General features: G+C 39.4%; 1 protein-coding gene across 6 annotated transcripts; it reads left to right on the forward strand.

The window, feature by feature from the left end:
- Window positions 1-31,418: 31,418 nt before the first annotated feature.
- TSC22D2 (TSC22 domain family member 2) lies at window positions 31,419-81,632 on the forward strand. 6 transcript variants are annotated; one of them, XR_014776953.1, is made up of 4 exons: window positions 31,442-34,214; window positions 45,582-45,653; window positions 55,094-55,252; window positions 79,243-79,294. XR_014776953.1 is itself a non-coding variant. In XM_084769850.1 (4 exons), exons 1-4 carry the CDS (start codon window positions 32,281-32,283, stop codon window positions 80,179-80,181), a joined length of 2,319 nt encoding a protein of 772 aa, XP_084625976.1. In that variant the 5' UTR covers window positions 31,442-32,280; the 3' UTR covers window positions 80,182-81,632. The 6 variants fall into 6 exon arrangements, 4 of the variants coding, with proteins under 4 accessions (XP_084625977.1, XP_084625976.1, XP_084625978.1 ...); XM_084769850.1 differs by lacking the exon at window positions 55,094-55,252 and adding an exon at window positions 79,921-81,632; XM_084769851.1 differs by lacking the exons at window positions 45,582-45,653; window positions 55,094-55,252 and adding an exon at window positions 79,921-81,632 and having other exon boundaries at window positions 31,419-34,214.
- Window positions 81,633-113,708: the final 32,076 nt, after the last annotated feature.

Consider the following 113,708-nt stretch of genomic DNA (forward strand, 5'->3'; position numbering starts at 1 on the left):
TTTATTTAGCTACTGCCTGCTGGTTAGGGTTGTCAGGTTCCTTGGGGCAAGTCCAATTCCAATCCTCGTTTCAGGATATCTCCACCTTCTCATCAAACTGCATCAACAGAGCAACGAATAGCAGCAGGGAGTAAGCACCAGCAGCCTTCTTCTTTCTCAGAGCCCCCAGCCTCTCTCTTGGCCGGGCATTTATTCCCACTGGCAAAGGCCACACCCCCGCACAAGGCAGTTCCCAGCTGACAAAGATCACGTGCCCTCTAAGGAGGCAGTTATCAGCTATAGACAAACTGGAGCAGCCCCCACACCCGACACCCGCAATTAAAATTCCACCACATTGCCCACTCTAACCTCAAACTCATTTAAGAAGCTAAGGATAAACTTGAACTCTGAATTCCTCCTGCCTTTGCCTCCCAAGTTTTTTAATTAAGAAGAATCTCTCAGGGCAACTAAAGTGCTCATTATGTAAGCATGACAACCTATTCTCAGAACCCATGTGGTGATATGTGCTTGTATGTAACCCCAAGGGCTGTGGGAATGAAGACAAACAGATCCCTCTGGGCTGTGCCTAAGCAGTGAGTTCCAGGCCAGTGAGGGAGACCTCATGGTGGACAGCTTCCGGGCAACAACACTGGACCTAACTTCTGACCTCCTTATGAACACTCAATCATACACATGTGAACATGTGCACGTACAGCATGGAAGAAGGAAAAGGAGAAGGAGGAAGAGAAGAAGGAGGAGGAGGAGGAAGAGGAGGAGAAGAAGAAAGAGAAGAGGAAGGAGAAGAAGAAGAAGAAGAAGAAGAAGAAGAAGAAGAAGAAGAAGAAGAAATTCTCAAGCAAATTCAAATAAATTTACTTACTGCAAATCCATATAGCTCATTTTGACAACGATCATTTTAAATAGTAGACCTATTAAACACTTGAAGTTGTGCTTTAAAAATAAAATGCATTAGACATTACTACACTCTAGAAACTGAATGGAAAACAAAACTCCATGTCAAAGGATAATCAATTCCTCCAATACCGGCTATAGTTATATTTGAAATCCATTTGGAAAATTGATTTTATGCATATTTTATCAAAGTAAATCTGGTGGGACAGATTAGTTGTTCTAACTATACAATAAACTTATATAAGTGTATTATTTATATAAATTATATATTACTTGTTTATATATTTATTTTATGTATTACATATCATTTATTATTATAGAAATATATGGATTTATATAAATTTGTAAATTTAAATAAAATTCATCTGTGTATGTCACACATATGTATATCTATATCTAGAACACTCAGGACACACTTTCTGGCTAAGTTTTCATTATAGCTATCTTCAAAAGTTTCTATTTTCTAATGTCTTTGAAATTAGGTCTTCTCAAATGCAGTTGCCTAAACTAAGTCACTGCATGGCTACAAACAGCACAGCAATAAATGTTAACAGTGTGAGGTGTTCACCAGCCAGATTTCCTCTGGAAAAATAAAATAATTTGTTACCCCCCTAAAATCATCTTTAGAAGGGACTGTAGAAGAGTAGCTCCATCAGCCAACAGATTAATTTATATCTAAATAATAGGATCGATGTTCTGACTAATGAAAGAATATCCCTAAATCACCTATCTGAGTTACTCTTCTAGTTTGTGTGATGAGATGCCTGTGAGGAGCAAGTTATGAGACAAAGGACTTATTTTGTCTCATGGTTCAACATCACAGCGAGGAAAGCAGAGCAGCAGAGGCACCTGGAGCTGGCAGTTCGGTTTCTTCCTATCTTGGTGGATCAGGAAACAGAAAGAGGTTGGCCAAGAACCAGGTGTCACCTTTAGAGGTCCCTCTCTAGAGGCTAATATGTGCCAGCTAAGGCCCAGGGTACCAAGGTTCCCACAACCCCTCAAAATAGCATCAACAGGTAGGGACCAAGTGTTCAAATACATGGGCCTATGGGATACATTTCACACTCAAGCCATAACAATGACAAAAGGATGCACAATGCCTCCAATCAAAATTCACTTTTAAAAGTTTAACTTTTATTTGACTTATAACAGCAACTTCAGGACTACAACTGAGAATTTCATCATATTTAGCAAATGTTTGGATGCTTTCAACATCTTGATACATGTTTTGTTGTTGCTATTGTTGTTTTGTTTTGTTTTTCGTAATATAAAGTCCTTTAACACTAACTCTGGAAATATCTTATTTAGAAGTCACTTGAAGCCAAATGTCAAGGAAGAATACATAAGAAAATGAATTAAGTACAATCTCCTAACTGTGTAAATGTCACATTAATAACAGAGCACCGTGGGCACATCAAAACCCGGAACATGAAAAACAATTTCTTATAAACTAATGACAACGGGTCAAGTCACACAGAGGAAAAAAAATATTTTTGAGCCAGGTTTAGTGCCTACAATCCTGGTAGTATGGGGGCAAGGCCAGCTCCAAACTACAGCTTCAAGCTACTATTGAAGTTCAGTAGGCTGGCAGAATGGATCAGCAGGTAAAGGTGCGTGCCACCACGCCTGGTGACCTGAGTCCCATTTCTGGAACCCACAGGTAAAGTAGAAAACTGACTCTTATTAAAAGTTGTCTTCTAGTCATCTCTCTCTCTCTCTCTCTCTCTCTCTCTCTCTCTCTCTCTCTCTCTCTCTCACACACACACACACACACACACACACACACACACACACACACAGAGTAAATCAGTAGATGTGATAAACATCTTTAAAGAAAATAGTTCAAAGGCTACTTGAGACCCTACCTCAAATGTAACTAAAGAACTTTGATTCTCTGTAAAAGTTTATTTTCCACCCAGGTACGGCGGTGCAGACCTGTAATCCTATTGCTGGGGAGGATGGCTGAGGGACCAGCATCTCAGGTTTAGGACTAGCTGGACCACATGGACAGACAGACAAACAGACAAGCAAACAAGCATGTATATAAATAAAGTCAGCTGTACATTTGTTGTGAGCTCAAATGGGAAAGACAAGATAGTGTGGCTATGAGAAGGAAGCATAAGAAAGTATCTTTATTTTTAGTGTGTTAATCCTACTGACCCATGAGCATGGGGGAATCTTTCTATCTTCTAATATCTTCTTGAATTTCTTTCTTCAGAGACTTGCGGTATATATATATGTATATATATATACACCAACTCTTTCACTTGCTTGGTTAGAGTTATACCAAGACTCTTCTTTAATTTTGTGTGTGTTTGTGGCTATTGTGAAAGGTGCTGTTTCCCTAATTTCTTTCTCAGCCCATTTGTCTTTTGTATACAAGAGAATTACTGATTTTTTTTTTTTAGTTAATGTTGTATCCAGCCACTTTGCTGAAGGTGTTTATCAGCTGTAAGAGTTTCTTAGTAGAATGTTGGGGTCATTTACGTATACTATCATATCATCTGTGAATAGGGACACTTTAACATCTTCCTTTACAATTTGTATCCCCTTGATCTCCTTTCATTGTCTTAGTGCTTAATTCCCATTCAGAAGGGCAAATAGAACAGACACTGGCAGCAGTTGAAGAGAAGCAACAGGACAGCAGCTACCATCGATGACTTCTGAAAGACTCCACCTAGCACAAGATCAGAGCAGATGCTGAGACTCACAGCCATACTTTGGGCAGAACGCTGGGAGTCTTATGGAAGAGTTAAGGGACAGAAGGACCCAGAGGGGACAGGGGGCCCACAAGGAGACCAACAGAGGCAACAAATCTGAGCCCACTACAGCCTGCAGAGACTGATGCACCAACCAAGGACCACACAGGGAGAAGACCTAGACCCCCGGCTCAGATGTAGCCTATAGACAGCTCAATCTCCATGTGAGTCCCCTAATATGGGAGCAGGGGCTGTCTCTGGCATGAACTCTGCTGCCCACTCTTTTATCACTTTCTCCTAGTAGAGTGGCCTCGACAGGCCACAGAGGAAGCAGGTACAAGCAATCCAGATGGGACTTGGTAGGGTCAGATGGTAAGGGAGGAGGGCTCCCCCTTTCTGAGGTCTAAGGGAGGTGGGTTAGGGGGAAGAGGGAGGAACAGTGGGAGGGTAGGACCAGGAGGAGACAAGGCAGGGGGCTACAATCAGGATGTAAAGTGAATAAAGTGTGTGTGAGTGTGTGTGTGTGTGTGTGTGTGTGTGTGTGTGTGTGTGTGTGTGTAAGAAAGTATCTTCATGACCTCTTTTGAAGGTTAGGTATAGATCCCTTAACTACAATGCACACAATAGTAAAAGCAAAAGAAAACTATTGATAAATGAGACTACGTTAAGAACATCCATCCATGGGAAGTCCACACTAAGAGTAAAAAGCAAGCATGGGAATAAGAAAAGATAATTATACCACATTTCTGGCCAGTGATTCATCTAAATATACTCCAAAACTCCTTTAAACCAATATAAAAACCAGACTAGCCAATAGGGGTTTAAAAAAAAAAAACCTTCAGCCAGCACTTAACAAAGTAAGTTGTCCAAAGGACTGGTCAACAGTTAAGATAAAACTATAAGCTTAATAAAAGACTAAGTAACCACTCACTGAAGCAAAATGGGTTTCCTGCATTTTGAGCACATCAACAGTGTAATAAAAACAAAATTCATAGATTCCTGAAGCAGCTACACAGAAAGAATTAGCACAGAGATCATATCTGCAGAAACAACAGAACTCAAGCAATTCCCTTTAGTGGCCTGGATTGTTTATACTGAAAATATGAAATGTTGGCAAGAAAGTAAAAGAAATAGGCCTCCCTCCCATCCAGGTGCGCTGCCATTGGTGCCTATGATCACAGCATATGGGAGGACGGTTAGGAATAGTTCAAGTTCCTCCCCAGCAACCTAGTGTATTCAAGGCCAGCCTGGGCTACAGGAAACTGTGTCTCACAGTTAAGCAAGTGGAATTCTGATACCTTGTCACCCAGAGTTTAAAACTGGTATAGCCACTTTAAAAACATATATGTTCATCCTATAAATTCAAATAGATTTTCTGTTACTTTATTTGTACTTTCTCTGTGTTTCTTGGATTTTCTTGAATGAGCAGATAATCATTATAGAAAACGATTTTTTTTTTTTTTGGAGACACGGTTTCTCTGTGTAGCTTTGGTTGTCCTGGACTCACTTTGTAGACCAGGCTGGCCTCAAACTCACTGAGATCCACCTGCCTCTGACTCTCAGAGTGCTGGGATTACAAGCACGCGCCACCATGCCCAGCTAGCCAAACGACTATTATCCACAGTCCTGCCAGCATTCACACAGAAAGCAGCAAGTCTGACTTTTCAGCACGAAGCTCTTGTCTCCCAGGAATGAGAAATGTTTGAACAGGCATCTTGAATGGCATGGAAAACTAAGCCGGAACACCAGCCACAGCAAACACATCTTCCACGAACTACATCGCTAAGGTGTTCAGTGACAAACTCAGGTAAGTATGCTCAACTCCTTTGAGAAAAATCTTGAAGACTGTCCTGTTTTTCTCATAAGATCCAAGTGTGTCCCTAGTTCACCTGCCAACTAGACCTTTAAAATACTTCATCAAATGTCTAGTGAATGCTTTTTAATAAAATGAATCAGAAGTCACCCATCTTTATCCTAAAACAAGTGAAAGAGTAAGCGCTCTCTCATCCTCTGTAGTCTCTTTCTTTTCTCCTGTCTCTACCAGCCTCCCTCTCCAACTCTTCTGTCTCTCTCTTGCCTTACTCTCCGTCGCTCACGGTCCTGACCCTCAGTCCTGGGAGTGGCAGTCCTACACTTAATTCCTGTGCAGTAGAGACCCACTAGTGTTGGAAGATTTACCCCTCGTCTCCTCTAAAAGCTGGAAGTGCAAAGAGAGAAGAGACAGAGAACAGTTATCCATTTCTTCTCTCCTCCCAGGGCTCCAGTGCTTGTTCTTGAATCCCTAACCCACACTTGACAATAGGTCAAAATAACGCAGCTGCTGACGCTATAGCGCTCCCTGCTCAGGCTGACCACTGCTCGCCATATACTGACATGTAGGTCACAGAGAACTGGAGGAAAGGGAAGTGATGATGTCATGTGTAGCCCTGCTGAAGATGGGGGTCCAGAAAGCTCTTTGAGGAAAGAAATATCCAAAACCCGGCCAGTGGAATGGAACGCGTATCACAGAGGAGAAGAATGGCCTTTCTCGTCTGTGTTGCAGGGCAAAGCAGGTAGTGGGTCTGTTACAAAGCAACAACAGGGCTGGAGAGGCGGCTCAGCCTTTAAAGGCCAGGCTCGCCGCACACAACTAAAAAAGAACAAAAGATTGCGCAATCACTCAAGTCAGCTGAAGATTGCAGCTATGATTAAATGCTTTAGGGACATTCAGAGAAGCTTACCTACTTTAAAAGGACACAGAGCTTTAAAAGGGAAAAAAAGTAACAGAAGCATTGACACCTACTACGTGAAGACTCTCCATTTCTTAGGATGAGCAGGAAGGCTTAGGAGATGGGGTGGTTTTCATTAGGCCTAGCAGAACAAAGAAGAAAGACCTCCATCTCCTCCCATTTGCAGTATCTGAAATCCCCTCAAGAAAGATAATGACAGCATCCAGGATGCAGCCCCGGGGCCAGAGTCATAGTCAGAGGCTGATCAAGCAAAGGTGCAGCCAACTGCTTTCGTGGCCCTTCCGGTGCGCTAGCTAGCGCTGGACTGATGGGCAGGTTCTGGCAAAATTAGAAGGCAGCCTCGGGTGCCCCATTAGCTTTGACTGTTTGCTGACAAGGAAGCTTTGGGGAAGCGACAAGAAAAGCGAGACAGGAGATAGAAGAGCGGATGCTAACGCTAGAAACACAATCTTTGGTGGCTGAGAGATAACCGTGATAAGCATGGGGGAGGGGGAGGGGAGGGGACGAGAGGGAGGAAAGCGAAGATGCAGAGGAAGGGGAAATCAGGCTGAGAAGGGTCCTTGCCTGAAATGGACTCACAGATTGTTCAGCCTCAAGAGCTGGGGTTTAGAGTAGCCCTGGTTACATAGAGCTAGGTGTTTGTTTGTTTAATACTTGAGCCACAAATGTTCCAGAGAATTTTTAGAAACCTTTTAATATAAAACAAAAAACAAAACAATCAAACATGAGTGCTTAGCAGTTAAAAAGCACTTACTTCTCTCCCAGACGACCCGAGTTCAGTTCTCAGCATCCACATCAGGTGCCTTATAACCCCAGCTCCAGGGCAGCCAATGCCTTTGGTCTCCACCAGCATCTGCCTTCACCCGTGCCCGCGCACGCACGCATGCGCACACACGCACAATAAATAAATATTTTTTGTTTTTGTTTTTCGAGACGGGGTTTCTCTCTTTAGCCTTGGCTCCCCTAGACTTCCTTTATAGACCAGGCTGGCCTCGAACTCACAGCAATCCACCTGCCTCTCCTGCCTCTGCCTCCTGAGTGCTGGGATTAAAGGCATGCACCACCATGCCTGGCAAATAAATAAAGTTTTAAAAATTCAAATATACAAAGAATAAAGATTGACCTTCAGCTGGGCATGACGGCGCACTCTTTTAATCCCAGCATTCAGGAGGCAGAGGCAGGCTAATCACTGTAAGTTCGAGGCCAGCCTGGTCTATAAAGGGGGTCTAGGATCGGCAAGGCTAAACAGAGAAACCCTGTCTCGAAAAACCAAAATAAATAAATAAATAAATAAATAAATAAATAAATAAATAAAATGACCTTCATGTATCCAGGACTTTAATCCAACAATTGTCAAGTCCTAGCCATGTTCACTATATGTAATTAAATATAACAAGTCAGGTTTTTCTTTTGTCTTACTTGTTTTTACAATCTGGGATTTGAACTTAGGGTCTTGAGTATGCTAACCAAGTGCTCTACCACTAAGCTATGGCCCCTGCCCGCTTTGTGCTTTTTATTTTGAATTCTTCTTCCTAACTTGACCAGGTTGGCCTTGGACTTCTATTACACCTACTAGGGCCTCTTGAACAGCTAGTATTACAGGCCTGTACCACTAGGCCTGCCTTTGGGATAAAGTACATTCAGACAGTGTGTCATTGAATCTGTAAATATTGGAAGTATGTGTACTTTTAAAAATGTAAGTACAGTAGCTAGGCATGGTGAAGTATACCTTTAATCCCAATATTTGGGAGGTAGAAGCAGATCTCTGTGAGTGTGAGGCCAGCCTGGTCTACATGATGAGTTCTAATCCTCCCAAGGCTATATAGTGAGACTCTGTCTCAAGATAATGATGATGATGATGATGATGATGATGATGATAATAATAATAATAATAATAATAATAATAATAATAATAATAATCCTCACAAATGATTTCTTACTATCCCAAAATATGAGGCATTCTGGTACTTTCTCACATTTGAGCTTTTCCTTCTGTTACTCTACCCAGGAGTATTTGTGAATTGTGAGTATTTGTTGAGAACTTTTAGTAAGAGAAAGGACTAGGAGACAAAGCCATATCAGGAACCAGAGGACTATATTCTAAGGTTAGCTATTACAGGAAGCACAGCTGTGTAGTAGAAGACACTCATCTTGGAATACCTCATACTTGGCTCTAGATACGCCTGCAATAATCAGTGAGCACCAGAAAGTCAATGTTTGACTTGTTCTCATTAAAAGCAGTAAATCTGGGGACTTATATAATGGGGAAGGAGCTCAGCTCTGAACCCCAACCCAAAATTTGTTATCAGAACAGATTGCATGTACCATAACCACAGTATTTAAAAAAAATTGATAGTACTGGAAAGAGATTTTTAAATGGGGATTGGGACTGAGAGTGTGTGTGCATCAGTGATAATAAACATGTATGTGCTTAGCACATGGTGTGCTCAACCTTGCACCACCAAGGTAGGAGGAGAGAGAGGAGAAAGGAGAGAGACTGTTTTATTTTCCCTAAACTCTAATAGACCATCTTGGATTTCTGGTTTTGAAGACTATAATGCTTGACTGGCAGTTACCAAAATAGATCTTTTGAGTGGGAAATAGGGAGTTTTAGTCTGGAAGGCTGAAAAGGAGCCTGGTGTGTGTTTGCAAAGGACAGTAGAACTAGAAGTCTTAGTGACAGCTTAGAGGGCTTTATGCAATGTGAACATTCAAGTTCGCCCATAGCAGTCAAATAGGTAATTCTAAGGATGAGGTTTGTGCACTGGTATTTCATTACAATTCCCTTAGCTGATCTCTGATATGTAGACAGTGTTGAACATTCTCTCACATGGGGGTTTTGTTGGTGTGGTGGTGGTTGTTGTTGTTTAAGTAAATCAATTGTTTAATGTGAAACTGCTAAGTCTGTTCGGAAAGTATTTTATTCTAACTAAGTGTGGGGAAAACGTGTCCCTCTCAAATGAAGAAAGAAGGTGGAGAAGTAAGAAAAAGAGGCAAGCAGAGAAAATAGTTTTAAAAAATTATAAATCATATTTAAGAAAAAGGAGGATCTTTCTGCAAATGCTATTTTCTTTTCAGGTTGTGACTTACTACACCTTAAAGTGGTGCAAAGTTTTCACAGACCTTATTTTTATTGAACCTACAGTAGTTATCCTATAGGATTATTGAAATTATCTAATGAGTATTTCATGTTGCAAACATGACTATCTCATATGTCAGAATAATTACGGCTACTTAATTTTTTTCCCCGTTTAAACTAAGCTTCTCCCTCAATTGCAGATCTTAAGAGAATAAAAAGACTGCATCTGAGGAACTAGCTCATCAAGTTATATACTAAAGGGAAAAGCCAGAATAAGAATGTGGGCTACAGGCAGCTGGGAAGCAAAGTTTAACACAGTGACTGACACACCAAGTCCTGTGGGGTGTTGTGCCAGGAGGGGAAGGGGATGACCACAATGCATTGTTTCCTGCCACTTCCTGCCTGAAGAGCACTGTGGAGCAGTAAAATTTCTTCCAGAAATTATTACCTCAGCCGTCTCATTGATGGATTTAGCACAAGTACTTAGTCAAAATGTTGAGCCATTGAATCCAAAACCTTAAATGTTTACGAATCTAATCAGGCATGCCTAAAGATGAAAGCTAAAGGAAACGTGTACTAGATTCCCTTGTATCACAGAGCAGGAATGCTAATAATGTCCTGACAAAGTAATCAATTCTCTCTTCTACATTAAGTGTCTATAACGTAAAAGGTGTTTTTTTAGTCCCCAGTCTACCAAAGCTATGTTGACCTTATCTTTTGTATTGAAAGCAGAGTTAATAGTCTTTTTAGGGCACTTACAGGGAACAGAATAGGCTAGCTAAGTTTATTTTATGATGTTTAAAGAAACTAAAAAGAGCTTGCTCTAAAAATAGCTTTCATAATAAATTCTGGGAAGGCACGAGAGGACTTGGTGATGGCAACATGGACCTACTATAGACTTAGTAGGGCCACAAGAGTGTTTATTCAGTTGGAGATGGGCTCTCACAATAGGCTCAAGGCTAGTATAAATAATACTTCTGTGGTTTTACACGGCACTTTAGACCATAAAGAGATTCATAGTAACTTATCAGCCCCGGTCGGCATGCTTAGATCTATAATTCAGGCTCTTGGTACCCATCATCTGGGTGACTCTTCAGCCTCTCCTCTACACTGCAGCCCATCCTCACCATCCCCAGCCTTCCTCTGGCCAGTTCATCTGGGAGCTCATCATCTTTGTTAATTATGGGGTATTCTCTTGTTTTTTTGTTCCTCAACTCCTACTCCCTTCACGTACCCACTCCATGTACCAGCCACATAGATCTGCCTGCGATTTCCCGAGACTCCATTGAGTCCTACGCTCTGTTTTGTGCTCTCCTCCTTCACAGTACTGAAGAATTCTCTTGACTTTAAGATCAAGGCAATTTTTATGTCTTTTATAGAAACCTTTTTGAATGTTCTCCAGGGTGGGCCTTTCACTTTACCTTCCTGTGTGTTTGTGTTATCATCCTTACAGTCATTCCGTCTGTCTTACTGGAGGTTGCCGCCATCACTTTTCACAGACTAGTAAGATTGTTCTACAGTTACCATCTTGGTTGGGACAGCTTGGTGGCCAGTTTGCTCCTGCTTTTAAGGAAGAGAGGGCAGACTACTAGATAGCTGGTTCTTGTTCCTTCACCAGAGTCAAAGGTGAGAAATCTGATTTACAGTAGAGTATTATTGGAAAAGTGGTTACTTGTTGCATTTAATATATATAATATGAAAATGGTTTTATTTAAAGACTTTCAAACTGCATTCAAGTAGATTTGAAATAAGTCAGGCTGAGAGGCACTTTAGACACGGTCACAAGGCTGGAGGTGGCATGGCTTTGCTCATTAATAAGGCCTTTCTTCAACAGTTGATTTTTCTCTGCTGCCCTCCCCATCAAGGACCTCAACACTTCCCTAAGGAGCATTCTTCTCCTTCCCCCAACTTCCTGAGCCAGATGCTAGAGTCAGTAGTTGAAAAAAAGAATGTTGCTTTTTCGCAGCTTCACATAAACAATGCCGTAGGGGAAATGCCTGTATCTATGAAATCGCTGTTTATAAACTATGATTCACAGGATCCCAATGGGTTATGTAGCAATTCGGGAAACCTGGTTGGATGGGGCATGTTTTGACTGTTCCACTACCCACAGGCCTTGAGTATTTCTGAAGTCTTCTCACAGTTCTAGGCCACAGGTAACTAATAAGCTCTCAAGCTGTGTTGGTGGGGCATCAAATAGCTATAAACTGAAACATTTTAAAACATTTCCATATCTGGATAGGAGAACCAATTGTTTTCCAATAATTAAACATATATTTTAAAGCCACCCATGGTTGTGGATGCCTTTAAACCCAGCACTCAGGATGCGGAGGTGAGTGAATGTCCGTGAGTTCATAGCCAGTTTGGTCTACGTAGTGAATTCCAGGACATCCAGAGCTAAATAGTGAGATCCTGTCTCATAAAAAGCAAACAAACAAAATAACCTAAGCATAACCCTAAGCATATATTTTAATCCCCTACAAGCTTATGTTCAAGGTAAATATAGACACCATCATGCAAATAATTCCTGATTTTAAACCTCAGGGGAGATTGCCACCTCAGAGATGAGGGAACTGACATAGTTTGAGCATATGTCAAGTGTTTTATAAGCATAGCTTTATTAATCACTCAGCATTGCTACGAGGTGGATATCATGTAGGCCCATATTTACAGATGAGGAAATTTAGATTCCGGGTGAGGTAACCTCTCTGAGGTCACATACATAGTATGCAATTGAGATGGAAATTAACCTTAGCTTGCCTGCCTACAAATTCAGTGTCCTGTCCTCTCACCACACCTTTCCCAGAGGCCCAGAGAGTCATGAGAACCCCAGCCGAGCCAATGTAGTGCACATGAGACTTCTTCATAACTTCTCATCATCCCTGCCAGCCTGTTGAGTATGTATGGCCAGCCCCACACAGCTCCAGAAAAAGGAAGTCTAATCTCTGTTTAGGAACTCCCGCAAAGTTGGCCTCAGCAGAAAACAGCACTGACTCAAAAATATCATATTTAATATCTGTACATGCATATAATGTGTTTGGATGAATTCAACATCCCATTCTCTCCCCTTCAATTCTTTTTTTTTTTTTTTTGGTTTTTCGAGACAGGGTTTCTCTTGTGTAGCCTTGGCTGTCCTGGACTCGCTTTGTAGACCAGGCTGGCCTCAAACTCACAGAGATCCTCCTGCCTCTGCCTCCCCAGTGCTGGGATTAAAGGCGTGCGCCACCACGCCCGGCTCCCCTTCAATTCTTATCCTATTATCACCACTTCCCCCCCCAAATCAATCAATCTCTCTCTCTCTCTCTCTCTCTCTCTCTCTCTCTCTCTCTCTCTCTCTCTCTCAGTGCGTGTTTCTGTGCCTCGCTTTCTCTGTCTCTGTCTCTGTGTGTGTGTGTGTCTCTGTGTCTCACTCTCTTTGACTCTTTCTCTGTCTCTGTGTCTCTGTCTCTTTCTCTCTCTCTCTCTCTCTCTCTCTCTCTCTCTCTCTCTCTCTCTGTGTGTGTGTGTGTGTGTGTGTGTGTGTGTATATTTGTGTGTGTGTGTAGCTCTCTCTGTCTTTGTCTCTCTGTCTCTGTGTCTTCCTGTCTTTGTCTCTTTCTCTGTGTCTCTGTCTCTCTGTCATCTCTGTCTCTCTATCTGCCTCACTGTGTCTCTGTCTTTCTCTGTGTGTGTGTCTCCCTATCTTTGGCTCTTTCTCTGTGTCTCTCTGTCTCTGTCTCTCTCTGTCTCTCTATCTCTCTGTCACTCTGTGTGTGTGTCTCTGTGTGCATCTCTGTCTCTCTCTTTCTCTCTCTCTCTCTCTCTCTCTCTCTCTGTTTCTCTCTCTCTCTCTCTCTCTCTCTCTCTCTCTCTCTCTCTCTCTCTCTCTCTCTCTCTCCCCTACAGTTCCCAGCATCCACGTGTGTGGAGGTGGCTACTGGAGCATGGGAAGCCACTCAGGGCCTGCATCCCTGAAGAAAACAGACCCCACCCCCTCACCCAGCAGCCACCAATTTCCAGCCAAATCAAAATCCTGACTTTACAATACACCAAACAGTTGACATCACCCTGTGAAAATTCCCTCCATCCGGATATTCTTATGTCATCTTTTAATTACACTTTTATGTATCCAAATAATTTTATTTTCTTATGATAATCAAAGTTATGTACATAAATAAAGTTTAATTTACAAGGATTACTGGGAAAAACAGTGCCTCCCCCTAAACCATCTCTCCATCTCCAACAGGATTCGCATTCAAATGTTCATAATTTTAATTTATTCCTCTGTTTGATTGACAGGCTGGCACTTTGGTTGTTTCCTGCCACAGTGCTATGATGCTATCTTTTGCTCAACATGTGAATTGTAGTTTTTGTGGTGTAGCTATTTCTTGTAATTTCCCACTGTGGGATAAAACGGACACTTTCCTTTTACTATCCTTTTCCTTTACATGTGTCACACCTGCCCTTCCCATTTATTAATCTACTGAATTTTTTTGTTTGTTTTTTTTTATTTATTTTATTTATTGCATATGAGTGTTTTATCTGCAGAAGAGGGTATCAGATTACATTATAGATGGTTGTGAGCCACCATGTGGTTGCTGGGAATTGAACTTGGGACCTCTGGAAGAGCAGGCGGCACTCTTAACCACTGAGCCATCTCTCTGAATTTTATTGTCCCACAATTTTGGTAACTACTTGGTATGCACGCTGTTATAAGAATCTGAACGTTCCATAGCTAAGCTCCATGGCATGGATATTATAATTCATCTTTTACTTTTGGCTCAAATTTGTATCTCCATGCGGTCGGGTTTTGCTGAGTGTTCTAAGCTCTAGCACTGATTTAACTGTCAATTTTACATCATCTAGTTCAGGTTTCTTTATTTAAAAATTTCCAGCACATCAGGAATACTTTTTTCATCTAAGAAACAAAAAAAAAAAAATGAAAACAACATTCCCTGCCTGCCTTAGACATGCACTGAGCAGACAGGTGGATGTGGTCTTACTTGGTCCTTGTCTCCTTCACACGCCTTTGCTTTCCTCTCTGCTGCTGCACCCCCTCATTTTGGTGGCATTCATCCCCAAGTAGCTTCTAGAAATCAGTGAAAGGCAAAATGTTTTGATGCCCCACACATAGAAATTCAGCTTATTTTCTATGTTCTCCCGTTCTTAAGTCTCATTCTTTATTTCTTTATGTAATCTCAATCTCACTTAGCTCGTTACAATTATCTAAAGCTGGTAGGCCCAAGACTGGCCAGAGTATTTCAGTATAGTCTGAGGAGAGTACAGCAAGAATTAGCCTGCAATTCCTGAATTGCATCATGTGGACTAAAAATTCTTTGCGCCACGGTTGCATACTGCAGTCATCACACATTTGTCTCCTGTGCCTACATGTGTTTCTATTTAGAACTCACAACTCAAATTTTCCAAGGCCATTTTAGATTCCATTCTTGCATTCTTAAGTGCTAATAATCCTTCTTGTAGCATTAGCACACTATGTGTGCTTCACAAATATAACCCACGATTTTGATAAAATGTACAAAACGCTTCTAGACTTTTAGATTTTCTGCCATTACATATGGTGGCCAGTTCAAAATCATTCCAACTATTAAATGGTGACAAAGCTTGGCATCTGTGACATGACTGTTTCTTCATGAAGAAAACAATGATTTTGAGGATGTGTTTCAAGGTATCTGAATTCTGTGAGATGTTCCAATGTTTTTGCACAGGTACGAGCTTCTGCTTTTCGAAAGGCACTCCTTTGTCTTATTTTACAAATTGGACAGTGCATAATTCTTTTTCCATATCTCAAGTATCCATCCAATTAATACCTAACAGGTATAACAAAAGAGGCAGAAGGACATAAAAGCATCAATGCTACAAATGTATATATGCAATCCATTATTTCTTGACTGTACCAATAACCCAGTAGTCAGTAAGCTGTAACATATGTACTGAGTACCTATCATGCTGCAGGTAACACTATATGTAAGAGACAAGGCCCAAGCCTTGCTTATTAATAGCACTTTATAATTCATACATTGGAAAAGCCTTCACCAGCACACTTTTATTTCCAATTGGTATCTAAGCATCTTCTATTAGCTTTGAGTTTCGTAGGACCACAAAGTTCTAGATAAGTGCCACTCATCTTGGTAGCCTTGAAACGTGCAGGACGTACCATGCTAGCAACAACTAGGTGTGTACCTGGTGAGCAGACTACTACACCAAAAGAAGATAAATCTGCATTTTTATATAAATAAAAACACAACCTTTCTTAGCATGAGTATGCAACCACTTATGAGTTTCCCCTTAGAGAAGCTCAGTGCAGTACAGTACTGAAATACTTGCCTTTGTTCCTCCTTTTTATTAAAGTATATATAGTTGAATAATTAAACTATTATAACTTTAACTCCTCGTCTGGTGGCAGCATGGTGGAGCATTTACTCCCCTCACACTGCCAAGTCCCTGGGTTTCATCCCCAAAAGCACCCCAAAAGCAAACTAAAACATTTCATCCGTTCCACCTCAGATAGCACTTGTCTCTAAAATAACCGTCAAGAGTGGATTTTTAACTCTTTGAGTGTTAGATAAAGTTATTTGTGGTTAAGAAAGCACCTAGACAGAATGCCTAAAATTTCAGAATGAGGTACACACAACAGCAACAACAAAACTTCTGGTAAAGTTTCACCCTAAATGAAAACTATAACAACTCTAAAACACAGTCAGATGAGTGAATGGGAATATTAACAGGTCATTTCTGGAAAAGTCTACAGAACTGTTGTGCTTTCAAGTCTTTGGAATTCTTAATGTTCGGACCATTGAAGGTGATTGTCTCCCCACCACACACCTCTTTTCTTCCCTCAGGGGCCTGTGATCTCTATCTCCTCCTCCGTGAGCTTTAAAGAGGAAACTGGTCTAGGGATTTCTTGTACAACATTTCCACTTTCAGAGAAAGAAAAATAGGGGCCCAGAGAGGTGAGTTATCCAACCATTTTACAACTGAGGCCAGGAGCAAATTGTCTTGTTCTCCCAGACAGGAAGCAGCAGCAGTCCACAGAACAACTGCCTGGTATCCCGGGAATTTGCTTGTCTGCTATGTGGAAAGAGTCTGTCCTGGAGAGTCTAATTCCAAGACAGTGACACAGGCATTCCAGATCAAGACTCATCTTCATCTGAACTGAGATAGAGGGACAGACCTGCACCATGCCCACTGCTCTTATGAACAGAAAAGCAGAACTCCTAATCCAGCATTAAAAAGTCTCCTGTCCTTTGCAGAAAGGAACAAAAAACTCTCTGAGGAACTTTCTGCAGCCACAGTACCCATGCCCACCCAACACAACTGCCTACTTCAGGTGGTGTACCCCAAAGCCTACATTGGTCCATTGTTTTTTCTCATGCAAGTAGCTGTCTCCTGCCTATTTCATTTCTGATCAAGGTCAGAAACCTCACTCCCAGCAGCTCTTTTTATTACACCCGTCCATACCTGAGTCCCTACAGGGTACCCCAGCATGAAGTGTCAACTGAAACGAAACCAGAGACGAAATATGTTCCCCTTCACAGGACACAAGATTTAGCGCTTTGTCTACGATTTACTGGAGTCACAGGGAGGGCACAGACATGGGTATTGTTCTCATCCATTTCAAAAGTGGCTCTGATCCTAAATATTGTGGAAGACCTCAATTGCTGAGGTTCAATTTCTTTATCTCTAAACCAGTGGTTCTCAACCTTCCTAATGCCGTGACCCTTTAACACAGTTCCTCATGTTGTGATGACATCCAAACATAAAATTATTTACACTGCTACTTCATAAATGTAATTTGCTGTTATTATGAATCCTAATGTGAATATTTTGAGAGAGATTTGCCAAAGAGGTTGCGACCCACAAATTGAGAATCACTGCTGTAAACTCTATGTCAGGTAATATCGCTTCTCCATACTGATTTTTTTTTAAAATAAAATTTAGTGAGCCTATGGTTCAAAACATTTTTGCTAATATGCTTTAGAAAGTATTGTTCTGGGATGGAGAAGCAGGAAGGACATAGATGCTAGAGTCATGTATGAAGTTCTCAAAAAAAAAAAAAACCTTGAAGCCGAGTGCAGTAGCACATGTCTTTAATCCCAGCACTCAGGGGGCTAGGAGGCCAAGGCAGGCAAATCTCTGTGAGTTCAAGGACAGCCTGGACTACAAAGCAAGTCCAGAACAGCCAAAGCTGTTACACCTAGAAACCCTGTCTTGAAAAACCTAAAACAAAACAAAACAAAACAAAACAAAACAAAACAAAAAACTTAAAATAAGAAACTACTGTCTTGCTTACTGAGGCAACATTTTGCCCTTTGTACAGAGTCTCACATCTCTTACCTAAACTATATGTCAACCTTGTAATACAGTTGTTTCTTGAAATTAATGTTATTGAATATTTACAAAAATTTGCAATTGTAATATCTCTTTTAAAGAAGTCACAATTCTAGCCAGGAGTGGTGGAACACGTCTTTAATCCCAGCTCTTGGGAGGCAGAGGCAGGTGGATCTCTGTGAGTTCAAGGCCAGCCTGGTCTATAAAGTGAGGCCAAGACAGCCAGGACTACAAGAGGAACTCTGTCTCAAAAAAAAAAAAAATCACAATTCGTGAAACTACTCTGTTATTAATTCTGAAGCATTTTTATAGTCTTGGGAGTAGGAAGTCTATTATATGTAAGTAGGCAAACATAAACCATGGGGCTGTGTAACCTGCTATAAGGCCACACAGACAGAAAACTATGAAGGTCAAAGAATGTAATACATTTTTGATACCCAAAAATCTTAACAGGTATGTAAGCTACGAGAAGAGATATGACACATCTGTGATGGGTTTATATATTTACTGCATTTTTAAAAAGTATTTTTCCTTATCTTTCCGTTCAGAAGTAACAAAGCACAGTAAATAATTGGGAAATGTACAGACTCCTCAGGAATGCAGTGCCCTGTAATTGTTATGGGTTTTAGTAGCTTATTTACTATTAAAGCCGGAAGGATATAGATGTAGCAGTCATGTATGAAGCTCTCAAAAAATTTAAAATAAGAAACTACTGTGTGGCACTAATGAGGTGATATTTTGCCCTTTGTATAGAGTCTCATACTTCCTGGCTAAATACATGTCAACATTGTAATATGCAGTTGTGTGTTGCCTGAGACCAATGTCATTAATACCTACAAGCTTTGTAATGATAATATCTCTTTTTAAATAATTAACAATTCACGGAAATACTCTTTTATCAAGACTTACTATTCCTATTAAAGTAGCCTGCGTCATTTTAACTTCTTCACTGCCTTTTCCAGAGAACAAGGAAGTCCAGAGTTCTGACCAAACTCTAGCACTGGGGTTGATTTGATGTTTCTGAACATCTCCTGCTGCGCCTACTTAGTTTCCCACTTGGCTGCAGGACCACGGAGGCCCTTCTGTGGCTACACCCTGCTCCTCCGTAGAGCTACAGATCAGCAGAACTCACGGATCATCCTCCCCAATTCTCATGACAATTTCAGAACATAATGAGCGGCTTCAAAGGGATCTGTGTCTAATAAAAAGTGTTTAGGACATGCCAAATTTCATGGTTGCTATGAAAATTATCAACCAACTAGAAACATTAGGTATTTTATGCCAAAAAAAAAAAAAAAGTGTTTTAACGATGACTCATCTTTGGTCATTAGCTGATGGTTCTGAGTCCTCATTATACGGAAACTGCACTAGCACCAAGAAAAAACATTTTCAAATTTGGCTTCATTTATGTGATGGCCCTATCCTTTGTGTAGCAACCATTAAATTCTTTGCCTCTGGGACTGCAAATGATTCAGGATGTAATGTAAGTTAGCATCACATTTGCTCTTACTGCAGATCAAGGCCAGCTCTGCATCTAAGGCCTACTGAGAACAAGTATGCAAAGAGGAACAGCCAAACCAAACAGATGAAGAAAAAAGGCCCAAATCTTGGCTGAGTATGCTACAATCCATATACCCTCACTAGCGGGAAGGAAGGATTGCCATAGAGAGAGAAAATAGTTAGATAGTTATGGATGAACAGGGTTGGGGTGGGATGGCTGGAACAGAAAGATCAAATGGGGAGGGAGAAGAAATAGCACAGTGAGGGAAGCAAATCAGCTAAAACTAAGGACTGTTTAGTGGGTCATATGGGAACCTAAAACATAAAAAAAAACCTTCTTAAAATATATACAGATATGAAAGAAATCTCAACTGAAATCACCAAACAACAGGGTTGACAAAGCGCCAGCTAAACTTTTCACCACAAGTGAAACCTCCAATGCAGGGAATGGGTTACATCTAATTGAGTTGTTGGCCAACGGGACCCATGGAAATCCCCAAGCAATAGCTGTTGCCAAGGCTATTGATTGTTCTCCACAGGCCCTATTGCTAAAGACAATGTCTATATAAACTCACTGAATGTGGAGAAAGACAGCTGGTATCTACCTAGAGCCTTCATCCCTTCTGAGTAGGGTTCAAGTACAGCTGGTATCTATCTAGAACCTTCATCCCTACTGAGTAGGGTTCAAGTACAGCTGGTATCTATTTAGAACCTTCATCCCTACTGAATAGGGTTCAAGTACAGCTGGTATCTATCTAGAGCCTTCATCCCTACTGAGTAGGGTTCATGGTACTGAGAAGTACTCTGCTCCATACCAGAGGAAAAACCAAGTCTGTTATAAACCCTACAATCTACCGTGATGACTGTTTCAATAGTGACACAAAAGTTGTAGAAGTAACCAACCACTTTCTGATTGTAATTAAGGCCCACTCCATCACATGGAACCCATGCCCCACAATGCCCAGGTGGCCAAGCACTTGAGACTAGATAGACAAAGGGCCTTATGGAAAACCAAATACTGCCGTTGTGCTGAAGGAATGTAGCAATTAAAAAAAAAACTCTTAATGAAATTCTGCTATACTTACAGATCAGTGTCTTGTTCAGCCATCATCAGAGAAGCTATTTTCTGCAGCAATGGGAACAAATTCCAGGACTCACAGCCAGACATTATGCAGAGAGTGAGATACCTTCAAACAATCAGTCTGAAATTGGATGTCTCCATCAAATTTCTCCCCTCAGGGTTCAGGGAACTCAGCAGAAGAGCAGGCAGAAAGATTGTAAGAGCCAGAGGGGATAGAAAACACAAGGAAACAAGGCCTTCTAGGCATAACGGGAATGAACCACACATTAACTGACATGTGGCAGCATACAGAGAGCTTACATGGAGCTAAGACAACGGGGATTCTAGTGCTGAGGGAGGAAGTAGACACAAACTCTATCCCTGTCACGGAAGTTATCTCCAATTGATATCCACTCACAAAGAAAAACTTTGTTTTCTCCAACAGAATTCTCATTGGGTATACAAACCATACTTAAAGGCAGACCCCCATGCCCAACAGTACATGGCCAACATAAAACAAACTAAATGGCATTTGGGGAGGTTTTGTCTCACAATCATTGTTTGGGCTTTCTTCTTTCTTCTTCTTCTTCTTCTTCTTCTTCTTCTTCTTCTTCTTCTTCTTCTTCTTTTCCTCCTCCTCCTCCTCCTCCTCTTCCTCCTCCTCTTCCTCATCCTCCTCCTTTCCCCCTATTTTTCTTCTTCTTTTTCAACCATTTGCTTATATATTATGTTTTTTTTATTTTACTTTTATAGGTTTTCTGTGTGTGTGTCAGGATTTATATGTATGTCTTTTGCTTTTTCTTTGGCTCTTTTGTTTCTAGTTGCTTATTTTGTTCTATTCCGGATTGTTTCTTTTTGTTTTAACTTATTTATTATCATCATTATTACTAATCATTGTGTTGCCTGTGTTCTAACAAGAGAAAGAAGGGTGCTGATTTGGGTGGATAAGAAAGTGGTGAGGATTGGGAAGGACATGGGGGAGGGAAAATCATAATCCAAAAATACTGTATGAAAAAAAATCTTTTCAGTAAAAAAAGGCTGTCAAAGTATTTTCCTGACCAAAATTTCATCATGTGTTTTCTGTAAAATATTAAAAATGCTGTATTCTCAGATTTCAACATACACTCCAATATACACCTGCATATTTTATAAAAATTTTCAAAAGAATAAAATGCTTCAATAAAAAGATAAAGGAATTTCTTTTGTCTAATAAGTAAGATAATTTTTTTCCCTCCAACAAAAGTATTTAATACCCATCTTCACAATTTTTCAGTGTACTGATATTCTATGATTTTGGCCAACCATATTGCTTTTACTTCCATAATGATGAATGAAAATATTAGGCTGTTATAAAAATGGAAGACCAGCTTCTTACAAAATATTTACATAGAATCTGTTGTGTCAGGTTCAATGATAGACACTGGTGACACGGGATAAATAAGACAAATGATAGCAGTTCCTCTCCTAGAGTAATCCATTTTAGTGAGGGAACATACGCCACAAACAAAATGTGTATATAATATAGGGTATTAGAAGGGGAGACAGGAACGATGACTAGGAGATAAATGAGAGTGAGGAACTCACTATTTTGAATAGAGCAGGCTGCAAAGGAAAGTGATTTAACAGAGGTAAGGAAATCCACCATGCAAATGAGAAGGGCACAAGTGACATTTTCAAGACTTTGACTCTCACTCTAAGTAAAATGGGAAACACTGGATCTGAACAAAACTGTGGGAATTTAATCACTTGTATACATTATTCATTCAGTGCTGATAGGCTGCTGAACACGCAGTTGAAAGAGGATTTTGAGTGTAGATGAACGACACGGACAAAGTTAGGAGATCCAAGAGAGAGTACCAGGGCACTCAGAAACTAGGACGTGGATGCTGTGACACCTAGAGATGACAGTGCCCAGTGAGAGATGGAAGGATGAAAGGAATCTCATAGAAGCTGGATTGTAGAAAGATGGTATCTATATTACTGGCATTTAGAAGGGAGGAGCAGAAAAAAAAATACAAGCTCTCTATTTTACAAACCTCTGACCTGCCAATCCCTTTCAGTGCTAAAACCCATCTTGGACGCCAGAGAACAACAGCTCCTTGCTGATCAAGACCATAGTGTCTCATTCCTAGAAGGCAGCGGAGTGCATCCAGGAGGAGGACAACAAAAGGAGGGAGCACAGGCAATAACTGGCCCAATCAGTGCTGTGAGAGTCGCGTCAGACATTTTGTCGACGCATTCAGAAGCCAGCTGCTGTACTTAAAGCCAAGAGTACAAACTTGTCTTTAAGAATCTACATTCAAAAAATTCTTAGTATTAAAAATAGTGGTACTAAAAATAGGGATCTTTAGTGAGCCTCCTTACTTTACAGTTTAGTAAACTGAGGCCATAGAGGTTATGACTTGTTCAGGCACAGAGAGTTCACAAGAATTCTGCAGAGCCCACACAGGACAAGCTTCAAAACATTTCATTTTCTTCTAATTCTACTTCTCTTATTTTAGTTATTTTCTTGTCCTTCTAATCCCTTTATGAACTATTTTATTTAATGTATCGACTTCTAAAATTTCCTTTGCATTAGCTAGATTTAACTGAAAACCGCATTAGTCATTCCTACTATTTGGTAGCATTCACATTTATGAAGTGTCATCCATTTTACTTCAATTATTAAAATAGTACTGTTATCTGTTGTTCTACCTTTACAAAGTTATTTTGATTTAGCCTTTTACATTTTATGCTTTAAAAAATATAACTGTAATAAATTTATCTATAACAATGCAAATTTGTAAACTGAAGAATAAAGTAAAACACCTTATAATCCCATCTGAGGAGACAGCAATCATCAAAATTCTGACGTATTTCCAAATTCTTTTCCTATACATACATAACTTTCTTTCAAACATGATGTGGTGGTTTGAGTAAGAATGTCCCCAGTAAGCTTATATACTTGAATGCTTAGTCACTAAGGAATGGTTTTATTTGAAAAAGATTAGAATAATTGGGAGGTGTGGCTTTGTTGAAGGAAGTGTGTCACTGAGAGTAGGCTTTAAGGTTCCAGATGCCAACACCAAGCCCAGTGTCTTTCTCTCTGCCCATGGATCAGGAAGTAGCTCTCTCTGCTTTGTTAGCACCATGGCTGCCATGCTTGCCACCATGTTCCTCATCATGACAATGGGCTAAGCCTCTGAATCTGTAAGCAAGTCCCCAAGGAAATGCTTTCTTTGATAAGAGCTGCCGTTCCACAGTGTCTCTTCACAGAAAAAAAAAGAAAAAGTCACTAAGAACTAAGACAGATAAAAAAACAATTTTGTTCAACTCTTTGCTTCGTAGCTTAAGTTTTCTTCATCAAATTAAAAAAAAAATCTTTATAATGGTTTAGATTTGGGGGGTTATTTTTTGTTTGCATTTGTGTTTGTTTTGTTTTTTGAGAAGGGTTTCTCTGTCTAATAGCCCTGGCTGACCTGGACTTGATTTATAGACCAGGCTGGCCTTGAACTCAGAGAGATCTGCCTGCCTCTGCCTCCCTAGTGTTGAGATTAAAGGCGTGTGCACCACCGTGCCTGGCTAGTTTTGATTTTGAAAACAGAATTCAACTAGTAGTAAAGTCCATTAGTAAGATGAACTATATAGTTTGGGCAATGTATTTCCACCCCCAACCCAAAAATTCTATTATCTACTATAATGTAATCAGTCTATTTGTTAGTTTCACAATTAGGCTGTAAAATAAAGGTTAAAAATGATATTTAGTAAAAAGGTAATATTAGAGTATGTATATCCCTTAAGAATTGCTTGATAATCTTGGCATGCTACTTCTTTCTTTCTTTTGGTGGGGGGGGGGGTGGGGGGGTGGGGGGGGTGGAGGGACATCAAGACATAGTTTCTCAAAAAAAAAAAAAAAAAAGATATGGTTTCATGATTTCTCTGTGTAGCCCTGACTACCCTGGAAGTTGCTCTATAGACCAGGCTGGCCTCCAATTCAGATATTTGCCTGTCTCTGCCTAATTAGTGCTGGGACTAAAAGTGTGCCTCAACACCTGGTTTACCTTTTTCATTTTTTAAACTTAATGCATTATAACAGTATCTACAAAACACAAAATTTATCAAATAGTTATCATAATTTCAAAAGTATTGAAGAGATTTAATCAATTTTTCATTTTTGCCTGAAATCTATACCAACCTGTTCACATTTATACTGCACCCTGTAACAAAACAGATGTTTCTTCTTTTGTATTCTACTTAAGAAAAAAAAAGGGGGGGTAACTATGTGTTCCAGGGACAGTACCAATGGTTTGTGCATCATCAAATATGGTAGCTCTTCTTTGAGTTTTTACTTCAGTAAGAACAAACGTAGAGAGTAAGACAGAAATATTACAAGTTCAGGGCCAGACTGGACAACACATGGGCGGGGCCGTGTAGGAATTTAACCTTCATTTACGTGGGCCTGAGACTGGAAGAAGATAAAGTGTGCAGGAAGAACCCAGGCTGGCTGTCTTTTCCACAGCCTGAATGGGACATTAGTATTGGAATTACTTCATTTCTTTATCTCTTTGGTGGTGCACGCCTTTAATCCTAGCACTCAGGAAGCAGAGGCAGGCACATGTCTGTGAGTTCAAGGTCAACCTGACCTACATAGTGAGACCTTGTTTCAAAAACAAACAAAAAAACCAAAAAACCTAGAAATACTAATACTTAAAATTATTTTGAACATAGTACTTAGCTAAGATTTAAAACAAAAATTCAATGGTAAATACTTCAATTAAATAATCACCATGTAAGTTCTTTCTTGAAAATACACATTTTCTGGGAGCGGTTGACATTTTTTTCTAACAGAGGATGTATTACTTAATTTTCTTATTGCTGTGAGAAAATGTCTGACAAAACAGCAACTGCAGGAGGAAAGGGCTTCATTTTGGCTCAGAGTTTGAAGGTCCAGTCCATTGTAGTGTGGATGGAAGCTGCATCCGTGCTCAGGAGAAAGAGCTTCCTTTTCTCTTTTAATCCAGTCTGGACCTCACCCCCTCACAAGCTTTCCCCTACCCACTCACCTCCCCACCCTTATCCCTTCACCCCCCTACCCCTACTCAACCCCCCTCCCAGTCCATGGAACAGGTGCTGCTCCCATGCTGTGTAGGACTTCCTGCCTCACCAAACTAGAGGCTCCTTCCCAGGCACACACAGAGGTGTGTCTCCTAGGTGATTCTGAATTCTGTCAAGGTGACAGTATTAACGATCATGGAAGGTAGAATCACTGTATTGATGAAGGCCCAATAAAAAATATGCTTATAATTTAAAATCTAGAATTAGTTATATTGTTGAGTAAATTTCCAAAAAAGAAAAATTACTAGTAAAATTTAGAGAAAAATAGGTGAGAAGTAAAAAATCATAGTCATTTAAAGAAGAAAATATATTTATTATTTACATCCAGGGATTTAATGAGCCAAATTGAATGGATCTGCTAGCCAATTTTCACCTTGACTTTGTATTTGCCTCTAATATCTTCCATTTTGTAACTTTTTTCTCTTCTTTTTTTTTTTGTTTTTTTGTTTTTTGTTTTTTGTTTTTTGTTTTTTGTTTTATTGTTTTTTGTTTTTTCGAGACAGGGTTTCTCTGTGTAGCCTTGGCTGTCCTGGACTCTCTTTGTAGACCAGGCTGGCCTTGAACTCATAGCGATCAACCTGCCTCTGCCTCTCGAGTGCTGGGATTAAAGGCGTGAGCCACCACCGCCTGGCTCAACTTCTTTCTCTTCTAAAGATTCCAAGTTAGTAGCAGGTAGGGGAATGAATATTAATTTGCCAATAAACAGGTTATTATTATATGGCCATTTTAAGTAACAAATATGTGATCGTGGATCATGAATCAAGATTTTAATAAATAAGAATATTTTTCAATGTAGGATTTTAAGCATTCTAATGTTAAAAAGCTAAAAATGCTTAGTGGCTAAAGAGCTACTTATTTTGTAACTAAAACATAACTAGAAATACAAGGTTCTCAAGGTCTGACCTAAGTGTCTCAGTCTCTGGCTTCTGTCTGCTAAAAATGGTACAATCAGTCAAGTTTGAATGAGCTTCAGAACATCACTCAAGACCAGCATCCAAGGCTGGAGGCTTGTCTCAGGGGTACAGTGTTTGCCTAGCATGTGCATGGCTTGAGCTCTATCTCGGCATGTAGGAAAACACTTTTTAAAAGGGTAAGAACAACAGCTGAAACATCTTTTATATTAAAGTGCAATTTATACAAGTTTCTACACTCAAATATATTTAAAAAACAAAACAAACCAACAAAAAAACACTGTAATCTGACAACAGTAATACAGGGAGATAAGCCAGGAGCCTGGAAACTAGGAATGTCTTGTGAATGTTGAAGTTATGAACTTAAAAGTATTTAAGCAGGCCGGGCGGTGGTGGCACACGCCTTTAATCCCAGCACTTGGGAGGCGGAGGCAGGCAGATGAGTTCGAGGCCAGCCTGGTCTGCAAAGTGAGTCCAGGACAGCCAAGGCTACAGAGGGAAACCTTGTCTCAAAAAACCAAAAAAAAAAAAAAAAGTATTTAAGCAACATATAATTATATTTACACATACACCTAATTCATATATGTATATATAAAATAAAGGATGATTCAATTTATAAAAAAGACTATTAAATGTTAACAAATAAGCTACCTCATCTATGACAGAATATGACTCCTTTAAAAATATGTATATGTAGTAAACATTTTTTCTCTCTTTTTTTATGTGCATGAACATAGATAAGTTTGTGTACCCTGTACTTGCAGTGCCAGTGGAGGCCAGAAGGGGGTGTCAGATCACCTGGGACTGGAGTTACAGAAGGTAACCTATGGGTGCTGGGAATGGAACCTGGGCCATCTGGAAGAGCAGCAAGTGCTCTTAACCACTGAACCACTTTCCCAGCCCCACTCCTTTCTTCTTCTAATTATTACTTTTCTTAATGATATTGGAAATGCCACTGCCAATAGCAGCCTCTGAGGCTCTGTCATTTCTTTCAGTGTGTCAAAGAAGTGCCATGTTTGTCTTATTCCATATATTCTTCCGTCATTTTCTGTAGTATAACTCGGTGCTACTAGACTACTTCCCCTCAGAATTGGGAAAGTGAGGGATTAAGAGGTTTGCGAGCAAGTATAAAGGTAATATAGATGTTATTCATGCTATTCACGCTATTGCCAGTGGCTGCATATAACATAGAAGAATATAGAAATACAGTTATTGGTAGCCTTCTCTCATGCTGCTACACTGGAACATTTAAGCAAAATGGCAGAGCCACAGAACTAACATTTCAGTTCACTAAGATTACGCTTTAAATTCAGTAATGAGATAAGCATGCCATAAGTAGAGCATTACATATATTACTTCCAAATGCAAACTGCTACATTATACCTTAACTTCAAATGTACTTGGGACCCAAGGAGATTTTCACCATTACAAACTGAGGAGAGGTCATTATTATTTCACAGTGTAGCGAATCCTAGGCACGTCTAATAGTAACTTTCATAAACGTGAAGACCTTAAGCATCCATGCTCAAGTAAGAATTTGTATACTTCAGTAAAACTGAGCTTTGCTTTACAACTAGCCAGGGTCTTCCATTAGCCTTAGTCCCTTTTCAGTGTATTTTTTTCCTTCCTTTTTGGATAATTTCACACAATAATTTCACTCTGAGGATTTATTAATGGGATACTGCTTCAGAAATGGAGCACCAGGAAAACCTTAGTAATAAACCAAAGACTGGATGCTTAGACAACTGAAAAACACTTCTCCATTTCATATTTTTTCTAATAATCTTCATATTTTTTTTTCGAGGCAGGTTTTCTCTGTGTAGCCCTAGCTGTCCTGGTCTCACTTTATAGACCAGGCTGGCCTTGAACTCACAGAGATCTCCCTGCCTCTGCCTCCCAAGCGGTGGGATTAAAGGCGTGCACCACCACCGCCCAGCCCACAAGCTTCTTCTAAAACCCAGAATCCAATGGACAATGACATTAGTTCTAGTATCAGAGTTATTTTCCTTGGCTTAGACGGTTCTTAATTTCTACTGACAGCGTAATGGTTTTTTCCTGAGTCTTCAGTGTGTCACTGTTGACTGGGAGATACAGACGTCAGGTTTTCTTGAGAGCCTGTTGCTAATATTCTACCTTCTGATGATTGTGAAATGATTCAGCAGTGCCCTCATTTGTAATAAGAAGTATGCTGTCTGCCAATAACAACAAGCCCGTGTTGCAGCCTTCTTTTCTCTTCAGGGAGAAGGGGCCTTAGTTTTTACGGTTGTTCTTCCCCCTGCACTGTGCTAAGTGTACCTGCCATACGCAGCTGAAAACTGAAGTCTCTGCGGAAGTACTGGACGTAAGGCAAATGGTCATGTTGGGGGCCAGGAGAGGGGTAACCGAGGGCCCCCACAGCCTTCACTGCATGGTTTGTAGGTGCAGCCATAGAGGCAGGATAAATGCACTAAAGCCCTTGTCTGGCTCTCCAGGATTTTTCCAATTCCAGGCAGCTGGGGCTGCCGTGTTACTTCTTAACAATGCTCTACACCCCGGCGATGGGGCTTGCAGGCAGGCACTGGATTTGGTTGTTGCTATTTGTAGACTTGTAATTCCTTATGGACAATTATACACTTTTTGTTGTTCGGGGATAGTTTGTTTTATCCTCTGTACAGTGATTTCAAAATTTCCTACAATAACTAGAATTTTTTTCACTTTTCCCCAACAATATAAATTAATAAATTCTTTTCATTTTTTTTTAAACCTAGGGATTGCATGTTTGTTTAAAAAAAACAGGGTCTTGATGAGGTAGTAAGGAGCCTGGCCTGACACTCCTGGGCACAAGTGATCCATCTGTCTCAGCTTCATGAGCTTTACTTTTTGGGGGGAGCGGATACACAAAAGTAGGGTCTTTAAATTTTTGGAAAATGCTATTCTAAACAATCACACACACACACACACACACACACACACACACACACACACACACTTTGTGAACCATCTAAATATTTTTAACTTTATAATCCTAAATGTCTTTTAACATCTTCTATCCCTTTGTGCCAGAAATATTATTCTCATTTCTTCAAATTAGTCTTATCTTGACTTTCATTTGATAGTAGACCCGTTACCTACTGCTTAAGAAGGACTGCTTACAATTGCTTTCCCCTTTATCTGTGTGGCTGAAGACTATAATGGCAATATTCACAAAGTTTGTAAAATATGATAATGCAATGTCATGATCAAGCATAGGCTATTTACTTTTCCACAAGTCATATGGTCAACAATATAAACTGATAACCAGATTTGTTTGTTTGTTTAGTTGGTTGGTTTTTCAAGACAGGGTTTCTCTGTGTAACCTTGGCTGTCCTGGACTCACTCGTAGACCAGGTTGGCCTTGAACTCAAAGCAATCCATCTGCCTCTGCCTCCCAAATGCTGGGATTACAGGCATGCACCGGGATTACAGGCGTGCACCACCATGCCCAGCCTGATAACCAGTTTTAACATCAAAATTAAAATAAGCTATTATAAATTCACATTGGATTTAAGGAGTTAATTACTTCAACTTTATTGATGGAAACTGTCTTGAGAAATTAGTAAAATTATAGATTTAGAACTGAAGCAATCCATCAGCTATCTCTGCCACAATGCCAAAGTAATGTAAGACTTTGTTTGTATTCTTCTTGCCCCTTAAGAAACCTGGATGTTATTCTGAGGTATTGGTTCACACACTGACCTCTATCACTTGGGTTTGAAGGGCAGTCTCTACTGAGTATAAAAGATCTCTCTCCATAAACTACAGCTAAGTGCCTAAAAATTTTCTGTGCAAATTTTAATTATCAATCCATTTTTTTTAATAAAAGAGTACTTCTGTTCTTTGAAGATTAGAGAACTGAGTAAACTACTTTAAATAATTCACTCTGACGTGATCTCACAAAAGCTGCAATAAATCTGGCATCTTGATTTACAGCAAAACTTCTTAGATTTTAGCTAACTGGGGGTTGTTTTCCTATGTCAGAGTTCAAGAGTGGTGTTTAAAATAACATCCTTGCCCTTGAAACTTCATAGTGCACGACCAGCACTTGGGAAGCAGAGGTAGGAAGTTCACTCATTACAAGTTCAAGGCCAACTTCGGTTTAAGTAAGTAGCCTGGGGAGGATACACTGGGTTAAAAAAAAATGTCCTCACGATTTTGGGTTGTGAAGTAGCTACAAGATGGGAAATTCAGTGGCACTTTCAGAGCTGCTGTCTGACTTGGTACAGGAAGGGGTATTTTCTCACTGTGCATGCTCTAAAGCAAACCAAGTAACAGCATGTTACAAGTATTTAACACAGGCTTTACATCTTTCTAGCCTGTAAGCTGATTTCATGTTCAACATCTCAAAGGTTTAAATGAATTCTTCCAGCCTTGAACCACGGAAAATCCAGGAAAAACTGGAATATGTTACTAATTCCTAATCTTTTTCCAAAAACTTTTACTCTGGGAAATAATCATCCCTGACGCTGTTGGTGAAGTCAGAATTTCAGCTTGCAAGATAATCTTTCTAACTTAATCTGGCTTCGTGTTCTGTGTTAGTCGCCCTCGTTCTCTTAAATCTCACTTTTCTTACTATGGTACTCAACATATATTTTCAGGGCTTTTAACGTCTAGAGCCACGCACTTCTAGGGCTGCCCCGATCGCCCTAGTTTTCTCCCCTAGCGCCCTGGTTCCACTAAGACTATGCTAAACATTAGACACACAGCACATGACCTCCAGTCATCCAGAATCTCCACACTCCGGTACTAAACCGTCTTGCAATTTAAAACCGTCCTCTGGTTTCTCAACTCCTAATGAACCCGCGGCGTGAAATTTAAATTTGAAAATTTTTAAATAAAGAACTCGCTCCCCTTTCTCTAACCCTTAGCCCCGCCCACGAGCCCCCCCCCCTAGCCTCCACGCGAAGCTGCAGGAAACCGGAGGGGGCGGGTCGGGTCGGTGACGTCACGACGCCGGCGCGTCACGGAACGGCGGCGGCTGCGGCGCTGGCGGTGGCTGCGGCAGCGGCGGCATTTTAGTCTGCGGCGGCGGCGGCTGCGGGGCTGCTGCTGCTCCTCCTCCCAGCATCCCTGGCGCGGCCATTTCAGCCCCATCTTGGCCGAGTGGAGGGAGCTGCAGCCGCTGCTTCAGCAGTTTGAATTTCAGGTTTTGTTTTTTTTTTTTTTCCGAGGTCTGCGAGCCGGCCGCGCCGAGGAGAAGCGGAAGACGCCGCCACCGGTCCCCTCACGCCGCCGAGCGCCTCCGCTCGCTTGCCGTTCCTTCAGCCGCCGCCGCCGCCGCCGCCCCTCACGCGCCTCAGAGCCGCGAGGAGGCCGGGCCCCGCCGCCGCCGCCGCCGCCGCGGGGTGGCTCCCTGAGGGAGGCCAGACTGCCGGCCTTCCCCGCCCCCGAGCGGGCTTCCGCCCCCGCCGCCGGCATGGCCCCTGGGCTACGCTCGGGCTAGAGCCCGGGACGGAGGGCTGCCTCTCGCCGCGGACCTCCAGCCCAGTCAGGAAGCACCGGTCCCGGCCTCGCCGCTCCGCCTTCTTCCTCCGCGTCGCCGCGCGGGAGCAGCCGCGGGCCCCGGCCGGAGGAGCCCGAGCGGGGCAGAACCGCCCCTCACGCCGCCGCCGCCGCCGCCTCCTGCGCCCTGCGCTCCACCCCCAGCCGGGCCTGCTGACCGCGCCGAGCGCTGGGCTGGACTGACCGGGGCGGCTGAACCCCCGTGCGAGCAGCCGGCCCGCCCCTGAACCACGCTCCAGCCGTCACTGACGGGTTGACTTGAGGCACCGGCGGCCCCGGGAGGTGAGAAGGAAGGAAGGGAGGAGGATGTCGCGCCGAGACGCCGGCGCCCAGAGCAGACCGTGACTTGCGGCGTGGGCCGTAGACCCAGGCGCGAACTCGGACTTTGTCTTTGGGGACCCGTGCTCGGCCCTTCTCGGTTTCCGGTGGGGGGGTCCCAGAGGAGCCTCCGTCCCTCCGGCCTTTTTCCACCATGTCGAAGATGCCAGCCAAGAAGAAGAGCTGCTTCCAGATCACCAGTGTCACCACGGCCCAGGTGGCCACTAGCATCACCGAGGACACCGAGAGCCTGGACGACCCGGACGAGTCGCGCACGGAGGACGTGTCCTCCGAGATCTTCGACGTCTCTCGGGCTACGGATTACGGCCCCGAGGAGGTGTGTGAACGCAGCTCCTCCGAAGAGACGCTCAACAATGTCGGGGATGCGGAAACTCCCGGGACCGTGTCCCCCAACCTCATCCTAGATGGGCAGCTGGCAGCCGCCTCAGCTGCGCCCGCCAACGGAGGCAGCGGCGTGTCGGCCCGGAGCGTGGCGGGGGCACTCGCCCAGACGCTGGCGGCGGCCGCCACTTCGGTGACTGCCCCGGGCCCAGGTAGTACAACTCCGTCTCAGCCCCCCGCCACTTGTAGTTCCCGTTTCCGCGTGATCAAGCTAGACCACGGGAGCGGAGAGCCTTATCGGCGCGGCCGATGGACGTGTATGGAATACTACGAGCGGGATTCAGATAGTAGCGTCCTCACTAGGTCTGGGGATTGCATTAGACACAGCAATACTTTGGAGCAGACTGCGGAGCGGGACAGCGGCCTGGGCGCCACCGGAGGGTCGGTGGTGGTGGTGGTGGCCTCCATGCAGGGGGCGCACGGGCTGGACTCGGGAACTGACAGCTCCTTGACTGCTGTGTCACAGCTACCCCCGTCGGAGAAAATGAGCCAGCCCACTCTCGCCCAGCCGCAGAGTTTCAGCGTTGGGCAGCCACAGCCTCCACCGCCCGTAGGTGGGGCTGTGGCTCCAAGTTCGGCGTCGCTACCGCCGTTCCCCGGAGCGGCGACCGGGCCGCAGCCAATGACGGTAGCCGCTCAGCCAACCCAGCTCCAGGGAGCCGTGGCCGGCGGCGCCCTCCCGGGGCCTATTGGCCAGGGCCTGCCACCGATGAATGTAAACCTGGCGCAGCAGCCTGTTGCCCTGGCAGCTCAGCAGGGCCCAGCGGTCGGCTCTTTGCCACAGCATCATCCGCAGCAGTTCGCGTATCCCCAGCCTCAGTTACCACCAGGGCATTTGTTGCCGGTCCAGCCCTCCGGCCAGAGTGAGTACCTGCAGCCCCACGCTGCCCTGCAGCCGCCAAGCCCTGCGCAGCCCTTGTCCACAAGTGCTGGCTCGACCTCTGCTTCTGCGGCGAGCTTTCCTCTGGGGTCTGGTCCGAGCGTTTCCTCCTTGGGTGCGCAGATGATGGGAGCCTCTTCCCAGCCCAGTGAAGCTGTGGCTCCAGGTCCGGTTCCCGGCGGCCAGGCTGTTCCTTGTCAACCGGCCGGGGTGGCCCCAGCTGCTATAGGAGGCATGGTGCAGCCAGGCTCTGGGCTTACCGTGGCTGGGCAGCCCCAGTCCATGCAGCCTCCATCGCAAATGGGTGGCAGTGGTCAGCTGTCAGCCTTGCCTGGTGGTCCTCACACCGTGGTGCCCGGAGTTCCAAACGTGCCTGCAGCGGTACCCGCTCCAAGCGTGCCTAGTGTGCCCACCACTTCTGTTACTATGCCAAATGTACCCGCGCCTCTGGGCCAGTCTCCGCAGCTGAGCAGCCATACGCCAGTCAGCCGGAGCAGCAGCAGCGTCATCCAACAAGTTGGGCCGCCCTTAGTGCAAGGCACACACAGTGCACCAACAAGTCTACCACAGTCTGACCTAAGCCAGTTTCAGACTCAGACCCAGCCTTTAGTCGGGCAAGTTGACGATACTAGAAGAAAATCAGAACCCCTACCTCAACCACCACTTTCTCTCATTGCTGAAAACAAGCCTGTTGTGAAGCCTCCAGTTGCAGATGCCCTGGCAAACCCCCTTCAGCTAACACCTATGAACAGTTTGGCCACCTCTGTGTTCAGCATTGCTATTCCTGTTGATGGTGATGAAGACAGGTATGGAACCTTTTATTTTAAATATCTTGTAGAATTGCTTGACTCAAACTGTTTAAAATACAGTTGTGGGAGATTTCCCTCCGCCCCCCTCCCCCACTGAGGCTTTAGTTTTAGTTTTAAAACTTAGTAAAAAATCAATTCAAAGTTTTAAAGTAGAGGTGTAAGAAGAGTCCTTGTGTTTTGTTTAAAGCAATTAAATGGATAGTGATTCAATGTATTTCAGCTTAACAATTTAAAGATGGGAGCTGGTACCCCCTCCCTCCCCATCAATAAGATTGCCCCTTTCTAAGGTATTAATTACTTTTCTGTACTTATGGCAGAGTTTTGCAGAGTTAGTTTTGAAACTCTGTAAGACTGAAAACCAGAAGACCTTCTGTGGTCCGGGAAGCAGAGGAATAGAAGCAAACGTGAGATCTGTCTTTGACTCTCCTAAGTCAGCTTTTTAACAAAGGAGTCCATGAAGGTTCCCAGTAACTTCTCAAAGCTACTACTTTTGCTTAAGAAAACAAAAAAGACTGTAAAGATAGATATTCTCCTATCATCAGTCTTGAGTACAGGGAAGGGAAGTGTGAAATGCTTAAATAGTAAAAACTATATGAAATGTCTGTAACCAACCAACTCCTGCTATCTAGAGTGTAAGGAATGTCTTTTTAAAAGCTTAGGTAAAAGTTAGTGTATTGCTACACTATTCTATAGCAGTTTATGTTGGTTATGGCCTGCTTAGGAGTTGTAGTGTTCTTTTTAGGAGCTGTCGCATAGACTTGACATTACATAATTCCAGCCTTGTTAAAAACTTAATTGCAGTATTTTAATACTACATTAAAAATAACAGAAAAAGAGTGGGGTATCTTCTTACACTGGAGGTTTTAGAGAGAGGTTAACTTAAAGTGCTAAAAGGATCAAACCTTGATAGGAGCTTCTAAAATCATTGGTATGTAGTAGATTACCTTGAAATACTAAACTTTTCTTCTATATTTTAGTCCCTCATAGTCTCTGTTTTATTTTATATATACTTATGCTAGTTTAAAAATGCTTACTGGCATTCATTCATCTCTGGTTCTGTAATTCAAAGTTCATGATTTTTGTAGCCAAGTTGTGGGAAGTCTTTGTTACACTTGAGAACTCAGTGTCTATAAGTGAGCTAGTCAACTAGCCAAGTCACTGAAATATTTACTTTAATATGGGTAGGATTACCAAGTTAAAAAAAGAAAACAAAACTGATTTCATTTAGCAACTCAAACAACAACAAAATCCCTCTATTTCTCTAGTTGCTCCTATTTTTAGGGGTAGGGCCACATTTGACAGGCAGAAGGAATTTACTTTTCACCTTTGATGGTGGAGAATATTACTTTACCTTTTCTAGCTAGCCGGAACCTATATTTTCTAAGTTGGTAAATTATCTTTTACTTACCCTCTCTGATCTATACACTGCCCTGTATCTTCAGTTAATGACTTTCCCCCAACTTCCTCTTTTACATGTAAAACCTATGAATGAAGAATACATCTTTCCTCTTCACACACTTTGCAGTGTACAGCATCTACAGTTATATTCTTCAGAACTAAAAGAATAATATATTGAAGCATAACTCTGTTGACAAATGGAAACTCTGAAACATTCCTTTTGAATATGTTCTACAGATGCATATATTTTTACCTCATTGTAGTAAAAGTGATCTCAGAAATCTTATTTCAAAATGGATATTTTAACTGCACACAGTGCTATATCATTGTTCCTACTGTCATCAGTTGATTCTTTTCAAGGGTTTGATTGTGCATAATCACATTTTAAATGTGCCACTTCTTTCCTTTACTCCAGTCTTAAATTCTGCATTGCATGTTACCAGTTTTTTCATTCATTTTTTTTTTAAAACATGCTAGTTTCCAATATGTAATCTTACACATTTGATGTTTTGTCACTGGACCAACACACCTGGTGAAGGAATGAATCCATTAATTAGAAATAGGGTTTAGTCTTGTTTGTTTAAAGAATGTCTTTGTAAAAGAGGGCATTCTAAAGCTTTACATTTGAGAAAAACGTTTTTCCAGGAACATGTTTAAATTACTCAGATGAATAACTTGTAAGAAATAGTACTAACTAGAGACATTACTTTAAATAAAATTTGAGGTTACTATTCTTAAAATCTGCAGTATCATTTATAATCCTTCAAAAGTAATATAAATTGGAGAGTTCCTGAGGAATTATGTCTTAAACTTTATAAATAGGTTAATACATTTCTATCTTAAGGAGGTACTTGTAAATACTCAGTTTTTGTTTAAACTCTAGATTTGGCAAACAGCTTTTAGTTCTTTTGTTTTTAAACAAAAGGAAGGAAGATGGGAGGTTAACAAAAAGTGGGTTTTAGGTTCTTATTGAAAGCCCCATAGTTTTGGTTCCATACTAGGTAGGGCCTATATTGAATCAATTTTGAGATTGTTTATATTAAACAGCTACTGTAAGTGATACCTTTAAAGGGCCGAAGCAAAGGATCATCAATTATCACTGCCTGCTGACACCATACATTATTAAGCATCAAGTTGTGAGATTTTCCCAGCCATTTTGATTATAAAAATTTATTGTTACACATTAAGGCTTCTCACATTGAATTTGTATAAACTGGTGGTTATATTGATGGTTGATAAAGAATTGTGTAGCCACTTTTACAGTGAACATTACAAACTTGACTTAAACTGCCTGTACATTTTACAGACTTTTTTTTTTAATATTGTAAATGAGAGGAGATGTAAACTATTACTGGCCCTAAATGGAGCATAGTACAGATTGTCTTCCATAAATAACTGACCAGTTGAACTCTGAAGGTAGCATTCCAGGAACTCATGAATGGCTATAATTGTGAGCTGTCAACTGCTGGACAATTGAAAACCTGATTTTTGTAAGGATCCCTTAGTGGCATATATCTCTGTCTTGTTTAATTTGAATAATTTGCTTATGAATAGTAATGCTAACTGGTATGTCCTATAAATACAGATTTGTTCATATATATATTTAATGGATTTCACATACATTTAATGGACTACTCACTTTAACTTGAAGTTTTAAATGAGAGGATCTATTTAAATATATACCAGGAACAACACTGTCCTCTTGTCTTGGTATAAAATGTATAGCCCCGTTTTAAGAGCCTTGTTCCAGAAAGGTCTCCCTGTACATAAATTTAAAAAATATGAAAGCTCCTTAACCTTGAATGTTTCTTTTGGACCTTAACCTTTTTTAATCTAATGCATTCTGGAGGTAATTTTGATCTTCCAGCTTTACAATTAATGAGTAAATCAGAAGCAAGATAACTGTCTTATGCCAGTCTAAGACTTTCAGAATGCAGTCTTACCTAGGTATTGGTAGTCAAAGTATAAAATCAGATATGTACATGATATTATTTAGTATAAAAACTGATAATAGTACATTCATTAGAAATATCTAACTGCCAAAATATACATTAGTTGTAACATGGATCTCAATTAAAAAAAACCTCTGAATTTACAGAAAGGCTAATGATTTTCCAAAGAAATTCCTACAGGTTTTATCAGTAGGATTTGGCCTTTTCTATTCACAGGGTGACTTTTTTTTTAAGTTGAGAGCTAGTAACTATGATCCAAATGTTTATTATTTTTAAAAAATGCTTATGTGTATGAAACACAGCCTTAGTAATTATTTTATACAGTTGTTTTTCATGTAGGTGAAAGAAGGGTATGGAATCCTAAATCTGATAAATCACCTTTGTGAGAAGTCATCTTACATAGTATTAGAAATATGGGGTAAGTCACCCTGAGAATAAATACAGTATCAGGCTATTCTTTAAGGCTCTGACAGCATTTATTTAGAAATGGTATGCCACTGGGATTATGCATTTGGTATATGAGTGGAACCTGCCCCTCTCCCCCTTCTCTCTCTCTCTCTCTCTCTCTCTCTCTCTTTTCCCACTAGAAGAGAGGTTAGCTGCAGATGTCCTCTGATGATCCATTAAGCAAATGTTCCCACCCTTGATCTCTATTAGAGGGAATGGATGGTAGGAAGGTAGAAAAGAGTTTTGGGTTTTCATTTCCCATGATGGCCTGATTCTTAGGGGTAGGAAGTTACTGTATTGAGTGATGGCAGATAACTGAGTTGAAAGAAAATATAGTAGAGTAACATCCAGTTTGGTCTTAGAAAAAAAGAATTTGTCAATAATGGGGATTAATAGTCTAGTTTTTATGACTATTTTATTTTGGATAATTGTTTCAGACCATTTTATATTTGCTTTTCTGAAGAAATAATGTTTACTAATTGTATTATTTAATAAATTTAATGAGAAGGGGCTTCATACAGTCTGTCTAGTTAAATGTAGCCTAAATGTAGCCCTTAGTAGATGGTTATGAAAAAAATGTTGTTTTAGAATAAGAAATTTTAATTATTAGTATTTATGAGGTATTATGCAGCAAAACATGTATTAGAATAAACCTTTAAGTTTTTAGTTTTTCATTATACTCAACTAGTGGTTTATTATTTTAGATTATCACAATACTGATGGGTATATCTACAAAGAATGTACATACATATATCATTGATTATCCCATAACAAATAAAAGACATACTAATGATTCAATATTTATTATGTTCTTAGCCTGGCATTGCTTAAAACTAAAATTAGGTGCCTTTTTGGGAGGCAGAGGCAGAGGCAGACTGGTCTCTTAAAGTTCAAGGCCAGCCTGGTTTACATAGTGAATTACAGGTTAGCCTGGGCTACAAAATGAGACACTGTCTCAAAAAATCAAAATGATACGCCTCCCATGAAGATTGACCAGTTCGCCTTATCATTCTACGGCACTAACACACTGCAATGTGTATAGTTCAAGCTGGAATGATAATATTCAAGATACATATATTGGCTTTTTTATTCCTATAAGCAATTGTATAATAAGTTGGATGGATTAAATTTCATGTATGTTGCTTGGAATTTTTCAAATTGAAAAATTTTGATTCATTTTACTTTATATGTATTAGTGTTTTGCCTGCATGTATGTATGTGTATCGTGTGTCTGTTTGCTGGAGAACAGAAGAGGGCGTTGAGTCCCCTGGAACTGTAGTAACAAATAGTGTGAGCTGCCATGTAGGTTCTGGGAGTCAACACATGCTCTAATCCTCGGACCCATCTCTCCAGTTCCCTCCCGTTTCAAATTCAAAACTCCAAACACTCTCTCTTGCCCCTCCCCACACATGCACACAAATGTATGTGTTTATTGGTAAGGTAAAAATCTGCAAGATAATTAAGTTACTAATTTTTACAACTATCCTACCAAGAATATTTACCATTTGTCAGACTAGGCAGGGCAAACAAGTGAGATCTGATGGTTAGTTTAAATTACCTCAGTCTCTTTTTCCACAAGAATTCACTAAAATTTGGCTGGAGTTTTACTGTATAAAAGATAAGCTTTTTCTGGTGAATGTGTCAGTTATAAAGAACATTGGAATATTTTAAGTCTGTTGAGGACTTTATTAACAGCCTATATAAACAGGTATGATGTTTAACGTGTGATAAAGGATTTCAAAAGCAAAATTTAAAGCCTATTAGCTTCTAAAATAGAATTACAGTTTTACCACTTGGGAGGTTGTGTGTGTTAAACCAAACATCCTTTATATAGTTTAACTCTGCCATGGAAACAGGCAAAAATGAAAATGGCTGTTCTTTTGATTAAATAAAATCAACAGTATGCTTGTGTATTAACATATGAATGACCACTACAGACAGTTAAATCAAACACACCTGAATTAAAATCTACTGTTGCTATGTATTTGGGATAATGGACTTTAAGCCAGTCACTGAGCTCTGCAAAATTTCTCCTTCTTTATGTGAAAAATGAGGATACCGGCTACCTACTTTGAAGATCTCAGTCCTAATGCTGCGACTCCTTAACACACTTTCTCATGTGTGGTGACCTCCAACCATAAAATTATTTTCTTTACTACTTCATAACTGTAATTTTGCTACTGCTATGAGTAGTAATGTAAATATCCGTTATGCACGGTATCATATGCAGCCCCCTGTGAAAGAGTCATTCAGCCATCCACAGACTGAAAATTGCTGATTTAAAGTATTACATTTTCTGTAACCTATAACATAAGAAATAGGAATAAATGTTCCCGGCTCCAAACTACTGTAGATTATCCCCTGAAATGGTACAAATTTTACCAAGAGTCTTCAGTTTGATGTGTGAGTATGAGACTGATACGGATGGTTGTTTTGCCTACATGTGTGTGCCTGCTAGTATACGTGGAAAAGAAGAATACTGCTTTAGTGGTAATGTAGTAAGAATTAAAGTAAATTGTGTTCTAATCTTGATTCTTTAACTGCTTTGCTTATTTAATCGATCAAGTCAACTAATTCTCCTCAGGTTTTATCACATTGGTAAAAATAGAATTGTGATTTTAGTGAGATTTTAAAGTTCTATATAGTCCTGTTGGAGCCAATACTCTGAGATGAGGCTGGGAAGAACCTTTTGTCACAATCCCCCTCTGCTTTGCCACTACCATTGTATGATTGATTGGAAGAAATTAAAGCTTACTTTTTTACTTAAAATACTCATTTTCGAGAAAAAAAATTAAATGCAAAGTAAACAGCTAAAGGAGCAACCAGTCACTCCATTTTGTAGTGTTCTCCAGGTAGTAAATGTTAGAGTACGGAAATAAGATTCTCTTTATTCCAAGGTGGCAGCCTATATGATTATATTATATTTGATATATTTATTAGGTGCTGGTGGAGTAAATAGTAAATGCTAGTGAGGAGTAGTTTTAAGAAATATGATTTCTTAATACAGATTGCTGTTTAGACAGTGTCTGTGCGTGTGTGCGTATGTATGTATGTATGTATTTCAGAACCTAAAATATCCAAACCAGGATAAATTAAAAACTAATTACCTCTGTTCTCCAGCCACCCAATTTCTATCTTCAGAGTCAACCCATTATTTGTACATTCTCTGAGGCTAACTTTTGAATGAGTTTTAATTTAAAAGGCCATTCACATTAGATCACTGATAACAGGTGATTTGCTAAGCCTAGAGAAGTAGCATCTTGTGAAATGAAATCGAACAGTGAGACTGTCATGCTTGGGAAATTGTATCATTAATTTGACAGGAAGCACAGTAAAGGGCTCGATACCATAGTAAGTTTAGATTCTTACGTAATTTTCTAGTTGCTATTTAATAAAAGTATTTCTGGAAGCTTAAAGTAGTGTTTATCTTATGGCTTACTTGAAGACTTAATTCAGTAATTATTATACATTAAAATATAAAGTCACACTGAGTCTCAATAGTCAGAATTGCTATTTGGCAAATATACTAAATAGTTTAATGCACCTGTCTATAAATCTAATTATTCTCTTTGCTTCAACATTACTTTGATTGTGATGAGATACTTGATGCCTTTTAAGATTCTCTACCAAAAGTTGCATTTTGTACAATATAAAATTAAGCTTAATTGTGTCAAACCCTATATAAACATAATTTCACTTGATCTTTTCAGCAAACTGTAAACAAGTGTCTTTTATGGATTAAGAAAGCAAGCACTTAGGTCTGCTACTCCAAAGCCCAGTATTCCTTTGCTTTATTACTTAGTGGGGATAAAGGAGAATTACTGTAACCACTAATAAATGGTTATGTCGTGATGTTTTACCTGAAGGATACTTACAAGCACTTAATCCACACATAAGATTGGAATAGCCCTTATTGATTTTTTTTTTTTTTTTTACTTTCTTTGGTTTCTATTTAAATCTTGAAAGTTTTGACATACAGGAAAGAGAGCATTTTTGCTGAGTTGAGGCTTACATACCTTTTTCCCTTTAAGATTCACCATATGGGAGATGCATATATGTGTTTCTTCTCTCTAGTACAGTTACCCTACAAATAGAGCATCTTGCTAAAGCAAGTGAATATGGTATATGTGTTTGTCACCTGCTGGTATACTGCTTTCATATACTGGGAAATAAATGTGGATGACTAGTATAATGACGCCAGGCGACAGAGAAAGAAAAATCCGTTGTAAATTACCAATGGCACAATTAACAATTAACTTTGAAATGACATGAAAATTGAGGGGACTAAAGGCCTAAGGAAAGTTCTGTTAGTAAGATTACCTAAATGCTAAATGAAACTTAATAGCACAGAGATGAAGCTGACATATTCTTTTCTGCAAGAAATTACATTTGAAACTAGTTTCCTAACAACTTCCTTGAAGTGAATATAAACTACTACTCTTAAGAGCCAGTAATGCAATATTAGAAGAATGAGATGTAGTTTATGTTGAATTTATTACAGCCATCTAAGTGAAAATGTTCTTTTCTTGTTTGTAGACATTTTTCAAAACCACTGAATAAAATAGAACCTTTCCTCCTCTTATTGTACTTTATTTCATAGATTCTTTTTATTACCCCCTAAGCTTTTCTGTTAACTGTAGATAATTTTTTAAATTTTATAAGAAACATCATTACATTGAAAAATGGTGACATTTCATAACATAAGTCATGTGTCTATTTGAAGCTAATTTGCTTAGCAGGTGAATTTGCTTCAAATTAAATGTAGCTATTTCCAAAGTCAAAATATCTGAAGATCTTTTTTTAAATGTCATCTTTCTGAGTAGATGTAATTTTAAATGTTCTTTATAGGGCTGGAGAGATGGCTCAGAGGTTAAGAGTACTGGCTGCTCTTCCAGAGGTCCTGAGTTCAATTCCCAGCAATCACATGGTGGCTCACAACCACCTGTAATGAGATTTGGTGCCCTCTTCTGGCATCCAGGTGTACACTCAGATAAAACACTCATCTATATAAAATAAACAAATCTTTTTAAAAATATTAAAAATTTTCTTCATAAAGAAATTTAAATTCCAAATTAGAGACTAACTTAAAAGTTTACTATGCTGTTTTCCTCTTCCTCTGTCGTCATCTTTGCATTATCCCATTAAAGTTGAAGTCTCTAAACAAAATAATAAGGACTAATAACAAACTAGTTCTCATGTTGTTGTGAGCAGACTTGATTTATTTAGTTGGTGGCGGGAGGAGCCAAATTAGGTTTGAGTTCATTACCATTTATCTTACTTGGCTGACTTGATTTTGAAGGACAGTGGGGGGAAATAGTCTAACAAAAGTTAGAAGATGTTAGAATCCTCTTAAATTTTGTTGTTGGAACATCTAATCTGTGCTTTTGATTGTTTTAGACCCAGGTAAGAAAAAGGGTTCAAAGAATAGAAAGGAAATAAAGTAGGAAAAGTAATAAGAGCTACACATTGTTAAAGAGTTCTAATTAATCAAAAGAACTACTTTGGTGATTCTCTGTTACCCAATGTCAATGTGACTTTTCTGGTTTTATCAGAAGTGGTACCTAGTGGTTAAAATCTAAAATGCCATCTAAAAAGTGATTGTGCATACAACACAGCTTGACTCAATTCAGGTTTTGAAGTCATGATTCTGTTTTTAATTTGATAATCATTAATATTTAATTGCTATTGCAGATAACCTTGTAAGTTTTTACTTTATTTTATGTGTATGTGCACGTGTTTGTATGAGTGTATGCTATGTGTCTGCCAGTGCTCATGGAGGCCCCACGAGAGTGTTGGATCTCCTAGAGCTGGTGTTACAGTGAGTTGTTGTGACCCACCTGGCTTCTGTGCTAGGAACCGAGAGCCAGATAGACTGCCACCTTCTATGATGCTTGGGGAGTTACTTTTGTCTGGTCCACTTCTGATCAGTGAGATGGAAATGGTAAGTCTTACCCCTTTTAGGTAGGGCTATTGTGGAAATTGAGTCAATAAATGTAAAGGAGTTCCCGTAGCATCTAATATACAGCAAGTATGTTCTTAGCTGCTGTTCTTATACTATAGCCTGGATCAAAGATTTGGTTTTTTGTTTTTCCTTGTAGCCTCAGAGAAAAATGATTGATTGATTGATTGATTGTTTGTTTGATTGATTGGGTGACTGATTAGTCATCAGATTTCATGGAGCTCGAGTACCATGCAGTAGAGTGGATCCTGGGAACTGTATTTGGGCTCTTAGCAACCAACAGCACTAGGTGCTCTCAACCACTGAGCCATCTTATTTAGCCCCAAGTCAAGGATTTTTAAAGTGATATGGTAGGTACTTGTTAACTCCCTTAAAGTACAGGTAGATGGTGAGGAAGACATTAGAATTATGCTTAATGAGTGCAAACTGTTAGGTTTGTTAAAAGCTTAGCTCCTGGAGAAATTTTTATGACATACAGAGTCAATTATATATACTGGAGTTTGCCTACTTTAGCTTATCAGTTACTTAAAGTTCTGTGATGTTTGCCCTAGGGACTATGTCCTTAGGGATAGTTGGAATGAGTGACATAGTTGATGTGGCAGGATATTTGATCACTCTGTGAGCCCCTAAATTGTGTTGTTTACTGAAAAACCTGTTTCTAATTGTGGTCTGGTTCAGCTCTAGTAAACACCTTTATCTAAGAACTTTCTGTTTGAATATTTTAAACAGGATTAAATAAAGTCAACCATAAGTCAAGAGGCAGAGCAAGCAACCATTTAACAGGGAATGAGCATAGGAAAAAACCAGAAGAAATCAGGAGGATAGATAGAGAGATGCAGAGGAAGTAGAAGGGAGGGACATTCAGTTTGAGGTTGTTTTGTTTTTGAGAGAGAGCATGGGAAAGGAGGGTTCTTTCCTTTTGGGACATCAGCAGAGTAGAAGGTCAGTTGGGTGCTTTCTCTGCCTCTCTGAGTTAGCAGGCTTTCACCATAGCATCTGTCTCCCAAGCTTTGATTAGAAAAATCGAACAATTGAGATTTTGATAAAAACAAGTTTATAAATGTTTAATATACGAAATTAGAATGCTTCCATACAATTGTATTGCTCCCCCGCCCACAACTAGGTCAGAGAAACTACATACAAATAAACTTAAAAGTGGAAATGTGTTATGACCAACCCAGGAAGGACTCATATTATTCATCATTAACCCTTCTTTTTTTAACAAATTCTAGGAAGCAATAGCTTAGTGTTATACATGGATATTCTACTGGAGAACAACTTAACTAAAACTCTAGCTGACTGTTAAGGCATCTAATACAACCTGGTATTGATAGGCAGGCTGAACTGGTCACATTTATGTATATTTGCACACAATTGAATGTTAGTATTTAACTTATCTGTTATTCTTTCTTTTAGAACTTTGATCCTTAATTACTGTGGGTTTTTTTTTTAAATCCAAAGTATCGTTTTAAACTGTCTTAGCACTTTCTTTTTCTTTTTTCAAATTTAAGTGGTTACACTGTGTGGGAATCTAAACTCTTCCAATTTGTAAACTGCTTATACTGTACGTTCTCAACTTCATTTCCATTTGATTCTTGGGTCTCACAGGAATCCTTCAACTGCTTTCTACCAAGCGTTCCATTTGAACACGTTTCAGGAATCAAAGAGCCTCTGGGATAGGTATGATTACTTGATATGGAATGCATACATGCAAAAATGTATGCATGAATTGCTTTGCATAAAAGTGATCTTTGCTATTTTAAAAGGGGGCGGAATCACATGGTATCTAGCATGGGACAAAGCAGCAAAATAAACCAAAAAGACTGCCCATAGAATATAAGTCTGCTTTTTATTTTACTGCATTCTATGCATAGTATTTCTTTATTTTAAAAGATTTACATACTCCATTGTCTTAAAATAATCACTTCATATATCTTAGTACAAAATATTTTTTCTATTAAATCAGTCTTAATTTTTATGCTATTTTATAGGATTTATAACAACACACACACAAAAAGTTACTTCAAGCTAAAAAAAAAAAAACTAGAGAGAAACAAGACCTGAATAACAAAATTGTCATTAATTTTGACAAGAAATTGTCACCAAGTTTGCTTGTTAGAATTTCGTAGATCTATATAACAACTTGCTTTTTCACAAAAATACCATTTAGGTCTTATTTTTCACTTTCAAAAACAAGAACAACAACAACAAAAATAACGAAACAAAAACTTCAGATTGCACTTTTGGCAAAAGATACTTTGGTTTATCTTTCTGCTTAACACACCGTTTTTAAACAGTATATGCTTTCTTCAGTTACCTGGCTGAATATTTATTAACAATCCATCATTCAGTGTTTAATTAATAGGAGTTCAACACAGTGTTTTTTAAATTCCCACAAAGCTTGTTAGATTCCTTTAACTCTGCCTGGCAACGCATTTGTGTCATCTGGCATATTTTTGGATAGCACTCATGGACTCAACTCTCTTTCATTAGAAAAGAGAGTTGCTAAGTGCATGTACATGTCATATTAAGACATGTTGTGCATTGCCTTAATGATATAATTTTCTTTTAAATTTTAGGCTTGATTTGTTTGTATGTATAACTCTAAAGATATTTTCTAAACAAAGTATCTTGTAGTTGGTTTGTTCCTTATTTAACCAGAAGTCATTTTAAACAGTTTTTGAACAGGAAGTTTATATATAATCAAGCTTTAATTAATTTTGGTCTAGCAGTATAAAATGTTATAAATAAATGAATAAGTAGACTATGGTATGAAACAGACTTGAGGTTTTAGTCACTCAAATAGTACTTGAGATATACCTTATACTTTTCTTGACTACAAGGAAATATAGTACTGTTTGAATATAATAAAAGTAGCTTTAAATGCAGTTTAAATATTTGTAATATCTAGCTCTCATAACCTGTCATGTCAGTATGAATGATGTGTTATTTTCATTAATACATTGTGGAAAGGTTTGATCTTTATTTTGTGTAATTTGGATCTAACACTGAAATGGTCCTTTAGTTTCATTATAAGACAGTCAAAGAAGTTACTTGTTCATAACTGTTGTTACAACTAAATACTTGTTTTCTTTAGTAGATACGAAATACTTTCAGCATATCAGAAATGAGTAAAGTTGTTCTATGTATATCATGTCTCATTGGTTAAAAATTATTTCTGAGCTGGGGAAAAGGCAGTGGACTTGAACTTAGATCCCTGTCACCAAAAGAAGAACCAAATATGGCAGTCCAGACACTAGAAAATGGCAACAGAACAGTCCCTACATCTCACTGACCTACTGGTCTACACAGTATAGCTAATCAGCAAGGTGCAGACTCAGTGCGAGGCCTTCCCTTGAAAAATAGATGGGGTAGAGTAAGACAGCTGATGTTGGCCTTCAGTTCTCTCTCTCTCTCTCTCTGGCCTTCAGTTCTCTCTCTCTCTCTCTCTCTCTCTCTCTCTCTCTCTCTCTCTCTCTCTCTCTCTCACACACACACACACACACACACACACACACACACACACACACACACAGAGTATTCCCCCCTTTTGGAGCCTGTTATCCAGAACCAAAGAAGTTAATGGATATTTGTACTGTTGCCAGTATAGTCAGAACTTAATATTACAGATATTCTTCACTGTAAACTGGCCTGGTTGGTACCAAGGTAACAAACGAAACACAGTGGAAAATGGTGACTGGTTTCCTTTTAACTTTTTATCTAAAAACTCAAATTTAGGCTGAAAATATTGCTCAGTAATAAAGTAATTATACACCTGCACGAGCGCGCACGCGCACACACACACACACTCAAGTGGGAATGACTTGGCTTTATTATCTCTAAGAGAACAGTCAATACAACTTTATACGGCATATGCCTATAGACTTGTTAGCTGACACTGTGAAAGAGTTGTGGTTCTACTTACTCATAGCAGATGGGTTAAAGATTTTTGTAAACTAGGCTTAATATGTTAATTACAACTTTTGCCTTTGTTTTGGATCTCCCCAAATAACCTAAATTTGGACTATTGCAGAATTTGAGGTTTGTAATTTTTTTAATTTTTTTTTACAATTTGCCAGGTAAATATTTTACAAAGGCAATTCTCTTGTTAAATAGAACCTTTCAAGGATTTAGGGCAGTGACCCTTTAATACAGTTCCTCATGCTGTGGTGACCCCAACCATAACACTATTTTGTTGCTACTTGATAACTGTAGTTCTGCTACTGTTACGAATTGTAATATAAATATCTGATACACAGGTATCTGATGTGGGGCACCCCCACACACACACACAAAGGGGCCACAACCCACAGGTTGAGAGCTGCTGATTTAGGAGGCCATAAAAACTGTATATGATGTATCTGTGTTGTCTACATATTTTGAAGCATAAACTTGCCCATCAATGTCACCTGATACCATGCTTCAGGCTCCTGTTTTTGAAGTCTTGGAATGATATTCAATGGAAATAACCTTTTTAGCATTTATTTTTACTAGGGAGAGGTATGCTACTTGTATGTAGGTACCAATGGGGGCCAGAAAATAGCATCAAAGTTGGAGCTGGAGTAACAGATGGTTATGAGCTATCCTGGGTGCTAGGGACCAAACTTGGGTCCTAAAGAGCTGGACGAGCTCTTTACCATGGGAGTCTCCAGTCCTGGGGATAGCTTTCAATAATCATACCTGAGTATCTGAAGATGCATGCTTGAACTCAATTTTAAGGACTGAAACCTTTTTCTCCTGCCAGGAAACTTTCAATTTATCAAGTATCTTTACAATCAAAATAGGAATACCTTCCCAGGACTTAGGGAGGCAGATCTCTGAGTTCAAAGCCAGCCTGCTTTACAAAGGAAATCCAGGACAGCCAAGGCTACACACAGAAACTCTGTCTCAAAAACAGAAACAAACAAACAAAAAGGAATAACTAATATGCTATTCCACATTAACTTATTAACTTACTAGTTCTTCTTTGGTTTTTCCTATGTTTAAGTTAGAATTAACAATTTGAGAAGCTTTTAAAAATAGGCTGGTTGCCTTTGTCTATATTCAGATCATCCTTTTCTGAGGCACCCAGTGTTTTCCTTGTGTCCTGAAATCGAAGCTTCTCTCAAGCAGTTCTTTTCATCATCTTGTAGGTGCCATCTTATTCTGTGTTCCTTATTTGTCAGTTTTACAGAGTCCTTGGGGCCAGGTGGTGAAAGTATCTACAAATACAAGGAGAGTGATAGCCCAAAAACAATCCAGCCCTTTCTTTTTTTTTTTTTTTTTTTTTCTTTTTTTTTGGTTTTTCGAGACAAGGTTTCTCTGTGTAGCCTTGGCTGTCCTGGACTCACTTTGTAGACCAGACTGGTTAGAACTCACAGCGATCCACCTGCCTCTGCCTCCCGAGTGCTGGGATTACAGGCGTGCACCACCACGCCCGGCTTTTCCAGCCCTTTCTTAAGCCCCGTTCATTGAAGTTACTAGTATGGCTTATAGGGTTGGCTTTCTAAGAAGTTAGATCTTTGTGAAGTCAATTTTTTTTGTGATATCCTTACATGTTAGCATTTTTAGTGATGCTAAATTTTGAATATGTTTTAAAAGTGCTCATTCTTGGCTTTCTTAAATCTATCTGGTTTTTTAAGAATCAGTTTAGAAACCTGCCTCAATAATGACTGGTAATCAGGCATCATTACGAGGTTTTGTCTATGAAAGTTTGGTGTCAGAATTACAGCAGACAGTTCTTACCATAAAGAAGTGCTAGGGAAAAGAACCTTTAGACTAAAGGGAAGAAATCCGACTACTTGATTTGCCTTACAGACAAGCAGTTGGAGTGGTTTTGTCTTCATGAAGAAATTTAGTCAATAAGTGATAAGCGATTGCAAGGGATACATTATTCCCTTGAGCTAGCTTGTCTTCACGGTAGCAGCAGTCTTTAAATGTAAATTGATGAGAGTGGTTAGATACTACTCATTATTAGACACAAATTTATTGATTCCTGTAAAAGCAGGAAAGACTAGATTGTAACACTCAGTACCTACTTCTAATGAGTTTGCTCTTACTTAGGGAAAAGATAACCAGATACATAATCAAATAATTGAAAACAATGGCCCCTGTATAATAATATCCAAGCAGTTTTCCACTTCACAAGGAAAGTTGGAATCATTGGTCAAAGCTACGTCAAGAGGTAGCTTTCTTAGTTGAAAAGTGGATAGAGTGTGGTATTGCAGAGCTAGAGAACTGAGGGAAAGGAGCAATCCAATTAGAGAAGGGCTTACATATGTGTATTGGGTTAGTATAAGAATGGTTGGATTTGATTTATGAATAATATAAAAACAACAGAGAAGAAAAACTGATTGAACAGAGAAAAAATATGATTGTTAGAAATAGGGATCAGTAGGTAATACAACTTATGGATTATAAGCACCCAAACTACTCCAAAGTGTCGAAAACCCAGTTGAATGAGGCAATACTTATATTATAGGATGCATTAGCAAAAGAGTCTAGAAAGAGATAGATATATAGATGAGGTTTATGGATTAATTGGCAGACTGTTAGAGATATCTAGGTATACAACTGGGTAGAGAAATAATGATATTGAAGAATTTTTTCCTCTGTATTTAGAGTCCAAACTTTAGAACAGGCCAGGATTCTAAAGAACAGAGTATGATAAGAGATGAGGATCAAGCCAGAACCATAAACTGTACTTCCTAACATTTAGAGATCAGAACAGAGATAATATGAAGAGGGTGTGTTAGAAATGGAAACATTTAGGGAATATTGCTTCCTAACCAACAAAGAAAAAAACTGTTTGTATCTGCTTTTAGGCAGATTGTCTGCTTCTGGAAGGGTTTTGTTTTGTTGTTTGTTTGTTTTGGGTTTTTGAGACAGGGTTTCTTTTGTAGTGCAGGTTGTCCTCGAACTCACAGATCTGCCTGCCTCTGCCTTCCAAGTGCTGGGATTAAAGGTGTGCGCCACCACACCTGGCTCTGTTTGTGAAGTTTTAACCATAATTCTTAAACCTCACTCTTAGCAGTACTGTTTCTTTGGTTCCTAAACATTTCTTCTTTCAGTTTTCCATAGTTCATTTAGAACACCTGATAATACTGATAACTTATAACATCTGATGTACTTATACCTATTTTCTACACATTGATATAAGACTTTAGAATTGGCATTGAGAAGTTGTTTAGCTATTCACCAGGTTACATAGTTTCGTTTCTTCCTTTGCAACCTTTCATTGTTGTTTAAATTACTTGACCTCAATCACCCATCCTACTTTCAGAGGTCATGGTAATAGGTCCATTAAGAAGGTATTTATTATTTATATTTCTCACCAAATTTTAAGAAAACCAAAGTCTTAAATAGCAGAAAACTACAAATGCACTAAACCATTTTTACAAAATCTAGTACTTTGTTAGAAAGATTTGTTAGGAAAAGCCTCCCATTGATTTGCTCAGACTAAAAGAAAATTTAAGTACACCCAAAAGTCACTGAACTAGAACAGTTGTTGTTTTGTTTTTCCATTGTATTACTCAACAGTTTAAAATTTTAGGTTTATACTTCAATATATTTAAACTCATATACAGTTTGTAAGCCTTCTGAGAAAAAATATCAGTTTTTTTTTAAAGCTTTGGAACAGTGGAAGAGGTATATATGGCTGACATTTAAACTATAACTGATGTTCTTTATCTGCCTGCACACACATGTTCATACTAAGACTGCAAATAAATTGTTGAACAGTTTGGTTTTATTTGGTAGCTGATAAGAGATTTTAAATAAATACTGTAGATTACTAGAAATTAGCCTCAGTGTTTGGACTTTTAGTTGGCTACTTCTAAAATATTTGTTATAATATTTAGAAAAAATGTTTTTTGTTTTTGAATAAATTTAATGGGAAAAATAATTACAGTGTTTATTATCTTTTGCTAAATATCCTTTAAAATATTTTTGCTATGATAGTTACCTCTTCAGAATATGAAAAGAATTGGAGGATCCTGTGATTTCCCCACCCCCCAGCACTTTAATTCTGTTGTATTTAGACCAGAAATGGTGGTGTTTTCAGTATATTAAAATATGTGTGCAGACAGTTTGGCTGTCACTGTCCATAGTTATTTAAGAGTGTATATTGTGTCAGACATGGTAGCTCAGGCCTTTAATAGCAGCATTCAGGAGGCAGAGGCTGGTAGTTCTTGCTAGCTTTGAGGCCAGCCTAGTCTACATAGCAATTTTTAGGGTAGCCAAAGCTATACAGAAGAACTCTGTCTCAAAAATGAATAAATAAATAAGCAACTCAGAGTAAAATGCACAGATTCCTGTTTAGAAAGTATGTAGATTTTTAGTGCATATACTTGAGAAATATGTAACTGGACTCCTTTAACTTTATTATTTCATTTTATCTTTTCCCATCTCCAGTTTCAATTTTTTATTTTCTGTTACATGCTTTGTAAATTCATAAATTCACATAGTGCTAGAGGATATAAACTTAGTATTAATGCTGATTTTGTGTATAGTATGTGTGGGGCTCTGGACATGAGCCCCAGAACTGAAAAGAAGAAGTAAAAGGAGAATGTACAGGGGAGATGACTCAGTGGGGGCAATTTGCCACACAGGCATGAGGACCTTAGCTTGATTCCCAGCACACACATTTTGAGGGGGGGGCCGGGGGGGGAGCCAGGAACAGCAACACACACCTGTTCACTTCTAGCACTGGAGTGCATCCCTGGGGCTTAGTGGTCAGCCAATGAGAAGCCTCTATTTCAAAATCTAAGGTGGAGAAGTGAGTGAGGAAGGCACTTGATGTAAACTTCTGGTCTCCACATCTGCTCTCCAACACACATTCACATGAACATATGCATGCATGTTCTCACGCAAAAAGACTATGTGTCAGCATGTAGGAGTTTTTGGTTTTTGGTTTTTGATGTATCAGTTTAATGATTTGTTGATTCTGTGTTAATTTCTGGGTACATACCGTCTTCCCATGTTTTTACTCTTGTCAGGACTATTTGGACTAATTGCTTATAGTTGATATTACTAAGTCCATATATCTAATTCATAATCTATGAAACAACTATGTAAAAGTGCAGGGAACCTTTTTTGAACAGTGATGAAATTATGCCTACATATTCATGGGTAGCCTTTTAGAAATTTTAAAGTATTTTAAAATAAATATGGTTTATACTTGAAAATGACTCTAAAGATATGCATTCAAGTGGCAAACAAAAGGCTAGGGATATAGCTCTCAGTGGTGAAGCAGTCATTTCCTTCAGCCACCTACAGTCATTTTAGAAGACTTTTCTACCATTTGGAACTTAATAGTAACTCTTCAACTATGACCCTGTTCTATATAGTAACTAATTTTTAAAATGCTTACTAAAGGAAAAAATTAGATAGCGGTATTGTACCTCTTAAACATAGTTTTTAAATTCTAGAATTAAATACTTACATAATATGTGTTCATTTGTAATAAGCCTAGCAGTAAAATGACAATTTGCATAGCTGAGAGTGGTGGTGTACACCTGTAATCCCAGCACTCTGGGAGGCATAGGCTGGCCGATCTCTGTGAGTTCGAGGCCAGCCTGTTCTACAGAGTGAGTCCAGGACTGCCAAGGCTACACAGACAAACCTTGTCTCAAAAAAAACAAACTCAATTTGCTTTATATATGGCTAGTTTAGTTCTGAAGGCTCCCTAGGCATTTACTGTAACACTGTGTTAGCAGGCAGGCCCTTTAACAAAGAGTCAAGCAGATCGCTCTTTGAAGCCTTCTAGACAAGCAGATTACCAGTGCTATCAACACACGTTTCAGAAAGCATTTAGTTAATTAAACAGGACCATAGGTTTTATCTTTTTGTGGGTATCTTCCCATAACAGAGTAAATCATCAAAATTAGACACTTTTAAAATACTGAGTGTTTCAATTGCTAGGATTATGACTATAAAATTTTTCAGAGACATTTGGTGACAGTTAATAAAATAATCATAGCTTTGCTTAAATGTGGATTTTTGCCTTCACCAGGTGATTAAATTATAAGCTTATGCGTTCAGGGGAAAAATCCAATTCATAAAATATTAATGAAGTCAAATGTGGTGTGAGATTACATTTGGAAAGATTGTATTTGTAAATAGCCCTGTATAATAGAAATAATCCATTCAAAGGTTAAGATCTGTGCACCTCACACATTTAGGTCAGACACCTTAGATAGCTGCAGAGTTTCCTTTCCCAAACTGCCTGGAGTTTTAAACATACTGATCTTCCTCAATATTGCGTCTCTTTCTTCCTCCTCTTTGCCTTTCTCTACCCCACCCCCACCTTATCCACCCATTAAATCATTTTATTTAGAATGTTAATTGTGTAAAACTGAATCCACAATTGTTCCCTTTGCTGTAGACCACTGACAACTAAAAATAAAACTATGTATCATCAGACAGGAAATGTTTTTAATGATGTTATTCTTCAGGGATTGAAATAGATGCCAAGTAGGAAATTTTCTCACACACAAAAAAATAATAATAATTTAAGAAGATACTCTTAAACAGTGTAATTTGGACCATTTTTAAATCTTTCCCCAGTTTTCTTTTCCTCCTTACCCCCAGATATTTCCAGGACCACTGTTAAATAATAATTCAGGACATATTATATCTGTACATAAAGCACGTGATAAAGTTTGTTCTTACCAACATGTCTACTTTAAAAATTGGGAGATGTATAGACAGACAGATGTCGGAATAAAAGTGGAGTGCTGTCTTAAGCATTGAAATGATCTGTGCAGATTTTTATGATTCTGCCAGCTGTACTAGATTAAAAACATACATGGACTTGGACCAGAGAGTAGTGCTCCATTGTCTGTCATTCGGTAGGGTTAAAAACTGTTTATATCAGCTTGTGTGGTGTTATAAATCAGAATTTCTGCATCATGATCTTAAAACTTTTTATTGGTTCCATTTCTATTTGACTCTTCACTGACAAGTATTCTGGTGGCCTGAAAGTCCATGTTGGAATTAAGTTTTAATCCAAATCAAATATTTCAAATTATTTTACATCTAAAAAATATCAGTTGTGTAATCATGGTAAAACATCAACCTTTGCTATAAACGATTTAAAGGCTATTTGATTAAAGCACTTATTTACTTAAACTCTTTGCTAGAATTTTTTTTAGAATTCAGCATCGGAGGAGGAATGTGACATAATAATGATCGAAAGCCGAAAGTTTAAAAGTTGTGATGCCCTCACATGGTTGGAGGGTTATTCTAGCTTCTAAGGACTGAATGTTGTCCACAAGAGTGTCTCATCAGGTCATAAATTGGTAAGACTTAATGGATTAGATTTTATGTATTATACCTGATGTTATTGTATTGAGATGACTATATGAACAAAATGAGCACGTTGTGTAATTAATAGTATAAAATATATAAGTTAAACTTAGGATTTTAAATACTTGAATTTTGTAATCATTTCAAAGTCTCAGAAAGCACAAAATCCTGTCTCTGTAGTAGTATTTAATAAATACATCAGCTTAAAAAAGAAAGTGAAATCCTGTGTGGTAGTGGCATTAAATATTTATGTTGCATCTGTTATAGATGCTTACAGTGTAGTGAAAAGCCCAAAATATTTTGCAGCTTTTTTCCAGGAAATATTTGAGAAGTAACTTCTTTTTAAAAAAAAAAAAAAGGAATATACCCATTTTCTTCATAAAATTCTGAATAAAAATTTTATTTCTTTTGGAGGATTTTACTTTCTTCATAAAGGCCATCTTTAATTGTTTCTAAACACAGCCAATTTCCCTCAGTTTTTATGTTGAAAATACTTAAAATGCCAGTGTCAAGAAAGCAGCATTAGATGTTAGTATATATATATATTTTTTGTATATCCTGAAAATTAATTTCTCTTAATTCTCTGCTTAGAAAACAACTTGTTTTGTGTACTTTCTTTGGTTTGTTTTCTAAAGCTGTATTTTAATGAAGTGGGCTCTTAGTAAGATTTAGCTCAGGATAAGATTTTAATTTTTTTTAATCCAAAATTCATTTTGAAAATCAAAGAAAAAAAGTATGGGCTAAGTTATATGTCCATAATTATATAGTTATAGACTTAATGTTCTTATTAAGGTATGGGACAAATACACTAAAAGCTATTAATTAAATAGAACTATTTGGAGTTACTTTCTAAGAAAGGTAAAAGGAATGGGTTGATACTGACTAAGCAAGCCACTGTAGGCTTTTCTACTTTATCCTCAAGCAGACAAAGATCCTTGTCCACTATCTCCTTAGCCACATTCACACTGTGTCCTCTCAGTAATATCCTCAGTTGTTTCTAGTGTGGTTTTTCAAAACTACTCTGTAAACATAAATTCCTTCAAATAATAATTGTGAGTCTGGAAAGAAATAAAACATTCTATATACTTCCTGTTTCTTTCTTTTTCTAAAACAAATCTGTATGACTCATCAAGAAAATGTCTAATTTTTCTAGTGTATGTTTAATAGTTAAAGGCGTCAGAAAATGGTAAATTTTAGCAATTTAAGGTAATATTGTTTGTGCAGTCTTATATAAAAAGTTGAGCATTTATCAGATCTTCAGGAATAGTTAATATCAATATTGAATGTTTTGGCTGGCTTGGTGTCACATGTCTTTAATCCTAGCACTCCAGAGGCAGAGCTAAGAGGATCGCTGTGAGTTCAAGGCCACCCTGGTCTACATTAACAAGTTCCAACACAGCTGGCACTAACTACATAGTCAGACCCCCTCTGAAAAACAGCAAGCAAAGAAAGTGTCATTTGCTTTAAAAGGCAAGCCTTTTTAGTCAACCAAATGTATGATTTATGAGAGGAATTTTTAACAAGTGCATTGATCTACTGATTTTTCACTAATAATTGACCTTCACAGAGTAATAAAATAAATCAGAGCCCAGCTGCTTTAGGTTAACAGTTCTCAGATTTCCAGGTGTGGTGGCACATGCCTTTAATCCTAGCACTTGAGAAGCTGAGACATGCAGATCTCCTGTTTAAGGCCAGCCTGCTCTGTGGATCAAGTTTTAGAACAGCCAGGATGACACACAGAAACCGGCATTTGTTGGGGGAAGCGGAAGGAAACTCATATTGTCAATCCTTGTTTTACAGAGAATAATACTGAAGCATAGATTACATAATTTGTTACATAGCCATTAAATGGTGGCACTAGGAATCGTGTTTAGCTCTCATTAGAATGCATACATGCTCTCAGTTGCAGTATGCTGGCATGGAGAGTAGCCCTAGATAACTTGGTAGATAAGTTTTATATGAATACATGAATTTAATTCATAGTCAACTTGAGTTTAGCATGCCATTCTCTGTTAGATAATTACTGTTTCCAAAATACATGTTGTGAGTTATATAGTGCCCAAAATTATTCCTTTCATTAGGAAACATTCTTTCTATTCAAGTTTAATGCCTATGATTATAAGCAAATAAATGTTAAAGTTTTGACCCCACTGGTTAGTTCAGGGGGTAAAGATGCTCGACACCAAGCCCAGTGACCTGAGTTCAGTCCCCATGATCCATGTAAAAGTGGAAGGAGAGCGCCAACTCCCACAGGTTGTTCTCTGACCTCCATGTGCACATCATGGTATGTGTATGTGAGCACATACACAAACACACACTAAGTTAAATAAGGTAAAACATTAAAATCTTAATGCCTATTAGAATAGTACTAAGTAAAATTTTAAGAAAGTCATCTTTTAATCAAATTTTATAAATAGCAACAATAAGGACGCTGTTTTAAAAGCTCTAATTGTATATATTTCCTAGGATAGTAAGAAATATATGTAAAACTCACTACTGAATTCTTCATAGGAAATTTTTACTTTGAATTTTCACTTTGTTATGAATAAGTCCATGGAGAAATCTATTTTATTTGTACTTTTTAAAACTTACTGATGAAAATTTCTTTTAGGTACGTAAACCTTTCATCCTTGTATTTGCTTTGCATATTTCTTTTGGGTTTTGATTTTACATCTCATTGAGCTCCAAGCCTTATAACCTTTTTGTCTTATATTTTAAATATGGACTATCAAACATTTTCAAGTTCTGTGTGTCTGAATATGACTTAAAGCCATTGTGGTACATACCTTTAGTCCTAGCACTTAGAAAGTAGAGGCAGGAGGCTTGAAGAGTTAGAGGATAGTCAGATTTGATAATGAGAACCTAGTTCAAACACCAGAGCTGTTGATACAGCTTCTTGGTGTATTGATTGCCTAAAATGTGCAAAGTTTGGGTTTACTCTACAGTACCACATAATAAATGGAAAGAGAGAGGGAAGATAAAGTTAAATCTAAAATTATGCTGTTTAAAAACAAGTTCAAGTTAATAGAGTTTGCTTACTCTTCATTTAAATTGGCATTGTTTGCACATAAGGCAAACTTTATTCAATGTCATGAAAAAGTATACAGAAAACTTGGTATATAAGAATATGAAAATCTTATTTTTAAAGTATTAGTTTTGAGAATACATTTATGCCTCATCTTCTTTAGTAGTAGTACATTTATGTTCTCAAAAATAAAACTATAGAAAATTTAGACCCCCCAAAAAAATAAATAAACAAAAGACAGTCATACCTAAAGTAACTTTCTAGCAAAACTATGGTCCCAATCCTTATATATTCCCCTTCAGACTTTTGAATTACATGCATACATACACACACAGGCGTGTGTGTTAATAGTGGTAGCTATGTAGCTTTTCTGTACTTCTAAGCTAAAGTCTAAACTAAAACAAAACCGGTATGTGATAGTAAATTTCTTTTTGCTACTGTGACAGAATACTTGAAAGTTATTTAAGGTAGGGTTTATTTTGACTGACAGTTTCAGGGATCTTAATCCAAGTTTACTTGTGGTTTTGGATATAGTGTGGATGTAGTAAGGTAGACCATCATAGTGGAAGTGTGTAACAGAGGGAAGTAGCTCACCTTGTGTCATCCAGGAAGCAGTGAGTCTGTAAGAAAAGGACAAATGGAAAGGTCTTGGAGACAAAGCATACTCATCAAAAGCATATCCCTGTGACCTAATTCTTTCTTGTACAGGGATTCTGCTTCGTACAAGCCCATTAGTACCCTCATGATGTATTTACCTCTGAGCTGGGGCCAAGCTTTTGGTAGACACTTCATATCCAAATCACATTACTCTGCCTCAACCTCCAAAAACTTAAGCTGTCGCTAATGCAGAATACGTTTAGTTAAAACCAAAGTTCCAAAATTGTTCCACATGGAAAGTCCCTCCGGAACTCCAGGCAAACCCAACCTATCATCCCTCATTAAAAGCAGCAACAAGTTACATACTTCCAGTTTGCCCAAATGACAAACATTCCAAGGGTGAAGGAGACATAGTCTTGAAGAATTGAACCAAAACAAAACCAAGCCCCGGTGGGGCAGAAATAAAGTCCTCTGGCTCCTTGTCTGGCATGTGCTGCATACAATGGTATGATATGCACTCCAAAACACTTAGCTAGCCCGACCCCCATGTCCTTGCTGGCTGCAGCACACATGATCTGTCTATCAGGCTGGCTCTGTTCATTGCCTATGGCTTTCCTTGGCAAATATCTCATGTTTCTGTCATCTCTGACTTTCTGGAATCTCCATGTCAGCTTGAGGATGACTCTTACAGCTTCACATAATTGCCCTTTCACAGTCTTCCCACAGAGATTCTAATCTTGTCATAGATCACCTGGCTTTCCAGTCCTTCCTTTGGCTATCACTGGAAGTTTTCATGGCCCCTTAATGGTTAAGTTCTGCATGGCTACAAAGCCAGCATCTCTTAGGTGATACCAAAAAGATGATTACTATCACATAGCACATACTAAAGAATATTAGCTGCCCTTAAAATTCTGTGAAAATACTTAAGAAGGTACACTGTCTAGTTAGCTGTATCTATAGCTGTCCTAATTATAAATAGAGGCGTTAGTTCATGGTCATGTAAGTTAAAGTACTAATATAAACATAGCTCTGAAATGGTAAGGACGTATTGCTTAAAAGCAGTCATAATTTTAATCTTAGAAATCACAAGAATGTCTTCTTTTTGTAGTTGTTAATTGTATTTATAGTTCAAGGACCTCTTAGAGTTATCTGTGCAAAAAGAGTAAAGTGTCTTGGAATTTCTTCACACCCTGAAAGCTCATTTACTAAGAACTCCCACTTGTTTACAAGCCATTCTTAAAGCATTATGGTTCATCTTTATCTCATCTAAGTAAATCTTCAAAACTTTGTCCTGCTCTGCTCACCTTCAGAATAATTTTTGGTTTCTTTTACTTCCTCTTAGAGTCATTCCTGATTGAATTGTTAAAGGGATTGAGCATTTGGGGGAACTCATGGATATGTATTTATGAAATATGATTATGAAATTAAGGTTTGACACTAGATTGACCTCTGAACCTATGGTTATAATGTGAAAAAAATCTTTGCCAAAGTTTTGTCTGAAAGTTTAGGAGTTGAGAAAGTCTACCATGTTTTCCATGAAGTCTTCAGTTGCTTTCTCACTGGCATATACATCTTGCAGTAGCCTGTAGCAGGGAAAAACTGCTATACTCTTTTCTCAATGTGTAAAACCAAGTGCAAAGAACATTTTTTTAAATTTTATTAATTTATTCTTACTACATCTCAATGGTTATCCCATCCCTTGTATCCTCCCATTCCTCCCTCCCATTTTCCCCTTACTCCCCTCCCCTATGACTGTGACTGAGGAGGACCTCCTCCCCCTTTATATGCTCATAGGGTATCAAGTCTCTTCTTGGTAGCCTGCTATCCTTCCTCTGAGTGCCACCAGGCTTCCCCATCCAAGGGGCGACTTCCTGAACAGAACACCAACAGCCCAGGCCTTAATGTCAACAATTAATAGATGGGACCTCATGGGGCTGAGAAGCAAAGAACATTTTAAAAGGAGTATGCCACTGAAGGCTAGGCTAATAGCCAACTAAAGTATAAGGAGAGCTGCAACCGTTGATACAACTTCGGCTAACTTCACTAGGGAGAGCTGCCCATCTTTAGCTGTTCCTTCGAGACTCTGAATACCTCATTAATTTCTTACATCTTTGTCTTGGCAAGCTCAACCTAGCACCAATTCAAACTGAACTTTGCAAGTGTAATTGGATGATATATTAAGTATCACAAGCCGTGCTTCATAGTTTTCTTTGAAAAATATGTTGAATATTGGTCATATGCAGAGTATATAATAAGAAGACCCATGAGATGGATGGATAGTTCCTGCTGGTAAAGTTTAACTTAAGAGGGAACATTTGATAAAGGTGACAAACAAAATTAAATGTTGAAAACCAGAAGTGAGTACTATTGACAAGATAAAGGCAAGGAGGTGGTGGCACACACCTTTAATCCCAGCACTCGGGAGGCAGAGGCAGGTGGAGAATTTGAGGCCAGCCAGGTCTACACAGAGAAACTTAGTCTCAAAAAAACAAAACAAAAACAAACAAACAAAAAGACAAAGGCAGCTAATGAAGGCCTGAAAAGAAAGTTTCCATTATAGATCATATATCTCGTCTATCTAAATTAATATAACAAATTTCAGATCATGATAGAAATTTAGAATTCATAATAAAGACTTTGCACAAAACTAGAGCCTGGGATGATTTAGTGGATAAAGGCCGCCACACTTGACAACCTAAGTTGAATTCCTGGAACCCACATGGTAAAAAGAGACCCAACCAAGTCCAAATCCACAAGTCATCATCTGACTTCTATATAGACACACCTCATGCATGCATGAATGCATGTGTACATACATACTATGTAAGTTTAAAAGATTCTACATAAACTAATCTGAAGAGCTACTATGAAATTCTCCCATGTGACATGTCTTTAATGTTCTCTACAATACCTCCTTATCATTTCAGAAACATGGATTCAGCTTTACATGGCAAAAGTTGTATTTAAAAGCTGACCATGTATCATTTTGAGTACAATTCTTGAATGGAAAAAAAACCCTGAAACCCTGTATATTTTCCTAGTGCTATATTGTGCTTGCCTTTATTGTTCTGCATCAGACTTTTTAACTGTGAAAGTCTAAAGCAGTAAATGACTAGGATAATAAATGGGCTAAGCAAAGCCAGCACTGTAGCCCAATGTTGCTGGTTTAATTTGTTGTGTTGTAATATTGTTGAAATTTCATATAACATGAAAGAAAGGCCTGGGATATTGTTAGTCATACTTTGGCAAATTTTATGATATTGTATTAAATTTATTCTGTTAAATATCAGTGAAACTCTGACAATCTAAAAATTACTTAGGGTTCTTTTTTTAATGTTTAGTGTATACAAGTGCTGTGTTTCGTAAGCATCAATATGAATTTTAATCTCCAGTTAATTTTATTGGTATATATTTTTGAATTGTATGAAGTCTTAACATTTGACTATTAGAATACAAAACAAAATCAAAGTAAACCTAGTAGGCTATAATTAGGATTGCTTAAAATTCTTTGGGATAGTAGTAAAACATGTTTTTAATAACTAATAATAATTAATTTTGCAATGCTTCATTGCTTCAGGAGCTTAGTTCTTAATTTGTAGTTTAAGATAAGAAAGTTGACCTAAGCAAGTCCATGGCGGCACACGCCTATTATCCCACATGCAGAGGCATATAGATTTCAGTTTAAGGCCAGCCTGGTCTACAAAGTGACTCTAGGACAGCCAAGACTACACAGAGAAACCCTGTCTCCAAAAACCAAAAAAAAAAAAAAAAAAAAAGAGAGAGAGAGAGAAAGAGAGAGAGAGAGAGAAAGAAAGTAAACCTTACAGTGTCAGTAGTACAAGGTAATTATTTCAAACAGTGGACTGAACTAATTGAAGCTTGTGTTTTCTATGGTAAGCCCCCCTGACAGGCTTCCTTTAAGATGGTACAGCAGTGATCCACACTTACAAATGTGGCTGGTTATAGTATGTTTACTCTCTAGGATCCACCCCTCTAGTAAATGGGTAGAATTTACATGTTAAAAACAAGTGGGGGCGAAAACAGGAGGATCCTGTGTTTGAAGCCAACCTGGCTTATGTAGCAAGATTCTATCTTGAATGGGAAAAAAAAAAACTTGTCTAATTCAAAAGTCCATGCTCGTAAAACTGATATTCTTTTAGAATTCCGTTTTCTATTTAGACAACACATGAGAGGTAAGCTGTTTTACCTCCCAGAGTGGTTCCCCTACCATAAAACAGAGCAAAGGGGACTTTTGTAGTAGGGAAAGGATGACCTAAACAGCATTATGCTTAATCTGTGTTTTTATTTGTTGCCGGCCTTTGTTTGCTCAGATTTACAGACTTAGAATTAACTAATACTATGTAATTTTTAAACATCTCAACTGTAAAACATTGATTGGTAGGCTGTGCATGGTGGTGCACGCCTTTAATCCCAGCACTCGGGAGGCAGAGGCAGGCGGATTGCTGTGAGTTCGAGGCCAGCCTGGTCTACAAAGTAAACTCTGTAATCGAAAAACAAAAAACAAACAAAAAAACTGGTAAAACCCAGAAAGGAACAGTCTGTTGGTAAACACCCTAAATCAGCCACTCCAGAGGCAGAAGGGGTAGGATTTCTAGTTTGAGGCCAGCCCGGGTTACATGAAGAAATCCTAAGCAAAATAAAGAGAGCAGATATTCCCCCAATAAAGAATACTGTTCATTTCCTTAAGGAATAGTGACTTGGTGTTTTCCTTTTAAACAAAACAAGAATTAAGTAATTACATATTCAGAAACCTCAAGATATTCTCTGGGTTTAACCCAGATGTAAAACAATCCCTTTACAACCCCTGGACCTTGGGGGTAAGAAGTAGGAACAAAGGCAAATTAGTAACCTAAGAACATGTTTTAGTTGTGGGGTCTTAGTGGTTAATCTCAAAACTTACTTTATCATTTGTATTGTCCCTAGAGTTAAAAGTTTTTCTAGAAACTCTTCTGTCAAGAAGTGGGCATAAATGAAAATAGTAGCTATAAAATGAGCACCATGTTGCTATTATTTGAATTTTACTTTAGTTTACAAAGAAATAGTTTGATTTTGTTCAAACCTTATAAAAAATGGGATTGAGAAAATCTGTTCAAAAATAGCTGTTTAGCTGGAAGAAACATTATTAGGTTCTTGAGAAAGAGGAGATAGTGTGAGACTATTGAATAAATAGTATTCCTAAAAACTGCATATGCTTTCTCAAGCCCACCTTACTCTATAGCTTTTTATGTCGTCTGCGGCGTGTTTCCCACTTTATCTAACTTCAAGCGTGCTCACTTTCTCCCACAGGTTGAGCTAGCCATCCCATTCCTACAACTCTGAGATAGAGAGCTCTTGGCCCTACTCCTGGATTCTAGACTATCCTCCATAGTCTTCTTTCTACATTTCACTGCCAGGATCCACATTTCAAATGAAACCTAAACTCATTTCTCCTTTCCTACTTTGCTTACAGATCTAGCTGCAGTATGGCACACTACCCCTTTGTCCAGTTCCAGACTGTCTTAGGCCAGTGTCATGTTTTGCATTTCTTCACAGTAGAGTCCCTTTCTCTCTTCACTGTTTGCTCTCTGACAGTCTCTATGCTTCAGTTGTTTTGCAGTTTCTCTTTTTAATCTTAAATACACAGTATTGTTTCATACCTATGAATATCCCTCTTATCTGCTCTGGTCTTAGTACCAGTTCTTACACAAAGAGGGAAGGAAAGAATATTTACATGGCTATACTATTTCATAAAATTCTGTAAATACGCTGGAGAGATGACTCAGAGGTTGAGAGCACTGACTGCTCTTCCTGAGGTCCTGAGTTCAATTCCCACATGGTGACTTACAACCATCTATAATGTGATCTGATGCCATCTTCTGGCCTGCAGGTGTACATGCAGGGAGAGCACTGTATACATAATAAATAAATAAATAAATAAATAAATAAATCTTTTAAAATTCTGAAAGTAGTTGATAAAGGGATATATGTCTGATAATAATTTGCCAAAAGACAAATGACTTGAGATGAAGCCAAGCTACACTGTAAATTTACTAATTCCATTTGTCTAGTGATCCTGTTAACCTTGTTTGCTGCCAAACTTTTCTTCTAACCAGTGTTCATTGGCTGGCATCCTTGAAATAGGAAAGGTGGGGTATGTAAGTGTTAAGATGATAATGCTGAGGTGAGGCTTTATAGAAAATAAGAAGTGACGTTTGTTCAGGATTTATAACTTGTTCTTCCAATGGGTTTTAATTATATAATTTTATATAAATTTATGTATTGGATACTTGACTGTAAGAACATAAGATGGGCTGCCTTAAACGGCTCACTGGTTTGTGAAGGTGCTTACTGCCAAGCCTTACAACTTGAGCTGGATCCCTGAACCTTCATGGTGGAAAGAGAAGACTGATGCCCAAAAGTTACCTTCTCACCTTGACCATAATCCATTATGTTTTCCTCACAGGCAGAAAATGAACAATCTATGTAATTGAAGATTTTAAAAAATATTTTTACTATATTATGTGTATGGGTGTATTGCCCTCATGCCTTTATGTGCACCATATGCATACCTGATGACATCAAATCACCTGGAGTTAGACAGTTGTGAGCTGCTGTGTGGGTACTGGGAACCAAACCTAAGTCCTCTACATGAGCAGCAAGTGCTTTAACCACTGAGCCATTTCTCTAGCCCCCCCTTAAGATTTACTTACTTTTATTTTGTGTTGATGAGTGTCTGTGTGCATGTTTACCCGAAATCAATTTATTATTTTTTTATGGCAAGCTTCAAACTAAAAATGGGATTAAGGAGTGGTAGTATTGTTGACATCCACCACCTGGGAAGAATTACCATAATGAAAGTTATGCAGTAAATTCAGAAGATGACTTGAGCAATAATAAATATTATACATTAAGAGGCCTCAAAATCAACACAGTTACACAGGATTCAAGTTTACTATTTTGTTATGGTTAAACAAGCCTTTACAGAAGAGAATACTTGATCTGAGCAGTAAAAGAATAATGAAATTATAACAGAAGTACTTGGGGAGCAAGATAAGCAAAGAGCAGGAGTTGTGGAGAGAGAGCTCTATAATAGAACGCTTGCCAGGCATGCAGGAAACACTGGGTTGCGGTGGGGGGGGGGGGGGAAGGGGGGCACGGGGAAGAAGTAAAGAAATCTTGGAGGGTTTAATGAAATTTAAGATTTCCCACTTAAGATTTGAAGTGCGTTAAGGAAAGAACATAAGGACTACATATGGTAGTTCATTCCTGTATTCCTGGCACACTAGAAGTAGAAGCAGGAGGAGCAAGAGAATTCAAATCTGGGGACTGGAGAGAGAGCAGCACCATGGCAAAGAGCAGTGGGTGCTCTTCAAGGGATTAGGCTTCAGGTGCCCGCACCCACATGTTGACTCATAACCATCTCTAACTCTGGTTTCAGGGGATCTAGCCCCTTCTTCTGGCCTCCTGGGGCACTGCATGTATGTGATGCAGACATACATATTGGCAAAACATCCATACACATAAAATGTTAAAGTTCAAAGCTAGGATGATGAGAAGGTTCATCAGGAAAAGGCCAAGCCAGGTGACCTGAGTTCTGTATCCTGGAATTACATTGTAGAAGGGGAGAATCAGCATCCACAAGTTGTCCTTTTGACCTCCACCTGAACATAAATGAGGTCCAAGCTAGCCTAGATAGTGAGCCGCTACCTCAAAAACAAGGTATAAAAAGTTACTATTTGAAATTAATGTAGAGAGTTTCCATTAGTAGCCTAGTTCCCTTTGCAGCAAGAGGAGGCATCTTTTGTTATGGCTGAGAATACCCAAATTAACGTTAAATGGAGATAGCTATTTCAATATTGTTTTTATGTCCTGTGATGGATTAAAATTGTATTGTTTCTGGATTCTAAAATGTAACATGTATCTTAATGAACTTTGCATTTGTCTACAGACACTTGTCTACAGACACTCTTTACTGCCATGGTTTTTCTTAGATTGTATTTATTTTCACAGATTTTTACCATGAGAACTGTCCATGAACCTCATAGGTAATAACAAATGTATCATTTCTTCTTAGTTAAGAAAAAAATATGCTGTTAACTTATAAAGGAGGGTAATCTTTACTATAAATGCCTGATTCTTCATATTTATTCCTTTCCTGACCCAGCTAAAATTTGTTAACTCATTAGGTGTTTTGCATATGTAAGAATTTTTGCTATTGGGCTTACGCCTTTTTAAAATTAGAATTAGTACCTTTGAGAAAATGGAAAAGCTTGAACTACATGAGTATTGTTTGGTTTTTGCTTTTAAGGTTTACTGATAGTCTTAGAAGCTGGCTGATCACCAACTTCTATCTTAGTAAACAAAACAATAGTTTTAGAATATAGAATGTGAATATATAAAAGTCTCCACTTTATTCCTTTTCAATGTAATTGGATTATTTCAAGTTTTATCTGATATTAGGAACTGTTGATTTAAATTTCTTTTTAACTGTCTGCTCTTTTTTTCACTACTAGCTACTATTGTATAGTAAGTGTACCCAGTTGTCAGTCATATACTCCCCCCCATCTCCAGGAAATAATTTTAAGTACTCAGGACTATAGTGTCAATTTTTTATTTGAATTTAAGCCCCCTTGGTATATAGCATTCACTTCTCTATAATATACCATCAGATTACCTAGTTGCTGCTGGGCGAACAGTAAATGGAAATCAAGAATGCCCCCCTGTTCCCCCACACACATTCTTTTAAGGGTTTGGGTTTGTTGTTGTTTGTTGCTTAGTTGTTTTGTTTTGTTTTTTTGAAACAAGGTTTGGAACAAGGTTTCTTTCTCTGTGTAGTCTTGGCTGACCTGAACTTACTTTGTAGACCAGACTGGCCTTGAACTCACAGTGATCTGCCTGCCTCTGCTTCTGCCTCCCTGAGTACTGGGATTATAGACATGGGCCACTGTGCCCAGCCAAGAAAGCCTTTTTAAATATAAGCACTCCAGCGTTAGTAAAACTGCCACTCTCCTCCTACCCCTTTCTCAACACCGTTCCTTGTTTTAGTCTGACTTAGAAGTAAGAAATGATCTTTAAATCTTGCCAAATCTTGCCTTATGTTTGTGGGATAAGAAGCAAGTAGATATATGTACTTGTTGAGTGCTGGAGCATCTTCTGGGTATATTCCAAGGAGTGGAATAGCTGGGTCTTGAGGAAGCCCTATTCCCAGTTTTCTGAGATAGCGCCAGATAGATTTCCAAAGTGGTTGTACTAGCTTGCATTCCCATCAGCAATGAAGGAGTGTTCCTCTTTCTCTACAACCTTGCCAGCATGTGGTATCGCTTAAGTTTTTGATCTTAGCCATTCTGATGGGTGTAAGATTGGAATCTCAGAGTCGTTTTGATTGAGCATTTCTTTAAGTGTTGCTCAGCCATTCGATATTCCTCTGTTGAGAATTCTCTGTTTAGTTCTGAGCCCCATTTCTCAATTGGGTTATTTGGTTTGGTGGTGTTTAATTTCTGAGTTCTTTATATATTTTGGATATTAGACCTTTGTCAGATGTAGGGTTGGTGAAGCTCTTTTCCCACTCTGTAGGCTGTCACTTTGTTCTGTTGACAGTGTCTCCTGCTTTACAGAAGCTTCTCAGCCTCATGAGGTCCCATCTATTAATCGTTGATCTTGCTCAACCATGTTCATAGTGGCCTTATTCATAATAGCCAGAACATGGAAACAGTCTAAGAGTCCCTCAGTAGAAGAATGGATAAAGAAACCATGGTACATTTACACTATGGAATACTACTCAGCTATTAAAAACAAGGGATTCCCGAAATTTGTGGACAAATGGATTGAACTAGAAATGATCATAATGAGTGAGTTAAGCCAGAAGCAGAAAGACTCAAATGGTATATACTCACTTATAGCTAGACACTAGCCCAAGGGACATGTCCCATGAAAGTCTTCACCTACCAGGAAAGTGGGATAGATGAGAGGACATCCTTTTGGGACTTTAGGTGAGAGAAATATGGGAGAATGGGGAAACAGAAGGATCCAGAGGGTCCTAGAAACCTACAAGTAGAACATTATGACGGGCAGATCTGGGCCTGGTCCTGCTCAAACTATGACACCAACCAAGGACAATACGTGCAGTGAACATTGAACCCCTACCCAGATCTAGCCAAGGGACAGGTCATTCTCTACAGATGAGTGAAGAGTGGGGACTGACTTTCACATGAACTCTGGTGCCCCATATTTGACCATGTCCCTTTGATGGGAGGCCCAGTGGCACTCAGGGGAAGGATAGCAGGCTACCAAGAAGAGACTTTATACCCTATGAGCATATACAGGGGGAGGATGTCCCCCTCAGTCATAGTCATAGGGGAGGGGAATAGGGTGAAAGCGGGAGGGAGGGAAGATAGAAGGGATGGGATAACAATTTAGATGTAATATGAATGAATTAATAAATAAATATTTTAAATGCCTAAAAAAAAAAAACAAAGCAAAAAACAAAAAGAAGCAAGTAGATGGCTGGGGAAGTGGTGGTTCAGTTGATAGCGTACTCGCTGGAGCTCTGAGCTTAGCCCCTGGTACGACATGAAACTGTTATGGTGGTGCATGCCATGTATCCTTGCATCTAGGGGGTAGAGGCAAGAGGACTGGGAATTCAGAGCCATCCTCAGCTAGGCACAGGAACAAAGGAAGGGAGATGGGGTGTATGTTAGTGAATAACGTCATTCATCTTGAGTAGATTTTATTATCTCAAGTAATAGGATATTAACTCTACTCACTTTTTTGAAATACTTGGAGACAGTACTACTCATTTCACTTTGTATCCATCTTCAATTTTTCTGAGCAAAATTCATACATATACTTATTTTCAGCGTTTTAATAGAAAAGGTTTAGTTCCACTAGTTAGTCTGTTGGTTTATATTTATTTGTTTTGTGTGTGCATGCACATGTGCCATGGTATACCTGTGGAGGTCAGAGAACAGTTTGTAACAGCTGATCCTACCCTTTCATCTAGGGGGGGTGAAGTAGCTTCACAGAAGAACTATATCAGAATTTTACTGACAGGTAATAGGATGTCTCCCTGAACCCCAAATATAATATGGAAATAGAGAAAAATAACCAAAATAGAAGATACTGTTAATCTTGGTTTTATCTTCTTTGCAATTCAGCTCTTACCTTATTTTTGTTGTTTAGTCTAAGCAGACAGCGCTAACAGTGATAAACGATATTCTTAAATAGGCTAAACTCTTCCTAAACTAAGGAGCTAAGTTTTGTAAATTACACAACTAGTAAGTTCTAGTTCATATATTTAATAAAGTGCCTTATTCTGGAATATCAAGATGACTCAGTGGGTGCAAGTGTTTGCCATGTAAGCCTGACAACTTCAGTCCATCCCTATAGCCTGCTCAGGGGGAGGAGATTCTCAGAAGCTGTCTTCTGCCTCCGCATGCATACTGTAGCACATGTGTGCCTGTACTTAGACACACAACAATACCATTTTAAATGCCTGATGGCAATGACTCGGTGGATAAAGGTGGTGCTGCCAAACCTAAGAACCTGAAATTCATCCCTGGGAGCCACATGGCAGAACCTACTCTCTCAAGCTGCCTCTGACTGGCATACAGATGGTATGGCATGTGCACATAGACACACTTTTTTTTAATTGGAAAAGTAAAAAGAAAGGCTCTATTATGCAGGACGTACTAATCTCTAGAGACAATTGAGTCAGTAGCTCTTTGTTTCCTTCTACATTTTCCCATTAGTTTTTTCTGCAGCCATAGGCTCATGTCTTGAGGATATGATACCCCTAGAAATAACTTGTCTTTTCAGAATGTTTTTCCTATATTCTTCAACATATAATAAAACTAGTCATCTATCTCTATTCTCCAGTTGCCCACCTTTCCAGGCAGCCACCTTCTCTCTACGCGCCCCACCCCCCCTCCCGTGTGTGTGTGTGTGTGTGTGTGTGTGTGTGTGTGTATTTGGTTTCTTTGTACACATACAGAAGCATAAGTGATAATATATTGTGCACACAGTGTGTCTTTAGTTTTAAAGATGTTCTGTGCTTTGTCCCCTCCCCAGAAAATAGAAAAAACATCCCCCCACCCAGAGATATGTACTGTTAAGTTAAATAAATGTATAGCTATGCCATGAGAAAAACTGTTTTCCTATTGTGTTTTTTAGAGATACATACCATTCGATTAAATAGATAGTCGTGCTATGATTTAAGCAGTTTTCCATTGCTAGAATCCTTGTTGTTGAAACTGCTTAGTGGCTAGAGAGGTGGCACAGCCATTAAGATCACTGGCCGCTCTTCCAGGAGACCCTTGTTTCATTCCCAGAACCCAAATGGCAGCTCATAATGTCTGTAATTCCTGGCCCAGGGATTTGGCACCTTCTTTGGACCCCCATGGGCACTGCACACACATAGTGCACAGACATACCTTCAGGAAAAATACCTTTACATATAAACACACACACACACACACACACACACACACACACACACACACACACACACACACACAGTACTGGAATGAGTAGCCTTGTAAATACGGAATTCTGTCAGTGTATACATGAGATATAAATCCTCAGATACAGGGTTGCTAGTTCAAAGAGTGAATAAAGGAGAGGGAAAATTGAGTGAAGAGTCTGAATTAAAAGTTTTTATTATAGTTTTCATTTATATGTTATGCTTAAAATACTAAAAAGAATTTTATGTCTTCTGGTTTGTGTGTGTGTATGTTTTGTTCTTTGCTTTGTTTGGGGGAAATGTCTCACTGTGTAGACCAGTCTGGCCTTTTAAAATATTTTGTGAGCTCTTAGTATGAATTCTTCTGTTTTTCTATTGGGTTCAGAGTATTTTGGATATCTAAACGTACTTTATATATAGACTTTATTTTATTTTATTTTTTTTGCTTTTCTATATATTTCAAACATCATTAGACATTTCTCATTCTTAGAGATATTTTGGTTTGTTTAATTTTTGGTTTTGAGACCGGGTTTCTCTATATAGCCCTGGCAGTCCTAGAACTTACTCTATAGACCAGTCTGTCCTTGGACTCAGAGAGAGCTGCCTGTGCCTCTGCCCCCCCAAGTTCTAGGATTAAAGGTGTGTGTTTGTTTGTTTGTTTGTTTGTTTGTTTGTTTCCTCTAGACAGGGTTTCTCTGTGTAGCCTTGGCTGTCCTGGACTAGCTTTGTAGACCAGGCTGGCCTCAAACTCACAGGGGTCTGCCTGCCTGTGCCTCCCAAGTGCTGGTATTAAAGGCATGAGGAGTTTTTTTTTTTTAACCCTTTAATGTAAATTACATGGTTGACTTTAGACAAAGCAGGGCTAAGTTAGGAAAGGAACATTGAATTGATTGCATATACCTTGAATTAATTTTCTTACTTATGAATATACCTTTTAATTTTTTAGTGCAAGAAATTTCACATAAACACAGACATATATATAAATAGAGGACTTATAAACTCATCATCAGTGTCTCCCATGGATAATCTTCTGTCACTGTACTTAATATCTAAATTAGGACCCTGACATACAATCCACTTGTATCCTTTTCTCCTTTTAAAATTTGTTCTCCTGGCCAGGGATTTGACTTAAAACTAGCTGATGAATTTTCTAAAAAGTATTGAGGGATTGGCGAACAGTTTTCATAGAAAATGCTAACATCAATTTTTGCCTAAATATTTATCTTAGTTTTCCATTGTTCCCTGTGAAGTTACACCTTTGTAACTCTGGTTACTTAAGAAAATAATAACATGTAAATTTTCTAATAGCCTTTGTGTCTGTTGCTCAAGATACATAATAGCTATAAAAATCGCTTACTGTGATCCAGGCATGGAAACATGTGCTTGTAATCCCAGTATTTATTTATTTATTTATTTATTTATTTATTTATTTATTTATTTTTTGTAATCCCAGTATTTATAAGACTGAGGGAAGAAGATCATAAGTTTGAAGTAAGTTTGGGATGTATAGCAAGACCGTATCAAACCCCCTATCCCATTACTTATTTTAGGTTACTACTAATGAAAATCTCCATTGCGCATTTTTCTGGGAAGTTTTCAATTATTAAATTAAGCACATTATTTGCTTTTATTAGCAGAATTTTTGGTCCATTAACAGAACAAAATAAATAAAAATTTGAGTGTTTTTTAACTTAATTTACCTTTGTGTGTATGTGTCTGTGTGTCTGTCTGTCTCATTTTCCTAGGGATAGAACCAAGGAATTCACATAGGCTAGACAAGCACTGTAATCACATAGCCATGATCTTTTCTTCTTAACCTGACAGATTTAGATTTGCATTTGCCTAAAGATTAATTTTGTGGTTTTTATTTCTTTGGACTCCTTTCAGGGGAGAATGAACTGCTGTTAACTGTTAAACTACAAGTATTTTAGGCCCCTGTAAGCTAGAGAAATAGTCTTCCCCAGGGGAGACCACATCAATTAATTACCCATCATCAAGTAGCCTTAAAAACATGCATCCAAATAAAACTATATGGACAATGCAGGTTGTACTTAGGAGTATGTATATATGTGTGTGCTTGTATGTAACAACAGTAATTTTTTTAAAAGGCTATGATTAACCTGGGCATGGTGGCTCATGCCTTTTATTCCAGCACTCAGGAGGCAGAGGCAGGTGGAAGACAGCCAGGGCTACACAAAGAAACCCTGTCTTGAAAAACAACAGCAACAACAATAAAAGTAAAATGATAAAAATGAGGCCATGAATTTGAAAGAGAGCAAGGAGAGATAGGAAAAAGGGGCTTTGGAGAGAGGAAAAGGAAGGAGGAAATAGTGTAATTATAATTTTAAGAAAAAAAATTTTTTAATTTGTCGATTTAAGCATATTTAACCTTCAGTTTTGCTGAAGTGTATGTTAATTAGATATACTCATCTGCAGTCAGCAGCTTATAATTGTATTTTCTCTTTTAAAACATAATTGCATTTCTTAGAAAAATGCTACCTGGATTTGACTTAATGTTTAGTAATAAATTGAGAAATGGTAGGAATAAAGTTGGTAAAGGATTTACTGTAAGTGACATATGACTTCTGAGTGGTATAGGACTTATCTCCTGACAGGTAGCCTCCTCTATATAGTTTTCTATTTACAGATACATAGAATTTTAGCATATTGACTCTGACAGACAACAACAGTTTAGTTCTTAGCTAATAGGCACACTATGCTGGCTGTCCAAAGATCACTGAGCAGATACCTTTTCTGAGAAGTTGCCTCCCTTATTCTGAGAGCAGAACTACTACTGGGAATGTGCTAGATAAGATAAATAGCATATTACAAACACTGCTAAGTCTCTGGATCCATGCTCACTTTACAGCTAGCATTTGGTGCTTATTTAAAGCACTCTTTAACACTTACAGCTCAGGCTTTATTTAGGTCACTATAAATAGGTGCTTTCTTTCAGTCTTTCTCATAGGAAGAAAAGAGTTGGGCATTTTGATGTTAGGTCTAGGTTTGAATTCTACCATTGTAAGCTAATTGGCCTCAGTTTTCTCATTTGTAGAATAAGGGTGGTGTTGCCCAGGCTTATAAATTATATATAGGCTTGCCATAAACTCTTCTTCCTCTGCTTTATCCTTATGATTTATATACAGAAAAGATAGGAGACTGGAGAATAAAGCTATGTTACACTTGGAGATGTTCAATTGCACTGTTCTTTTATTCTTTCTATTCTTATTTTAGACAGGTAGCTATTCCATCCTTGCCAATCTAGTATATTTATAGGTAAAGCAAAGGTTACTTTCCATGGCATTTAAAAAGTGAAATCAGCCAGGAATGGTGGTGCACGCCTTTAATTCCCAGCACTTGGGAGGCAGAGGCCGGCGGATAGCTGTGAGTTCAAGGCCAGCCTGGTCTACAAAGCGGGTCCAGGACAGCCAAGGCTACACAGAGAAACCCTGTCTGGGGGGGGGGAGGGGTGTAAAATCAAGTTAGATGAGCTTCTCTTTACTGATTTCACTTGTGAAGTCCAGGTTCTTTCTGCCCTCTTCTTAGTGAAGCTACACATACTTATCACGGCCACTTGATAAAGAATAAAAACAGCTGGGAAGAAAAGCAGCTGGTAGGAGCCAACTGAGATGAAGTAGACCAGCATAAAAAGCCATACTACCTATGGTAGTAGCATGGTTACTTTTGCTTTTTCTGTGACTAGAACTGTAATTAACTTTTTGAACTCTAAATTCAGGGCTAATCATGTGGCTCAGTAACTCCTATCTTTTAACAGTCCTGTATTTTTGTTCATTGCTTCTGTGCCTAGAACCTTTAACTTGTTAATAAATGGTAATCAAAAAATTTTCCCTAAAAGATTTGTACGTAACTAAAAATATTCTTTGCCTTTTTTTGCATTTGTAGTTTATACTAATAGCTTAAGCAGAAAAAAATCTGAGCTCTTCATTGTCTCTATATTTCTGGTAATAATTGTGGCACTTGGATTAAAACGGACTTACTTCAGTTTGGGAGTGTGTATTTTTGCATGCACCACTCTCTAATCCTTGAGAAGCTTAAATTTTGAAATTGATCAAAATATGATATGGTAGATAATACCATAAGTAATAAAAGTAATTTAAAAAGGATAAATCAACGGTAGATAAAGAAAATTTGAAGGAAGAGATACTCTGCTTCATTCCTCAGTATCATTTTAAAGTAACCTGGATCTCTGGGCTGAGTACCATAGAAAATACTACCTTCTTTGAAACTGCACTTAAGACAACAGTATTAGTATCTTCATTATAAATCTACCTGTTTAAGCAGTAGTTCCCAATACTTAAGTTTCCATCAGAATCACCTGGAGGGATTATTAAAATATATTCACTGTCCTCATTCCAGAAGTGTCTAATTCAGGAGTTTAGGGAAGATTCAGATATATCCATTTCTAGCAAGTTCCCAGGTAGTGTTGATGCATTTGGTTAAAAGGAACTTCACTTTGAAAACTAGTTTGTCTGAATTCAAAGAATTTTAATGGCCTCCTAATATGAGCCATTAGTGTTTGAAATCAAGTTACTGTCATCTCTAATTACTGTCAGAATGCATTTGAACTCTTATGTGTCAAGGCATTGTTTACTTCTCTAAAGGTAACGGAACTTCTTCAAGAATCTCAATCTAGAGAATCAACAGTAGTTCTATTAGGATAGTGAAATAATCACTGCCTTGCATTGATTGTTCATTGTGCCAGGAGCTATGCCAAATAATACTTAAGCTCATTTAATCCCCAGAGGAATAGGACCTAAAATGCTTATTTGAAGTGAAAAAAAAAATGTCTATAAACTAATTTCCCATATTTCACAGTGAGTATATAAAGGAGCAAGAATTTGCTATCGTGCTGTAGTACCTTTTTAAACTAAAGTTAAAGTGTGCATATTGCTGGACCAGAGAAGGGAGAAAATAGTTGACTGTACTCTTAGAATAGCAAAAGGTATGACAATTGAAATGGTCCTGAGCAACTACTAAACTGGATATAATAATAATAATAATAATAATAATAATAATAATAATAATAATAATACATATATTGATATATTGCCTCAGTAGAAGTCTTACTGCAGTTGCTATGCCAAGGCTTGTTGGTATCCATAGGAGGCCTCCCCTTTCTGAAGTGAAGAGGAGGAGAAGAGGATTGGGGGAGGAGGTGAGAGGGAGTGGCGGAGTTGGGGGGCTGCAATTGAGATGAAAAGTAAGTAATTTTTTTTTAGAAGGAAAAAAGAGAGATGGCTGTGATCACCTTAAAGAACAAGTGAAAGCCATATAAACTGGAACTACAGATATATCTATCTGGAGAAGCAGTTTCTGCAAAGCCGAGAAAACACATATAACAGATTACAAATATTGCATTAAGACTATAATAACATAAAAAGAATAAGAGGCCATCTACAACAAAGGTCAAAGTCATGAAAATTTTCATATGCTAAGTCTTTTTCAAAGTAGTATTAATTGCTCTATATGATGGTGTATACCTTTGATAACACTGGGCAGCCAGAGACAGATAAATCTCTTGAGTTTGAGGCCAACCTGGTCCACATATTTTAAAGCCAGCTAGGGTTACATAGTAAGACCCCATATAACCCCACCCTAATCCCCCACCCCCCCAAAAAAAAGAGGATTAGGGCTTTGATTGGTTGATATTGTTGTTTTTGTTTGTTTATTCTTTCTCCTGTAACCTTGATTCACTTTGAGCCAGTGGGTCTCAAAACAGGGTTAGACTGCAGAATCAGCGTTTCTGGGAACTTGTTAGAAGTGCAGTTTAGAGCCCAGCAAATCTGTTTTTACTAAACCTCAAGATGACTGGTGCATACTAGTTTGAGAGTACTATAATTGGTATTGAATTGTTGAGTAATACCAAAATAGTAGTAATTGTATCTGCAACTGATTTAATTTTTTAGAGTATAGTGCTCAACAGAACTGAAAGGTTGACACTTAACTGAATACTTTTCTTCAACATCTTCCTACAGCTTGTGAATCCATTCTTTTTTGCTACAGAGAGGTCAGAATCAGGACAAAAGTTTATGAGGTCAACATTCAAAGTGTAGCGTCTCATTATTCCTTAACTGTAGTAATGACTTAGTGTTAGACTACAGGCGATTATACTAGCTTCCTCTCAGGGACCTAGCAACAACTTCATCACCTGCCGCTATGGCCTTGTGTGCCAGCTGTGTGCTGCATATAAAAGGACCGCCTCCTCACTCAAGCCGTCTCTCGTCTCTCGCTGCTCTCATGCCTGCCTGCCTGACTACATGTCCACTCTGCCTCTTGCCCAGGCTGGCATTCCTCTCCCCTCCCCTAATAAACCTTCTTCATGCAAAATAATTCAGGGGCACACCTTGGCATGGGACTGCCCAAGGTACCCCCTCACTGCATTATATTTCATAACACTTTGAAATACTGACTCATTTTAATTAACAAGAAAAGGAAGTAATAAAGTCCTTATAAACAGTGTTTCTTGGTAGAACAGTACAGAAAGTATAAACTAGAATTCTTAAGCAAGTGTTAGCTTAAATGCCTGTCACCATCTTTATTTGTGGTGGTGCTTTTATTTTTATTTTTTAACACTAAAAGCCTTATAGAGTATATAGTTGGTCAGTAATTTAGTTACATGTAATCTTACTTTACTTTACATTTCTCTCTCCAGGAACTGAAAGCCCAGCTTATAGACAGTTTTGGTTAGTAGATATCCTTTCAAAATCTTAAGTATACAGAGCCCTTTCATCTTAGCATCAATAAAAATTTAACTAATATACTGTGACGAATATTGTTAGTGCTCAAATAGACAGCATTTCCTATGTGTTGTCTGCAAGTCCATTGAGGCTTAGGCACTAATCCCATTCATTTTGCAGATGGGGAAACTGAGGTCCAGGGACATTAAATAATGAGTGAATGAGTAGCAGAACCTGGCATGATAGCCAGGCCTACTTGGCTGGAAAAGAATGTTTCTACGCATCAACCTGGCATAATAGTAATAACCCATACCATTCAAAGTAAAGTAGTCTTCAGATATTTTAAATACTAAGTTCTTTTCAGATACAGTCTACTTTGTAAGTATTACTTAATAATGTTTTATTCAAAAGTTACTTTTAAAGGCCTTCTAGTGTTGATTCAAAGAAGTATCAGATTTTCTTTTACAAGGCTAGCTTAAAACAAAAAGTTTAAACTAGTTCTGTCCTTCAGAAATCTATAAAAATACAAGAGTGTATAGATTTTTGCTAGTTTCACTGCTTTAATGGATGGAAGAATATAAACCATAGAGAACAATTACTTCATCTCCTATGTCATTATATAAATGCTCAGGCAACATTTGAACTTAGGATGTGTACTTAGTAGCCAGATAACTTTGAATTATTTTCAAGAAAAACACGTTCTTTTCTTAAGTGATTTCTGCCAGCAAGAAACCCAAAGCCAAAGTATGCAGGTCTACCAGAATATTGAGTTAAATTTTTAACCAGCTTTTCCAAAATTGTCTTCAATTCTTTTTAGAAGCCCTCCCTACACACTTAAAAACCAGATGTTAAAATATAAAAATGATAGAAAAAGGTCATCTGAATTGTAATGTGTTAAGACCAACAAAGAGAAAACTCCTAATTAAAATTGCGAGTAAGTTTTAAAGTGGCAAATGTTTGTCATGGACAAATTATAAATATTGGAACTATAAAGGATTTTTTAGAAGTCAGTCATATACCAAGATCCTCATGTTAAAAAGTTAAAACTTTTGAGTATTGAATTGCAAAAATATACTTTATAAGTTATTTAATTTTATCACATTTGGTAGTGGATAAAATACAAATGTTTTTTACATTATCTTAAGAATTGGAAGGATGGTTAAAGTTTTGAATATAATTTAATGAAATACTCTGATTTTTTTCCAGTGCATCTGGGGGCGGTGTTGTAGCCATTGACAACAAAATAGAACAAGCAATGGTAAGTAGGTTCACAGTTGTCCTTTCATTTCTTTGTTGGTCAGGCTGACTGTTCGGATCTTCTCAAGTCCAGATAACAGAAACCTGATTTCTTTAAGCCAAAAGTTACATGTTTTGGTATCAAAATTTAGAAGATGCTAGAACATTGAAAGTTTCTAGTCCAGACATCCTGAGTAAATAGCCCTTCCTAATCACACCAGACTTTGTTCAATACTGTGGGTCAGGACCGTAAGATAGCAACATTCATAATTCAGTACAGTGTGTTCATCTGAAAAGCATCAGCCTTTTTTTTTTTTAATTTAAAGTGGAGGCTGCATGGTGCTTCAGTCTCCAAAACACTCCTGTGACATTTATTATGAGACAGCTTTCCATTGGAATATTGTCTTTATCTGTTGTCTTTATCCAATATCTTAAAATGCCCATTCTAAACTTTGGGAGGAAAGTGCACTTTCTATACTAGTTGGAAAAGAGACTTTTCCACCCCATCTCCCACTGGCCCTGTCAAGATACAGCAGAAATATTAAAAGCAAAAGGAGAAAAGTGCTTTTTAAAAAATTATGAGCCAAGAACTAAGTAGCTCCTTGTTTCTCATAACTTTTTTGACATTCCTAATTTTGTTCTTCACAGGATCTGGTGAAAAGCCATTTGATGTATGCAGTAAGAGAAGAAGTGGAAGTTCTAAAGGAGCAAATAAAAGAATTAGTGGAAAGAAACTCTTTACTTGAACGAGAAAATGCACTGTTAAAATCTCTTTCAAACAATGATCAGTTGTCCCAACTCCCAGCCCAACAGGCCAATCCTGGTAGCACTTCTCAACAACAAGCAATGATAGCACAGCCTCCTCAGCCAACGCAACCTCCACAGCAGCCGAATGTCTCCTCAGCATAAAGCTTTCTTAAGCCTCGTTAAGGAAAAAACTGAAAGCAATCTTTCCTTGTGTGCCACTGGTGTTCTTTCCACTTTATAGAAAGCAAGTAGCCATGCTTCGGCTGTGTGCTTGGCCTTTTCAGTATTAGACAATCGTTCTACAGGAGCTTTCCCTCTAAGATGTCATGCAGCACTGTTGATGTCCACTTGTGTGTCATCAGTACACGAGGAGAATAATAGATGGGATTTACTAAAGCAAGCAGAGTCAGCGTTCTACATGTGCGCATGAGTGGGATCTTTAAAGTTTTGGTGGCTCTCCCATGTTTCTTACCAACTGTGGATTTACCTTGAGCCTTTCTGTCACATTATAAATAACAGTTCAGCTAAAGAGCCACTTTTCTTTCAATATCAGTAACATTTGCCTACGTAAGTTTTCATTTATTTTGTGTTTTATTTATTACAGGGCTGCTATTTTCATAATGTACATGAACAATGTCACAGAACTTTTTAAATTTTTTTGGATAATTATAAGTATCAGTAAAAGAATTGAAAGACAGGATTACATTTAATAAATAAACCGTTTAGGCAATAATTGAACAAAAGAATCCTGGCACATTTCTAACACTAATGGCAATTTACCGTTGGTATTTATTTTCAATAGTAAAGATCCAGCTTGAATGTAAATTTTGTATAGTTGTAAGTATGAAAAACACAGTGCACCTGTACAGGTAGTCACCAGTTATTGTGATATAATAAATAATTGGGCTATTTTCATGAAGAAAACTTTGTTCATTTGTTTCTACTTTCTAATAGAAATTGCCACGATTTCTCTGCTTTTCAACATTTCGTATGACTTTTTTTTTTTTTTTTGGGTGGGAATAAAAAAGCTGTGAAATTGTTCAACCTACTTTGTAACCAAAGAAGCAAAGCTGTGTAATGGAGTTTTGTTTTGTTTTATAATGCACATTCTTTATGTATTTTTATTTAGTGTTTTCTTGGTCACAATTTTCTTTGCTGTCTAGCATGATCTGCATGGCCTGTAATCTTTGAACCACTTTCGTACCTCATGTTTTATCCAGCACTCTTATTGTACTGTGTACTAGTCTGTGAACAATGTCAAATAAAAAAGAACGAGCAGGTCGTATGGTGGAGCTGAGCTAGTGTACAATGCACCCGTTGTACAAAAACAAAAATGAAGTGAGCCATCTTTTGTTCATTTAAAATGGTGTTTTGAATTTCATATGCAGAAAACGTTTTGTTACATTGCAGATTTTAATGTATTTAATAAATGCAACATGCAGATTAAGTGCAGTGTATACTGAGTATTTAAATTAAAATGTACATTTCATAACTACAGTTTCAAGAGAAAGCATCATTTTGTGTATACTAACACATTAAGTGTATGTCAGAAATTGATGTAAAAATATATATTTTAACACATTTTCTGAAATTAAACTACAGTTTTGTTCAAATATTTGGCTCTATATGTGTTCAGAATTTGACTAGATTTGTTTTTCACAGTTTAAAATATTCCTTAAATGAAAACCCATGTTATTAATGACAATGATAGTTCTAAATTTTCAAAGTAAAATAATTTAAAGAACACAAGAATGGTTAGCAATATTTGTACTCAATATTCATATTATGTTAACAATATCAATAAGAAATCCTCGTCTACCAAAACTTTTACTTGAATTCAGAAAGGTGCCTGTAGAAATTAACATGTCCTGTATGGGTAGCCCACTATCTAATTAAGTCTTAATAAGAAACTGTAGTTAGCGCTCCATGTTAGAAGAGGTTAAATGTTGCCCATTTGAAACGTAGCTTCAAATGAAAGGCATACAATTGAAACACGAGATAACCAAATGTTTTATATTCTAGTTGTGCTACAAAAATAATGTTCAGTAAGCAAAATTTTCATGTTAATTAGTAATATTGGAAACACTTTAAAGAACTAGATAAGTATGTAGACGTGTATGTAATGACCCTAAGGATTCAGAGTGAGAGTCTAGTAGAGCCACCATGGGCAAGAGAGGAAGGAAGACTACTGTTGGAATGTGAACCTGAAGACTCTCTTGGTGCCCTTCTAGTGCAGATACAAAGAAAAACTAACACTAGAAAAGGGTTGCAGGAGGAGACAGTTAAAAGGCAGACAGCTGCCTAAGAAGGCACAATATCTTCTATTTGATGCCTGGCACTGAAAAGAAAATGATTTTTATATAATAGTAGTCACCAAGGAAATAATATTTTAAGGTTAAAACGGTGACAGCAACTGCTACTCCAGTTTATAAAAGGGAGAAAGTCCTAGAAAATCGTTAACAAAAAAATGAAATTGGTTCCAAAAGGATTGACCTCTGGTAAACTAAGAAATGCAAGTTATTTTAATCGATTATTATATTTTTTAAATAGCAGAAGTTAATGTAGTATGGTGGGCTTTTCTGTGTTCTCCAGAATGAAATTTGGCAGTGCATATGAAGAGCTTTAAATATTACTAAACTAGCTCAGTGGTATGATGCTTAATTTGAGGTGCAGTGTTCAAAAAATGCAAGGGTGTGCCTGCTCTGTATATCCACTTCCCTTAGGATTCAGAAGTTTTGTTGATCGCCTGTGCTGTGTGCTACCTAAAGTTATATAATGAAGTTTACATCTGAATCTTTCCATTTCCATGAGACAAGCTGAACTCCCAAGTCAGGGACAAAGGTAGGCCAGGTATTGTGCTTTTATTTGGAAGTATCTGAATTTGAGTCATTTCTCCCTTAAATGGTTTGTTTAGGATTTTCTTTTAGATATTCATTGGGGTTAGAGTCTCCAAATACCTAGATATCAACTAGTTGAAATTCCAATTTGGGGGACAAGTCTTACCTGTCTTCTACCTTTAATTTTTTCAATCTCAGCCTAATAGACCAGGTGCTACTATATAAGCTTTGTGTTGGTTTAATTTTCTGATATGGTAATGTATGTACAATTGAAACCTAACTTTGCCCAAAGAAAAGTATTAGGTAATCTTAATGTATTCTTGAGATGCATTCAACAAAACAAAGAAGTGTAGGGAGTTGGAGAACTAAGCTTTCAGCTCTTGTAACTGTTAAATGAAGCTATTCGGCCCTGGGGACAGATCCTCTATGATGGATGTCTTTCAGATCTTGAGTGATTCTGTTGAAAGACGAGCTCAGAGTTAGGGCTCAATAGAATTGAGACTACACAGACCAATACAGGGAAACAAGAAATAGACTCAAGGATGGATGTCTCAGTGGGTTCCTAAAAGGTGACATCTAATTGTTGAATGTCGTAAGAGCCAAGAGGAAGAGGGCGTCCTGAACACAAGAAAAGCTTGCTCAAAAGCTCTAAAAGCAAACGGCTCCTAAACAGCAAAGGATTTTGTGGGGGAGAAGACAAAAAATTGCCCCATCAATGTTAGTAGTTTGGCATTAACAAACAAGAATGACTCATTGGATGATGGCTAGTGAGATGAGCTCAGTTCAGTTCGTTGGCAGAAAGGCAGGTGGAAGCTAGAGGACATATGTTAGAACAATCCAGAAAAGTGGTGAGCTGGCATTCCATGGGACAAGTTGAAGTTCATTGAAGACGTTGGGGATTCCTACTCTTTTTCAATGACTATTCCTCTTCCAGTATCAGCACTTTGTTCTGTGGTTTCTTTGAGGAAGAAGCACCTCAGCAAGGTTTATCAGTCGAGCCATGCATCTCTACAAAAGTAACGTTTTTGTTTCCTATTGAAGGAACTGCAAGAATCTGACAGGAGAGTGGTGCAAACAAGAATTGTGTCACTGCCTCTGTAGACTTGGGCCAATGGTAGTCAATTGTATCTTCCTCTGGTAACTGTGGTCACCATAATTCCACAGCCCTTCCAGTCCTTGTGCCCTGAAGAGGTAGTACGGATTCTGACTGGGGTGCAAGTACTGACATCTAAGAATAGGTTTGCCCTTCACTCTCTAACATAGGTCAGCCCAGCAGCCTTCTCTTCTATACTCTGTTCATGCAACAACAGACCTCACCTGCCCCTGCTTTAAGCCCCTAATAATTCATGCTTCTGTTTTCTAATGCTAATTACTTCTGGTGTTTATTTGGCCTTCCAGGGTACATCCCTGCCTCATAATCCTATAACAGGTTACAGATCACTCCATCTATATCTCTTTCAATGCACTTCTTCCTTATATAGGTGAAGGATTATTACACAAGTATCCCCTTAGTGGGCTATCATTAGTCTGACATGTTCAAACATAGGAATTGCTAGGTGAGTACTATAGAAAGCAAGTTAAAGTTCACAGACCTGAACTTTTTAATGGAATTGTCCAAAACAAAACAAAAAGTTACTTTCAGTGATTGGTGATGGCAAGATAAGCTGTTCTTTGAGCTGGCACAGTCCACTTGGGCACTGAGTTTGTTCAACACGATTGCTTTATTTTTCTTTTCTTGCCAAGGAAACTGATAAATTGAGCAGTTTGGAGTGTTTTCTTACTGCCTTCCATGGATCCAGGGTCCCTACGTTTACAAACTAGGACCTGCCCATAGAAGCCATAATGTTCCTCTTGAAGAAAAGAAAAAGATCTGCTTAACTTTAGAAAAATCATTGAAGTTTAAGACAAACCAAATGACACACTTCACCTTTTTTTATAATGAAAGCTAAGGCCACTTGCAGTTCCAACTGTTTGCGTGCTTTCATTGTTTCCATAAAAAACCCTAAAGTGCTCTTGCCCACTACAATCCGAAACGTCTTCCAGATCAGTTTCTACTGTCATTTCACAAGCAATTAGCCCATGTATAGATAGATAAACCTGAAGAAGACTGCAGACAAGGGAGTATCTCCAAAACATGGCATACATTAATACTAGGCCAGTGTCTAGTTCTAGACCACTGAAAAATGAAAGAAAAAGAAAATTTGTCTTGCATAGACAAATATACATGCTGACATTTTGGGAAGTAATTGGAGCTTTATTTTTTATTTCTTAGAAACATCGTTGAAAAGCAATCTGGTTCTATGCCAACTGAGGTGCTGAATGTTTGAGAACAGAAAGCTGTTTAGCACATGATCTGTGCCCCCTCCCCCTAGGAGCTCATCATCCAATGAGAAATTAGAAGCTGAAGTACCATGTTGCTTATCCAGAATACAGTTTATAGACCTTGTATTGTTTGTTAGATGGGATGGTCTATAAATCAGTAGTAATTTGCTGTGGCATGTGAAACCTTTTGCCATTGCCAAGAAATTACTGAATTACCAAAAAGCTTTTGCATCAAATAATCCTTCTGGAAAGAGGAGACCAGGCAAAAGAAAACTTTTCACACCTATACTGAGCCTAGGAGGTGCCCCCTAAAACAGAACTAATCTCAGAGAAAAGTTTACACATTTTTAATACTCTGAGTTTGTAGATAGTTTATCTAATTTAACCTAACTTGACTAGAATTTACATGTCATGAATTACACTGTCTCGTCTCTTAAGCAACATGCATTTTGGCTGTCATAATCAGCTATCATTCAGTGAATGAAGTTAATAACTCAGGTACCTGATGCCAAAAATAAGTCTCTTAATAGGACTGAGAATTCTGAGGTAAGTACAAGGCTGTGTGAGGTACATGGTAAGCCTTCTAATTCAGATCAGTAGGGAAAGACTGGTTTAGTCAACAGGCAGTATTGAGACATGTAACATTTGAGGGGGGAAAAAGTAAGCTTAGCTCTCTCACAAAAATAAAAAATTCCAACTACACTAGAGGTGAGTCTTACACGCTGTGAAATTCAAAGCCTTGACAGTGCGTGAAAGTGAATGATTTTACAAGTGAGCTCTGAAGAGATGCACAGCCTCAGCAAAGCAAAGTGCACACAAAACATACACGATCTCAGATCCATCTGGTGAACATTAGACACAAGTTTGCACAGCCACTTTTAAAGGCAGCTGAGTAATGTCCAGTGAAATTAAAATTTTAGATGTCCTGTGACCTAACAGTTCCAATTCTGAATATTTACCCTAAAGAGACACACATGTTCACAAGGCAGTTTGTAAGAGTATAAAATTGGAAAAATCAAAATCCACCATGATAATGGAATAAGCTAGATGCTATGAAATATTAGGTATCAGTGAAGGAGAATGAAGAAGGAATGTTTGCTGACAGTAAATCTATAGAATGTGGTGTTAAATTTGTTCAAAGTTGGGAGAGGAGATACATGTAATACACATGATACTGTTGATGTTTTTTTTAAAAAAAACATGCCATACACAATACTGTATAGTATACTTCTGCAAATACCTATATGTGTACAATATAAATAAAGTTTGGAAGGATACTAACCAAGCTATTTACAATAGTTTGGTGATGTGTGTTAGCTTAAACTGTAATATTTGATGTTTTTGAATTTGCATTCATGTACTGTTTATGTAATGGCACTAATAAATTAGAAATGAAATGAAGTAGTGTTTTCTTCTTGTCTACTGCTAATCTCTCCCCCAGTGTCCTAGGTCTCGTCTTCAGCCTCCATGCTTGACTGCTATCTCAGGAATGTTTTTGCACCCACCCCCACCTCTTGTATATCACTCTTCGCCTCTGGATTATTCATGTAAGTATATAATAAATGACAAATAAATAACACACCTCCCCTAATAAAGTCTGTTGCTCCTCCCCCCAGCTCCCTTTTTTGCCTTCCATGCTCTCCTGGGTTGTAATGGCAATGCCAACTGGCCCTGGCCCCTCAGCGCAACTGGAGCCGCCAATGCTCCCTTGATGCTAAGTCAACTACAATGTTCTTGCTGGAGTGCTATGCCTAGTTTCAGATTATCATGTAATTGATGTGGGATATCATTTTCCATTTCTTCACTTTTAATTTTCCCCACCTGTTGTTTGCTTTTCTATTTTTAGGAGTGTCTCTTTTAAAGCATATAGCTGATTTTTAAAAAATTATTTTAGCCCAATCTGTCTTTTAACAAATGAATTTAATCCATGTATCGCCATCGCTGGATGTCTAGAATATTTCTGCTGTCAATGTTTGTCTTTTCTCTTTAAAATAATTTCTGGGACCTTCCTTGTTCCCTCTTCTCTTTGCTCATTCAACTGGTAGTTTTTGTTCATATTTCACCTTTTTATTGTTGGAAAGTTACACATCCTATGTTCACTCACCCTAATATGTATTTTTACCATTCTGTTTATCACTAAGTTGTGGGAATCTTCAATCATTGCAGAAGTAGTCTTGCCGATACCCAGGAACCCACTACTCAGTTTAAACTCTATAGGCTCATGGCCAATCTTATATTGCTAACGTTTCTATCTACTCCTACAACCCTCTAAAATATTTTAAAGAGGGCCTAACATGTCCGAGACTTCACATTTACTTCAGGCAGAGAGTCTTTTTGTAACCATGCCATTGCGCCATCTCAAAATGAGCAATCTGTTTGTCTCATAGGAAATCTAGTTGGTGTTCACTGGCTGTCACATTTCCGTGTGTGTGTGTGTGTGTGTGTGTGTGTGTGTGTGTGTGTGTGTGTGTGTGTGTGTGTTTTACTTGTTTGAATCTGGACCAAAGGAAAGATCAAGGACATGATTGGAGGTCTTAAATGGCCATCATGCCTCTAGATCTCTTCATCTAGAGGGTCTGTGTTTCCCTCTTTTTCCCCTTGGAGTACTCTAGTAATCTCTGTTATTTTTCTATGGCTATTCCTGGAGCTTGAGTTTCCCTGGTTGCGTTTTTGTAGAGTTCTCTTTCCCCTGTATTTTTTAAATCAGATCTTGAAGCTTAAACAGATTCTAATTTATATTTTGTCAGAATTGATTCAAATGTAATGCTTGCTATTTGGTTATGTCTCTGCTCTGTGATTTGGGCATCTTTGATGGCTATTCATGTGCCTATGAATCTGTTATACTTTCTCTCACACTAGTGGGACACTCCTCTAAAGAGAAAGTTGTCCTGGTCAACTGGCCAGTTACCTGTTATATGGCAGGGGCTTTATTCCTTCCTTTTACTTCCAGTTTTAAAATAATATATTGAGTTCTACAAATGAATCAAGATAAATATGCAGAAAAACATATATTGTTGTATGGGAAAATGAAGTGAGCTCATTTGGGAGACCAACCCTTAGGTGCTTTGTAGGGAGAAGCCAGGAAGTAACCCAAGAAGAGAAAACGTTGGTGACTGAAAACAACTGGTCTATACTGCTGATGCAGGGAATAACTTCTGAGTCAAGAGCATTTTGAAACAGGAAGATTGCCATGAGTTGAAGGCCAGCCCAGATTACAGAATGGGCTCTATCTCAAATGGGAAAAAAAAGTTATATTGAGGAGTAGGGATGTGTGGTGGTTTGAATGGGATGTCCCCCATAAGCCCTGGCATTCAACTAGTCTCCAGTTTGTGGCACTATTCAGGGAGGCTTAAGAAGTGTGGTCTTGCTGGAGGAAGGTGGGGCTGCCCAGGCTTGCTGCTTGTGGTTCTGAGATAGGAGCTCTCAGCTATCCCTGCCCACCTGCTGCCACATTTTCCTGCTCTCGTGATGATGGGCTCTCATCCCTCCTGAACATTAATCCCAAATGAAGCAGTTTTCTCCCTTCTGTGAGTGCCTTACTCGGGTGTTTTGTCACAGCAATAGAGAAGTAACTAAGACATGATGGGAAGCCTATCCAAACACAACTAGCACTCCTTAGAGAGCAGCAGCAGCAGCCGGAAGCAGAGCAGTGGAAGCAGGGCACGGAGCCAGGGAGTCACTACACAGGCACTTACAAGTGCTCAGCTTCTCCCATGTGGTTACTGAGCATTACACACTTGTGAGTCAGAAAGCTTACTAAGAAAGAGCATTGGGTGACCGACTTTCAGCATATGCAAACTATCCCTAATCAGGGCAATTCTTTCTTGATCAGCAATATTGGTACCCACGGGCTCTGTTGTGTTACTTAAGCATGCCTCCACAAAGACCAATTTGTCATCCTTTTGCACTTTCTCCAGACACAGAGTAAGGACTCAGCATTGAGGCATTAGCTTAATCATCTAGATAGTACAAGAACCTAGTTCTGTGTGGTCCTAGTCTCCCCTACCTTCCTTAGTTGCCCTTGCCTTCCTTTCCCTCAACTCATCCATCCTGCCCAACAGCCAACTATTGCTAGAACAATCACTGAGAAAATATGAAAAGGAGTCTGATTTTAGAATGCCCTGCCTTATTCTCTAGAGAAAGTGAACAAGTGGAGTTCCAAGCCTGTGAGTCTTGGCTTTTTCACTACTGACTTAACTTCCGGAACCTACCCCAGTTCAGCTTTCAATAATGGCTGTGATGCCAGCTGACTCATCTAGAAATAGAGATTCCTGGAAACGTTTTCTCCTCAGATCATCCCACCCTCAAACAAGCTTCTGCTCCTTGGCTCCTTACTGCCAGCCCAGGGTGGGAAGGCACAAGCACAGGAGACTTGGCGTCATGCTTGAGACCCACAGATATTTAAAATGAACAGCTCTGAGCGGTGTTCTCTGAGAGCAGAAATTCCACTCTCATATTTACAGCTGTGTATTCTGGCACCGGTTACTCATTAATGAAGTAGTAAATAAAGATTCACAGGAACCTTATACATTTTATAGTTCTTAAGTTTTCTGGTCAAGTATAGAGGTGATAACTAAGTCACAGGCTTTAGTAGGACACCTGGCCATGATCTTTTCCTTCATTTTATTTTATTTTATTTTATTTTATTTTATTTTATTTTATTTTATTTTATTTTCCAGTAGCTTTGGATAAAGACTGGGAAGTTTATAACCCTTTTGACAAAAATCTTTCTTCCTTACCATTTTAGAACCACACACTATACCACACGGCTTGGTACAGCAAGTATTTGCTCATTTGACAAATATGAAGACATTTTTAGAAAGCTAGAGAGCTTGTCATCTGACCAAGGTCTCAGACAGCTAAGAGGCCTGGGGTGCCATGTTTCTCACACTGTGCTTAAGTGGGTTCAGGATCAATGGAAGAAAAGGTTATTTTCTGGAACAAAACAAGCTGAAGATACACCTGGCTTGTTCCTCGTCATGACATCTGTAATCTTGGGGTCTGAATTTAACAGCTGACCTTACAGGATGAGAAGACTACAGATAACACACAACAACACACCCTCCACCCAAGTCGACTTCAATTAGTTCTCTGAAATCAGTGTCCACTGCTTATTTGTCAGGAATGTGGATTTTCAGGCCAGGTGTGGCAACTCCTGCCTCTCAGCACTTGGGATCCTGAGACAGGATTGCAGGTTGAAGCCAGGCTGGTCTATCTAGTAAGTCTATGCCAGCCTGGGCTGCATAGTAAAAAAAAAAAAAAAAAAAAAAAAAAAAAAAAAAATTAAAAATATTTAGGTTTTTAAAAAGTAGTTCTCATGATGATAGGCAGATTTGGGCACAGGGGTCCCGCTTAAACTAAGGCACCAGCCAAGGAAAATACAGGCGGTAAACCTTAAACCCCTACCCAGATCTAGACAATGGACAGAACACTCTCCACAGTAGAGTGGAGAGTGGGATATTACTTTCTCACATACTCTGGTGCCTCACCTTTGACCATGTCCCCTGGAGGGGGAGACCTGGTGGCACTCAGAGGAAGGACAGCAGGTTACCAAGAAAAGACTTGATACCCTATGAACATATACAGGGGGAGGTAATCCCCCTCAGGAACAGTCATAGGGGAGGGGAATAAGGGGAAAATGGGAGGGAGGGAAGAATGGGAGGATACAAGGGATGGGATAACCATTGAGATGTAACAAGAATAAATTAATAAAGGATAAAAAAATAAATTTAAAAAAATTTTTTAAAAAGTAGTTCTCTCTCTCTCTCTCTCTCTCTCTCTCTCTCTCTCTCTCTCTCTCTCTCTCTCCTCTCTTCTCTGTCTCCATCAAGACAGACTTTTTTTGGGTTTCGTGTGTGTGCTTTTGAGATAAGGTTTCTCTGTGTAGCCTTGGCTGTCCTGGACTCACTTTGTAGACCAGGCTGGCCTCGAACTCACAGCAATCCTCCTGCCTCTGCCTCCCGAGTGCTGGGATTAAAGGTGTGCACCACCACGCCCGGCCAGTTTCTTTATTTGTAGAGACTCATCATTACACAAATAACAGAAAACAGGCTCTTACACCCTACCCGTCAGTGATTTTGATAATATGATAAATGAAGTGATCTACACAGCGCTTGCAAGGCTGATGCTACTTCATGTAAGTTACAAAGAACAATTCAGTTCTACTTACTCGTTCGTCAAAGAATTGTGTGGGGTTTTATACTAGAGCTAAGAAAGAAAATTGCTTCGTGTTGCTGAGCTAAAAAGATAGCAAAATAGACATGATATATTCATTAAGTTGCTAGGAAATCTGCGACAGAACAATAAAATCTTGGGATAAGAGCAAGTCTGTGCTACTCAACAAAGATGAAGGGACCCGCTGTGACACACAGAAATCATCTCATGCCTTTCCTAAGCACACACTTGCCAGGCCTGGTGCCATAGGTCTGTAATCCAGCTACTGAAGAGCCTAGGACAGGAGGTTCACGGCTTTCAAGGCCTGCTTGGGCTACAGAGAGAGTTCAAAGCCAGCCTGAACATGTTTGCCAGACCCTATGTCAAGATTTAAAAAACAAAAAGAGAGCTCAGAGTATACCTCAGTAGCACAGCCTAGCATGAGTGAGCCCTTGGGTTTTATGCTAGGGTAACACACACACACACACACACACACACACACACACACACACACACACGCACACACGTACACACACACACACACACACACACACGCACACACGCACACACGTACACACACACACACACACACACACACACACACACGCACACACGTACACACACACACACACACACACACACACACACACACACACACACACACACATTCCTTGGTGCCTTCTATAGCTACTGCCAAGGAGTCTCCGGGCCACAGCTTCCCGCCTTCCACTCTTCCTCCCTCTGCAGCTGGTTCTGTTCTATCTCAGCTGCAGACTAGCTTGCCTCCTCCTCAGGCTCTTCTGCTTGGCCTGAAGCAACCGCTAGACACTCACATATACACAAGCACTGACTGATGGAGTTTGTGCCCATTCATTATATCTAGTATGGGGAGGCGTATCTATTCAGAATTAGGAGAAACAAATCAACTATCAACTTATTTTACATCTTCCTTTCTTATCTACATGTATTTAGCTAATTATTGACTGCTACTTTCTTTTTCTTTTCTTTTTTTTTTTTTTTTTTTGGTTTTTCAAGATAGGGTTTCTCTGTGTAGCCTTGGCTGTCCTAGACTCACTTTGTAGACCCAGGCTGGCCTTGAACTCACAGTGATCCACCTGCCTCTGCCTCCCGAGTGCTGGGATTAAAGGCGTGCGCCACCAGGCCCGGCGACTACTACTTTCTTTATCACACTGATGAGAACCTTTTGTAGAATATTGACTAAAAAAGAAAGAGTATGTTTCATGGCCTTATTTAGTCTCTCGCCATTCAGCGTCTTGTTAGCTATGGGCTTCTACTTAAGAAACCCTTTATTACAAGGGGTAAGTAAGTTCCCTTCTATTTCTGGTCAAGAGCTATGGAACACCTAACAAGAAGCTAAAAGAAGCAGGAAATAAAGGTTTCCTCCAGTCTTAGAGGAGATACACCTCTTCTGATACCTTGACTTGGGCTCTTAGAACTGAGGCGGGACCATCCGTGGGAACTAATAGGCCGTCACTTTACTTTACTTACTTACTGAATTATTGTCAAGGAAAGCCCAGCTTTCCAACCCAAATGTTCCTCTCCCCTAACCCCTCCTCTCGCTTCCTGTTCCTCCATGTGTTTGTTTGAGCTAAAGACTTGCTATGTATCCCAAACTGACCTCAAATTCCCCTCAATCATCCTGTCTCAGCCTCCCAAGTGTTAGGTCTACAACATAACCACCATGCTCCACTTACTTAAGCTTGTCATCTCCCTCTCATCCCCTATAACCTGTAAGTAGGGGTTCCTTCTAGAAGCTTCCTGAAACTCTAATTCCATCTAGCCAGAAGAGTTCAACATGGTGCTTGAAGCCTTGCCCTGTTCCACAGCAATGGGCATATAATATCAGACCATTGTTTATCCATGACTGCTAAGGCCTACCTTGAAAATGAATTACTTAATCCTTTCTGAAATGCTATTTCCTTTTTGCATTTTCTTTATTTTGTATGGACATGGGCGAGGTGCTTGCTGTTACTACAGTGTGCTCATGGAGGTTAGAGGTTTTGCCTAGGGAAAAGGATTTGTTACCCACAAAGTTAACCTAAGCTGGTGTTTTCAACCATCCATGTGCTTGAGCCCCAGACATTTTTATACCTCAGGGCAAAGCTGCACAGTAACATCAGGATGGGGGGGAGGGGGGTGAGGAGTTTGCAGTCTGGTGCAGACGTGTATCAAGAAGACCTAGAGGCTTTCTCCGTAAGAGGATCCTTGCCTGGCTCCCTTTGTAAAGTCCTTCCTTGCATTTTGAATACCAGAAATATAAAATTAACTCTATGTGAAATACAAAAACGAAAGATGAGTCTATTTTAAAAAGGTATCTTGACTCCTGCCAAGGAAGCAGGTAGGCTGACTGACTCCAGACCGTCACCTTCTCTGTTCCTCCCCAGGTCTTCAGCAGAACATCCACTGTGGTCTCCCTTCCGTCTCTGACCCCAGAACCAATGAATCACAAAGATCGTCTCCTCCAATCTTCCTATTCCCAACTCATCCCAGGATCCCAGCTCCAACAGCAGCAGGCGTTCCCTGGGAACACACCAGCTGAGCAGGCCACAGAAACAGGTGAGCTAACTGAGGACCTTTACCTCTCCCTCCTCTCCTCCAAAGCCAATCCTTCAGTCACCTCTGCAACATCCCTAGCTGCTGTACCCTTCCTTTCCCCACTGCGCACATCTCCTGTGGATCCCTGGAGGGAGGTTATGTGGAGACCTTCCTCATCATAACGTCCCTCCGCCCATTCATTGCTTTATCCCAGCCCCCAACTCCAGCAAGCACTCCCTGCTCACCCAAAGGTCAATCCTGCCAGGGAAGCAGGCAAGTTGACTGAAGCTCTTTGCCTCTGTGCCTCCAGATCCAATCCCCTAGGCTCATCCCAAGCTCTATGGCAGACCTTCTGCGGTGACCTCTCTTCACTCTTTGTACCAATTCCACGGAGACAAAGTAAGTAGATTCTGATTGAACACTCTGCTTCTTGTGTTCCTCCTTCTTGTGAACCCTGTCAGAACCACAGCCTATGTCCATCCCTAAGTGTCAGCTCCCAATACCCAGACCACATTTTACCTGGAGCCCCAAGAGACCATACCTATCTGATCCACAGAATAATTTCCTACAAGGCAACACATACCCACTACACTCTTCTAAAACCCAGAGAGGAAACAGAAACTAAGGAACAAAACACTCCAACCAACAAAGGCAAACCCAGATATCAGCACCCAGACGTATGATCTTCCCAATCCCAGATGCCTACACACAAACGTAAAATCACAATTAATAACAGCTAGGACAAAATGCCTCTACTAGAGCCCAGAAAACCTTCCTAGTAGGGTCTGAATATGACAACATAGCTGAAGCACAAGAAAAAGACCTTAAAGCAGGCTTTGTGAATATGATAGAGGTCCTTAAAAAGGAAATGCATGAATCCCATGGAGAAATTTATGAAAACACAAACAGTGGAAGAAAAATGAATAAAACTGTTTAAGATCTGAAAACAGAAATACAGTCTATAAAGAAAACATAAACTGAAGGAATTTTGGAAATAAAAAATTGGGGAATTCAAACAGGAACTACAAAGACAAGTTTCAACCAACAAAAGACAAGATGGACGAGAAAAATCTCAGGCATTGAAGACACAAGAGACCAGATGGATATATCAGTCAAAGAAAATATTAAACTAAAAATCTCCTGGCACAAAAACACCCAGAAAATTTGGGCTACTATGAAGATCAAATATAAGGGGGGAAAAAGTAAGATTAGAGGAACAATAAGAAACAGATCAAAGGCACAGGAAATATTTTCAATGAAATTATGGTGAAAAGTTTCCTAACCTGAAATAGGAGATGCCTATAAAGGTACAAGACGAATACTGAACACCAAATAGATTGGTCAAGAAAAGAAAGCCCCCTTAGTGCATAATGATAAAAACACTAAATGTCAGAACAAAGGAAGAATAACAAAAGCTGTGAGGGAAAAAGATCAACTAACACACAGGCAGACCTTTTAGAATTAAACCTGACTTAGTGGAGATTCTAAAAACCAAAATAGCCTAGACAGACATGTTGCAGACTTTAAGAGAAAACAATGCCATCCCAGACTACTATACTCTGAAAATTTTTCAATCATCATGGACAAAATAAAACACTCCATAACAGAATCAAATTTAAGCAATATCTACAAATCCACCCTACAGAAGACGCTAAAAGGAAAACTTCAACCAAAAAAGGTTAATTAACCATGAAAAAAGAGGGAATAAATAATCTCAGACAATCAAAGTCAAGAGAAAGGAAATACACACACACACACACACACACACACACGCACACACGTACACACACACACACATTCCTTGGTGCCTTCTATAGCTACTGCCAAGGAGTCTCCGGGCCACAGCTTCCCGCCTTCCACTCTTCCTCCCTCTGCAGCTGGTTCTGTTCTATCTCAGCTGCAGACTAGCTTGCCTCCTCCTCAGGCTCTTCTGCTTGGCCTGAAGCAACCGCTAGACACTCACATATACACAAGCACTGACTGATGGAGTTTGTGCCCATTCATTATATCTAGTATGGGGAGGCGTATCTATTCAGAATTAGGAGAAACAAATCAACTATCAACTTATTTTACATCTTCCTTTCTTATCTACATGTATTTAGCTAATTATTGACTGCTACTTTCTTTTTTTTTGTTTTGTTTTGGTTTGGTTTGGTTTTTCAAGATAGGGTTTCTCTGTGTAGCCTTGGCTGTCCTAGACTCACTTTGTAGACCCAGGCTGGCCTTGAACTCACAGTGATCCACCTGCCTCTGCCTCCCGAGTGCTGGGATTAAAGGCGTGCGCCACCAGGCCCGGCGACTACTACTTTCTTTATCACACTGATGAGAACCTTTTGTAGAATATTGACTAAAAAAGAAAGAGTATGTTTCATGGCCTTATTTAGTCTCTCGCCATTCAGCGTCTTGTTAGCTATGGGCTTCTACTTAAGAAACCCTTTATTACAAGGGGTAAGTAAGTTCCCTTCTATTTCTGGTCAAGAGCTATGGAACACCCAACAAGAAGCTAAAAGAAGCAGGAAATAAAGGTTTCCTCCAGTCTTAGAGGAGATACACCTCTTCTGATACCTTGACTTGGGCTCTTAGAACTGAGGCGGGACCATCCGTGGGAACTAATAGGCCGTCACTTTACTTTACTTACTTACTGAATTATTGTCAAGGAAAGCCCAGCTTTCCAACCCAAATGTTCCTCTCCCCTAACTCCTCCTCTCGCTTCCTGTTCCTCCATGTGTTTGTTTGAGCTAAAGACTTGCTATGTATCCCAAACTGACCTCAAATTCCCCTCAATCATCCTGTCTCAGCCTCCCAAGTGTTAGGTCTACAACATAACCACCATGCTCCACTTTACTTAAGCTTGTCATCTCCCTCTCATCCCCTATAACCTGTAAGTAGGGGTTCCTTCTAGAAGCTTCCTGAAACTCTAATTCCATCTAGCCAGAAGAGTTCAACATGGTGCTTGAAGCCTTGCCCTGTTCCACAGCAATGGGCATATAATATCAGACCATTGTTTATCCATGACTGCTAAGGCCTACCTTGAAAATGAATTACTTAATCCTTTCTGAAATGCTATTTCCTTTTTGCATTTTCTTTATTTTGTATGGACATGGGCGAGGTGCTTGCTGTTACTACAGTGTGCTCATGGAGGTTAGAGGTTTTGCCTAGGGAAAAGGATTTGTTACCCACAAAGTTAACCTAAGCTGGTGTTTTCAACCATCCATGTGCTTGAGCCCCAGACATTTTTATACCTCAGGGCAAAGCTGCACAGTAACATCAGGATGGGGGGGAGGGGGGTGAGGAGTTTGCAGTCTGGTGCAGACGTGTATCAAGAAGACCTAGAGGCTTTCTCCGTAAGAGGATCCTTGCCTGGCTCCCTTTGTAAAGTCCTTCCTTGCATTTTGAATACCAGAAATATAAAATTAACTCTATGTGAAATACAAAAACGAAAGATGAGTCTATTTTAAAAAGGTATCTTGACTCCTGCCAAGGAAGCAGGTAGGCTGACTGACTCCAGACCGTCACCTTCTCTGTTCCTCCCCAGGTCTTCAGCAGAACATCCACTGTGGTCTCCCTTCCGTCTCTGACCCCAGAACCAATGAATCACAAAGATCGTCTCCTCCAATCTTCCTATTCCCAACTCATCCCAGGATCCCAGCTCCAACAGCAGCAGGCGTTCCCTGGGAACACACCAGCTGAGCAGGCCACAGAAACAGGTGAGCTAACTGAGGACCTTTACCTCTCCCTCCTCTCCTCCAAAGCCAATCCTTCAGTCACCTCTGCAACATCCCTAGCTGCTGTACCCTTCCTTTCCCCACTGCGCACATCTCCTGTGGATCCCTGGAGGGAGGTTATGTGGAGACCTTCCTCATCATAACGTCCCTCCGCCCATTCATTGCTTTATCCCAGCCCCCAACTCCAGCAAGCACTCCCTGCTCACCCAAAGGTCAATCCTGCCAGGGAAGCAGGCAAGTTGACTGAAGCTCTTTGCCTCTGTGCCTCCAGATCCAATCCCCTAGGCTCATCCCAAGCTCTATGGCAGACCTTCTGCGGTGACCTCTCTTCACTCTTTGTACCAATTCCACGGAGACAAAGTAAGTAGATTCTGATTGAACACTCTGCTTCTTGTGTTCCTCCTTCTTGTGAACCCTGTCAGAACCACAGCCTATGTCCATCCCTAAGTGTCAGCTCCCAATACCCAGACCACATTTTACCTGGAGCCCCAAGAGACCATACCTATCTGATCCACAGAATAATTTCCTACAAGGCAACACATACCCACTACACTCTTCTAAAACCCAGAGAGGAAACAGAAACTAAGGAACAAAACACTCCAACCAACAAAGGCAAACCCAGATATCAGCACCCAGACGTATGATCTTCCCAATCCCAGATGCCTACACACAAACGTAAAATCACAATTAATAACAGCTAGGACAAAATGCCTCTACTAGAGCCCAGAAAACCTTCCTAGTAGGGTCTGAATATGACAACATAGCTGAAGCACAAGAAAAAGACCTTAAAGCAGGCTTTGTGAATATGATAGAGGTCCTTAAAAAGGAAATGCATGAATCCCATGGAGAAATTTATGAAAACACAAACAGTGGAAGAAAAATGAATAAAACTGTTTAAGATCTGAAAACAGAAATACAATCTATAAAGAAAACATAAACTGAAGGAATTTTGGAAATAAAAAATTGGGGAATTCAAACAGGAACTACAAAGACAAGTTTCAACCAACAAAAGACAAGATGGACGAGAAAAATCTCAGGCATTGAAGACACAAGAGACCAGATGGATATATCAGTCAAAGAAAATATTAAACTAAAAATCTCCTGGCACAAAAACACCCAGAAAATTTGGGCTACTATGAAGATCAAATATAAGGGGGGAAAAAGTAAGATTAGAGGAACAATAAGAAACAGATCAAAGGCACAGGAAATATTTTCAATGAAATTATGGTGAAAAGTTTCCTAACCTGAAATAGGAGATGCCTATAAAGGTACAAGACGAATACTGAACACCAAATAGATTGGTCAAGAAAAGAAAGCCCCCTTAGTGCATAATGATAAAAACACTAAATGTCAGAACAAAGGAAGAATAACAAAAGCTGTGAGGGAAAAAGATCAACTAACACACAGGCAGACCTTTTAGAATTAAACCTGACTTAGTGGAGATTCTAAAAACCAAAATAGCCTAGACAGACATGTTGCAGACTTTAAGAGAAAACAATGCCATCCCAGACTACTATACTCTGAAAATTTTTCAATCATCATGGACAAAATAAAACACTCCATAACAGAATCAAATTTAAGCAATATCTACAAATCCACCCTACAGAAGACGCTAAAAGGAAAACTTCAACCAAAAAAGGTTAATTAACCATGAAAAAAGAGGGAATAAATAATCTCAGACAATCAAAGTCAAGAGAAAGGAAATACACACACACACACACACACACACACACACACACACACACACACATACACACACACATACACACACACACACATACACACACACACACACACAAACACACACACACACACACACACGATAGCTAAAACAATCCAGAATAATAAAAGAAATGCTGAAGGAATTGCCATTCTTGATTCCAAGTTGTACTATAAAGCTGCAGTAATAAAAAAAAAAGATATTGGCATAAAATCAGACATGTTGACCAATGGGGTCAAATTGAAGACCCAGACATAAATCCACACACCTAATGACAACTAATTTTTAATAAAGAATCCAGAAACACTGGATAAAGGACAGCATATTCAACAAATGGTGCTGCTCAAACTGGAGGTCTGCATATAGGAGAATGCAAATGGGTCCACACTTACCACCCTGCACAAAACTTCAAATGGATCAAAGACCCCATCATAAAGCCAGACACATTCAACCTGATAGAAGATAAAGAGGGAAATAGGCTGTAACTCATTGGCACAGTAAAAGATCTTCTGAACAGACCACTGTTAGCTCAGGCAGTAAGATCAACAATTAATAAATGGGACCTCATGAACTGAGAAGCTTCTGCATGGCAAAGGACACTATCGCTCAGAAAAAGTGGAAGCCTACAGAATGCAAAAAGATTTTTTTTATTAACTTTACACTCAATAGAGAATTGCTATCCAAATATATATATAAACAACTCAGGAGGCTAAATATCAAAAGACCAAATAATCCAATTAAAAATGGGGTACAAATCTAAAAAGAGAATTTTCTATAGAGAAAACTCAAATGACTGAAAATCACTTATATAAATATTCAGCATCCTTAGCCATCAGGGAAATGCAAATCAAATTCCATCTTACACCTGTCATAATGGCTAAGATCAACAATATAAGTGACAGCTCATGCTGACAAGGGTGTGAAATAACAGGAACACTCATCCATTGCTGGTGAGAGTGCAAACTTGCAAAGCCACTGAGGAAATAAATGTGGTGGCTTCTCAGAAACAAAGGAATCGTCCACCTCTAGATCTGGTATACCACACTCTTGGGCCAAAGGATACTCCTTCTACCACAAGTTCAACCATGTTCATCACTGCTCTATTTATAATAGTCAGGAATTGAAAGCAATCTAGATGTCCCTCATCAGAAGAATGGATAAAGAAAATGTGGTACATTTACATGATGGAGTATTATTCAGCTATTAAAAAAATTACATCATAAAATTAGCAAGCACACTGATGAAACTAGAAAAAAAAATCCTAAGTGAGGTAATCCAGACCCAAAAAGATAAAAATATATTCAGTTATATGTGGATATTAGCACTTAAGTAAGTGATAGCAAAGCTACAATCTGTAGAGTCAGAGAGGTTAGGTATAGAAAAAAGGACTAGGGGAGGGCACTGGATCCCCCTGGGAGGGGAAATAGAATTGATTTTATGGGTGGACTGGTAGCAGGGTGCTGGTGGTCTGGAATGAGGGGATCAGGTAGTGAGGGGGGAGAAGGTTGATGGAGGGAATTCAGGAGAAACAGCTAGAACTGAAGGGCATTTGAGCGGTGGTGTAGTAACCTCTTTCAGTAGAAACATACTAGCTTATGAAGGCAATCCTAAGGAAGCCTCCAAATAATGAGGGAGAAGAAATCCCAACGGGCCATCTCTTGTCACCAAATGAAGCTTCCCGTACTGGGACTGGGTTATATCCAATCGAGTTGCTGGCCAATGGGTCTCATGGAAATGCCCGAACAACCCAGGCTGTTGCTCTCCACAAACTTTTGTCAGCAAGGCCCCATTGCTGAAGACAACACACATACAACTCATTGAGCTGGTGCCTGCATGGAGCCTTCATCCCTATGTTCTGGTGTCTTTGGTGCAGTAAGGTACTTTGTAGACTACCAAAAGAGACACATAAATAGTAACCCAGCCTTTGATGTACCCTGCTGTCCTGCCTGCAAAATATGCTAGGGCAATGGTGGCACAAAGCTTGTGGGAGTAACAACCAAGCAATGTCTGATTTGGTTTAAGTCCACTATAGAACTGCTTGGGTGACCAAAAACCAGAGACTAGATATCTCAGAGACTAGGGTAACACCAAATGCTACTGGTGTTTTTTTTTTTAAGTAGTGATAAAACAAAGCCTAACGATATTCTACTGTACTCATAGATCTGTGCCTTATTCAGCCATCATCAGAAAAGCTTCCTCCTGGAGCAGATGGGAACAAACCCAGAAATCCACAGAAAGCAGAGTCATTATGGAGAGAGAGAGAATGAAAATGAGATGAGAGACAGACAGACAGACAGACAGAGAAACAGAGAGAGAGAGAGATGGAGGAGAGAGAGAGAGATGGAGGAGAGAGAGAGAGAGAGAGAGAGAGAGAGAGAGAGAGAGAGAGAGAGAGACCCTTGGATCACTCAGCTCTAAATGGGATGTCTCCTTCCCTCAGAGCTCAGGGAACCCTACAGAAGAGGAGGCATAGAACATAGGAGCCAAAGGGAATCGCATTCACGGGGAGAGAAAGCTCCTCTATCAACTGAGCAAAGCTCATATGATGAACTCACAAAGACTGAAGCAGCAAGCACAGATCCTCCATCGGGCCGTGGCTGTACATGTTATGGCTTTCACTTCAGCGCCTTTATCGGATTCTTGAGTGTAAGAACAAGTGGGTCTCTGATTCTTGTGCCTCCTCTTTAGTTCTTTTGTTTGCTTTGCCCCCTTTTGATGTGTTAGACTTTGTTTTGCCTTATGCTATGCTACGCTGTGATGTGATATGATATGATATGGCCCCATAGAAACCTGTCTGTTTTTGTAATGAGAGACAGAAAGAGACAGGACAGAAAGTGGATGGGAGGAAAAGAGGGAGGGGACCGGGAGGAGCAGAGGGAGGGAAACTTTAGTCATGATATATTGTATGAGAAAAAAATCTATTTTCAGCAAAAGAGAGGAAGCAAATTTGCACAGATTTTTAAAAATAGTAAAATTCAGTTTAGATTCTAAAACTTAGGAAAAGTTATTTATTTTTATTGTATGTGTGTGTGTGAGCATCTAGTGTTTGTGTGTGCAACAAATGAATGGCTGGTGCCTTTGGAGGCTAGATTACATTGAGTCCCACTGAACTGGAGTCACAGATGGTTGTGAGCCTCGATGTAGGTTTTGGGAACTGAACCTTGGTCTTCTGAAAGAACTGCAAGTGCTCTTAGCCACTGAGCCATACTTTCTTCTTTTTATTCAGTGTGAGACCCCACTCCAAGGGATGGAGCTACCCATAATTAGGGTGGAGCTTTCTACCTCGATCAACCCAATCTGGAACCTCCCTTAGACACAAGCTGAGAAGCTTGTCTCCAGGTGATCTCAGAGCCTGTCAAGCTGACAGCCAATAGTAACCAACTACAAGGCCTAATCAGGCTTTCCAATCTGACCCAGTTCATCCAAGGGAGCTGTGCTTCTATGGACCTGTAAAATCCATTATTCAAGTAGCCAGCTTTAGACAACTTACAAAGGAACCCCAGAGAATCCTTGGGCAATTGGTACATATTCGTAGGTCATGTCTGAGTTCGTTTCCTGCCCTGGCTCTTTCCTGCCTCATAGAAGCTTCTGGAATAGGCTTTTGCCTTCATGCTGTCTTTTCTAACAGGTAAAACCTTCTCCTTATGCCTGGCCTGCTATTTTCTCCTTACAGCCCAAGAACTTCTGAAAGCATAAGAATAGGTGAGCTCATCAACAGTAATTTCTGCTTCAAGGCCCTAAGTTTGCTATTGACTTTTAGGTCATTTTCATTTGGAGATTTTTGAGAGGGGCCTCATGCATCCATGGTTTAGTCTTGATCTTGTTGTTTGGTCAAAGATGACTGAAAACTCTTGATCCTCTTGTTTCCACCTCCCAAATGCTGGCATTTCAGGCTTCAGCACCTGGTGACAGGCAGGATTCAAAAACAAGTGTCTTGTTGATGCTGTCCTAGAGCAGCCAGTTCTGGGGCTATTCGTGGCCATCTCTTTATGTCTTGCATTTGTTTTCTATATCTTTAATCCATTGTCAAGTTTGTTTCTCCTGTGGTTCAACAGTTCCGTCTCCATTGGATGTTTCCACAAGACGTTTTAACCCCTACCGCTATCAGAAGCTCCACTTCTCAAGCCTCTTGGGTCAGGGGAAGGACAGGACCCTTAAGTGTGGTTCTCTCTCCACGGCACTCCACGGAACCCATTTCAGGTAACACATGAAAGCCAGCATGCTATCCCTTCTCAGCTCGCAGAAGCTATCAGAGAAGAGACCTCCAGACTGTCTTCCAAGAGTGGGCTGTACTCTCTCCAGAGAAAATGTGCAAGGAGAGTTGTAACTCAGAGGCCAAAAAAGAAACGGGTCTCAAATGCGAGTCTAGTCCAGGGGCATCCCCAAACAGAAAAATAAAGCAACAACAACAGCAAAAACAACAACAACAGCAACAACAAAATAACCAAAAGTGAAATGTCTCTGTTTCTTTTCTTTTTTTCTTTTTAGATTTATTTATTTATTTGTACAGCATTCTTGGCTGCATTTGTGCCTTTGTGCCAAAAGAGGGCACCAGATCTCATTACAGATGGTTGTGAGCCACCATGTGGTTGCTGGGAATTGAATTCAGGACCCTTAGAAGAACAGAGAGTGGTCTTAACCTGCATACCATCGGAAATAGCCACAACCTGATATCAGAGTTGCCTACATTTGAATGGTGTGCATTGTATGCCAGGAAATTGCACACAAAAAAAATTCTCTCTAAGCAAACAAGCCTCCTTCAAAACACAGGCTTGCTACAGCCCGTCACCATACCTGGGTGGGTTTCGCATTATTGTCATGCTTTCTGTGGTTCTTGCAGTGTGCTAAATAACTGTCTTCTTTCTCTTCTGGTCTAACAGGTGAATTCTTTCACTGATTTTAATCTTGTCATCCTAACACCAAATCCCTAAGCTCCAACTCATTCTTTGAGTGAGCTTGGCTTCTTGCTATTTCTTTCATGGATCAACTTTCTCCTTTTAGATAAAATGGCTAACTGCTTTAAAAAAAAAAAAAAAGACAGCAACAGAAACCCTAACCAGCTAGATAACGTCATCTGCCTTAATTCCTCAGGCCTTCTTCCTAGTTCAACCAATGACTATCACTGTCTTCCAGCTAATAAACCAACACCTATGCCAGTGTCTTTATTGCTCCCAATATTCAAGTTGGCCCTGAAAATTTACCCCTCCATGATACTGCTTGTAGTTGGACTGGACATTATAATGGACACGGGTATTGTACGCCCAGATTGGCTGCTTTTGCTTATTATCGCCCAGCTGTCCTAGCAAGTCATAAGGTAAATCAGCTTTCATGTGCGGTTGTTTCCTGGCCAGCTCCCTTGAATCTTAAGAGATGATACAATAGTCTCTATTGTTCTAACCTTTGGAACAGAAAGAGTCAGAAGTAGAATCCAGGTTTCACTCTTTTGACCAGGAGGATATAGCTTTATGGGCCTCACCAAAATCCTGATACTTCCATCTTTTCCTATAGAATTTTAAATTCTAAGAAAAGGTCTTTGTCAAACCTATCTTTCTAATATCACCAGGAAAATAGGCGAAGGTGCCTTAGAGTTACTTCACTGAAGGCCCACTGCTGAACCAGAAAGATGGCTCATGGGTTAGGTACCTATTCTGTTCTTATAGACTTCTATACCTCTGGGATGATAAATGTTTCTAAAGCCACGCCCTTAAAGAACCTTACTTTCCCTCCCACAGCCACCAGCTGTCCGCTGCGCCTCAGTTAGGGGTGAGGCTTGTGAACCTCTTTCCCCTCCATGCTAGAATGTCGATTTCCTTCACAAGGTATTTGAAGGGGGCCTAATGTACATACAAATGCGGTTCTGTAGGCTATAAGCACAGAAGGCGTTGTTGGAATGTTCGGAGAATGTTTCCTCTTCTATCCCCCAGGATTCACTGAAGAGCAGACATCTCAGGGAAGACATATCTTCCCCCAAGTGAAAATTCTGGGAGGACTAACCTAGATTCAAGAGTGTGAGTAGAATGTCATCTGCATACAAACACAAATTAGGTCCCCAGGGCCCACAAGCTGGTAGGAGAGAAAAACACTGAGAGCTAGCCTTTGACTTCCGTATGTACACCCTGAACGGTCCCTGAGTACCTGACCTCACCGACAAAATATACACAAATCAATATTTAAGAGCTTTGAGTTTGATGTCAAAACACCTAGTTCAACAGTTAAATCTATCATTTTATTCGTGTTTTCTATGTACCAGCTGCATATTAAGCTATAAAGCTGCGGAACAGGAAGCTTGTCAAAGAGTGCCAGGAAGGTGAAGGAGAAAAAGTCCTCATGGGAAAGTGTAGGACTGTGTAGGAAAGTTCCCACACCTGGGAAACACATCCTTTCTGGGTATCCTATCTTAAATCTGCCACACAATAGAGATGTGCGTTAGATGTTCATAGCATTACTAAACAATCACACGGCATGCCCCTCTGGGGATCTAAAGCTGAAAGAAGTGTTTTAAATTAAAAACAAACTTGTAGTTCAAAAGTAGTATCAGAATTTTAAAAGCAATGTAATTATACACATTCGTGTGAAAACAAATGGCTGTACCTTTGTTTTCTAGAGGGAAAAAAATCAACACAGCTTATAAAAGCAATTACAATTAATGATCTTTGGAAGTTGCAAGTCAGGAATGTATGAAGACCATGTCTGTGCTACTGTCATGCTCTTCTGTCCTTTGTTACCATGGTAACATGTTATTCAAACCAAAAAGGCAATTGGTAAAAATTCAAACTAGAACTACTATATGGACCATAAGCTTTACTGTCATGCACAGATCCAAAAGAAATCAAGATCCCATAGGAATGTCAGGACAGTCATCTTCCCTGCGTTTACTTCAATATCTCACAGCACGGAAACAACCGAATTATCCATCAGCAGTCAGCGAGTGAATGAGTGAAGAAAATGTGGCATATACATACATAGTAACTTTATTCAACCTTAGGAGAAAGTGACTCCTGTCCTATGTGACAGCATAAATGAAAGTACAGGAGCTCACACTGTGAAAGAAGCCAGTCCAAAACAAAACAAAACAAAATAAAAAACAAAAAACACCTCATGATTCCATTTGAATGATATAAGAAAGTAAAGCCCAAGGCAGAGTGGCAATTATCAGAAGTAGGACAAAAGGGAACAATTGAGTTGCAGTTCAGTGCTGCAACATTTCCGTTCTGCGGGCTAAGGATGTCGCTGTGTGAGGCGACTTACCTAGCATTTGTGAAGCTGGTTTATACCCAGTAGTGCAAAAGAAGGAAAGAAAGAAAAAGGAGAAAGAAGAAAGCCGCAGTCGCACAGGTGAGTTCTCGGAATCTGCTGAGCAGTGTTATACGTCCGGCTCACAGCACTGTACAGCACATGGAAACTCTAAGTGTGTGTCAGTCATCACTTGTCACAACAGCAAAGGATCTTGATTGGATTACCCCTACTTTTGTACGTTAATTATAAACTTAAATTCTTTCAACAGTGCGTCAAACACAAATGAAAGTCAGTACTTTTTAAAAAAACAAAAACAAAAAACTGTTTTGGGAGGTGGAAAGATGGCCAGAGGCCTAAGAGCACTTGCTACATTTCCAGAGAACCCGGGTTCAGTTCCCAGCATTTTAGATGGAAAACGGATATAAGGTTTCTGGTATTTCTTCCAGCTCCTTGGAGAGTCACTGTACACATCCACTCAGGGACGCAAGCTCTATCTTAGACTGAATGAGCGGCCCACAGTTGCGCAGGCAGCTGTTAGGACGACAGTTTTGTTCTTATGCTCTTAAAAAGGAAGTAGGTAGGTAGCTCTTTTCTTATTTTCCACTTTTCAAACTCATGATTTCTGTCAAAAGGCTACCAATTTTTATGTGACACCAGGTCATAAAGCATGACAACTATGGTAAATGGCAGCGATTCACAATGCGGATAAGACGTGGTTTTCCGCCAGGTTGCTCCCGATAGCTCAGTCACTTCCGCTTACAATGGTATGAAGGGGTCATTTTTAAACAAGAGCTTCGGGGAGAAGTTTGTCTCATTACTGAGATCCAGCTGCTAATTTCATTGTACCCAGTTCCTGGTAGAGAATGAGAAGTGAGCTTCAGACACAGCCATTTCCCCTTCTTTCCATGAGCCAACACGACGGAAAGTTTTGAAGCAAAGAGCAGAATCTGCCGTTGCCGAGAGATCCCCACAGGGAACTTGAGTCTTCGTTCTGTGGAGAGAAATGGTCTGTAGGACATCTTCTCAAGACATCTTTAGACAGGAGGCATGAGACACCAGCACATGCACTCACGGACAATCAGTTTAACTGGTAATAATGACCAGAGTGATTTATATGACTGGGTGATTGTTATAACCTCCACATATAGTGTAAGGAGAAACTCCTGCCTGAAAAAATAAAATTATCAAGTAAGGTAACCTGAGTGGAATTACTGAGGAGTATCTCACCTCAAAAGGCTAAAGTTACAAAACTGAAATAAAATAAAATAAAATAAAATAAAATTCACACAGGATGGGGAAAAATCTTTCAATTTTGGTGGAAAGAGCATCTCCCCCTCTCCTCCCCTTCCTCTTTTTCCTCCCCCCTCCCCACCTTCCTCCCATCCCCTCCTCTTCCTTCCCTTCATCCTCCACCACCTCTTTCTTCCTCTCCATCCCACTGTCGCTGTCCTTGTCTGCTTCAGTTTGTACACCCTCTAAGTGACCGCAGTGTGACATAAAAATATTCCTACTTCGTTAGACTCATTCAAAGTAGACATGTTTTTATTTGGTTTGATTGAGTTGGCTTTATTTATCTGTTCATTTTTTAAAAACAGTATCTTGCTCGGTCATTCTGCATGGCCCTGTACTTGCTTTGTATCAGCGTCATCAGTACTTCTGTCTCAGCTTTCCAAGCACTAGGATTACAGGTGTGTGTTACCATGGCCAGCTCAATTTTAGTTTGAAATGTCATTGACTTGAACATATTATGAGTATCTTCAAAGAGTTGTGTCCGCCTTGAGTTTGTAAGTAGTCTGAAATATATGAAGTTTTGTTTTGTTTTATTTTGGTTTTTGTACTATTAAGTCAAAAGTACACCTACAAAACGTCCATATGTAGACTAAGGTGTTCAAATTCAGCATAGCATGCAAAACACAGGAAATGCCTTTGTTTCATGTGGTCTCCACCTGGTGGTTACAAATCAGAACACAGCCATTTTAGTTCCTCTTGAGATCAAACTCTGTGTTGGGACAGACTGGGGTTGCAACTGGGTTTTGGTCCATAAGGTCACTTAGGTGATCCAGGCTGGCTTCACAGATAGCATCAGAGCACTCTCTCTCTCTCTCTCTCTCTCTCTCTCTCTCTCTCTCTCTCTCTCTCTCTCTCTGTGTGTGTGTGTGTGTGTGTGTGTGTGTGTGTGTGTGTGTGTTAATATCCAGTAAACTCTTAAATTAGTGTTTCCAAGCTGGAAAAAAAAAAAGGACCTCCTATGAATAGAAAAATGTCATCCTATGCCTGCCTTCCTTTCCTCCTTTTGTTCTTACACAGAAGCTATGGCTAGAAAAGGCATCTTCACTTTCACATTGAGTTCCGAGGTTGCTGTCTACCATGATACAAGATTCTCATTTTCATTTAGCACATCAGAAAGTCTTTCCAGGAGTATTTATAGTTTTTAATGTACATTCACAATTTGAAGCTGAAAAAAAATAAACCACCACCAACAACAACATAGTATTGAAAGTCCTACTGCTATATAAAATGCACATGGAAAATGAAAACACAGTGCCCCAGAGCCACCATGGAAGGCTTCCGCATGTTGCCTTATGCTACGTAATGAAATTCAATACTAATTTCTCCCCATATATCTCCCCCATTTCCTTTCTTCATCCTCCCACCTCTTATCTTCTCCCAAGGACTTACCACACATTTCTGGCAGGACTAGAACTTGCTATGTAGACCAGGTCAGTCTCAGACTTAGAGATTCATCTGCCTCTGCCTCCTGAGTTCTGGTATTAAAGATGTCTTGTATCTGGTCTTCACTACTTTATGGGTTCTTTCCCCCACCACCACCTTTATCACCCAGCTTTACTCCCTATCACTGGATATGCGAGAAAGGATAGAGGAGAGAGAGACACACAGAGACACAGAGACACAGAGACACAGAGACACAGAGACACAGAGACACAGAGACACAGAGACACAGAGACAGAGACACACAGAGACACAGAGACACAGAGACAGAGAGACAGAGAGACACAGAGACACAGAGACACAGAGACAGAGAGACAGAGACACACAGAGACACAGAGACACAGAGACAGAGAGACACAGAGATCCCTGAATCTAATTTCTTTCCTTTTGTTTTTTCTTTGACCATGGCTACTAACAAACTGCAGCCAATCCCTCTTCTTCAGGCTCTAGCATTTATATCTCCTCTGAAAAGTCCCCAGGATTTCAAGTGTCACACAATCACAGAAACTATCTGCAGCTGGCAAAACCATGCCTCTGCTAGAGCACGAGACAAATCCCAGTCAGCTGCTGCAGATAGTCCAAAGCAGCCCCATACCCCCCACACCTGGGATTAAAACAAAAACACATTCTTATAATATTTCCATGTTATAACAATCCAAAATTGTTACTACAATGTTTGTCTTCCAAGAGGTAAATAAGATCATAGAATGAGGCCTACTCCTCCTCATACAAAGACGGAAGCACATCAGAAAACACCCCTTTTCCCCATCTTTCTTCCTTCCCTGTTAGTATGACATGACCAGAGAGCAGCTGTTTGTGTGCTAAGAAAAAGCCTTAAAAGAAACAGGGTTTCTTTCTGGGGCCCTATCTGGAACTCGGAGCACATGCTCTGCTGATGTTAAGCCGGAGTTTGCTAGGGCAGTCAGTGCACACCAATACCTACCAAACCTACCAATGTAGACACTACAGATAACAAGATTGATGTGACCTCCTCAGTGTGTCAGTCTCCTTGCTAAAATGCAAGCTACATGAAGTCTGGGAAATCGCTTGTTCACTACCTTCCCAGAGCACAGTGTTTTAGCTACAACGGGACGATTTCAGAACTGCAGAGTGGGGGCTGGAAAGATGGCTCAGAAGTTAAGAGCACTGTCTGTTTTTCCAAAGGTCCTGAGTTCAATGCTCTGCAACCACATGGTGGCTCAAAACCATCTATAATAAGATCTGGTGCCTTCTTCTGGTGGGGAGGCACACATGAGGACAGAACACTGTATAAATAATAAATAAATCTTTTAAAAAATTGCAGAGTGTTTGATAAAGCTTTGTTTCTAGAGACTTCCCTATCCCTTCCTTTGTTCTTGATCTTTTGAGTATACTTTGTTTCATGATTCTTTTTTTTTTTCTCTCCACATTTTAGCATTGCAAGGAACTCAGGATGAATTATAAGGTGATGGCATGCCATGTTTACCACTGGCGATGCAGCAGTTGGGATCTGGCTCCCACTGACTGCATTCAGGATATGCTAATGGCTGTCTGTACTCTCCTGACTTCTGTTGAGTTATGTGTTTTCTTTCAGTTGGATCTGTTAAACCTAATGGGCTTCAAAATGTCTTTAGTTTTTGTTACCATGCACAACTGGTAGTACATAATCAAAAAGGGCTAGGAACAAAGGTGGCGTGTAAGTTGGGTGTTTATAAATCCATACGATCTTGCTTTTCTTGTGAAGCAGCAAGTAAGTACCTGAGTCCTAAATAAAGAAAGACAGGGAGGTCGAGGAGAGAGAATGGAGCTATATTTTGTTATAGAGACACATATAAAGGATTGTCTGGCACCCTCCTGTTGGTTTACAGGGAATGGCATCAGCATCACCTGGGAACTTAGTGGACATGTAGAATTACAAGCCTGTCCCAGACCTAAACTGAATCTGAGTTTGCATTCTTAACAAAATTCACAGATACTGTGTATGCCCTGTGAAGTTCGAGAAATACTGGATTATTACATGGCAAGAAATGCACCGAAATAATGGTAAGACATTATGAAATACCTCAAAACTGAAAAAAGAATCATCAAAACAGTCAGAGCCGAGTGTGCCTAAAGATTGAAGCTGAGACACATGATCGTGCTGTAATTGTCAGCAAGTTTTGTTTTGTTTTGGTTTGGTTTGGTTTTTAATGACAAGTTTCTCTACATAGGCCTGACTGTTCTAGAATTCACTATGAAGAACAGAATAGCCTCAAACTTATATAGACACCTACCAGCATCTGCTGTGTAAGTGCTTAGATTAAAGGCATGCGCCACCACACCCTGTCTTTTTCCCCTTGACGAGATAAATGATACTGTGTTGTTTTTAACAAAATCTCAGTCGTTTGATTTTACCAATAAATACCCTGGGAGCTAGATGCTGGTGTGAAAGAGCCTGCTATCTCAGAGAGGCAGAGAAAGCATCCAGCTGACATTCCTCCTCAGCTCACATCCCCAATAGAAGGCTCCTTCCCCACACAGGTTCAAAAAACCCTCAAACTCAAATGTCCCTCCCTTCTACTTCCTGTGTGTCTCTCTGCCCATCCTCCTGACTTCCTCTTATGTGGAGGAATGCTGAGTGGATGTAACAATTGTCGATAAAGTGTTGTTTAGCCAATCAGCTGGGCAGAAGGACAGTGAGTGGAGGGTGGTACCTCCTGCAGGAGGGGGTTTGTCAGTTGGGGGAGAGAGACAGTTGACTGGGGAGGAAGGTGAAGGGGAGAATGGCCAGATGAACATCTTAGTGGAAAATGCTTAGGGTATATGTATTATATAATCAGTTTAGAGTAGTTTGTTTACCTAAGTTTAGGAGAAGATTTGTATCAGTTTAGATTCTGCCCAGCATTGTGCCTGCAGCCTTGAAGTAGGCTTCAGACTCTGTGTCTTTATTTGGCCATCTTAGGCTGAACTGTTACATTTTTAATGTAACAAATTGGCGCCCAACTACTTAGTGTATCCACACCCTTAAAAAGGGATACTTTGTTATGGTTTGGTGGGGGGGGCCCCCCCCCCAATAGCTCCCTGAGAGCTAAGTCTCTACTGCAGAAGGCTCCTAGATACTTGGCCTTTTCTTGTCTTTTGATGTTCAGGGAGAAAGGTGGAAAGCTGAGACAAAGCAAGCTAAGTTACCAACAATCAGAAGGGAAGAAGGTACCAAACTCTTTTCCATAGAATTGGTAGCAGCTGAAATTCACAACTTATTAGCTACAAGATATTTATCAGCTCTTTCTGGGAAGGGTCCACTATGCAAATTAACAATAACTAAATTCAAAAGAATGGTGGACAGGGCTTCACTTACTGAAGCCTACATTGGCACAACTGACTCAATACTTAGAATTTTTTTTTTTTTGGTAACTCTTGAATATTACTTGAAATTTTGTAGATTTTGGTTGGAATTGACATGAAATATATGTGCAGGGGGTGGTGGCACACACCCTTAATCTTAACACAATGGTGAGAAAGACAGGCCGATCTCTGTGAGTTCTGGACCAGCCTAGTCTCCACAGGGTGTGACCCCCTGCTGATAAGTTACTTGCAAAAACAGCCTAGGATTTAAACGGACAACAGACACGCAAACTGCATGCCTCCCACGTCAAAAAGCCTTTGTTTGAGAAGTTAAAGTGTTAACTGCTCTGGCAGCTGGCTTATGCCTCTAAATGTGAGCTACTTTCACAGGGGACAGGTGGCGGTCACACTAGATGCAAAAAGACACCGAGAACTTACAGGTGACAAGTACAAGTCAACCTAGTTAGATCCCAAAAACTCAAAGGCTAAATTTTATATACTTAAAAGGGTAACATTAATGCCTTTTCTTTTGCTCAGGCAACCGGCTTGTCTCTAAAACAGGGTGCATTTTCTTGGGAGACAGGGAGCAGCGTAGCCTATCCATCAGGCACCATAGAGCCTAGAGAAGGATGTTTAGTCTAAAAGGTGGAAGTGTCCACTCCCTATGGAGAGAACGGGTGAGACAAAAACACCTTCAAAAATGTAAAAACCCAGGTACAAATGCCTAGGGTATACAGGATGCACAGAGCAATCAAGGCTAGTACTGAAGTTTGATTTCATGTATGTATAGACTGACTTAAGTCAGGGTCCTTTTCATCCAGGTCTGTTTTATTTTGACCTCTTTCAAAAAGGAAGTATAATATTGACATTACCAAAAAACATACAATCAAAGTTTATTTAAGGCTTAATTCCTCTTCTTTTCCTCAGGCAACTGGCTTGTCTCTAAAATGGGTCATCTCCTTGGGGGACAGGTTTACCTATCCATCAGGTGCCATAGAGCCTAAAGAAAGACATTAAGTTTAAAAGGTGGAAGTGTCCATCACCTATGGAAAGAAGGGATGAGACAAAAACACCTTCAAAAAATGTAAAAACCCACATGTGGGGAAC

The sequence above is a fragment of the Acomys minous genome (assembly GCF_964271855.1).
Source record: "Acomys minous genome assembly, chromosome: 19".
NCBI lineage: Eukaryota > Metazoa > Chordata > Mammalia > Rodentia > Muridae > Acomys > Acomys minous.

Bases quoted from the DNA above. Each gene is read 5' to 3' on its own strand.
- TSC22D2 (XM_084769850.1), top strand. From the start codon at position 32,281: ATGTCGAAGATGCCAGCCAAGAAGAAGAGCTGCTTCCAGATCACCAGT. The intron at 34,215-45,581 runs GTATGGAACCTT...TGGGTCTCACAG, and splicing joins GTTGATGGTGATGAAGACAG to GAATCCTTCAACTGCTTTCT. The intron at 79,295-79,920 runs GTAAGTAGGTTC...TGTTCTTCACAG, and splicing joins ACAAAATAGAACAAGCAATG to GATCTGGTGAAAAGCCATTT.